At 45.2% G+C, this 144,179-nt stretch overlaps 1 non-coding gene across 1 annotated transcript; it reads right to left on the bottom strand.

Moving 5' to 3' along the window:
* Positions 1-117,076: 117,076 nt before the first annotated feature.
* On the bottom strand, positions 117,077-117,148 carry trnah-gug (transfer RNA histidin (anticodon GUG)). The gene has a single exon. It is a non-coding gene; the product is annotated as a tRNA-His (tRNA).
* Between the last annotated feature and the right edge of the window lie 27,031 nt (positions 117,149-144,179).

Here is a 144,179-nt window from a genome sequence, read left to right as displayed (position 1 = left end):
GTGTTTTTGTGACTGGAGATCTGTAAATATTTTGGTGGAGTTGCAGATTGTGAGGATGATTGCCAGAGAATACAGCAGGATGTAGGTCAGCGTCAGACTTGGACAGAGAAAACGCAGAAGTAACCTTATCTGGACTGCTGCAACGTGATGCATTTTAGAAGGTCTAATGCAGGAGAGAAGTTTAAAGTGGATGGAACAACTACTGATTGCATCAACATCCGAAGGGATCTAGGTTTACAGCTCCACAATTCCCGAGGAGTGGCAACACGGGTGGATAGGGAGATCAAGAATCTGAGGCAAACTTGCAGACATGCATCGGAACGTGCAGTATGAAAATAAACAGGTCATATTGTAGTGTAGAGAAACTTAGTTCGGGCACAGTTGGAATATTGTTTACAGAACTGTTTGCCACACCAGCACAACGATTTGGAAGTTTTGGAGAGGGTATGGAAAGTTTGACAAGCATGTTGTCTGTTATGGAGTGTATTAGCCAGAAGGAGAAGTTGAACACACATGTTTGTGTGCATCTAGGCATCATTGACTATGGGACTACATGATAGATATTTACAAAATTATCAGAGGCATAGATAGAAGGACAGTTAGAAGCTTTTTCCCAGAGTAGAAATGTCAATTACTCAGGATCGTAGATTTTTGGTAAAAGGGAGAAAGTTTAGGAGATATGATCAGCAAGGTTTTCTTTTGCTTTTCCAGACAGAATGTGCAAGTGCCTGGAATGCACTGATAGAGGAGAAGGAGCTAATTTAGCAAGGTTTAAGAGGGATCTTTGCACAAATATGAGTAAGTAGGGAACAGAATGACATAGTGGGTGTCGGAGCAAAAACTTTCGTTTTAACTTGAGAACGGTATCATGTGTCAGTGCGGGCTTTCTGGGCTGAAGGGCCTGTTCCTGTACTGGACTGATCTCTAAAACATGATTTGAGTGCAGGAGTGGCAAGATGTTGACTGAATAATTACTAATGATCAACAATCACATTCAGTGGATCTCTCCTCAACAACTTGCAGCTTCATACCCTCCCTTCCACAGTAGGGAAACTCAATATGGAGAATTGGACGTGAATGTCCAAGCTGGTAACTGAAGACTCCATCTCCTCCCGCCCCCCCCCTCCCCCGCCCGCTCCTGCAGCCTATCTTGGACAGCAGCATCTCGGGGGATTCTGCACAGACAGAAGCTGCATGTTCTCCACACCCACCAATGCTGGCATCTGTCACATGCTAAGTTCACCATGCCGTCCCAGCACATCGCCGACCCACTGACACTATGCTTCTGTACTTCAATGCTGCAGCTCAGGGTGCACCGACAACTCTCATTGAATGCTTCTGCAAGGATACTGTGCTCAGGGACACACACCTACCTCATGGACTAGCCCTCTGGGTTTCTCACTCCGTGTTTGTACACAGTCAATGCTGCTGCAAGGAAACTGTGCACAGGGACACCAACCCAGCTCATGGACTGTCCCTCTGGTCTGCTCACTCCGTCTTTGTACGCACTCAATGCTACTGCAAGGACACTGTGCTCAGGAACACACACCCAGCTCATGGACTGTCCCATTGGGCTGCTCATTCCATGTTTGTACACAGTCAATGCTGCTGTAAGGACACTGTATTCAGGGACACACACTCAGCTCACGGGCTGTCCCTCTGGGCTGCTTTCTCCGTGTTTGTACGCACTAACTTTAAACTGACTTCAATGCTCACAGAATTATTACCTTACCTTACACTGCCCTCAGCAGTGTCTCCCCTCAGCCAGGGCTACCAGGCTCACCCGCCTGCGGTATTGTCTTGGTATTTAGCACAACCACAAAACCAGGAAGCCTGATATCATTTTCCACCGTCAGTCACGGTGCCCAGCACAGATAGACAAGGGGTCTCTCAGATATCAGTCCGGGACCTTGGACACTCTCAGTCAGTCTCTCGTGGTAGTTAGGGTCAAGATCCTTCCCCTGTGATGGGGTGAGGAGATGAATGTTGGGGAGCCCCCTATCTCTCTTAGTTCTTTCTCTCCTATTGTGTGATGGTTCCTTCTCGGATGTGAAAATTAGCAACAGGTATAAAGGAGATGGAAGTGTTTGTTACAGCTGTTCGTGCTGGGACAGCTGAGGGAAAGGTGGGGAGGTGGCCTGAGTGAGTGAGTAGGCAATACAGACACCAGGCAGAGTTGGCTATAGGGGAAGAGATGAGTTTGGAGAGACTGAGAGAAGGTGCTGCATTTAGTTAGGGTGGGTAAGTCACATGCAGTTACAGGTGTGAGGGTGGGAGAACATGAGCCTTGGTAGGAGGTGGGTGCAGTAACAGGGAGAGAGTGAGGGAACGTTTAGAAATTGCAGATAATGGCACTTACCCTGGTGGTGTGGAGAAGGTCACTGACCTTCTTCCTACACTGCTTGGCATTCACCCAGAAGGCTGGCAGCTCATTAACACAGGGGTCAATCTCGGGTGAAGCTGGCAGGGTCTGGTGCCAGGGCCTTCCCTGCCAGTCTTTGAGGAAGATAATGTCCCGCTCCTGCACCATGTCATCTACCAGAATTTCAGGGGCTTGTCCACAAAGTGGGGCCACACCTTTACCAACTCTGCCATGTCTAGGCATTTTCGGACTGACAATCCAAGAGTATAATGACTTTTTAAAGACGGCCACAGTAACAGGGAGGCGGGTGCATTCTGGGATATCCAGTCAGTCGGCAGTTGTTATGACCAAAGGGAAAAAACATGGGGTTAGTGTCAGATGAGAGGAAGACCACGTGGGCAGGGAGGGTAGTTAATGAGGCAGATTGGGGATGGTAACAGCAGAAAATGCACTTCATCTTGTAGAGACTAACCCTCCATGAAACCCGACTAAAATGGGACTTGACCAAATCATAAGATGGGTTAGGTTTCTTACTGTCTGAATCAAATAGAGATGAAGTATTGGGAGCAACAAACTTCGAGCGGAGAATTTTACAGGAGATTTTAATCCTTAAAAACGGGCAACACAATGTTCCAGACTGTTAAAAGGAGCTGGGGAAAATCCCCTGCCTTATTGTTACCTATACTATCCTATCCTCACTGGATGCCGGGATGGTGCCAGAGGACTGGAGAACGACTGACACCGTAGCTTTGTTTAACGTGGAGAAAGGGACTGACTGAATAGGTCGCGGCTGGAATTCTGAGACAGTGGATAAACGGTCACTGAGAAAGTCGGTCTGGATTTGTTCAAGGAAGATCGTGTGTAATTGATCTGACTGTGTCGGTTTCAGGCACTGACCTGTAACTGCATGTGATTCCTTGGATTTAATGAGAGATCCGATGGCAGACTGTTTCAAAACAGAAACTGTCGGATCCAGGTGAATAGAGCAAACGACCCAGAGAAGTGCAAGGCAAGGTATTTAGGGACATCAACAATAGAGAGGAATGTACAATAAATGAGAGTATGGTCAATGTGGGAAGATAAATGAAGGTAGCTGGAAACGTCAATAATCTTAATATAGCAAATGGCATTATTTCCTCTATCAGACAAAATAGTCTTCAGAGCAGGAAGCTTATGCAGGAACTGCATAAATAATGAATTCAGTCACAGCTTGGGGACTGTGTGCAGTTCTGGTCACCCCATCACATGGAAGGATGGACTTGGACTGGAGAGAGTACAGAGGAGATTCTTCACCCTGTGACAGTGGAAGTGCAGTTATGAGAAAAGATAGGAACGGAGGATGCTGAGAGGAGATTTGATTGTGGTGCACACATTGTCAGGGACCTGGGTAGAAAGGGAAAGAACACTTTGTTCCTGTTGGAGAGCTCAGTTACCAGCGGTGAATATTTAATGTAATTGGATGAAATATTAGAGAAGTGGTGAGGAAAGCTGTTATTTTACCCAGAGTAAGTCGGGATCTGGGAGGCACACACAGAAGCGGACTAGAGGAAGAAATTCTCAAACCATTTTAAAAAGCTGCCGGGTTCTGCACCTGAAGGCCTACACTATCCGGGGAGACAGAATGTTACATCTTGTCCAATGTTACATCTTGTCCAATGCAGACAGTGGACAGAGTGATCTCCTCTATACTGTGCTATTTTCTGAAGTTTTCAAGGGTTACCAATGTTTGACAGGATCAATACGCAGGGCTGAGGGAAGAGGGCAGGGAGGAGCAGTGTGTAAATTGATTAGCATCACAATAATAGTGATCCCATCCTTTATACACAATGCTACTTCACTGTGTTGTCCTATTTATCCTTCCTGTAGAAATTAGAAAAAAAAACTTTGTTTATCCAGTTCTCAGTCGTGGTCACACTGCAGCCCCATCTCCATAATGAGAGCTACATCTGACCTGGTTCACACTATTGAAAGCTACCATTTCATTTACCTTTTTGACAGGTTCCCAGCTTTATTCTTGCCCTATTGAAGTCTGGTCTTAGTCAACTAATGTTTCTCACTCTCAATTTTGTATATGATTCTCTACCATCATCCTGAACTTTACAATAAATGATCGCTACACGCCAAAACGCTCCCCTAATGGCACTGTATCGATTTTCCCCACGTCTTTCCGTGGTACCAGGTCGAACAGTACATGCTCTCTTCGGCTGGACACATATTCCTGCAGTGAGCTCTCCTCCATGTAATCCAGGAACACTTGCCCCTCATGACCCTGCACCACCAGTAATTCAGTCAATATCTGGATAAATTAAGTTTCTCAGTACAACTAATCTTTAGTATTGTCATCGTTCTGAAATGACCCTGCATATTTATTCTCCATCATTTCTTTGGTTGCTTGCTGACAGACTGTACCTCACAGTGTAATTGCATATTTTTTGTTCTGTAGCTGCAGCCAAATTCATTCTGTCCTTGGACGGATCCTGTTTCTCTCGGACTCCTTAACTAACGCTAATAAAAACCAATACTTCTACCTTCATCCTTTCCCTTCCCTTCTATTATTTCAGAATCCTTTATACCCAGCAATATTTAACACCCAGTCCTACCATTCCTTGAGCCAGCTCTCGGTGATCAGTCCATCAGATTTCCACACACCAATCTGCATCTGGAACTCCCCAAACTCTGAGTATTTATGTCCTTGCAAAGTACCTCAGATTAAGGCTTTCTTTCTTATTCCATCTTCCACTGGTAAACTTGTTGTTCTAAATTAGTACCAAATGTATCTCCCATGATGTTGAGAATCCTAGTAGTCTCCTCTACTATGCCTTTTTGGATCCTAAGCACACACCAAGTTATTTTCAATCCCTCCCAAACACCCCGTAAGAAATTCAGTCCCAGCTCTATCACTTGTTAGCCCATCCAGCTTGTATAGTTGCTGCCTTCCTCAGAACCAGTCCCGATGTCCCAGGAATCTGATGCCCTTCCTGCAGCACCATCGTTCCAGTCACACTCTCATCTATCTAAAATTCCGAGTTGTGTTCACACTTGGACACGACACTGGGAGTATTCCAGGGATTGTTACATTTGAGGTCACGCTTGCTAACCATCGACCGAGCTCCCTAAATTCTGATTCCCAGACCACTTCAGCCTTCCTACCCACGTCATTCCTACCAACATGGACATGACCTTTGACTGCTCACTGGCCCCCAGAGGAATGTCCTGCAGACACAGTGACATTCTTAACCCCACTATCCTGGAATTATAGACATGCTGACATCTTCTTCAATTTCCTGTCCCCCCTATGAATATTGCTCCTCCTTCCTTCTCCCTCCCCTCCTGTACAGTCAGGCTGCATGTGGTGCCACGAATTTGGCTCTGACTGCACTCCCCTGAGCAGACAGCTTCTTCATCAGCTTCGAAACTGGGAAACTGAATTGGGAGGGAGACACCAGGATATTCTTGTATTCCCTGACTGTTTCTCTTCGATTGCCTAATCCCCCATTCCCTTACTTCTTCCATGCCGTCATGTCTGCAGGGTGATCTGCTGTGTGTGTGTGCTATCCCCCTAACTCTCAGCATCACAGATGCCCCATAGAGTCTCGAGTCATTGTCTGAGCTCCAAAAACCGTGTTCATCTAGGGCACGAAAAGGGGCTATGACTTCCCAATGTAACAGAACGCATTTTCCATCTGACAAACATGTCTTGCCGTGTCTTAAAATGCAACATGTTTAGAGTAACTTAATTAATTATAGAATGAAGTTAACATCCGGGAAATAACAATATGGTTAAGTCCCTTTTTCAACTGTGACTTACTGAGGGAAATTTATTTAATTGGTTCACAATTTCACTTGACCCTCTTATTTCTGTTGTCAAGCCTCATTTCAGAAGTTGAAAAAATAAATTTGCTGACTTACAACAATTAAATGACAGTTACTAATAACAGTGTATTTATCAGCAATGAACTTACAGCCTTTTCTGTGATGGCTGTGCCACTTCTTTCAAACTCAGTGCAGGCAGGTCCCAGCAGCAGAAAGTTATCTCTGTGACTCCCAGGTACATGTAATCCTCCAGCTCCCACTCCACTCTGCTCCCTCACAGGGTCACCGTCTCTGTGACTCCCAGGGACGTGTAATCCTCCAGCTCCCACTCCACTCTGCCCCCTTACAGGGTCACCGTCTCTGTGACTCCCAGGCATGTGTAATCCTCCAGCTCCCACTCCACTCTGCTCCCTCACATGGTCACTGTCTCTGTAACTCCTAGGTATGTGTAATACTCCAGGTCCCACTCCACTCTGCTCCCTCACAGGGTCACCATCTCTGTGACTCCCAGGTATGTGTAATCCTCCAGCTCCCACTCTACTCTGCTCCCTCACATGGTCACTGTCTCTGTAACTCCTAGGTATGTGTAATACTCCAGCTCCCACTCAACTCTGCTCCCTCACAGGGTCACCATCTCTGTGACTCACACGGACATGCAATCCTCCAGCTCCCACTCCACTCTGCTCCCTCACAGGGTCACCGTCTGTGTGACTCCCAGGTACGTGTAACCCTCCAGCTCCCACTCCTCTCTGATCCCTCACAGGGTCACCGTCTCTATGACTCCCAGGTACATGCAATCCTCCAGCTCCCACTCCACTCAGCTTCCTCACAGGGTCACCGTCTCTATGACTCACAGGTACATGTAATCCTCCAGCTCCCACACCACCCTGCTCCCTCACAGGGTCACTATCTCTGTGTCACCCAGGTATAACTAGGCCTTGAACCTCAGTGCTGATTTATACCCTCTCACTTTGCTGCCTCTGTCACTCCCCGGTGTGAGTGAGCCTCAAACACCAGCTCCAAGTTGCTCCCTCAAATGGTCACTCCCTCTGTGACTCCATGCTGATTTTCAGCCTCCTGCTCCACTGTTTCTCCAATTTCAAGTCCCAGCTGGCCTCGGTCCTCGCTGCTGATTTATATTCTCCCGATCTGTGCCTCTCTTTCTCAGGTTCTCTCCCTTTATGACTCCCAGGTAATTGTCGGCCTCAAGCCTCAGCGGAGATTTATGACATCACATTCCGCACTGCTCTCTTATAGGATCGTCGTTGTGCCTGGAAGATTGTGGAAAAGAGGAGGATTAGACACAGCAGATGGTGTTACAGTGATTGAGCGAAATGTATGGAATGGAACTGGTTATCTGGGGAGCTGGGAAGACCTGCAGCAAATAAAGACGTTTACTGGAAGATACAGTGAGAGTTGCAGACACTGAAGAAAGCAAAGGAAATAGAGAGATTGTGGCATGTTCATGACGGAGATTTGTAGAGTCTAAAGGGATTTTTCTGAGCTGCTTACAGAGATGTGTAGACTTCAACAAATGCAAATTGATAGCCAACAAGTGTTGTATGGTACTGGAGACTGGGATGTTACAGAGTTAGAAGACTTGCAGTAACTGAGCGGAATATAAACTTTTGGAACACTGGTGTGTTCAGGGAACCCCAGGACGTGAGGAGGTGCAGAGAATGGGAGCATTCCAAATGGTCGGATTGTAGGGTCTGGAAGTCCTGAGATGGATACGGAGGATGAAAAGTGCCAATTTAACACATACAAACATTGCATTTATAGAGATTTAGGAAAGAAATCTCTGCTGTCATTGATTGCAGTTAGATGGAGAGTTACAGAAGCTGAAGGGGTAACAAATTTTGAAAGGGAGAGATTTCAGGTGATCAGAAGTCTAAACAAGAATAAAGAAATTTTAGAGATCCCGAGCACAGATGGGTATGCAGGAGGTAAGATATTGTGAGGAACTATAAGTAGGGGAGGATGACAGATATAAAAGGGAGAGCTGAATTTTCTGTGTGCAGTTATAGACGTGAGATTGTGCTGTAGCACTTGCTGGAGTGTACACAGATAAGAACAGTTCCAACGGCTGGTGAAGGGGCTCAGGAAGGCAGCTCCCCACCACATACTCCAGGGAATTACAGATGGGAAGGGAATGGTGATACTCTGCTGTTTACAGCCAGACAGAAAAATAAATCCAGCAGTGGGTGTGAAATGAAATTTCCCTGTCACAACAACATGCTGAGCATGGATAGAGGATTTGTATGATTGCCACAAGGCAGAGAGAGTGAACAAAGGCGTCTTTTTCACGATAGGAACTGATGATTAGGGGAGCGCCGCAGGGGTCAGTGTTGGGACTACACTCTAGACGTTATTCATTCAGAATCTGGACAAAGGATGTGAATGGGTATGAGGAATGGGTTTCCAAGAAAGATCCCATGGATGAAATTCATGCCATATAAGGAGCATGTGAAGTCTCTGGGTCTGCACTTGATGAAGATTCGAGCCGCGCGCAGTATCTCATTCAGACTGACAGAATACTCAGGGGTCTGGATGGAGTGGACGGGGAGAAGATGTTTCCACGAGAGGAGAGACTAGGGTCAAGGGCACAGCTTCAGAGGGAAGGGACCACCCATTGGAATAGAGAAGTGGAGGAATGTATTCAGCCAGAGGGTGATGGATCAGTGGAACTCACTGCCTCATGGGGCTGTGGGTGATAAGTGACTCAGTGTATCAGACTCCGAGATAGCTAGGTTCTTGATAAGTAAGGAGATCAAGGATTATAGGGAGTAATTGAGAGAATAAGCTTTAGAAACAATTCAGCCATAATCGAATAGTGGAATAGACCCGATGGACCGAATGGCCTAATTCTGCTCCTGTACATGATGGTCTTATGGACTGCGCTTTTTTCATAGGTCTCTAACTGTTCAGTTATAATTTCTGGCATATTGTTTACCATACATTCCAGCACCTTCCTGATTACTGTTGTCACCTCTTGGTTTCAGATCAACTGCAGAAAGCTACATCACAGAGTAACGTTGGAATCATTGTGTATAAAGCTCAGAACAGTGGAATACAGGGTTAGCAGGACATGGTGAAGGCAAATGGAAAGCTGGCATTGATTCCAAAGGGAATGCAGAATAAAAATAGGGAAGGCTTGTCATAAATATAGAGGACTCTATATAAAGTCACACAGAATATTGAGAACAGGTTTGGTGCTCTATCTGGAGGGAAAATGTCCTTGCATTTGAGGCAGCAGAGAGGAGGTTCAGCAGGCTGATCTTCAAAATGGAGCGATATTGATGAGAAGAGGTGGAGAAGGTTGAACTTGCAGTCGTTAAATTTTAGAAAATGAGGCAAATTTATTGATACAACAAAGAATTTTGTGTTCTTACAGATTCGGTACTGAGACATTGTTTCCCTGAGCAAGGATCTGTAAAGGGAGATAAAGGGGAATACAGACAACAGACAGACGAACATAGAAAAGCTGTGTTGTAGAGACTGGAGGATGTTACAGAGTTCGGGTGGTTTGAGATCACTGTTGGTGGTTGGAGATCGGATGAGTTGTCGGACTGACAGATGTCAAGGAGAGATATAGGGTTATCAGTCCTGAAGGAGTTACAGAGATCGGGAGGAATATAGGGACTAGAGCTTAAACAGATAGGGGTGGTTGTTGGCGCTCCAGGGCATACAGAGAGGGGGAGGCTTGTCGGGACTGGAGATTACACAGAAATTGGTGGGAGTTGGAGCTACAGAAGGTTTTAGAGAAAGGGAGAGTTTTGGCCCTGGAGATTACACAGATGGGGTGGTATTTGGAGCTACAGGAACCTATAGACAAAGGGAGCCTTGGAGGAACTGGCGACTACACAGATTGGGGTGGTAATAGAGTTGCAGGAGTGAATAGAGAAAGGGAAGATTGTTGGTGCTGGCAATTACACTGACATGGAAAATAGTTGGAGCTGCAGGAGTGAGTGAGTTAGGCAGGGTTGAAGGGACTGGATCAGTGACCACAACCAGGGAGAAGTGTAAGGGTTGGAGGAGCCAGAGATACAGAGGGTTGTAGGGCTGCAGGAGTTCAGAGAGTTGCTGAGGACAGTGAAGGCAGGTTTGCAGCATTCCCATCAGTTACACAGAGATGTGGAGTGCTGTTCTGGAGGAGGTTACAGAAATCAACAGGGTTGCAGATACTGCAAGATATTGCAAAGACAGTGAACTGTCGTATTTGAGGAGGTTACAGCGACAGGATTCATTGAGGAGTTGGAGGCAGCTAAAGGTTTTAAACATGCTGCAAAGGTTCAATAGCCTTACATCGATCAGGGGGATTTGAAACTCTGGAGATAAAGAATTGCAGTGACTGAAGAATATCACAGAGATGGGGAGTAACACATGAGTTAGAGGAGTTATAACAGGGATGATCAGTAGGCAATGGAGTAATGGAAGATACAGTGTGATCTGAAGGGACTACAAAAGGACAGTGAGGCTTTTCAGTGTAGGACTGGGGCAGTTTACGCAGACAGGGAGTATTTTATGGAATGTTGCGATTTACAGAGATTAAGAGATTTGTATAGATTTGAGGAATGAACAGAGGTATGCACGTTCATGAAGACCTTTGTTGATGTCGGATGCTGAAGTTCTGGAAATTAAATGGACCGATAAGCTGGACAATCTGTCAGAGCTTACAGAGACAGGAACAACAATCGAGCCTGGAGACAAAAACACAGATAGGGAACATTGCAGACACTGGAAGAGGTTTCTGCTTTAGGGATGGTTGTAGGGGAGTGTAACGCTTACACAGATAGAGGTGTAAGAGCTGGAGAAGGTTATGGAGATGATTAAATTGATGGGGAGACTTGAGGAGCTTACATTGACAGGACAGGTGATAGCAACGGGAGGATGTTATATAGATAGTAAGTCTTGTAGAGACTGATCAGGAGAGTCACAAGCATTGGAGTTGGTTCCACAGATCGGGGCGTTGCATGAACCTGTGAGGATTAGGCAGATCGGGAGGATTGTAGGATGTTCACATGTTCAGGACTGGAAAAGGTTACACAGTTAAGGAGGAATCTTGGAGCTCTGGGAGTTCACAGAGACTCAGAGGTTTGAAGGGTTTGGGGCTGTTTATGGATAGCGGCATATATGTAGGGACAGTAATATGAACGCAGAGGGAGAGATTAGATTAGACTCCCTACAGCGTGGGAACAGGTACTTCTGCCCAACAAGTCCACACTGACCCTCCAAACAGTAACCCACCCAGACCAACTTCTCTCTGACAATGCACCTAACAATATGGACAACTTAGAATGGCCAATCCACCTGTCCTGCACATGTATGGACTGTGGGAGGAAAGCGGAGTACCCAGAGGAAACCCACGCAGACACAGCGAGAAAGTGCAAGCTCCACACAGCCACCCAACGCTGGAATTGAACCTGGGTCCCTGGCGCTGTGACGCACCATTGCTCACCACTGAGCCACCGTGCTGCCCCGAATTGCAGAATTACACAAGAGAGAGTGTTTGAGGTGCTGGTAGGGCTGCAGGGAGTGGAGGAACAAGCAGAGATGTAGACTGCTGATGTGGCTTGAAAAGTGTCTGGAGGTGTTTACATACTTTATTCATTGTTAATGCTTGGTTTGCATTTATAACTGTATTTTCATACATTCAGAATTTCTGAATGTGCTTCATAGCAACTGAAGTCATTGTGAAGTGTAGTCACTGTTGTGGAAGATACAGCGGATAGGTTGTGCCGATGTGCAGTGGGAACCCAGTCCCACAGTGAGAGCACGTGAATGATTTCTCATCAGTGTGAACACATTGATGGGATTTCAGTTGCTGGGAACTTATAAAGCACTTCCCACACTCTGGCATTTAAACAGTTTCTTGTCACTGTGAACCCGTTGGTGTATCTGCAGGATAGATGAATTAAGTGCATCTTTTCCCAAATTCAGAATGCCAATGTGAATTCTCTGGTGCCTCAGTGAATTTGATTACTGAGAGGTCCTTCCCCACATTCAGAGCAGGTGAATGGCTTCTCTCCAGTGTGAAAACATTTGGGTTTCAGCAGGTTTCTGGAATCAATTAATTTACTCCCACACACAGCAGATGAGTGGTCTCTCCTCTGTGTGATCTCTCTGCTGCTGTCTCAGCAGACTGAATGACTGACTGTATCCTTTCCCACAGTTACAACAGGTGAACGGCCTCTCTCCAGTGAGATCGCAGATGTAAAATGAGATCAGATGTTGGCCTGATCCCACTCCCACTTTGAAAACACTTGAATTGTTTCTCATCAGTCTGAATATATTGATGATGCATCAATTCCTGAGAACTTTTAAAACATTTGGCGCACTCTGGACAATTAAATGATCTCTCCTCAGTGTGAACCCACTGGTGTAACAGTAGGTTAGATAACTGAGCAAATCCTTTCCCACACTCTGAACAGGTGAAACGTTTTTTCTCCCAGTGTGGCTGCACTGATGAATTTGCAGAGCAGACGGTTAATTGAATCCTTTCCACTGTTAACACACTTCAATTTCTCTCCAGTATCCCTCCAGTTACATATTGAAAAGATAGAAGATTGGCTGAAGCGCCGCTCACAGACAGACCACAGGAATAGGTTCACTCACCTGTGAATTGTGTTTACTCCTTTCATTCTCAAAGGTCGATGAGATTCAGGCGACATCAAACAGAGCAACTCCATCAGATTCTGATGTGATGCTTCATTTCAGTTTCCCAACTGCAAATCGTCATCTTTAATATTTCTAAAATTAAAACAGAAATAGTCCACTAAGAGAGAACTTTTAAAAACACCAAAGCAGAAAATTTCATTCCGCATTGGATGTGGATATTCCAGATAAGGGCAGCATTTATTGCCCGTTGCTAATTTTACTGGACAAGGTGACGATGGGCGACCTTCTTGAACAACTGCTGTCCATTTACTGTTGGTAAACCCAAAACATAAAGAATGCAATTTCAAAATTATAACACAGTGACACTGGAGAAATGGCAAAATATTTCCAGGTCAGAATAGTAAGTGGTTTGTAGGGTTTCCTATCTATCTGCTAACTTTTCCTTTTAGATCCAAGTGGTTGTGAGTTTGAAATGTACTGTTTAAGAAGCTTTGGTGAATTTCTGCAGTGTATCTTGTGGATAATGCTGACGGCCTGTCTGAGTGTTTGGAGGTGAAGTAAGTGGATCTTTATCGATGCTGTGTCAGTAACGTGGTTCTGATCAATTCGGCTGCTCTCTTCTGGATGTTGTTGAGCATTGCCGTATTGTTGGAATTGCACTCAGAAGTCCTCAAGAAGGTCATGATTGAAATTTCTCTTGCTACTTCGATGCTGCCTTATCTGCTGTGCTTCACCTGCGCAATGCTTTCTCAACACTGCACTCATCCAGGCAAGCAGGGAGTATCCCATCGTGTTTCTTACTTGTGCCTTCTAAAGCAATAAACGATTTCTGGGAAAACAACCCAAAGAAAAAGAACAGTTGACAATGGAGCGGATAACAATCAGGTTCAGAGAGTGAATAGCTGTTAATGGAGACTGCTGGTCACTAAACATAGGGGGACTCTAATAGCAGGTTATCTGACAGATAGGCTTCAGGGAATAAAGAAGTGTGTTATTCGCTGTAGAAATCCAGCCTCTGACCTGCTCTTGTAGCCACCGTGTTCATATGGGTGGCGCAGTTAGTTTCTCATAGAGACTGTGACTTTCACAGCACTGAAACAGGCTTTTTGACCTATCACACCAATGTCAAGTATCAAGCAGCTATCCACTCTCACCCCATATTCCAGAACTTGGTTTAGAGCCTTATGCACGGTGGTGCTTCAAGTGATCATTGAAACATATTTTTAATTCCACTAGCTCCAGCAAAATGCCATCACCATACACATATTCCACTTCCATCCTTTGTCCACCTTCTGCAGGGAACATTCCCTCTGGGACACACTGGTGCATTCTGCCTTCACTCCCAAAACCTCCCCCCACAGCCCATGGAATCTTGCCCTGTAATCTCTGACGAGGTGACCCATGCACACATACACAGCAGATAAGAACGAGGAGCAGGGGTAGGCCATCCGGCCCTTCGAGCCTTCTCCACTATTCGATAAGCTCATGGCTGATCTTTCCATGGACTCAGATCCACTTAACCGTTCTCTCACTGTATCCCTCCCTTCCTTTATTGTTAAAGAAAATCTTAGCTTTAAAAACGTTTCCTGAAGTAGTGTTAACGACTTCACTGGGCAAAGAATTCCAAAGATTAACAATCCTCTGGGTGAAGAAGTTCCTTCTCCATTCAGTGCTGAATCTTCTCTCTCTAATCTTGAGGCTACGCCCTCTTGTCCACGTTTCACCCGCTAGTGGAAACAACTCTCCACTTATGCACTGAATTTACACTGTTCCAACTTTCAAAAAGTATACTCAGCCTTCATCACAGTGTGCCAAAGGCAACTGTTGGCTGCCCGTGTGGTATACGAATTCCCTTTCTGACAGAGATCTGGGCAGAGCTGCGTTTTCACCGTAGAGATCATCAGCCCCTTTAGACAAAGGAATTCAGGTGTTTGTCTTCATATTGGCACTAGAAAGAGTTCCACGCTGAGTCAGTGTTTGTAACATGGAGAAAAACAAATCACAGTATGAAGTTTGGGCTGAGTGTTGTTTATCTATCATTTTGAACATTGTATCAAATTTGCAGTGCTTATCTTTAAATGCTTGTTCTTGAAAGTGGTAGCAGATGGAGTGCGCGAGGTTGAGGAGTGACATTATGGAAGTTTATCAAATCATGAGAGGTATGAATAGGGTGAATAGCCAAGGTCTTTTCGATAGGATAGGAGACTTCACACATAAAGGACATAGCTTTAAGGTGAAATGGGGAAGATTTAAAATGGACGAAGGGGCAACGTTTTCACACAGAGGGTGATATGTTTATGAAATGAGCTGCCAGAGGAAGACTGATAGAAGTAAGAACAGCTCCAACATTTCTAAAACATTTAGACAAACATATGAATGGGAAACTTTTAGAGGTATGTGGACCAAATGCAATCAGATGGGACTGTTGTAGATTGAAAAACCTGGTCAGCATGGGCAGGTTGGAGCAAAGGGTCTGTTCATATTTGATATGACTGTATGAATGCAGAAAGCGATGAAAAGGAAAGAAAATATTTGATGCAAGCAAATTGGCAGGAAACATAAAAACAAGCATCATAAACTTTCCTGTGTATATAAAAACAGTTCAAGATGGCTGCGTGACCTTTGGTAGAAATGAAGTCAGGAAAGTATATTGAGAACATTTGGAGGCTGTGACTGGGAAATTGGCTCAAGGGAATAGGCAGATAATTTACACCGGTATTTTACATCATTCCGCATGGGGAAGGCACTGTAAGTACATCAATGATATAGGCAAAATGGTAATAGGAAGGAAGTTCTTGGACCATGCCGAACGAAAGGAACAAGGTTTCGAAAAAGCAGATGAGAGTAAGTGTAGACAGGTCAGCAGCAATTCTGAGTTGATTTTAAAAGAAGTGGCCACAGTCTTGGGATCATTGCTCCCCCTTTATCAGATGTTAGTTCTGCTGTTTGTTTAAGTAAGCAGTAAGTGCAGTAGCTTTAATGGATTGTCAACAGGTTTGGTTATACATGGTTCTGACCCTGGCATGTTCACCCGCGCTCGTGACTGAACCATAGCTCAGCCTCATGGTAATGGTAGATTGCAGGGTTATCCTGGGGAAAATGTTACAGATTGTGGTTGAATATAAGTCTACTGCTTCTGTTATGATTTCAGCATCAAATGAATGCCCAGTTTGAGCTGCAATATCTGCAATGCAATTCTGCTACATGTCCCCATTTCATACCGGGACCCATTCACCCATCACCCCTATACACAGTGACCTACCCTGGTTTCTGATGTAGGAACACTTATTTTTTTATTACTATTTTCATCCTGTTAGGGTCTCTTAATGATGTCATGATGCAATTTATCACATTTCTCAAAACCATGTAACGTTTTCATCTGAATCTTTTACCCTCCAGTAATGTCAGCTTCTGTTTAAAGTGATTGCGTTTCCCTCTGTTTCTCTCCCTTATCATGATTAAGAGCTCTTTCATGTCAGAGATGCCAGCCTTCTGTAGTTTCATAACAAATGAATTAGTGCGTTATTGTTCACTTCCCGATGTGTGGCGCTCCATGTTGGAAAGAGCGTGTGAGCAGCTTTGAGAAACATATTTGAAATACTGAACAGGTCTGGCGGCATCTGTGGAGTGAAAGCTGAGTTAATTTTCAGGGCCTGTGACTGTTCTTCAAAGCTGCCAGTATCTGCAACAATTTTTGTTTTTGTTTCAGATTTCCTGTATCCAATGATCTTTGATATATTGAAAATGTGTTGTGTGACTTTTCATTTTTGAAGAAACTCAGTGGATCTGGCCACATCTGTAGAGACAGAGAAACAATGTTAATGTTTCAAGTACATTGTAAAACTTCTTCAGAAGTGTAAAGGATTGGAAAGCGAGCCTTATAGTATCTTGGCAGAGGTGGGAAAGAGTGTTTTGCGGCCCAGTGCGAAAGCCAAATAGGCTTGAAATTGTGGTGAAAGAGTCACAGATGTAAAATGTTTGTAAATTAATGTCTAAATATTAGAAATTGATTTTCTCTCTTGACGGCATGATAAACAAAACAAAGTCGTAGGGAGGCCAGGAAGGAGTCTGAATGAAAATGGAGAACAGCCATAATGGGGTCAGGCTGTGAAGTTATGGAATTAAATATTAACTACTACAGGCTGCAACATACCAAAGTGTAAAGTGCGGCGTTACTTGAGCTTGGGTTGTGCTTCATCGGAACATTGCAGCAGCCTGCATTTTCTTAGAATCCCTAAAGTATGGAAACAGGCCCATACTGACCCTCTAAAATGTATGAAAACCAAACTCATTCTCTACCCTATGGTACATTGACCCTTGACTATTGCACCTAACCTGCAATCCCTGAACACCAAGGGCAACTTAGCATGGCCAATTCACCGAACCTGCACAACTTTGAGCTGTGGGAGAAAACCGGAACACCCACAGGAAATCCACGCAGACACGGCAATAATATGCAAACTCCAAGCAGGCAACACCACCAGCTGTAATCGAACCCAGGTCCCTGTTATTGTGAGGCAGCAGTGTTAACCACTGAGCAAACGTACCGCCCAGGGCCGAGATATTACAAGGCCACAAAACTATACGTGCAGAAATGAAGCCATCCGGTCCATCGACCCTGCTCCACCATTCGATCAAGACTGATGGATTTCCCTCAGTCTTGTACAAAGCTCCCCATCACAGAGAAGGAGCTAAATGTGACATCCTCTTGGGAAATAAGGCAGGGCAGGAGACCGAGGTATCGGTGGCGAAAGCCCTTTGGGACAGTAATCAGAATTCTCTTAGTTTTGAAATAGAAATGGAAAAGGAATTACGATCTAAAAGTTAATATTTTCTAAATCGGAGGAAGGCCAATTTTGATGATATTAGTCAAGGCCTTCCAAAGTGGATTTTGACAGATATTCGCAGGTAAAGGATTATTTGAGAAAAGGAAAGCCTTCAAAAATGAGATGTCAAGAGCACAGAGGCAGTATGTCACTGTTCAGGTGAAGGGTAAAGCTGAGATGTGTAAAGAATGCTGGAGGATTGAATAAATTGAGAGTCTGGTCACGGATAAGAGGAAAGCATATGTCAGGTAGAGACATCAGGAATGAAGGGGTTTTTTTCTGTATTCATTCACGGGATTAGGATACCACTGGTTGGGCCTGCATTTATCCCCAATCACTAATTGCCGAGAGGGTAGTTAAGAATCAATCACATTGTTCTCAGTCTGGAGTCACATGTAACCCAGACCAGGTAAGGATGGATGTTTGCTTCCTTCAAGGACATCAGTGAATCGGATGGGTTTTTCCAACATCCGAAATGGTTTCATCCTCGGCATCAGCCTCTACATTCCAGATTTAAAGTGGTTGTCCAGAAGAATCTAAAGCCAGTCGGAGTACACTTAAGAGGGAAATCCGGAGGCCATGAAGGGGAGGTGAGATAGTTTTGACAAATAGGGTTAATGAGAACCTAAAGGGGCTCTACACAAACATGAAGAACAAAAAAGTATCTCGGGAGAGTGTTGGGCTACTTAAAGTTCAGCAAGGCTGCCGATGTGCAGAACAGCAAGAGATCGAGGCGATAGTAAGCAAGCATTTTGCAACAGTATTGACTGTGCAGAAGGATATGCAAGTTAAAAAACTTGGGAAATAAATCATGACATCTATAAAAGTGTTTGAATCACAGAGCAGGAGATTCTGGAGTTCGTAAAGCCTGTAAAGGGAGAAAAATCCACGTCACCTGATCAGGCGTACCCGAGAAGTCTGTGGGAAGCTAGGGAAATGATTACTGGGCCCCTTGCTGAGATATTTGTATCTCAATTGTCACATGGCAGATGCTGGAAGATAGGAGGCTTACTAACTTTGTTCAATTACTCACAACATTTAATAAGGATGGTAAGGAAATGTTGGGGAGCCTGAAGTCAGTCGTGGGCATGTTGTTGGATAGGATTCTGAGGCACAAGTTTGCATATATTTTGAAAGGCAAGGACTGATAAGGGATAGGTAATATGGCTCGAGGCGTGGAAAATTGTGTCTCACTAAATTGACTGAGTTTTTTTAAAAAGTAACTAAGAGGATTCATTGAGGCAGACAGGTTACATTGTTGACATGGACTTCATGTTGACAACTTTCCACATGGTAGACCGGTTAACAAGGTTCATTCACATGTAATGCAGGGAGAACTAGCCATGTGGATACAGAATTAGTTCCAAGGTAGGAGACAGAGGGTGGTGGCGGTGGATTACTTTTCGAACAGAAGGGCTGTATTCAGTGGTGTGCTACAAAGATCGCTGCTGGGTCCACTGCTTTTCATTATTCATAGAAATCATTTGGATGTGAACATAGCAGAGATTGTTGGTACGTTTGCAGATGACAGCAAAATTGATGGTGGAATGGCCAGAAAAGAAGGTTTACCTCAGAGTACAATGGGAACTTGATCAGATGGGCTGATGGGCTGATGGGCTGAGGATTGGCCGATGATTTTTAATCTAGATAAATGTGAGATGCTGCATTTTGGAAATTTAAATCCAGTCAGGACGAATACACTTAATTGCATGGTCCTGGAGGGTGTTGATGAGCAAAGACACCTTGGAATGCAGGTTCATTATTCCTTGAAAGGAGAGTCGTAGATATATAAGATAGTGAAAACGGTATTTGGTATGTTTGCCTTTATTGGTCAGTGGTTTGACTATATGAATTGGGAGATCACGTTGCTGCTGCCCAGCACATTATTTTAGCCATTTTTGGAGTACTGGATTTAATTGTCGTTTCCCTCCTACTGGAAAGATATTGTGAAACTTGAATGGAGTCAGAACATATTTACAAGGATGTTGCCAGGATTTTAGCTGTAGGGAAAGTGTGAGTAGGTTGGGGTGTTATTTTTTTTCCTGGAGCGAGAAGGGCATGTAGAGGGTGAATAGTCAAGATATCTTCCCCAAAACTAGAGGGCATGGACTTCAGGTGAGAGGTGAACGATTTAAAAATGACCAAAGGAACAACTATTTCCACAGAGAATGGTGCATGTGTGGAATGAGCTGTCAGAGGTGGTGGTGGAGGCAGCTATGATTACAACATTTAAAAGGCATTTGGATGGGTACATTGATGTGGGCCAAATGCTGGCAAATGGTACAAGCTTATATTGGGATATCTCATCAGCATGGAGGAGTTGAACTGAAGGATCTGTTTCGTGCTGTGCATCTCGGAGAATCGATTATTCTGTCTGACCTCATACCAATATCACATTAATTAATCATTCGCGGAAATACCAACCAATGTTACTAGATGCCATCGATATGTCTTCACTTCTGCATTCTGAAACTTGCAAAAACATTCTTCCATAATACTGACTCTGAGTCTCTGTTCACTGTCTATTTCTGAACTCCGTCCTATTTGTTGGTATTTAAACTGTTGGTATTTAAACCCTGAAATCCAGTTTTAATTGTCCAATTTTAATGTGAATAACTAACCTATATCTTTCTCTGGCCTTGAATGTTGCTTACCCGAGAGCATCAGCTTCCAAAATTAAAAAGCCTAGAAATAATAGTCTGAAAGCATAGCTTGCGTTTCTTTGACTTCCCAGTGTCCTGCGCTGGGCTTCATGTTGGAAGGTGGGTGTCAGTTTTGAGGCACTGCTTTGTAACTTGTTCTGTGCCAATCCATTGATCGCCTGTGTTAATCAACCTCTGCTGATCATGTGCTCAGTAACATGATGAATCCCCTCCACTGTTACTGATTAAGACCAGACTTATCACTTGAATTTGACTGACATTTGACTTAATTCTTGTTTTGGAACGTTCGTGGAAATGTTGGGGATGGTTTCCTGGAGGCTGTGTTTTAAGCTGCTGTGGAAATTCAGGAAGACCAGATGTTTTGGTGACCCACTCTGGATGAGTCACAGTGACTGTGTTTACAGCATATGGGTCTACAATATGACCAACAAATAGAGCAGCGACTGCAGAGAGGGGAATCTCTGAATGGAATGAGGGAATCAAAATCAGATCAGCCATGGTTATAGAAAATGTTGGAGCAGGATTGAATGACTCGCTCTTGCAACTTATTCAAATATTTCTGTTAATAACGAGCCAATTCCTCTTCTCTCCCACCGTCTCACAGTGATGGGGAGTGAGTCACCTGGGAAGTAGAAATCTGCGGCCTCACTTGCCCCCAGATATCCCGTGTCCCAGTCTGGAGCAGTTGAGTGACTGCCTCCTGTTCCTGTGTCCCAGTCTCAACAGTTGAATGACTCCCTCCTGTCCCGGTGTTTCAGTCGCGAGCAGTTGAATGACTATCTCGTTTCCCTGTGTCCCAGTCTCAAGCAGTTGAATGACTGCCTCCTTTTCCTGTACCCCAATATCGAGCAGTTGAGGGATTGCCTCCTGTTCCTGTGTCCCAATCTCGAGTAGTTGAATGACACCCTCCTGTCCCGGTGTCCCAGTCTTGAATAGTTGAATGGACTGCCTCCTGTTCTTGTGTCCCAGTTTCATGCAGTTGAATGAATGTCTCGTTTTCCTGTGTCCCAGTCTCGAGCAGTTGAATGGCTGCCTCCTGTTCTTGTGTCCCAGTCTCGAGCAGTGAATGACGGCCTCCTATCCCTGTGTCCCAGTCTCAAGTAGTAGAATAAGTCCCTCCTTTTCTTTTCGCCCAGTGTCGAACATTTGAATGACTCCCTCCTGTCCTGTTGTCCCAATTTCGAGCAATTGAATTACTGCCTCCTGTTCCTGTGTGCCAGTCTCTGTGACTGCCTCCTGTTTCTCCCTGTTCCTGAGCAGCAATTTCAGTGCTGTGAATACTGTCTCAAAATTGTGAAAGGACTCGATAGCAGGGCATTTCAAACTAGGAGCAGCATTTCATAAAGGTATCTAAACACTTTCCCACACGACATTTTATGCAGGCGGTCTGTTATTTTATCCCTGACCCTATAGAAATACGGTGAAGCCTATACAACCCAGCAGTGTTACAGCTGTACTCCCACATACAGGGAACAAAGATAAAAAAAATGTAAGATTTATAATTTATCCTTCACCAACCCCCATCCATTCCATTCAAACTAAGCAAATGTTCCCCTTTGTTGTGGTATGTAAACTGATGTACGGAACTAGTTAACTGAATCTGTTTGTTTGCTGACTGTGATTAATGTCAGTCTGTGTGGATTCTAATTATCCCAGTGGAGAAGGTCCATATTCTAATGATAAATGAGCTCTGTTCAATGTGTTATCCCATAGCATGGGTGGGAGCATCACCGACGGCACTAACAGAGATCAGCAGCAGCAGAGAGAGGGGGCGGAGAGATCAAAATCGAAGAACATTAGACTGGAATGTTCCAACATGGATCAGAATCTGAGAATAATAGACTGGAATGTTCCAACAATGAACAGGGGTTTATCCTATTATGTTTGGATTATTTCTACATATTTTGATGGGTTGTCATTACCAACGCGGATTCAATATGTACTTCGCCTCATTCAATATTTGTATTATCCTATCCTGGCTACTGTTGGTGTCCCTGGTAGGTTTGACTGTCCACTTACTATTTGCATTAACCATGTGCGACGGCATACTGTTCTTTTCATTTACTCTACTCTGTAAACATTCACTCTCCAAACCACTACGAACAACAGAGAACTTGTTCATTCTTCCTCTGCCTCTTTCGTTCTGACGCTGTGTCTTGTGGATTGACCTACTCAGTTTCAAGTATGAATCAGGTGTCACTGCCCTTGCTATTTAAATATTGAAAGCTTGGAGTTCACTTGGAGAGAGAGAGAGAGGAAAGGTGCTGCATGCAGCAGTGAGAGTGGTGGAGCAGGAGCCTGGTTCGGTGGTCGGTGCTATAACAGATATACAGTGAGTGAGAGGGTTCAGAGACAATACGGTGACCCTTATCCTGACAGAGCGAGGAAGGTTATTGATGATTGTTCTGTATTGCTGGACATTTCTTCAGACCGCACTGAGGTGGGTAGTGAGCTCAGAACCAGGCTCAGTGGGTCTGGTGGTGTGATCCCTCTGGGAAGAGAATGGTCCCCTCCTCTACTTGCCCATCAACCAGGACATCCGTGCCCCTGTCAATAAACCGTGGTGTGATTGACCCTTATCTGCCATGCTCGGGTTAATCTGTGCAGGGCAGCTCCAAACTGAGAAAGCTCAACCGTGTGCCCATTGGCCTTTTAAAGATGGCACCATCAAGGTGCATCCGGAAGACTATGAGTACCTCAAGCCATGATGGGTGGGAGAACCACGCTAGAATTGCATGAGAGGGACACCATAGAGTGGGATGGATAGTCTATGAAGTGAATTTGATAAGGTAGCACCAGGAAACTAGCTCAGCCTCGTGCAGACATTTCCTCTGTCACACTCAATGAATATAACACTGAGATTAACATTTGTTAGATTCAGCCCAATGAGGCTATCCTCACTCCGGGTTACAAAGCTGCAGAACAAATGCTCATCCAAAACTGGCCATCATCTGAACTCACAGAAATATCACATTCACTCATAATTCTCCTAGTACTGACCCGTGTTGCATGATACTATCGAAATGGCTTCATTTCAGCATTCTGAAACCTGTGAACATACCCTTCCATGACGGTTGTTTTTCTCAGTTTCCCCCTCTCTGTCTCAACTCCAAAACACACACATTTACAGCCATGCTGAACGGTAACAGGCCATTCGGCGAAGCTGGTCCATGCCAACCAAAATGTCCATCAACACTCACCCCATTTCTCTGTCCTTATTCTGTATATCTCTAATCCTTGCCTTTGAATGTATGGTCCAAATGCTCTTTCAATGTTGTTATTGTATGCACCTCAATCACGTCCACTGGCAGATCAGTCTAGAGCAAGGTGAACAAAACTGAGCACAATACTCCAACCGCAGCCTTACCAACATCCTGTACAACTGCAACATAACGTCCCACCCACTATACTCAATGCCCTGATGAAGGCCAGTGTGTCAACAGCCTTCTTCACTGGCCTGTGTATCTCTGACTCAAATTTCAGAAAACCGTGCGCCTGATCTCCAACGTCCTTTTTTTTCCCCATTACACTCCTTAATGCCCTCTCATTCATCATTAAACTCCCACCTAAATTTGACTTTCCAAAATGCAAGACGTCACACTCATCGATATTAAAATCCATTTGCTATTTCTCAGCCCACTTTCCCAGCTGGTCAAGGGACTGCTGCAATTTCTGATAATGTTCCTCACTGTAAACGATGTCTCCTATTTTAGTGTCATCTGCAAACTTACTACCCTTGTGTTGTGTACTCTCGTCCAAATCGTTGATAGAGCTAACAAATCGGAATGGTCCCAGCACCGACCCCTGAAGCAGTCCACTAGTCGCAAGCCTCCAGTCCGACAAGCATACCTCCACCATTGTCATTTGCTTGCTAACATAAAGCCAATTGTCGCCAATTTGCCAGTTCACCTGGTATTACATGCGATCTAAGCTTTTAGAGCAGCCTACCTTGTGGAACCTTATCAAAGGCCTTACTGAAATCCATTTTAGACTATGTCCACCACCCCTGCCCTCGTCAACCTTCTTGGTCACTTCCTCCAAAAACTTTAACAAAATTTGCAAGGCATGATCTGTCATGCACAAAGCTATGTTGACTGCTCCAAGTCAAACTCTGTTTTCCAAATACATGCAATCCTATCTCTCAGAAACTTCTCAGGTTATATTTCCCAGGCCTTTCTTTGCAGACCTTCTTAAATAAGGGCACAACATTTTCTACTGCCCAGTCTTCCTGTAATTCGGCCCCTGACCTTTCTTCACTTCCTTCCTGGATATATCTGGTCAAAACCAAGAGATTTATCTGACTTTATGCATTCTACTGTGATATGGACTGTACCAAGATATGACAACCAACCCCTCCCCCCGCCCCCCCCCCCCGCCCTCCCCCCCCCCCCCCCCCCCCCAAATGTCACAGTTCTTCAAGGCTTTCTTCATGGAAAGAAAAGGTTAAATTAGGACTTCGCCCATCTCTTGCAGTTTTACATACGCATGCCCATTTTGGATTTTAAGGCATCCTATTCTCTCTCTACTTGTTTTTTTTACTATACTGAAAGAACATCTTTGGATTCAACATAATCTTCTCAGCCAAGGCTATCTCATACCCCCTTTGTCGCTTTCCTGATTTCCTTCTTCAGTAAACGCATATATCCCCTGTGTACGCCCAGGGATTCCCTTTATTCCAGCCGCCTGAACCTGAGCTACCTCCTTTTTTTCTGGTCAAAGCCTCACTATCTCTTGTCATTCAGGGTTCTCTCAACCAGCCTCAACTTGCCTACACCTTCACAGCAACATATAAACCTTGAACTCGGGTTATCTCACTTATAAATGCCTCCCACTTGCCCGAGATCCTTTTACCTGCAAGTCCCTGTCTAATTCGAATAAAATTCGCCTTGCCCCAATTTAGAACTTGAATCTGTCGACCAATAATGTCCCAATTTTAAAATTAATATAACTTTAGTCATTTTTCCCAAAATGCTTCTCTACTTTACCTCCTTCACCTATCCTGCCCCATTTGCAAACCATAGGTCGAGTTTGTCCCTTCCTGAGTAACACCCTCTACATGCTGTTTGTGGAAACGTTCCTGAACACACTTGATAAATTTCATCCCTTCTAAGTCCTTGATCCTCTGGAGAGCCCAGTCTATGTTAGGAAAATTAAAATCACCTATTATGACAACCCTATTACTCCTGCAAGTCCCCCCACCCCACCCCCCATCTCCCTGCATATTTGTTCCTCCAATTCCCATTGATGATTTGAAGGCTTATAGTGCAACCATTATAACATCACCATCCTCCTCTTACTTGTTTGCACCATCCACAAAACCTCATCGGATATTGTCTCAGTTATTTCATCTTTAAATCCTGGAGTGATAATCGCCTGAAACAGAATAATTGGTATTTAAATTGTTTCCATTTACATCTCATGCTCGCAGTGATTTTCACATCGGCAGCAGCCCATGTCAAGGCACAGTGGAGACATGGAACTTTAAATGGCTGGGAGCTGCACATCGTCTCACTTCCAGCATTTGGCTGCAAGTTTCCCCACACTTGGCAGTGATCTAACACAGTGTTATCGAGCAACGCAACAGCCTTTGAATGAGTGAACCAGTGCGGTCTGGGCAGCAATCCGCGCTGGACACGTAGCCCAGAATTATGCATCAAGTATTGGTGTGGGCTGCACAGAGTTCCACTCTAGACATTACCGGATTGCATGCAGCTGTATGCTAGTTTGATCTACACAGTGCTCCATCCTGAACGTATAATGGATGGGCTGGTTATGTGAGTTGGATTGCGAATGTGAGAGAACTAAACATGTGGCAATAACTTTATTTTGTGTTTTCATTCTTGCGATTGGACCCTTCAAATCATGACTCATTCGGTTAGACCCATCCCTCTGGATGAGTGATGGTGACTGTTGTTACAGCATCTGGGTCTGTAACATGACCAACAAATGGAGCAGAGGCTGCAGAGAGGGGTTCTCCGTAAAATGGAATGAGGGAATCACAATCAGATCAGCCGTGGTCTTAGTGAATGGTGGGGCAGGATTGAATGGACAACTAATGCACCTTATTCATATATTTCTGTTTGTAACAAACAAACTCCCCTTCTCTCCCAGTGTACCATACTGGTGGGGAGTGAGTCACCACCTCCTGTTCCTGCGTAACATGATCCTGGGGCCTCACTAACCTCAAAATTTCCTTGTGCTCCAGACTTGAGCAGTTCTATGACTGCCTCCTGTTCCTGTTTCCCAGTCTCAAGTAGTTGATTGACTGCCTCCTGTGCCTGTGACCCAGTCTTCAGCAGCTGCCTTGAGTGACTGCCTCCTGATCCCCGGTTTGTGAAAATAGATGTCCTCCTCCTCCTCCAGAGTAATAGGCTCCAAAAGCTCTGTGCTCACCTGCTGCTCCTGTGAAATGGAATTGACGACTGAATGGCCTCTTCATATTCCTTACAGCTTCTCGAGACTAAAAGCCTTTCTCCTGTTCTGTAAAACACCATCAAAATCTGTATGATGTACTTTTGTAGTTGACTATCAGTAATTGAGCAAACAAACTGACTGGCAGAATTCAGAAGCTGAATAGCCTCCTCCAGTTCCTGTATTATACACTCAAGAGGCTATAGAGTCTCAGAGTTGGACAACACAGAAAAAGACCCTTCAGTCCGGTTGTCCATCCCCACCAAATATCCTAAATTAATCTCGATCCCCTTTGCCAGCACTTGGCCCATCTCCCTCTAAAGCCTTCCCATGCATGTATCCATCCAAATGCCTTTTAAATGGTGTAACTGGACCTGCCTCCACCACCTCTTTTGGCTGTTCCACCCATACACACAGCAGTCTCTGTGTGAAAATGTTGTCCCTCATGTCCCTTTTTAAATCTTTCCCCTCTCGCCTTAAACCTTTGACTTCTAATTTTGGACTCGCCTATCCTGGAGAAAAGACATTGACTGTTTAACTTATCTATGCCCCTCGTGATTTTATAAACCTCTTTAAGGTCAACCCTCAGCCTCAAGACTTGAAAATTGCCCCAGCCTATTCAAACTCTCCCTGTAACTCTAACCCTCCAACACCTGTAACATTCTTTTAAATCTCTTATGTACCCTTTCAAGTTTGACAACATCTTTCCGACAGCAGGGAGACCAGAATTAAAGGCAGTATTACAAAAGTGACCAAACCAATGTCCTGTGCAGATGTAACATAGCAGGCAAACGCTTAGGCTCAAAGCACGTACAAAAAAGGGAAGATCATCAAATGCCTTCTTCACTGCGCTGTCTACCTGTGACGGCACTTTCAAGGAACGGAGAACCTGCACCACAAGGTGACACAGTACCTCAGTGACTAGCATTGCTGCTTCAGAGCGCAGCGCTCTGGGTTTAATTCCATCCTTGAATGACTGCCTGTGTGGAGTTTGCACATTCTCCCCGTGTCAGCGTGAGTTTCCTCTGGGTGCTACGTTTTCCTCCTATAGTACTAAAATATATAGATAAGGGTAGATTGGCAATGCTGAGTTGCCCATATCACCCAAGGATGTGTAGGGTAGGTGGATTAGCCATGGGAAATGCAGGCTCAGAGGGATATGGTAGGGGTTTGTCTCGTGAGATATTGTTTAGAGGGTCGGTGTGGACTCGATGGACCGAATAGCCTGTTTCCTCACTGTAGAGATTGTATAATTTCTGTGGAGTTCTCCTTGCTTGGCAACTTTCAACAGGACGCTCCCTACATGTCTTGCCTTGATTTGTCTTGCCAAAATGAAACACTTCACATGTATCTAAAATAAACTCCATCTGCCACTCCTTGGCTCACCTAACCTAGGTCCCATTATATTCTGAGTTATAATGCTTCACTTATGCACCACCAAATTTGGAATTATGTACAAACTTACTGACCATACTTCATATATTCAAATGCAAATGATTTGTATAAGTGACAAAAGGCAGTGGACCCACTATTGATCTTTGTGGCACGCCACTGGTCACATGTCTCCAAGTTCAATGAACAAATGTCCACTGTCACGGCCTGTCTCCAATATTCAAGAACATTTTGGATCTAACTGGCGAGCTTTCCCAGGATTGTAGGCAGTCTAACCTTGCTAACCAGTCTACCATGTGGAACATTTTGGGTTTCTTGCTGCATTCCATAAAGGCAACATCCACTGCCATGCATTAATGAACCACTTACATCACTTCCTCAAAAGCTTCCACCGATTCAGTGAGACGTGCTCTCCAAGGTACAAAGACCTCTTCAGTCCTTGTCTTTCCAAATGCGTACACATCCTTTCCCTCAAAATCCCCTCCAACAATTCAGTCACCATTGACGTCAGGCTCACTGATGTATTGGTACCCGGGTTTTCCTCAATTTCTTAAATAATGACACTATGTTAGCAGCCCTCCAGTCTTTTGTCACATCACCTGTGGAAGTCAATGATACAAATATATTAGCAAAAGGCTGAGCAATCTCTTTCCTAGCTTCCCACAAACTTCTGGGATACAACTGATCAGGTCCCAGGGATTTGTTCACCTTTATGCGTTTTAAAATGTCAAGCACTTCCTTGTAATATAGACACTTTTCAAGATATCACTATATATTTCTTGTTCTCTCGTTCTTGTAACCTCTTCCACATTAAATACTGAGGAGAAATACTTGTTTAGTGTCCCTCCCATCTCCTGTGGTTCCACACATAGGTAGCCTTACTGATCTTTAAGGTGCCATATTCTCTCCCGAGTTTTTTGTTTTTTGGCATTAAAGGATTTTTAGAATTTCTTTAAAGCCTCAGTATCCCTATTTCCAAATCCATCTCTTGTCCACATTTTTCTGGCCCGATTTCCCCATTGACTATACACTTACTGCCCTTATACTCCTCTCGAGATTCACTTGATCTCAGCTCTGTTTACCTGACACATGCCTCCTTCCTTTCCTTGATCAGTCCATCAACCTATCGAGTCATCCAGCACTCCCTGAACTCACCAGCCTTACCCATCTCACTAATAGGAACTCGTTGGCTCTGGATTCGCTGAATCCAAGTTTTGATTGCCTTGCATTTTCCAATCATCCCCTTACCTGTGAACAGGGTGTCCCAATTAGCATTTCACAGGACTCGCCTAACACTTTCAAAAAACTGGCCTTATTCAAGGTTAGAACTTTAATGTTTACATCGTATCTTTCCTATTCCATAACTGATTTAAAACTAATATTTACACATAACAGACTTGAAATGTTAAATAAAAACTTCCTGCCACTCCGTAACAGTCTCGAGAAACTGAATAGCCTCCTCCTTTCCCTCTGTAATAGACTCAAAAGGCTGAATGACCTTTTCTGTTTCTCTGTAATGGGCTCGAGGGGCTGAATGACATCCTCCTGTGCCTGTGTAACAGCCCGGGGACATTAAATAACACAGCTACCTGTGGATTATGATCAGCCTGTAAACTGATGGAGGTCCATCCCTTCTGAGTTACGGAAACACAAAAAACACAATGTACTCCAGGTGCTCTCTCAGTAACACCTCGTACAGTGCAGGGACACATCTCTTTGTTTTGAATGATTCTGTTGGCAAAATGTGCCAACATTCCATCTTTTCAAGTCTACTATGGTGTGAATAGCGATCTGCTATCCCTCTGTAAAAGACCCATAGGGACAGAATTTCTTCGCCCAGTTGCTGAGCAGCAGTCTCAATGCTCTGTCTCAAGGTTATGAAAGGATTTGATAACAGGGCACTTACAACCAAGCGTAGCCTCACATTGGTCAATATGTACCGTACGTTTTGATAAGGTATCCAGAAACTTGACCACCTGACATTTTTATGCAACCGATCTGTTATTTTACAACTCCCTCCTTGAATAAACAAAATGGAATATATACAGACCCCTGCAGTGTTCTATTAATACTCTCATGTACAAGGAAATAAAGATTTAAAAAGATTGAAAGATTTATGGTCCAGCACTCAGCAACCCTCATCCATTCAATCCAAACCCAGTAAATATTCCCCTTTTATCGTGATATGTAAAGCGATGTTTCGAACTGGTTAACTAAGCCAGTTTGTTCAGGGAATTTACTAATGCCAGTCTCCATGGATTGTAATAATCCCAGTGGAGGGTTTCCATCTTTCAATGATAAATGGGCGCCGTTCAATGTTTTATCCCATAACATGAGCGGAAGCATCACCGACAGCACTGACAAGGATCAGTAGATCCAGAGAAAGTGGAAGGAGAGATCAGAATCTGAGAGCATTAGACTGGAATGTTCCAACAATGGATCAGAATCTGAGAACAATAGACTGGAAAATTCCTACAATGGAGAGGGGTTTACTCTATCATATTTCGTTTCATTCGACATATTATGATGGGTTGTCATTATCATTTCGGATCTATTTTGCTCTTCTCATTATTAAGTATTTTTGTTATCCCTTCCTTGCTATCATTGGGGTTCCTGGTGAGTGTCACTGTCTAGATGTTTTATTTCTATAAACCAGTTATGACTATATTTCTGTTATTCCATAGTCTACACATCTTGTCACTATTATTGTTCCTGTTGAATCTCGCAATCCAGATATTCACTCTACAGACCACTACTAACTACATCAATGAACGTGTTCAATTACTGTCTCCCTCTGCTCTGGCAGTGTTACTCATGGGTCTCTATGTTGACTGACTCAGTTTCGGTGGAGACCCACAATGCATTGCATCATTGCCTTTGCTATTAAGTGCATGGAGGTCACTGTCTACTGGTCTGGTGCTTCCTTCCACTGTTTCCATCGTATCCCTGGCCAATATCTGCAGCTGAAGCAGACAAGTCTCAACTGTGGGTGATCCCATTGACAATGAGCTGATTCCTGACACCATGCCCTGAACATTTTTAACTTGAAATACTCATCACTCCAGAATATATCTCACTGGTTTATTCCATCTGCTGTTTGAACTTTGAGCTATGAAGTACATTTGTAAGGAAATCAAAAATCTGCTACTGAAACTCTCGGCTTCAAACCTGCCGAAGCAATTCTGATTCGCACTCACACCAAACTCCCATCCATCTGTCACTCATGCGCACGCGGATATATATTGCTATTGTGTATGGCAATGCCTTTACTTTAACATTCTCAAACACTTTATCTCATCAGTCAATGAAACCTCTCACGTTCCCTCTGTTGATTATCCAAAAGCCTGCCAGTTGTTCGTAATTAAAATAGTTTCCTCCATGTGTGTTCCTTCTCAAACAATGAGTTTCCTATTCCAGCACTCCAATCGCACACACACACGCACTCTCTCTATTTCTGATGAGCACACACACACGCAGAGAGAGCAAACCTTCCCATTGTGGGCAGTAATCCGATGCGAGTATAGTTAGCATATGATAGTAAAGTTTGCAATACTCTCCATGCTGGGCAGATAGTGCAGTTTACTGAGCAACACACTAGCATGGTCTGCACAGCACTCCATGCTGGGCTGTCATCTTGTCCCAGTTTATGTTGTTTGTGGTGTTCTGTGAAGAAGATTCAGAATGATTCAGAACAAACCATTCCAGCTGATCTGACAATGCCTTTATTCAATGTTCTCATTCTTGTCATTTTAATCTCGAAGATCTCACTTCTCCAGTTTGCCCCACTGCCCTTTCTTTTTCCCCATAATTCCACAACATCTTTTCCGTTAATTTACTGTCTGTTTCTGTCTTTTATGTGAATCTGTCTGTCTCTCTGTATCGTTCCCTAGTCTTGGGTTTTGGCTCTTTGTCTCTGGAGTGCTGGCATTGTGCAGCTCAGAAGTAATGAAAGGGTGTGCATCAGGCTATTGTTCACTTCTCTGTATGTCCCATGTGATGGTCCATGGACAGGGGTGTTTCAGAAGTTATAAGACACATCCTTGTAACTTGGTCTGTACCTGTATTTGTACCTCTCAGGTTACCTTGCGATCAGTAACACGAGGAAGCCCCTTAAGTAAAGGACCAGACATCTAAATTGTGTGACAATGCTGTCACTTTTTTAAAAATATTATTTTCTCCTTTTTTTAAAATAAGAGATCTTAAAGGCCACACTGCCGGCTGAAAAAGGCTCAAGTAAATAACTTACGATGCTTTCAGGGCTTTTAATAAATCGTTATCTCCAGCTGCTACTCTCTCTGAAACCTGTCTTGATGCTGCTTCCTCCTGGATTGGAGAACTGTATGCAAGAATGTATGTCTGAAATTTCCATTTTGCCAAGGGGTTTGTTTCGGTGATGTTAGTATATTCGAACAGGTCATTTGTAGAAGGTACTGTTTCCATTATTCTGTTAAGGTTTCCAATAGTTAAAGTATTCTAAGTTCCTCTTCAATTTGTATGGATTTTCATTACCGTGTTTAAATATATTGTGTCTTGCTTAATGGTGAGTGGTTTGAATAGTAACATCACATCTGAAACAACCAACTCGCATCTACCTTTAAAATAAGAAAAGGTTGGCATCCAAGCTACCTTCTTAAAACAGTTTGAGGCAGTCTGGTTGGTCTGTAGTAAACTGGGAATTCTTGTCCGGTTCTAAATCGATAATACCAAATTCGGTTTAGAATTTCCGAACAGGCCATTCGACTCAACAAGTCTGCACCGACCCTCTGAGGAGTAACCTACCCAGACCCATTCCTCTCCCCTATTATTACACATTTACCCCGACTAAGGCACCTAACCCACATATTCCTGAAATGAAGAAGAAAGAGAGAAAAGGATAGAAGAAAAGCAGAGAGTTTCAACTGAAACAGTTAGTAATTAGAGAGGAAAATTGACATAGAAGGCGGAGATGAAGGTAGATGGTCGGCGGGATGAGGAGGTTCGTGAGGTTGAGCAACCCTATTGTAACCAATTCCCTAATGGGGTTATGTTTAAATGCATCCAGGCATTATCTAAATTTGATGAGAAGGATGGGGAAGCCTTTTGATTTTCATTTGAGAAAGTGGCGAAACCAGTGACAATGTGGATTTAGTTGATCCAAACAAAGCTGATAGGTATTTGCATCCCTATCGGAGGAGGTATCTGGCCAGTATGGGGTAGTGAATAAAGCCGTCTGAAGTGCCAGAAGCTGACAGACAGCGTTTTAGGAATCTAAGAAAATGTCCTGGTTAAACGCACATTCAGTTTGAAAGGATTAAACTAAGTAATCTTGAAATATGAGTAAGGGGATTAAAAACAGAGCAAACCTATGACACTCTTAGAGAGATTCTTATTTTGGAGAAGTTCAACACTTCACTTCCTGCAGTCGGGAGAACTCGTGTGGAAGAGCAGAGAGTTAAAACGGCAAGACGAGAAGCTGAAATGGCTGATGATGATAATTGATTTCAGAAATCAAGGTTTGATTTCTGTGAGAGATTGAGAAGAATGTGCGAGATTTCTTGAAACATTTACCTGTGAGAGTGAGGTTTATTGGCAAACGCCAGGAGTAGCAGGTAAAGAGGTTACAGCATTAAGAGGTACAGAAGCATGTAATTCTTTTATTCTGAGACATGAGGAGCTATGTCATTCAGAAGGACTATTGGAGAGATGAGAAGTGCTCCATTATGTAACGTGTGGTTGGAGTGTCCAGGGAAAACATCAACAGATTTATTCCACAATGAGGAAGGAGGCCTTGAGTTTGATGTTGGCGTCACAACATTTCAGAATTTAAATTGTGAATAACATACATGAGACAAATATTTATGACTGATTGTGACCCCGTAAAGTTTTTCGAGAAGTTTAGGGAGAAAAATACCTGTCTGTTTCGATTGAGCTTATTATCGCTGCCATTCAATTTGAAATTATACAGGTGACAGGGTGAGAAACTTAAGTCTGACACGTTGTGGAGACTTGGGTGAAGAAAGACAATGGCATTCTATGGGAGGAGTAAAATGACTGAAATCGAAACTAGTTGTCAATATTTGTATGCTGACAGTCAATGTGAAGCATATACATTTCAGTCTGCTAATAGTGGGAGATTAGGTTGTATAAAATTATTCCACCTTTGTATATTGATGGATGATTCTATTAAAGATGGAGTTGTGAGGATACTATCACTGTAAAAAGATTATTTTCTCCTGCTTTTTTAAGAGAAGTTTTAAAGGCAGACGTGCAGACCTGCTGACTAAAAACAGTTTAAGTTAATATCTGAGAAAGCTTTTAGGTTTCATTAAAACGGTGGTAACAATGAAAGGGCAGTGGCCAGCTCTCCCAGACCAGGTTTCCTCGCTTTGTTTTTAGCTGCAGCATTCAAAAGCTGCTGGGCATCTCAAAAGGGTTGGAAGTTTCAATACATGATTTCCAGCTGCTTTTCTCTGAGATCTCTGTTGATGTTGTTTCCTCCTGGATTGGAAAACTGCTGTAAGGATATAGAACATAGAACATAGAACATAAAACAGTACAGCGCAGAACAGGCCCTTTAGCCCACAATGTTGTGCCGACCACTGATCCTCATGTATGTACCCTTACATTTCTGTGACCATATGCATGCCAGCAGTCTCTGAAATGTCCCCAATGACCCTGCTTCCACAACTGCTGCTGTCAACGCATTCCATGCTCTCACAACTCTCTGTGTAAAGAACACATCCCCTGACATCCCCTCTATACCTTCCTCCAACCAGCTTAAAACTATGACCCCTTGTGTTTGTCATTTCTGCCCTGGGAAATAGTCTCTGGCTATCGAATCTATCTATGCCTCTCCTTATCTTGTATACCTCAATTAGGTCCCCCCTCGTCCTCCTTTTCTCCAAAGAAAAAAGTCCGAGCTCAGTCAAGCTCTATTCATAATATATGCACTCCAGTTCAGGCAGCATCCTGGTAAATCTCCTCTGAACCCTCTCCAAAGCATCCACATCTTTCCTATAATAGGGTGACCAGAACTGGATGCAGTATTCCAAGTGCGGTCTAAACAAAGTTTTATAGAGCTGCAACAAGATCTCACGACTCTTAAACTCAATCCCCCTGTTAATGAAAGCCAAAACACCATATGCTTTCTTAACAACCCTGTCCACTTGGGTGGCCATTTTAAGAGATCTATGTACCTGCACACCAAGATCCCTCTGCACCACCACACTGCCAAGAATCCTGTCCTTAATCCTGTACTCAGCTTTCAAGTCGACCTTCCAAAATGCATCTCTTCGCATTTATCCAGGTTGAACTCCACCTGCCACCTCTTCGCCTAACACTAGCTGTCAATGTCACACTGCAGCCTACAACAGCCGTCTATACTGTCAACAACACCTCCAATCTTTGTTTCATCTGCAAACTGGCTGACCCATCCTTCAATCAACTCATCCAAGTCATTAATAAAAATTACAAACAGTAGAGGCCCAAGGACAGAGCCCTGTGGAACACCACTCGCCATAGACTTGCAGGCAGAATATTTTCCTTCTACTATCACTCGCTATCTTCTGTTGGCCAGCCAATTCTGTATCCAGACAGCTAAGTTCCCCTGTATCCCCTGAACTTCTGAATGAGCCAACCATGGGGAACCTTATCAAATGCCTTGCTAAAGTCCATATACACCACATCCACAGCTCGACCCTCATCAACCTTTCGAGTTACATCCTCAAAGAACTCGATAAGGTTTGTGAGGCAAGACCTGCCCTTCACAAATCCATTTTGACTGCATTTAGTCAAGCCATGCTCTTCCAGGTGTTCAAAATTCCTATCCCTCAGAATCCTTTCTAACACCTTGCAGACGACAGACGTGAGACTTACTAGTCTGTAATTGCTGGGGATTTCCCTATTTCCTTTCTTGAAGAGAGGAATTACATTTGCCTCTCTCCAGTCCTCATGTGCGACTCCAGTGGAGAGCGAGGATGAAAAGATCTTCGCAAGTGGCGAAGCAATTGCATTTCTCGTTTCCCAAACCAGCCGAGGACAAATCTGGTCCGGGCCTGGTGACTTGTCAATCTTAATGTTTGACAAAATTTTCAGCACATCAGCTTCCTCTATCTCTATCCATTCCCGCATGCAAGCCTACTCTTCAAAGGTTTCATTCACTACAAAGTTACTTTCTTTCGTAAAGACAGAAGAAAAAAATTCATTTAGCGCTTCCCCTACCTCCTCAGACTCCACACGCAAATTCCCTATGCAATCCCTGATCGGCCTGATTCTTTCTTTGACCATTCTCTTATTCCTCACATAAGTGTAAAATGCCTTTGTGTTCTCCCTAATCCGTTCTGCCAAGCCTTTCTCATGCCCCTCCTGGCTCTCCTCAGACGATTTTTGAGTTCCTTCCTCGCCTGCCTGTAATCCTCTAGAGCTGAGCTTGACCCTAACTATCTCCACCTTATTATGCTACCTTCTTCCTTTTGACGAGAAGCTCCACCGCTCTCGTCATCTAAGGTTCTTTTATCTTACCACTTCTTGTCTGTCTCAGAGGGACATATTTATTCATCACTAGCAACAACTGTTCCTTAAACAGTCTCCACATGTCTCTAGTGCCTTTACCATGGAACAATTGCTCCCAATCCATGCTTCCTAACTCATGTCTCATCGCATCATAGTTTCCTCTTCCCCAATTAAATATCCTCCCATTTTGCCTTATCCTCTCCTTCTACATAGCTATGTAAAATGTGAGGCAGTTGTGGTCACTATCACCAAAATGCTCTCCCACCACAAGATCTGATACCTGCCCTAGCTTGTTTCCAAGCACCAAATCTAGAATGGTCTCTCCCCTGCCAACGTACGGAGTTACGAAACCCTCCTGAATGCACCTTACAAGAACATCTCCTTCCAAACCATCTGCTCAAAGGAGATTCCAATCAATATTGGGAAAGTTAATGTCACCCATTACAACAACCCTACTACGTCCACACTTTTCCAAAATCTGCTGACATATGCTTTCTTCCATCTCCCTGCTGCTATTGGGGAGCCTGTAGTAAACCGCTAACAAGGTGACTGCTCCCTTGCTGTTCCCTATTTCCACCCATACTGACTCGGTAGGCAGATCTTCCTCGACAATGGAAGCTTCTGAAATTGTGATACCCTCTCTGATTAGTTGTGCTACACACCCTCCTCTCCCCCCCCCCCCCCCATTCTTTTTAAATACTCGAACCCTGGAACATCCAGCAACCATTCCTGCCCCTGAGAAACGCATGTCTCTGTAATGGCCACAACATCATAGCTCCAGGTCCTGATTCATGCTCTAAGTTCATCACTTTTATTCCCGATACTCCTCGCATTAAAGCAAACGCACTTTAACTAATCCCTTGGTTCCTTCCCAGGAAAATCCTTCCCACTAGCTGGTCTACCTCTTGCTATTGCCTCGTCTGGATCAACTCCCACCTCCGGTACACAGCTCAGGTTCCCACTCCCCTGCCATACTAGTTTAAACCCTCTCGAACTGCATAGGGGGAATTGTAGACAATAGATTAACTGGTCCAGATTACGGCTAGTCGGTCCGTCTGGGTGAACTGCAAACTATAACTCAACCGATATTCTAAAGAAAGCAGCTGTCAGGAAACGATTGATGAGAACTGCATATCATCCTCTGTGTATTTCTGTCGACTCCAATTGACAACATGGGAAACACATAAAATGATCATGACATCCCAACCAGGTAAATACTTGAAGATCAAATATAATTCAAACCAACAACTCTTTCATTACAATGGAACAGCCTTTAAACAGATATTAATCTTAATTATTCCAGAAATAAGTTTAGACATCAGAAGACAAACCATTCAGCACAATTTCAATATTTGAATATGTAATATGTCTTCACTCGACAATCATAGAAATCTGACCTTTGAAATTCATTCATAAAATAGATTTCTGATTGTCTGAGTCCCTATTATCTAAATGACTGCCATCATTTACGCTCAAATATTTGTTTCCCATGCTCTGTGCTAAGGGAATAAATACTATTTCTCACTTAACCTCCCCATTACTCACAATGCTATAATGTCTTTCAGACGCATCCTAAGGTTGGAAATCTTCATTATGCTGCAAGTATCAAAATTGATGTGCCAGAATGTCTCACAAATTTACAAATTATAAACACAAATCAAATAGGACAATTTGAGCAAACCTTCGACCCAGGACAATGGTCCATTTCCAGTTAAGATGTACAGGTCCCACATTCCCCAGAAGGCATCCCAATTACCTACATATCTGAATCCCTCCCTCCGACACCAGCTGCGCAGCCATGTGTTAAGCTGCGCCTGCTCCCTGTTCCTCATCTCGCTATCTCGTGGCACCGGTAGTAAACTAGAGAACACTACTCTGTTTGTCCTGCTTTGTAGCTTCCATCCTAACTCCCTGAAATCACTATTTACATCCTCGATCCTTTTCCTGCCAATATGCAACAAGATTTGTGGCTGTTCGCCCTCCCCTTTTAGAAGCCTATACACCCAATCGGAGACGTCCCGGAACTTGGCACCTGGGAGGCAACATACCTTTCGGGAATCCCGATCCTGACCACAAAATCTCCTGTCGATTCCCCTAACTATCAAGTCGCCTACCACGAGTACTTTTCTGTTCTGTCCCCTTCCCTTCTTTTCCACCGTGTCAGTCTCAGTGCCAGAGAACTGACTGCTATGGCTTTCCTCTGGTAGGTCATCCCCCCCAGCAGTATCCAAAACAGTATACTTATTGCTGAGGGCAATGTCCACAGGGGATCTCTGCACTGTCTGTCTGTCCCCTTTCCTCCCCCTACCTGTAACCCATCTATCCTTGTCCTGAGTCTTAGGAGTAACTAACTCCGGGTAACTCCTCTCAATTACTCCCTCAGCCTCCCGAATGATCCGTAGTTCATCCAGCTCCAATTCCAATTCCCTAACACGGTTTTTAAGTAGCTGGACTTGGGTGCACTTCCCGCAGTTGTAGCCAACGGAGACGTGTGCCACATTCTGCAGGAGGAGCGAGCAACTGCCCGAGCATCCATACCCGACTTATCTGAACACTCACTCAGTACAAAACTAGAAAGCTTAGTTCAAGTTGCTATAAAATTATTAACAAACTTATATTCAATAGAGGAAGTTTAGAATGAACTTACCTTATTAAATAGGTTAGAGGAGGAGGGCGGGTCGGAGACACAACAGTTGTAGACCCCTATGTATTTGAATATATCTTTGTGCCAAGCGGTGTAAACCCAGAATGTACGGTATCTAATGTTTGTGTAAGTGTTCCAACTTATAAGCTAACCCAAAATGTTCTTTTCTTTGATTGTATTTTAACTAAAGCGTTTTTAATAGATTATATTTTGCTTAATGTCGAGTGGTTTGACCAGTCACAACATATCTGGAACGCAGATTTCCCATCTATATTCAAAATAAGGAAAGGTTCGGTTCTAAACGGCCTTCTTAAAACATTTTTTCGGGGATCTTGTCTGTTCCACAACACTTGTAGCTGAGGGGTTTGTGACTTACTCCTGTAATTGGAAATTTAGTGCAGGGTCTGGGGATGGTTTGCTGGAGGTTGTGCTGTGAGCTGCCTCAAATATTCAGGGAGACCTGAGGATTTGGTGACCCAACTCTGGATGGAGCATGGGGACTGCAGTTACAGCATCTGGATCTGTAACATGAAAAAATGGAGCAGAGGTTGCAGAGACGGGAAGTTCTGAAACTACAGAGTGAGTGTGTGTGGGGAAAGGGATCTGCTGTATCCAACACGAGTATTCACGGAAAAGCTTCCCAAGCTACACTTAACCCAGTAGCAGAGTGTGAGGGGACCCTGACTGAACAAGGAGCTGGTCACAGAGCGGTGTCACCTCCTTCAACACGACCTGCAGGTTCACACCAGGGGGAGGATGGTGCTGCCAGTGGCTGTTAGGGTCACTGTTTCGTTCAGCTTCTATGATCCAGAGTTTCCCAGGCAGGACTAGGTGACATATCCATCATCTCCCAGTATCTCAACATCATTGTCAGCATTCGGTGATGGAGGATGTAAACGGTGGATGTGGTCAATACATTCTTCCTCCCACAGCAGGGAGCTGCCGGGTGTATCCAGTATAGTGGGATTTCCGTTGGTGTACTTGGCATCTGCAGAGTACCCATGTCAATGGGAATAGGTAGAGGAACTGAAGGAGCTCTCTCTCTATTAATGTTACAGCGTGCCCATGCACACTACATCATGTTGGTGAATACCCACTGTCCTGGCAGCAGTCACAGTCTCTTTGTTCAGAAGAACTCAGCCATTCCCATCGTCATCGGGTCTCCACTTAAAAAAAAATGAAGATATCTTGGATAAAGCCCTCCCCTTGATGCACGTTTCAAAACACCATCCCCACCGCCAATCAACCACATCGAAGTATTCCATGTGTTCGGAGAGCAATAGGGTCACTTGGAGCGTCTGGTAGCTGACAATCATGGATGGAGCAAAACCTCCCATGTCTGAACGGGGCTGAGTGAACCCTCCAGTACACAATATCATTAAGCCCTGTAATCCCTCTCCATTTCAATAACATTCTGACTTCCATTATTCCTGTAGATGAAATGACAGGTTATATCATTTTAAGTTCCACCTGCCAAACTATTATCTTCTGCCTTTACCTCTCTGAATCTATTTGCAGACTCTCCACCCTCTCTTGATAATTTAATCTCTTGCTTATCACAGCGACATCACCAAAATCAGCATCTGTACATCTTTTCCATCCTCCTGATCATTAATATAGAATGTAAATATTTGAGAACCCAGCGCTGGTCACTGTGTGACCCTACTGGTTACTTTCTCTCTAATTTATTTATCCTGAGTGCCTGCTTCCTGTATGATACCCAGTCCTTACCCAGTCCTCCCCCATTCCTGGGCAACACCGTCGAAGTGTTGAATAAGAACAAGGAGCATCTGTGAGGAACCCAACCCCTTGATGAGGCTAATGTCAACGCGTCCTCTGTTCCACTTTCCTGCCATCTCTCCATCCTAAAACTCTAGTCTCTTATTGTAGATTGTGCCACATGAAAAAATATCCACTCCACATCTACACTTTCAATTACTTTTAGCATTTTGCAGACCTCAATGACCTCTCCTTTCATTCTTATAAACTGGAGAATATAGGCCTAAACTGCTCAATTTCTCTTCATAAGACAAACACTTCAAATATGGAATCAATCTAATGAAGCTCTTCGGAATTGCCTACAATGGAAATACCTAATTCTGCAGGACACCCAAACTGTACTCCAGTTGCAGCCTCACTAATGCCTTGCATAGCTACACCAACACTCCCTACCTTTCTACTCTCTCCTTTTATGAATAAACACTGAAATTATGCTTGTATTTCTCATTACTTGCAGTACCCCCATGCAGGTTTTCTGTGAAATGCAAGCAGACACCCAGATCCCTCTGCACCTAAACACTTTGAACTTTTTCTCCATTTAGATAATAATTTGTCTTTCTATTACACTGGTCAACTTGAATAGCCCCATATTTATTCACTGTAATTTTCCTTGCCAAATGTTGGCCCATTCACCCAACCTATCCATATAGTTTTAAAACCTCTTGCATCACCATTCCAAAGTAATTTCCCACCGATGTTAGCGTCATCTGAAAATGTGGCATGGTATTTTCTATGCCGTCAACCGAGTACAGTAATGCCATCGATCGCAAATAGTTGAGGTTTGAGAACTGAAATCAATGCCACCCCACAAATTCCATGTGCCAAAAGAAAATTACACATTTCTTCCATCTGACTACATTTTGGTTGGTTAGCCAATCCTCCATCCAAGTTAATAAATTGCTCCTAAACCCATTTTATCTGATCTTAGCATTTACTCTTTGGAGAAGCAACATATCCGATGCCTTCAGGAAGACCAGATATGTTCTATCTCCAGGATTCCCACAATCCACCTTGTTTGTGGCGCCTTCAAATAACTCAAGCAAACAATTCAAACATGATTTAGCCTTCTTAAAACCATGTTGACTCTGACGGATTGTGGTTTAATTTTACAAGTGTCCTAAACAATGGACTCTAGCAATTTGCCTTAAATTACAATAGTTTATTGTTACACTTTAGTCCCTAATGTATACCAATTTTATAAATTCTTCCCTTTCGAAAAACTTGACGTTTTCTTTGAATTCCTGTTTAATGGACACAAGGCTTTAAGACGTCTGCTCCAATTGCTGAGTAAGAGCCATGTGTGACTCAATGCACTCATCATCCTGCTGATGTGCAAAATCGATGGGCTGATGTCTTTCTAGTGTTCCCATGTTTCCATCTCGAAGGCCAGAATGACCTCCTCCTGTCGATGTTTTAGAGGATTGGGAGATTATAGAATCTTCCTGTTGCTGTCTAACCTTGAGGGGCTGATGGGTCTTCTCATACTTCTCCATAACAGGTGGATATACTGAACGGTCTCTTCATGTATCCCGGAGATGGGACCGAGGGAATGATTGGTCTTCTCTTGTTCCCATATAACAGACATGTGTCTAAATTACTTCTTCCTTTCTCATGAAAGAAGTGTCAGATAGTTTTTATCCTATCCAATTCCCTTGCAATAGGCTCGGTGGGTCTGAATGGCCTCCTGATACCCCAGTGTACAATCTCCAGTCACTGTGTGACCTCTTCCAGTTCCTATGTTGCAGACTTGAGGAGGCTGAATGGACTGATCCTGTTGCTGTTTAACAGGATACTGGTGCAGCATGGCCTACTGTTACAGGATCGAGTGGCTGGTTGTCCTCCTTCTGTAAATGTATGTCAGCTCCAGGGGCTGAATAGCCTCATCCTGTTTTGGTGTAACAGGTTCGAAGGCCTGAATATCGTCCTGTTGTTCCTGTGTAACAGGCTGGAGAACGGAATGGATTCCTCCACTATCTATGTAATTCACTTCACTTGTTGACTCCTTCCGTCATCTATGTTCAAATAAGATCATCTTTAATTTTTGTAAACTCCAATGGCTACTGGGTCAACGTGATGATACTTTCGTTATAAGTTAGCACCTTCATTGCGGAATCAGTTGTGGGAACCATCTCTGAGCTGCTTCCAATATAACAACATCCTTTCTTCATTGAAGAGATTAAATCTATACACACTACTCCAGATGTGGTCTCAAACTTTAATTTCTAAAGATCTCCCGTTATGCTGATGGAGAAGAGAAGGACAACGATCTTTCAGCAATGCTTAGTGGACGACACGGTGGCACAGTGGTTAGCATTGCTGCCTCACAGTGCCAGAGACCTGGACTCAACTCCCACCTCAGGCGACCGACAGTGTGGAATTTGCACATTCTCCCTGTGTCTGCGTGGGTTTCCTCCCACAGTCCAAAGATGTGCAGGTTAGGTGAGTTGGCCATGCTAAATTGCCCGTAGTATTAGTTGAAGGGGTAAATGTAGGGGAGTGGGTCTGGGTGGGTTGCGCTTCGGCGGTTTGGTGTGGACTTGTTGGGCTGAAGGGCTTGTGTCCACAAAGTAAATAATCTAATCTAACCTAATCACTAAGACCCTATACAGCTGCAGCAACACTTTACCAGCCAGCTGTAAGTTCTCACCAAGGTTAGAGCTGTCTCAGCTATCTGGGGAAATACAGAGCATTTGTGGAAGATCATTGTCCTTCTCTATTCCATCAACATAACGGGAGATCTGGAGAAATTAAAGTTGGAGAAGATCATAAATGATGTGGTGAGATGATCTCTACCATTAATCTCCCCAGAGCCCACGTAGCTCAGATTCCACAGAATCTAGTAAGGCGGAGCGCAAAAACAGCAAGGAGGAGCAAACATTGATGGGCGTTATATATCAAAGTGAAAGCTGCAATACAAATGCTGGGCATGTTATAAAACAGGAAATGAGATATTCACATTTGTATGTACTGCAGTAATAATGTACTGTTTAAATTATATCTAAACTGTGTTAACCCAAATGAATGCTAATGCAGAAAAAAAATGGATTTCATGACCACGTGTGAGATGGTTTACATGAACATTATATCGAGCATGGAGCTCGCGATCAGGTTATTTAGGAATTGGTGTTGAGTGATCAGAAGAGCTAATTGAAACTTTTGCTGGAAAGGGCCTTTTGGAAACAGTGACCACAATGTATTGGTTTTCTTTTATGCTGTTTGAGTACACGACAGTTTTTGTTTTATTTGAAGTAACCGTTATAAATCTGAGTCATGCAAACCATGAAAGTGTGAGGAGAAAGTGGGGACTACAAATGCTGGAGATCAGAGTCGAAGAGTGTGGTGTTGGAAAAGCACAGTCAGGCAGCATACTAAGAGCAGATAAATCGATGTTTCGGGCAAAAGCCCTTCATCAGGAATGAAGCTTATGGACCAAGGGGGCTGGGAGATAAATGGGAAGGGGTGCGGCAGGGGTGAGGTATCTAGGATTGTGATAGGTAGATGAAGGTGGGGTTGAAGGTGATAGGTGATAAAGGGAGACAGAACGCCTCATCTACTGCATCGATTAAACCCAGTGTAGTCTTCTCTACATTGGCGAGGCAGGAGGTCACTTGTGGATCATTTCAGAGAACATTTCTGGGACAGCCACATTGAACAACTTCATTGCCTTGTGGCTGAGCACTTTAACTCGCCTTCCCACTCTGCCAAGGACATGAGGGTCCTAGACCTGCTCCATTGCCAAACCGGAGTCACCAGAAGCCTGGAGGAAGAAAGCCTTGGGACCCTCCTACCACAGGGGATCATAGTGGATTTCCCCATTTCCCCTAATCCGATCTTATCCCACTCCAAACTTCCAAGTCAGCACCGCTCTTTTGAATGTTCCTATGTGTCCACCTTCCTTCCTATCAATCTGGTACACCCTCCTCTCCGACTATCACTTTTAACCCCACCTTCATATTCCTATTAGTTGAAAGGACGCAGCTTAGAAAAATGCCAAGTGTTGCAGTAAGCCAGTGGATTCAGAGAAATGTAGGACCCAGCAAAGGATGACCAAGAAACTGAGAAGAAAATCAAAAAGAGAAAAAGCGTGCAAACGAAAGAAAAACATAAAGTCTGCGAAATAGCGTCTATCAATGTATGGGAAAAAAAACAAGGTCCAAAGTGGAACAGTTCGTGTACGTTCAGGATAATTTATTGCGGAGAACAGCGAAATTACAGGGAAAAGAAACAGTTTCTTTGTGTCTATCTTCATGGAAGAACGTCCAGAAATTCGTCCAGAAATACCAAGTGACCATGGTACTTGTGTAAGTAAAGTCTAAGGTCATTCTTATCAATGTTGAGGTCATCTTTGTAAAGAAAGCCGGATTGAGTATTTATAAATCTGACAGACTAGATGTACTTCATACAAGAATTTCAGAGGAAGTAGCAATAGACATGTTGATTGCATCGCGGATTTTCACTTTATTTTCTGACACATTCCCGAAAGGCATTTAGCCAATCAGGATAAGGCAAAGTTTATAAATATGATCCAACAGTTTAAGAAAGTATGAATTTGGGGAGTGGTGAACTACAGACCAGTTATCTTGTCATGCGCAGTCATGTATCTGTTGGACTCGATTACAAAGAACATGCTACTAGATATTTAGAAGGTAATAACTTAACTGGGGAGTGTGAGAATGTACCGATGAAAGGAAAACCAGAAGTGCAAACATATTTTTGGAATGGTTTCAAGATGATTCTTGTGGACATGGGCAATGATGTACCTTTGGATAACGTATAGTTGGATATTCATGAGCTTTTTTGAAAGAACTCACACAGCAAGTTCATAAGAAAAATTAAAACGAGAGGTATTGGGAAGAACATATGCAAATGGGAAAGTAAAAATTAGGTTTACATTCTTGTGAATGTAATTGGAAGATAGAGGATTTCGTGCACCAGTTGTATCGAGCGTTGGTGAGACTAAACGTAGACTATTGTGTATCGTTCGGAGTCCCAATCTAAGAAAGAATATAGTGACCACAGAGGAACTGCAAAAGGTATTATCCAGATTAATCCGTAAAATGCCAAGATTGTCTGATGGGGAACCTCAGCCTGTAATCTCGAGTTTCAAAACATGAGAGTTGATTGTAGTGAATCTTAGAAACATTGAAAGGACTGAATAACAGAGGGACATGGAGAAGTACAAGCAACCGAGATAAGGGAGAATCCCACGATATTCTACACGGAGAAGTAGAACAGAATAATTAGCAAACAACTAGTGTCCATTAGAAACTAAAGGGGCAATCTGTGTGTCAAGCTGGAGACATTGATGGATTATAACACGAGACCTTCACATCTATTTTACTTGGGAGAAGGAGGATGCAAGTACAGAATCTAGAAGATGGACTAGGAAGCTCTTGAACAGATTGATGTAAAATACGAGATTGGATTTGAGGTTTTGTTCTGTACAAATTTGGACCAAACTCCATGTCTAAATGAGTTGTATCACAGGCGGCTGTTGGGGTCAAAGGAAGAAAGACCCTGACTGAATATTTTAATTAGAATCTGACCATAGTGGGGGTGCCAGAGGACTGGAGAACAGCTAATAAGATTCCACTTCACAGTAAGGGTGGGAGAGATAGACCAGGGAACTATGGACGACCGAGTATTAGATCACTGTTAAGGAAACTACAGGATAAAATAGGGAAGGAGAAAATCGAACTCCAATCAGAGTCACAAGGTTTGATCAGGGATAATTATCATGACTTTATCAGGAGGAAGTCTTTTCCAATGGATTTGATTGAATTAGTTTGAGGAGGTCGATCATTTAGTTTTGTAGGAAGGCCTTTGACAAATTTCCACCTGGGAAACTGAAAAATAAAGTAAAAGCTCACAATATGATGGATAACTTGACAAGTTACAATGAAAATTGTCTTCGTGGCAGGAGGCAGAGAGTGGTGGGAGAAGGCTGTTTGTGTGACTGGAGACCAGCGTCCCCTGGTGTACCACAGAGATCAGTGCTCTGTCCCTTATTATTTGTGTTATTCATATCAAAATATAGATGTGAATGTGGAGGGGGCTAGATGGAGAGTAGTGGAGGTGTGATAAGAAAGTGTAAGTTTGACATAAAGATTGGGTGGTTAGCAGTGAGGAGGAAGGCCTTACGTTACAGGAAGATGCAGATTTAATGGTCAGATGGGCAGATCAATGGCTTATAGAATGCAATCCTGATAAATATGAGGTGATGCACTTGGGGAGATGGAACCAGCCAGGGGAGGACTCAATGAATGGCAGCACACTGGGAAGCTCAGATTGTGCTTCTCCACACAACCCTGAATGTGACTGGACACGTTCATGCTTAAAAATGTGTTACTGGAAAAGCGCAGCAGGTCACGAAGCATCAAAGGAGTAGGACAATCGATGTTTCAGGCAGATTCCTGAAGAAGGCTTATTCCCGAAACGTTGATTCTGCTGCTCCTTTGATGCTGCCTGACCTGATGCGCTTTTCCAGCAACACGTTTTTAAAGCTCTGATCTCCAGCATCTGCATTCCTCACGTTCTCCTGGACAGGTTAATGGACTAGTTAAGAATTGGATCTTGGGTGTAGCGTTTCCTAATCAGGGTGTAGATTATAAGAGCAATACAGGGCTTTGGTTCGGCCAAAATGGAGGACTGTATGTAGCTCCGAGAACCACATTTCAGGAAGGATTGTACTGGAGAGGGTGCAGAGGTGATTCACCAGGATGTTGCCTGGGATGGAGCATATCAGCTATGGAGAGATGCTGGATAAGCTCGGGTTGTTTACTTTGGAGCAGAGAAAGCTGAGGAGTCAGTGATTCAGAAGGATAGGTTTATGAGGGACATGGACAGGGTGGATAGACAGCAGCTGTTCCTTTTAGTCAGAGGGTCAAAAACAAAGGAGCACACTTTTAAAGTGAAGAGCTTGAGGTTCAGAGATGATTTAAACATTTTTTCACCTCAAGGTGTGGGGTTCTGGGATTACTTCCTGAGAGGGGAATGATCACCTCACAATCTTTAATAAGTACTTCGATGAGCAATTGGAAGTGTCATAACATTTCAGGCTATGGGCCTGGTGTAGGAAAGTGGGACTAATATAGATCGTGCTGTATTTCAGTATGCACAGAGTCTGTGCCCCTATAAGTGTATAGTGTGGAAGGTCAATTATTGAGCAGTTTAAGGCAGGAATTGATGGATTTCTGAAGAGTTATATTCGTAAGGGTTATAAGAGTGAACTGTATTAGCTTGTTAAATCATGTCAATGTGAGAAATATGAGAAAACAAGTGCAGTTTCCTTACGGCTTGAAACCAGAGAATGGAGAATGGGGAAAAGGGAAATGGCAGAACTATGAAGCCACTACTTCAGTTCTGTCTTCACAGAACGTTCCAACAATACAAGGAAAACCGAGTTTGATGTGGGAAAATGATAGAGTACATGGAACAATAAACATAGTAAGGAAATGGTTTAGCAGAAATTATTGGGGCTGAAAGTAATGGTCATAGACAACACTAACATAGATTTATGAAATGGGAATTATGTATGAGAAACAGACTGGGAGACAAATGAAAGAGAAGCAATGGATGTAAAGCATTTTGATTTTTAGAAAAATGTTGGTAAAGCTCCAAGCCCAGTTTGCAAAATCAAATCTTAGTGGATTGGGGCTAATATATGGAACAGCTGGCAGGAAACAGTGAATAGAAATAAACAGACTCATCAAGTAATAGCCTGCCATTTTCTGAAAGGTATGATTCTGTGAGTATGACTATGTCCCAGATTCCCCATTACCTTCCCCTGATATCTCCTGTCTCATCAGCAGGACGGACACAGCAGAAGTGGCGGTAAAGTGGGAGACAGTTGGAAGGGAATTGCTCTTAGAGTCCTCAAGAGTGACTCCATATCCCATGAAGTCTCATGGCATTAGTTTGCACATGGGAAAGGAAACCTCCTGCTGATTACCATGTACCAGCCTCTCTCAACTGATGAATTAGTACTCATCCATGCTGACCAACACTTGGAGGAAGCACTGAGGGTAGCACGTACACAAGATGTACTCTGGGTGGGGGATTTCAATGTTCACCACCAACAGTATCTCAGCTACAGCATTACTGATCGAGCTGGCCGGGTCCTAAAGGATATAACTGGCGACAGGTGGTGAAGGAACCAACAAGTGGAAAATGCATACCTGACCACAGCCTTACTAATCTGCCAGTTGCAGAAGTATCTGTCCATGACAGTATCGGTAAGAGTGACCACCGCATCGTCATTGTGGAGACAAAGTCACACCTGCATATTGAGAATAACCTCCACCATTTTGGGTGGTACTATCACGGTGCTTAATAGGGCAGACTTCGAACAGATCTAGCAGCTCAAATCTGGATGTCCATAAGGTGTTGTGGGTCATCAATAGCAGTGGAATTGTACTCCCACATAACCTCATGGCCTGGCATATCCCCCTCGCAACAATTGCCATCAATCCAGAGGATCATCATTGGTTCAATGGAGTGTGCAGGATGGCAGGAGCAGCACCAGGCATACCTGACAATGAGGTGTCAGCCTGGTGATGCCACCAAACAGGACAACTTGTGCACCAAACAGCATAAGCAGGAAGTGACAGACAGAGCTAAGTGATCCCACAAGCAACGGTTCAGATCTAAGCTCTGCAGTCCTTCCACATCTTGTCGAGAAACGTTGGGGACAATTAAACAATTCACTGGAGGAAGAGATTCCACAAATAACCCCTTCCTCCATGATGGAAGGGCCCAGCACTTCAGTGTTTCAGATAAGGCTGATGCATTCGCAACAATCTTCAGTCAGAAATGCTGAGTGGATGATCCATCTCAGCCCCCTCCAGTGGTCCTCAGCAATTCAGTTACCAGTCATCAACCAATTTGATTCTGTCCACGCGATATTTGGAAACGATTGGAGATACTGGATACTCCATAGGGTCCATAATCTGACAATATTCTGGCAATAGTACTGAAAAATTGTGCTCCATATCTTGCCACTCCCTTAGCCAAACTGTTTCAATACAGTTACAACAATGGCTTTTCCTCATTATGTGGAAAATTACCCCAAGTATCTCCTGGATATAAAAAGCAGAACAAATCCAATCCGGCCAAATACCACCGCATCAGTCGACTCTCGATCATCAGTAAAGTGGTGGAAGGTCTCAGTGCTTTTAAGCAGCACCTGCTCAGCAATACCCTGGTCAATGACGCCCAGTTTGGGCTCCACCAGGGTCACTCAGCTCCTGACCTCATTACAGTGGTTCAAACATGGAGAAAAGAGCTGAATTCCAGAGGTGACAGCCCTTTACGTCAAGGCTGCATTCGACCTTGTGTGGTATCAAGGGGCCTTAGCAACACTGGAATCAATGGGAATCAGGGGCAAACTACCTGCTGGTTAGATTCATACCTGATACGTAGGAAGGTGGTCATGGTTGATGAAGGTCAGTAAACTCAGCTCCAAATCTGTAGGAGTCCCTCGAGAAGTGACCGAAAACGTCTTCAGGCTGCTTCATCAATTACCTTCCCTCCATTTTAAGGTCAGCAGTGGGGATGTTCGCCGATGATTGTACAATGTTCTGCAACATTTGTGGATCCTTAGATACTGAAACAGTCCATGTTCAAACTCGACAAGATCTGGAGAGTATCCATGCTGACAAGTGGCAAGTAATATTCAGCCCACAGGAATGCCAGACCGTGACCATCACCAATAAAATACAATCAAACCTGCCTCTTGGTATTCAATGGTGTTACTATCACTGAATCCCCCAGTATCAAATTCCTGGTGCGTAATCCTTGCTCAGAAACACAATGGTCTCGCCACATCAACACAGTAACTATAAGAGTAGGTCAGAAGCTAGGAATACTGCGGCGAGTAACTCACATCCTGACTTCCAAAATGCTGTCCATCTTCTACAATGCATTAGTCAGAAGTGTAATAGGAGTCTCCTAATTTGCCTGCTTGAGTGCAGCGCCAACAACACTCAAGAAGCTTTATACCATCCAGAGCAAAGCAACCAGTTTGACCGTCCATTCATCCACAGTGCTCCACAATTAACGCTCAGCAGCAGCAGCAGTATTTTACTATCTACATGCTGCAATGATATGATTCACCAAAGATCCTCAGAGACCACCTTTCCAAATCATGACCACTTCGAACTAGAAGGACAAGGGCTGCAGATGTATGGAAATACCATCATCCTCAGGTTCCTTCCAAGCCATTCACCATTCTGACTTGGAAATATATCACTGATCCTTCGCAGTCACTGGGTCAGAATCCTGGGATTCCCTCCCTAATGGCATTGGAGGTCAACAGCAGCAAGTGGACTGCAGCGTTCAACAAGGCAGCTCACCACCACCTTCTCAAGGGCAGTTAGGGACAGGCAATAAATGCTGGCCCAGCCAGTGATTCCTAGATTCACGAAATAAATAAATAGAAATCAACAGAGGACGGTTGCTGAGATGTCACAGGGATCGATGCTTGGGGCCCAGCTGTCCACAATGCCCTTTAAACATTTGGTTACTGGAATCAGCTACAATATATCCCAGCCTGCTGACAGCACTAACGGATGTGGGATTGTGAGTGGGTGAGGAGGATGTAAAAAAGCACCGAGAAGAGTAAGACAAGTGGAGTGAATGGGTAAATACGTGACAGATGGAGAACAATGTGTATAGAGGTGACGGTGTGCCCTTTGGTGGAAACGATAAATTGGCAGCCTACCATTTGAAAGGGATTGATTGAAACATGTTGATCTACAAAGGGACGTATGCTCCTGTTTGTTGTTTCCTTCTGCATAAACCTCTGAGGTCCCTGCAGCGCAGTGAGTTCTGTAACCAGAAGTCAATACTAGGATTGACATTGCCATGTTGACCAGTGTATATAGAACCAGCAAGTGGGGAGCTATAACATTGAAAAGGATCTGGATCTCCTTGTACACCAGTCACTGAAAGCAATATTGCAGGAAAGAAAGCAGTTAAGAAGATAAATGGTGTGCTGACCTTCATTTCAGGTCCAGGAGAAAGGATGTCTTACTATAGCTGTCCAGGCACTTGGTGAGACATCATCGCAAATATTGTGCAGTATTGTGGGCAGTTTTGATCTCCGTACCTAATAAAGGACAAACCTGACATTGAGAGAGAGCAGCGAAGGATGACCAGACTGATCTCTCGGATGACGGGCTTGTTGTGGGAGCAGAGTTTGGGGTGACTGGGCCAGTATTCCATGGGGTTTAGGAAAATGAGTGGAGATCTCAGTGAAGTATTTAAAATTCTGACAGGGTGAGACAGTTTGGAAGCAGGGATGATAATTCCCCAGGCTGAGACGTCTAAAACAAGGAGCCACAGTATTCGGTACAGGCAGGCCACTCTGCATTGAGATGAGAATAAATGTCTGCACTCACTGACTGGTGAACATGGGAAATTCTCTCGCACCTGGAAACCAAGACACTGATTATAAATAAGGATTTAGAGACAGTAAAGGGATGGTGGGAGAGCAAGAGTACGGTGTGGAAATGAAGGGCCAACCATCATTACATTGAGTTGGGGAGCAAACTCGATGGATCAAACGTACTGCTACACTTCCTATTTTATAGCTTCCCAAGGTTACTCACATTAACGGATATATATAACGTGTGGGGTAAGTGCATTGAGGAGATTTTTTCTATGAACTAGAATGGGGAGGCTCAAAATGTTGTATGATCTACTCCTTTCCCGCTGTTTCTGTGCAGTCTGTGGCAAAGCTCTGTACATGTTGACACAAGCTCTCAGATGTTAGGAAAGGGGTCTTTGCAGGGTCGACAGGACTGTATACTCATTTCCTTTTCCGACACTGATGCTGAGGCCGGATGTTCTGTTCGGTTTCATCCTAAAAGACCTCGGAGTAGTTTGATACAAATGATTGCCTTGATTGGCCGTTTCAGAGATCATTGAAATGTTTATCACATGTCAGGGTCTTTGGAGTTAGTTTTCGGCCAGCCCAGGAAAGCACGGGAGATTCCCTTCCTAAAAGTACATTGGAGAAGGAAATTCTGTTTACAATCGATATTGGCTTCAAGGTCATTATTACTGGCACCAGACTTTACATCTCGAAATTTTATTAATTGTTTTTAACTTCCACCCACTGCCAGAGCATTAGTCTTGTCTGGATTAGTAATCCAGTGACATTTCCACAACAGCATCATCTCCACATGGGGACATATCTGAAACCACACTGAGCAGGTTATTTCTGTGTTGCTTGACAGCTCTGTCAAAAATAACTCCCACCAATTTGACTGTCGTGATGGGACTGAGGGGATAGTAATTGGTCAGATTGTAATTATCCCCCTCTTAGGGAATGGGACATAACTGAGTAATTTTCCACATTGACAGGGAGATGTCAGAGTTGTACCTGGAATGAAACAGCTTCCCCAGGGACACAGCTTATTGTGCAGCACAAGTCTTCAGTCCCATTTCAGGAATGGGGCCAGGGCCCATTGCCTTTGTCGTATCTACTGTGTTCAGCTGTTTCTTCAAGTCACGGGCAGTGAATCGAATCTGTTGAAGACTGGCCTCTGTGATTCTGTGGGCATCATGATGAGGGTGAGGTGTATCATCGACTCAATACTTCTGGCAGAGGATGGTGCAGATAAAACACCCTTCTCTTTTACACTGGCGTGCAGGTCTGTTCCATTATTTAGGATGGGGATGTTTGTGGAGCCCTTTCCTTTGTCATTGTGTAATCGTCCATTACAATTTATGACTGACTGTGGCAGAACTGCAGGGCTTCGTTCAGATCTGTTGGTCAAGTCAGCTAGCTTACATGAGTTAGAATCAGGTTACGGTCCAATTGATTCTGACTCTGATATGTTCACCCACACCCGTCATTGAGCCATAGATGGTATTGATGGTAATGGCAGACTGAGGTGTCATCCTGGCAAAAAATACAGGTTGTGGTTGAATGCAGGCCTGCTTCTCCTGATGCTATGGTCTACAACACTATGTGAATATGCAGTTTTGAGCTGCAATACCTACAATGCAATTCTGCAGTCTTTTCCCCAATTCTCACTGAGACCCATTCACCCATCAGCCCTGCACTCAGTGACCTAACCTGGTATCTGATGTGTAAATACTTCCATTTTCATACTCTCGTTCTGCTGAACTGTTTTGTTGTCGTGCTAGCAGGATATATGAACACCAACTGGCCACCAAAAGACATGACCCATGATCACTAGTTTCCATACATACAGACATAGAAGGACACCACGTTGACTGTGACAACACACACTTCCTAGGACAAAGCCACGCACGAAAGTTCTTAGAAGAATTACATTCTAGCCAGAAGTACATCAATAAACACATCAATTTAGATCCTATATACCTTCCCTTGAACAAAAAAAACTGGAAATGACATCACGCAACTTACGAAACCAAGACGTATAAATAGAAAGACGATACATACCACCAGTGCGTCACCAGAGACTCTCACTGATGATGTTACCTAGTCATAATGACCAAACATCTGAAATGAAACCTTAAAGCTCAGCGAGCTAACTTGCATACTTATAAACGGTTATTTTTCTCTTAATAGTTGAATTTGGGACTTCTCTGTCACTCATGTTTTAACAGAGTAAGAGGCGAGGTGAGCTTTTCTGGGTGTGTGGTTTAATTGACAGGGGAGTTCGATATCGTTATCGTAACGGTTTGAGGGCTTGTCATACAGGATTTGGACAGATTTGAACAGATTTGGGGTACAAAAGGTCCCAGCAGATTCCACCACTTGCCAGTTAGAGACCTAGATCTTCAAATAAAACAGGTGACAAAATTCATTTAATTTTATTTCCTTGTGGTTGGTTAAATTTTTAAAAATGGCTTTTAACATTAGAAAAGAGGTTCTGAGGTTTGAAGATGATTCACAAATTTGCCGACAAAGTTTAGAAATACAAAGGAAGGGCATACTTTTTGAATTAACATGTAGATTAGAATTGGGTTTCACCAGGGACAAAAGGAAAGCTGTCACCATAATGGAGTTGGTCAAGCACTTTGGTGGATCAGAGAAGCAGGCAACTGCATTCGATTTAGAAAAAAAAAATTGCAAGTGGAGCAATTGGAGTCAGAAGATAAAGAGAGAGACAGAAAGAGAGAGAGATGATAGCGAAAGAGAAAGTGGGGAAAAAGGAATTAGGGGAGAATTTGAAATTCAGAAGTTTGGAATTAGATAAGAAAGTTAAATTAGCGGAATGAAGATGAAGGGAGAACGTAGGGATGTATACAAGTGTGTTAATACACTGCAACATTTCGATGAGAAAAATGCCAAAAACCTTTTTATTTCATTTGCAAAATTGGCTCGGCAGATGGCGTGTCCAGTGAACATGTGGGTAATGCTCGTTCAGACTAAGAAGGTTGGCACAGTTTGGGAGGTATGTGCAGTGCTGTCACATGAGGGAGCAAGAGATTATGCAGATGTCAAACAGGCTACTTTGAGTGCTTATGAATTGGTACTCAATGAATATAGACAGCAGTTCAGAATGATCGAGACGGAACCAGGTCAGTGTTATGTTGGGTTTCAAAGAAATAACCACAGTCATTTTGATAAATGTGTGCAGGCCTTAAAAATGGATTAGACCTGTGAGGCCCGATGGGAGATTATTCTGCTGGACGAGTTTAACGACTTACTTCCAGAGACGGTAAGAATTCATGTGAATGAACAGAAAGTTCAAGAAGTGAGAAGTGCAACAGAAATGACAGTTAAGTATGCATTGGTGCATGAGATGAAATTTAGCTTCTGGGAGGATTTTCATCCTGTTGAGGGATAGAAATTGGGAGAAGGGGAGGTCCTACACTACAAAACATCGAGAAAGGCACACTGGCAATAGTTTAGCACCGGTGAAAAAGAAACCCAAGGGGGTTGAAAGGTGGTGAAAGGCCTCAGGTTTTCTCACTATAATGGAGTGGAACACATAAAAATACAGTACCGATGGTTCAAGAAGGGCACTGGGAAAAGGTGTTTTCACTGCAGTAAGCTGGAACACACAGTGCTGGGGGTTGAAGGAAGGCACTTTGGGAAAAGACATGGTAAAAGAGTTTAAGCCAGTGGTATTTGTGAACCTGGTAAAGGAGACCCCAAGTAGAGCCGAGGAGCTGCAGGAGAGTGCACAGCCTTGGCAGGGGCTGTGTATGGAGTGAGTGCCTGATCCCTATAAAGAATTTGCCTCCGTAGATAAACCTTACTAAGAAAAAATTGGGTGTTGGGGGAGGACAAGAAGTTATAATTTTGCAAGATAGGGGATTGTTCAGTATCGAATAGTTGAGAAGCAAGGAGCCGGAAAGGCACAACCGATCAGGCAGCAGCCGAAGAGCAGGACAATCGACATATCAGGCATAAAACCATCGTCAGGAATGTGCCGGGGGACAAGTGGGCTTAAAGAAAAATACGAGGGTAGGAGCTGGGCGAGCTGGAGGGTCACTGGGAGGGTGATAGGAAAACGTAGGTGGGACTGATAGTGATATGTGGGAGGGGAAGGTGGAGTGAATAGATGGGAAGGAAGATGGTCAGTTCGAACAGTTCAAAAGGGCAGTGCTAAGTTGAACGGTTGGATCTGGGATGAGGTTGGGGAGGGGAGATTTGGAAATTGGTGAAGTCAACGTTGATGCTGTATAGTTTGAGTGGTCTAAATGTCCTACCACCTATCCACTTCACCCTCGTCTCTGACCTGTCACCAACACCCCCTACCTGCATCTACCTATTGCCTTTCAAGCTACCTCCCACCGAGCTCCATCCCCACCCTTTCTATTTATTTCTCAACCCCCTTCCCCCTCCCTTACCCCCCACTTTCCTGATGAAGGACTTATGCCTGAAACATCAATTCTCCAGCCCCTCGGATGCTGCCGACCTGCTGTACTTTTCCAGCCCTACACTTTTCAACTCTGATCTCCAGCATCTGCAAGCCTCACTTTCTCTCGGCCTCCAATAATAAGAGATGGAAATATTTTCACTCTTTCTGACATGTTACTCAACAGCGTGATAATTTGTGGAATGGGGACAGAAATAAAGCATTTACTGTTTAACATTAGGTTGGAGTACCAAGTCAAGGTTGGGGAAGTAACAGTGAGATTGAGTGACAGGGTGTCAGTTCCAGGAATGCAGTTTGTTCTTGGGAATGATTTAGCAGGATCCAAGGTAGGAGAGGCATCCCTTGGAGTGGTGAAGCTAAAGTAAGACCAGGGAACAGGGGAATTAAAAGAAAAATACCCAGGGATTTTTTCAGATAGTGTAGTAACAAGATCCCACTGTCATAAGTTACAACAGGAAGGAAAACTGAAAGAAAAAGCCAAAGGAGTTGATGCACGGAAGATTCAGGCTAAAGCATTTATAGTGGCTGGAATGCACAAGGAAGTGGTTAATTTTTGTTGAACATGTCATACATGCCAAATGGTAGGTACGTCACAGGCAGTAATAAAAACAGCACCGTTGTTGCCAATTCCTGTATTCGAAGAACCTTTCACGTGGGTTATGATTAGTTGTGTAGCTCCCCTTTCCAAATTAAAGTGGAAACCAATATCTGCTGATCATAATGGATGTGTCCTCCAGATTTCCAGAGCCATTTCCATTACGGAGTGTTAAGGCAAAAGGGGAGGTGGAGGAGTTGGTAGCTTTCTTTACTCACTGTGGGCTACGCAGTGTGATTCGGTCAGACCAAAGGTCTCATTTTACCGATCAGCTGTTTAAGGACATCTTGGATGGCTTCGGCACACAGCAGTTTATATCAAGTGCATCGCATCCCGAATCCCAGGGAGTCTTGGAAAGTTGGCATCAGATACTGAAAACAATATTAACGGCGTACTGTCAGAATTACCTGAATGATTGGAATAAAGGTGTCTCATTATATTGTTTGCCATTAGAGATGCCCCAAATGGTGGAACCAAGATGGCGGCGACCCAGCAAGTCTGAGGCTATAGTGCTCTTCCCAAGACTTGGGTAAAGTGGGTCACCCACCCCCACCACACTCACCAGATCATTCATAATAGCTGTTTAATTTAATTAGTTGCTTAGTATTACATTTAAACAGACTAATATTTATTAAAAATGACCAAAGGGAAGGGACCCGCAGCTCTCAGCAAGCAGGAACCCCTCCCCTAACCTCCCCAGCTGCAGCCGCCCTGGGGGACTTACCTACAATGACAAGCCTTGCGGAGATGATCTCCAAGCTGGATGCGAAGATCGACGCTTTTATCGAGGAGTCCCGAAACCGATGGGACTCACTCTCGGCTGCGCTGCAGAAGCACGACCAAGACATTGTGGAAATCGAGCGCCGAGTCGAAAGGAGGGGCAGAGCTAAAGGCCGCGACCTCCGAAACTACAGCGCAATCGGCCGTGGATCAGGTCCAGACTCTCGAAAAGCGCGTCCAGACATTACAGAATTACATTGACGACCTTGATAATCGAGGTCGTCGAAAAAATATTCATTTGCTGGGCCTTCCCGAACGGGAAGAGGAAGACCAGCTTGCAGCATTCCTCGAGCAGTGGCTGCCCCAGCTTTTAAATATGGAAGCTGGATCAGGCCAGGTAAGGGTAGAATGGGCCTACCGGGTCGCAATACGTGGGCCCGGCTCGAACCAGCGCCCACGCTTGGTCATGTTCTGTCTGCAGAGCTATAGGGAGAGGCAGATACTCGTAGAAGCTTCTAGAAATCTTGGAAAAGACCCCCAAGGTATGACCTATAAAGGATCCAAGGTCATGTAATTTCAGGACTTTTCCCCAGCTCTGGTCCGAAAGAGGAAGGCATTCGACGAGGCGAAGAAGTGTTTAAGGGACTTAAATAATCAATACTCCTTACGCTTCACAGCGACGCTATGCTTTAACCATGAAGGATTCGTGTATAACTTCGGATCGCCAGAAAAGGCTAAGGAATTCTTGGACTCTCTTGATAAATTGTAAGAGATAATGGATGTTGGTTTGCCTTTCCCCCCGCTTTGGTTTATATACTCCCACCCACTTTTTTTTCTTTTTTCTCCTCATTTTATTGAGGAGTGCCTGGGTCAAGGGTGGGGCATTGGTTGGGAGAGGATACGATGGACCTTTGGAAAGGAAGTGACACCCCCTGGGAACAAGGGAGAAAATCTCCACTTAAATATGATTTATATTTTTTTTATTATTTAGAAATAGTTTTTTTTATTATACTGTTGTTAGTGTATTAGAGAGCCTTTATTTTTGTAAATTTTATATGCTCTATGCTCGGGATGTTCTGGTTAGGGTTTCCCCTCCCGAGGGGTCTCGGATTTGCCCGGATGATTATGGCTGATCAGTCGGTTAAGTGGTGCCCCTGGAATGTCAAGGCGAGTAATTCGCCAGCCAAAAGGAAGAAATATTATCAAATCTTAAGAAGGAGAGAAATGATATAGCTCTCCTACAGGAGACATACCCTGTCGGATAAAGAACACTTGAAATTACGACAGGGTGGATTTGATCAAACCTTTCTTTTCTTCTTTTAGCTCAAAAAGCAGGGGAGTTGTTATTCTAGTTTGGAAGAATTTCCCTTTCAAAATTCTAAATCAGATAAAAGATGAATTTGGACGATATATTTTGATTAAAGCCCTTATAAATGGAGAGGAATATGGGATTTTACATTTGTACTGCCCCCCGGCATATCCCTTTAAATTTATAACAGAAGCCTTTTCAAAATTGATGGCTTTTGGTGTCCGTCATACAATTATAGGGGGAGACTTTAATTGTATTATGAATCCAGAAATAGATAGCATTCCCAACAGTACTGCAGGAGTATCTCCCAGATCTAGACAACTGGTCTATCTGAACAAAGAATTATGATTAGTAGATGTATGGAGATGTCTTCATCCACAGGGCAGAGATTTTTCTTTCTACTCCAATCCACATTAATGTCATACCAGAATTGATATGTTTTTCCCCCTCATTTTTTAAAAATTCCGTATTATCCTGTAAAATAGGTAGTATAGCAATTTCCGACCACACTGCTGTATATATGGAAACTAGGGCGAGGAACAATGGGACATCCCCTCGGCATTGGCGTATGGACCCCTTCCTAATTAAAGATAGTAAATCTGCAAAGTACTTCTCTCAAGGATTTAAAACTTTTTTAGAAATTAATTCAAGTGTGGCTAGCAACTCATCAATGATGTGGGAGACCATCAAAGCTTACATGCGAGGTTTGATCATCTCCTATTCAGCAAACCAGAAAAAATTGAAGGGAGAACAACAGCGTCTGCTTGAAGCTTGCTTAAAAGCAGCTGAAACAGCATACACTGATAGACCTTCTGTTATTAAATTGTAAAGGATTACAGCTCTTAGGACAGCTCTAAACACTACGCTTACTCAAACGGCTAAGAGGGAAATATTATTTGCAAAACAAAGGTTATATGAATATGAGGACAAACCAGGTAGATACTTAACATTTCTTGCAAAGAGAAAAGGCCCCACAGACTATTACATCTATCAAGGAAAGTACGGGTATTTTGACTCATGATCATAAAAATATTGATGCGATCTTTAGAGAATTTTATCCTGAGTTATATAAATCGCAGGATTGTGAAGACAGGACTAGGAGGCTTTAGTCAATTTTTAATAATTTGACCTTTCTGGGCCTAACTCCGGAACAGGTATCGGTCCTAAATGCTCCTCTAACAGTCCAAGAAATACTTGATGCAATTAGGCAACTTCAGAGCAGTAAGACACCGGGCACAGATGGTTTTCAAGCTGAATTCTATAAAGAATTCACAGAAATATTGGCTGGCCCACTAATGGACATGTATAACTATGCACATTGTCAGGGTTGTCTCCCGCCTTCGCTGAAAGAGGCAAGTATCTCTCTTATCCTTAAAAAAGGAAAGGATCCAGAAGATTGCACGTCATACAGACCAATATCCTTGCTAATTGTAGATTTTAAAATCCTTTCTAAAACGTTAGTATTAAGACTAGAAAGGGTACTGCCACATATTATAAAGGAGGATCAGATGGGGTTTATTAAGGGCCGTAGATCATCCAATAATATTAGAAGGGTTTTGAATATAATTCAAGCCTGTCATCAGGGAAAGATACCAGGAGTTGTCGTTTCATTCGACGGGGAAAATGCATTTCATAGGGTTGAATGGTCATATTTGTTTTGCACATTGGAAAGGTTTGGCGTTGGACAGGTGTTTACCAAATGGGTCTCAACATTGTATAGTGATCCCAAAGCAGAGTGGTTACCAATGGATTAGTTTTGGATAGCTTCAATGTGGGTAGGGGCTGCCGTCAGGGATGTCCTCTCTCGCCACTGTTATTTATGTTAATAATTGAATCACTAACAGAAGCTATACGAGCTGATCCGAATATAACAGTCCCGAGGATTGGTACAGGTAAACATAAAATTACCCTTTAAGCGGATGATGTTCTTCTATTCCTCAATAATCCTCTGATGTCCGTACGTCGCCTAATCTAAGTTATTAATACATTTAGCGCATTCTCAGGCTATAAAATTAATGTTTCAAAATTGGAGGCTATGCCAGTAGGTGGCCTTGCTATCATACCCCACTTCGTGGATGGATCCCTTTTTCCCTTTCGCTGGTCCCTGGAGGGCTTCTTATATTTAGGCACTTTTATTACCCCAGTATTAGGTCAGTTGTATAAGGCTAATTTTGTGCATTTACTGGAAAGGATAAGGCATGACCTCCAGCGATGGGGAGACATTCCGATTTCCTGGTTGGTTAGAATAGCACTAATTAAAATGAATGTCCTGCCCCGTCTCCTATATCCTATGAGAATGCTTCTGGTGATGCTGCCGAGGCTGGCTCTATGTATATTATATAGCTGGCTGGGTTCCTTTATCTGGAATCATAGACGGCCCCTCATTAAGCTGAAGAAGCTACAGCTTCCACAGGCAAGGGTGGACTGGACTTCCCAGATTTGAGGAAATATCAGTTAAGTTCCCTGTTAAGTTACATAGCTGATTGGGTCTTGTCTGATCCACAATCAATCTGGTTGGACATCGAGGCTTCTCAAGTAAAATACCCACTTATTAACCTTTTATTTTCAGACAAGAGGAAAATCATTACAGGTCACTGTAAAAACCCTATAATACTAAACACAACTAAGGCTTGGAATATAATGCGGCAAAATGAGGGTAACTCACATAAAACTTCCCCCTGTGCACCGATAGTGGGAACATGGGGATTCCAACCGGGGTTTACAGATGTCACTTTTAAACTCTGGAGATCCAGGGGTATCTCATGTCTAGGGGACCTATTTAAAGATGGGGCCTTGATGTCTTTTGAACAGCTGTGTCAGAAATTCGGATTACCTAATGGAGACCTCTTTCGATACTTCCAAATTCGAGACTGTATACAGAAAAAGACTTCGTTATTAGATAGTCTTTATAAATCAGATAGAGAATGTAGTGTCCTACGAACAGTGGGGATATCTTCCGTCAGTACTATTTATCATTTACTACATGATGAAGTATCGGGAGATAAGGATAATCTGCTTAAAACATGGGATCAGGATTTGGGACTAGAAATCTCTATTGAAATATGGAATGTTATTTGGGAAAACGCTAGAAGAATTACTATTTGTAACAGAACCCCGGCTATCCAGTTGAAGATACTTCATAGGGCCCATATAGCACAGTTTCAATTGGCAAAATTTAAGGCAGGAGCATCTCCAACGTGTCCCAAATGTAAAATAGAGGTGGGCACTCTTGTACATTGCCTATGGACTTGTCATAAGATGCGTAGATATTGGACTAAAGTAGCAAGTACCCTGACAGAAATGTTGGGAACGGAAATTAAAGTGGACCCTGTATCTCTCCTTTTGGGCTTTTCGAACTTTCCCTCCCTGGACATGTACGGGAAGAGACTATTTTCTCTTCTCTCTTTCTGTGCAAGGAAAAACATTTTGGTGAACTGGGTGGCTGAGGGCCCCCCTGGACTTTCAAATTGGCACAGATTAATTATAGAATATATTCCCCTTGACATCCTTACAAATATAGTACACCGAAAGATGGAATTATTTTATAAGATATGGCAGCCCTTCCTGAATTACATAAATACAGATATTTCGGCTATCCTAACAAGGGCTTTTATTTAATCGAGATTACAAACCTGGCTGGTCCGGGGTCTCTTAGAAGAGGAATCACGCACGAATACGGATTTTGTTACATTTGATGTTATCACATTCCGAGCATGTAAGAGACTTAAATATACACTCTGGTTAGTTGTAGGTTAGATTAGTAGATAGTTGAGTTTTTTTTTTTCCTTTTTCGGTATTTTTTCTTTTGTTAAATTTTGGCTATTATATACTTGATTTAATTGTATATCAATGTTTGTATTTGAGAGTTTTGTTTATTTTTGTAAACTTGTAAAAACGTTAAATCTCTAATAAAAATGTCTGTAAAAAAAGAGACGCCCCAGTTAAATCTACTCACTTTACTTCCTTAGATTTAATAATCGTACATGAAGTGAGAGGTCCTTTGAAATTAATTAACTATAAACTGATAGGACAGAAATCGGAAATCTCAGACCGGGATTATGTATCTGAGGTGGGGGAGAGATTAGATGGAGTAGGTGAGTTAGCTAAACAGCACTTGAAGAGGACATAGCATGGAACGAAGCAGGTGGCAGATAAAAACTCTGAGACTTTGACGATTTCCCGTGGGGATGACGTGTTTGTATTGCCACCAGTGGTAGGAAATCCCTTCAAAGCCAGGTTTAGTGGCCCCTTTCAAATAAAAAAAGTGTTGAGTCAGTTCAACTATTTGGTAAAGATACCGGAGATGACAAAAAAAGTTAGAGTACGTCATGTGAATGAATAATGCTCCAGACACATTTAAGACTCAGGGACAGAGTTGTGGCCAGATGTACAAATTGTATAGTTTATCTGTATGATGTAGCGTTCTTTAGCAAGTGATTGAAAGCTCACATGTTGACCATGTTGAACGATTACAAGAAGGAAACTTGGTAATAAACTTAAATAAAACAGAATTCTTGAAGGCAGAGGTGACGTTCTTGGGACATTACATTGGACATGGAAGGTTGACCCCATGGAACACAAAGACGAAGGCCTTGAAATATAGATAAGATTACTTACAGTGTGGAAACAGGCCCTTCGGCCAACAAGTCCACACCGCCCCGTCGAAGCGTAACCCACCCATACATCGACATCGACCCCTTACCTAACACTACAGGCAATTTAGCATGGCCAATTCACCTGACCTGCACATCTTTGTGACTGTGGGAGGAAACCGGAGCACCCGGAGGAAACCCACGCAGACACGGGGAGAACGTGCAAACTCCACACAGTTAGTCACCTGAGGCGGGAATTGAACCCGCAGCTCTGGGGCTGTGAGGCAGCAGTGCTAACCACTGTGCCACCGTGCCACCCACAAAGCTTTGAGGAATTTCCACGACCATCCTTGAAGAAAGAGGTGCTTCGATTTTTGGAACTGTGTGGATTCTATCGAAAGTTTGTTCCAAACTTCAGCAGCGTATTGGCACCACTGCTGGATTTATTAAAGAAGAACACAGAATTGTGGTGGACAGAAAAATGCCAGGAGGCATTTGAGAATTTTAAAGCAGGATTAATCACCGCATCAGTTTTAGCTGAACCAAATATTTTGAAACCCTTTCAAAATTGCATTTGATGCTCGGGATATAGGGCTGGGAGATGTATTGATACAGTTAGATGATGATGGAATTGAATGGCCAATTAGCTACTTGCCGAAAAAACTCAATATCCACCATAAAAAATGCAACATCTCCATTATTGAAAAAGAATGATTAAGTTTCGCACTGGACTGACAATATTTTAATGTTTATATGATAAACAAATTGTCAGAGATGATTGTGGACAACGACAAACCTCTCGCATTTTTTGAATATTTAAAAATCAGAACATGAGAGTATTTCATTGGAGTCTTATTTTACCGACTTTGAACTTAAAAAAATGTACATGTTGTGTGTCCTAAAATGTGATAGCAGTGATGTCATCGCAGATTTAAAGGAAGAAGTTTAGATAAGATTTGACTTATTGCAATGTTAGTTTTGTGTGCAGAGTTAATATGTATGGTATAGCCGAGATTAATACTTTTGTAATTCATAATAATGGGATTAAGAATTAGAGGAAAAGAAATGAAGCCATCTTTTCATTCTGCTGTTTCATGTTTTTTTTCCTGAATGGGGGAGGTGTTATGAATCCGAAATCATATCCGGTCACTTTAAGACAGAACAGGTTTTGCTGAATAGAAAGGACAGCCACAGATGCCAGCTGAAGGTCGTTTATCAGAAATTGCCGCTTGACCTTTATCAGGTGGGGATGTAGGTTGAGAAATGGCAAATGGAGTTTAATATAGACGTGTGAGGTCTTGCATGTTGGAAACTCAAATCAAGGTAGGAGTTTCATGGTGAATGGAAGGGTCTTAAGGGGTGTAGTGGGCAGAGAGACCTTGGTGTTCAGTGCACAGTTCTCTAAGAGTGGAGTCACAGGTAGACAGGGCAGTGAAAAAGGCTTTTGGCACATTGGCTGAGTGCTTAATCGGTCGAAGAAATGGTGATGCTGAAACACGAGGAGTGGCAGCAATCTCTTATTTGCAAAAGAGACATTGACAGGGAGAGAAATTCCATACTTAAGCCAGGATTGATTGGTTTGATTTATTGTCACGTGTACCTCAGTACAGGGAAACACTTTATTTATGAGCAGTGGAGGCAGATCATAGTAAGCATGGCCAGACAGTATCATAGGGTGGAAATAGACTTGGACAGAGTAAGGCACACAAGATACACTGAACAGGACAAGCACTGGACAAGATCAACATGAATAAGATCAGCATTTTTTGAACTTAGAGAGTCCATTCATCAGACGAACGTGACTTTCCTAATAGTTTATATGCCTTAATTAACTCTCCCCAAGCGAAGTCGGCACGGTGGCACAGTGGGTAGCACTGCTGCCTCACAACGCCAGAGACCCAGGTTCAATTCTCGCCTCAGGCGACTCTCTGTGTGAAGTTAGCGCATTCGCCCCGTGTCTGCGTGCGTTTCCTCCTGGTGCTCCGCTTTCCTCCCACAGTCCAAACATCTACAGGTTAGATGAACTGGCCAAGTTAAATTGCCCGCAGTGGTAGGTGTAGGGGAATGGGTCTGTGTGGGTTGCACTTCGGTGTGGCGTTGTTGCGCCGAAGGGCCTGTTTCCACACCGTAAGTGATCTAATCTTATCGGCGTGTGAACCCTCTACTGAACGTTATACTGTTCACAATCCCCAATACCTTCCATCTGAAACAGGTAGCCATTCTCACCAGCTTCCGCCCTGCAGAGAGAACACCAGGCTGTCGCCTCAGAGAGGGATAGATGCCTTCTTGAGACTTCACACAAGACATATGGCTTCCCTCCTCACCACGAGTAAACCACATTAAAGTCCCACGTGTGTATCATGAGCGATGGCGCCACGAGTTGCAACGTGGAACAATCTGTCTGTGCAGCCTCTGCTCCAATTGTTCATCATGTTAGAGCATCAATTAGGAGACAGTGAGGACTGCCCATGCTGGAGATCAGAGTAGACAGTTATTCTAGATGCCTCTTTCTTTGGATTCATTTTATCTTCCGTGTTTAAATAAATGGTGTTTGCTTCAAACGGAGTAGTTTGACCTGTCACATTGTATCTGGAAAAGACAGTTTATGTATCCTTTAAAATACGAAAACATTAGAGTCTCATCTACCGCCTTCAAATATTTTCAAGGGGCTCTGATGTGGTCCATCACACTAGACTCCTTCCCTTCCTGAGTAATAGGCTGGAGGCACTGAATGTGCTGTCCCTGTTCTACTCTAATACTGTCAATGGGCTGAATGACTTCCACATATTCCTGTGAAACCAGCGTGAGCTGCTGAATGAAATCTATTTCATTGTGGCAATATGCAGTGCCAGGCAGTGCTGTTTCATGAATGTTACAGACCATTTAACAGCACAAACCTGACTGGTGTCTGGGTCTTCCTGCACATGGACAGAGACCGGTTCAGGAGCTGACGGGCGACAAATGTTCTGAACATTGTGGAATCTTCAGTGACCATCCCCACTTCTGATCTTATGGTGGGGAGGGTGGGGGTGTGGAGACATTGATGAAGTAGCTGAAGCTGTTTGTGAAGAGGAAGCTACCCTGAGGATCTCCCAGAGGTGACCCAGGACTGAGATGATGAACATCTTCCTTTGTGCCATGTTTGACCCCAAACACTGGAGAGGTTACTCTGATTCCCATTAAGTCCAGTTTTGTTAAGCTCCTTGATGTCATCAAAAGGAAACCACTGCCTTGATATCGGGGCCAGTCATTTTTACTTGAACTCTTGAGCCAACCTCTTTTGTCCATATCAATAGGCCATGGTATAGGAACAACACGTGTTTTCTACAAACAAATGGTACTGAATGTCAGGGTTTCTCTTCTCAAGAATGTTAGGGAGCAAGACGACTGAAAGTATTTGAAGAAGACGTAGATGGGTATGGACCTGACAGGGAGTTGAAGGCGATGAAGAATTGGGTATGAAAGAGGATTTGAGACCAACAGCAGACCAGTCATGATCTTAGTGAAGGGCAAGGCAGGCTTGGGGAGTGAACGACCTGTCCCAGTTTCTGATTTTCTCACATTCTGTTATTGGAGGGTTAGTGGGTGTTATTGTCATAAATATGCAATTACTGAATATTGCGGTCAGGGAGACCAGATGATTTTGTGAGCCATCTCTGGTCTGTTTCAGAGTCAATCTGCGTCGACAGCATGACCAACAAATGAAGCCCAAGCTGCAGAGAGGGGAAGCTCTGTGAAGAGAGATGAGGGGCCTCTTTCATACCTGTGCCTGGATTTTCCATTTATATTTCCCAAATCACTTCAAAGCGTGTGTGACAGTCTTGAGAGGCTGAATGGTCTCCGCTGTTTCTGTGCACCAGATTATAGGAGTAAGTGGCCTCCAACTTTCTAGCAGGTATGAGGGGCTGAATGGAACACAAAAACATGGGACTGAGGAGCAGGAGTGGGTCATTAGATACTTTGAGCCTTCTCCACCAGGAACTACGATTGTGGCTGATCAAGTTGTGGACTCAGCCCTACCTTCCTGTCTGTATCCCAATATCCGTGACTTACTTCCCTGTCAAATATTTAGTAATGCAGCTTTCAATCAATGTGAACATAGAGGCATGATAAACTTCCAGTGAAGAGAATTCCCACTTGAAAGGTAATTTTAGATTTTTCGTTGTTTCTCTTAGAGAATCAGAGAGTCATGCAAAACAGAAACAGACCCGTTAGTCCAACCTTTTTCACTCCGATCAGATATCAAATCTGATCCAGTCCCATTTGACAGCATTTGGCCAATCTCCTTCCTCTTTCAGATACTTTTTAAATGTGTGATCGTAACCACCTTCAGCACTTCCTCTGACAGCACTTTCTGTACAGACACCACTCTCTGTGTGAAACATTGATCTTCAGGTCCATTCTAAATCATTCGCCCTCTCCCCTTTAATGTATGCCTCTGAATGTGATCTCCCCTACCCTGAAGAGCAGAACGTGGCTGTTCAGAATATCCATTCTCCTGATGATTTTATAAACATCTATAATGTCACCCTTCAGCCTCTGACACTCCAGGGAGAAACACCTCAACCTAATCAACCTCTCCCTGCGACATCAGTGTAAATCTTTTCAGCAGACAACCGCGTTGTATGCAGTTTTCTTAAAATGGCCTTCCCAACACGGTGTACAGATGCAACATGCCACCACAAACCCTATACTCAATGCTATGACTGATTAAGGCAAATGTGCCAAATATGTTCAGAACCACTCTGTCTACCTGTGACTCCACTTTCAAGGAACAATGTACCTGCAGCCCTCGGTCCCTTTGTTCCACAACACACCCTAGCACCTTGCCATTAAGTGTTTAATTTCTTCCTAAAATGCAAAACCTTATATTTGTCTAAATAAACTTCATTTGTCACTCCTTGCCCCTTAGCCCCATCTAATTGTGGTCTCGCTGTACTGTGACATAATCTACTACACCACATTTCTGATGTCATCTGTAAACTTACTAACTATGGCCCCGATATCCACATCTGAGTTCTTTTCATAAATGATGAAATGCAGTGAACTGAGCACTGATTCTTGCAGCTCACTGCTGGTTACAAGCCTCCAGTCTGAAAAATATCCCTCTTCCTTCAAGCCAATTGTGACTCGCTTCTTCTGTTTCCCATGTGACCGAACCTTTAATCTGTCTACCAATTGGAATGTTATGAACACCTTGCTGAAGTCCATATAGACAATGTCTACCAAATTGCCTTCATTAATCTTCTTTTTTCCCTCTTTATAAAACTCAACCAAATTAATGAGACATGATTTCCCGTGCAGAAAGCCACGTTGTCTACCCCAATCAGCCCTTGCCTTCCAAAATGTATTTAAATCCTATCCTTCAGAATCCCCTCCAACAACTTACCCACCACTGACATCAGGCTCACGGGTCTATAGTTCCCCGACTTTTTGGGGTCACTGTTTCATTTTCTAGTCCCACTCCCCCACTGCTCACAACAAATGTTAAATGTGACCAGGTTGGTGATATGGCCGATGATAAAGGTCTTAGACTGGGTCAGGGTCAGTTTTAGGAACAAGTCAGGCTAGTTTCTTCAATCTGCTCAAATAGAACGTTTATGATCCAGAGCAATGTTACTCAAACTATGATGGAAAGATGAATGGCAAACCTTTTGGGTATTGCAAATATATAATCAATACTTCCCTGTTTAAAATGCTGAGAGACACACACACAATCTCTGCAATTTTATGTTGAAAGAACTTTGTCCAAATATTTGTTTAACTTATGACAAAAGGAAAAATTGAGAGATTGTCCAAAATGTGATTCTGCTTCTGAAGATATTCTACTCACACAAGCTGCTAGCAATGGGATTTCATCCTGGGACAGTTGGATTTGGCTGAATTCCCTTTGCATTAGGCAGTGAGAAGAGTCCAATGAATTCTGATCAGTAATCACCCAAAGGGTAGCATAGTGGCTCAGTGGTTAGCACTGCTACTTCACAGCTCTAGGAACAGAGGTTCTATTCCAGCCTCGGGCGACTATCTGTGTGGGGTTTGTACATTCCCCCTTTGACTGCGTGAGCTTCTAATATGTGCTCCAATTCCCTCCCACAGCTCAAACTGTGTACATTAGGTGGATTGGTCATGCTACGTTGTCTGTCGTATTCAGTAATTTCTAGGTTAGGTGCATTAGTCAGAATTAAATCTCAGGGAACGGGCCTGGCAAGGTTACAGTTTGGTATGGACATGTTTGGCCGAAGGGCCTGTTTCCACACTGCACGACTTCTTTAAAAATGAGAATGGTAATGATGACTGTATAGGTGTTTCTTTTTAGCTCACACACATTGCTGTGTTGAGGAATAATGAGGGAGAGAGAGCGTGTGTAATAGGCCATTCCTTCTCAGGAAGATTACATTGTCTCCCTGTCTGAGTTGAATCACACAATAATGTCATCCTCTCCCAAACTGGATCATGTGAGGTCTCCTTGTATAATGTCCAAACTATGTTTCCATCACATTCCCTTTTCCGTGTCGATGCATCATTGTTGCCATCTCGTACAGAGCCATACGCTGAGCAGAAAATGGTCTTGGTCAATTTGAAAATATGTTTATATGCCCCTGCGTCATTAAAAAAATAAAATATTTAATGTATTTAGAATACCTGTGTTTAAAAAATGCATTCATTTTAAGAAATACAGAAATTGCTGGAAAAGCTCGGCACGCCTGTCAGTACCCAGATGCCTTTTACATGCTGCAGTTGTACCAGCCTCCACCACCTCCTCTGGCAGCTTATTCCATATGCACACCACCCTCTGCGTGAAAAGGTTCCTCTTAGGCCTCTTCAAAACCTTTCCCCTCTCACTTTCATCCAATGCCCTCTAGTTTTGAACGCCCCCTAACCTGGGGGAAAACCCTAGCTAGTCACTCTATCCATGACCATTCTGATTTTATAAACCTCTACTGTTGCAAGATGTGACTCCAATCAACACGAATAGCTGTGCTTTCAGTCATTCTGAGCCTAAATTCTGAAATTCAATTCTGACACTTCTTTCTCCATCAGATCACAATTCTACAACCAGTTTTATCAGTTTGTTCAGATGTATCATGAAACACTTGTGGGATTTACACCGAGACCTTTGTGCTCGGAGGTAGGGACACTAGCATCACTGAGCATTACCCATAAAGCTGTAACAGTATTCTCCTGTGTGTTTGTTCATCAGCCTGTTCTGCAACAGGCAGGACTTGAATCCAGTCCTACTAGTCCAGAGCTAGGAACACTACCACACAAGTTCAGGAATTAAGATCAAATCCAGAGTTCTGGTTCAGAGCCAGGGACACTACCCTCTACACTACCATACCCAGACTTGGGTCATATTTTAAGGCCAGCTTTCTGCTCGGTGTGGATTTATTATAATCAGGTTCCCATTACTGAACTACACAAAACACTTTGTATTGTTAAATAAATGCAAGATATTTGTCTCAACTGTAGGATATTGAGTGTACATGTTGTGGTACTGAAATTAACTATGAACGTCTTCAATCGCTATTATCTGTAATCTACAATATTAAGGAAAGACAACCTGCAATCACAGTCTGCCCAATGAAGGGTTTCGAATAGATTTTTATCACTGAACACCACAGACAACGAAAAAGCATAATTTCTGTTCCCAAAAATCGATCAGTATTACCCACCTCTAATGTGCAACTGCCCTCTTCCTAAAACAATGAAAAGACATTAGGCCGCTGATTACTGTCCAGCCTCTCCTCCCCATTGACAGTGTCTGCAATCTGTCCCTCCTCCCCCAAACCACACAAGGCAACACAAGCTCAGGGTCTTTGTGAAACTAAAGGCCGGAGTGTGCAGGTATCCTGGAGACGGGGAGGATATTTTAAAGGGGGAGAGTGAGGAGGTGGTAATATCACATACGGGGCTGAGGGGTGGCAGATGGAGTTTAGTTCGGATTAATGTGAGGTATTAGATTTGGTAAATCAAACCAGAGCAGGACCTATACAATTAAAAGCAGGGCTTTGTCAGTGTTGTAGTACAGAGACCAAAGCCATCAGGTATAATTCTTTAAAATTTGCATTTCAGATAGATAGTGTGGTTAAGAAGGTGTTTAACACACTTGTCTTCATTGGTCAGACCTTTGAGTATTGGAATTGGGACATTATGTTGAGGTTATACGGGATATTGGTGAGGCCTCTTCTGGAATACTGTGTCCAGTCTGGTCATCCTTCCCGCTCATTCCATAGCCACACCATCCTCTGGGTGAAAAAGCTGCCCCTTAGGTCACTTTTAAATGTTCCCCTCTCACCTTAAACCTGTACCGTTTAGTTTTGGTCTCCCCACCCATAGAAAATACCTTGATTATTCACTTTGATATTACTGACCTTGATATTATTAAGCTGGAGAGGATTGAGCAGACATGAACCTGGATGTTGTTGGAAATAGAGGGAGTGAGCTATAAGGAGAGGCTGGGTAGACTGGGACTCTTTTCAATGGAGAGTATGAGATTAAGGGGTAACTTTACAGAGGTTTTGAAAATAAAGATGGGTGCAAATAAGCTGAAGGGCTGGTGTCATTTCCCGTGAGTTGGGGATTAAAAACTGAGGGAAATTTTACGGTGTGAGGAAAAAGATTTACAGAAGTCCTGAGAGATAATTATTTTCGTCAGAATCTGCCTTATGTGTGGAATGAACTCCCAGAGCAAGTGGTGAAAGCAGGGAAAGTTACAATGTTTGAAAGACATTTAGAACAGTACATGGATAAGACATCAGTTTGGATGGTGCTGGGAGCAGCTGCCCTCTCCCACCCCCTCTCTGAATGAATCTCTGTTCGTTTTCACCCTCTACCAATCCCGGTGCAGTGGCGTGGGGAACCCAGCAGAGAGTGGCATTGCATTACTTTAAGCACCACAGAGACTGCCAGACTTGCCGCACACAGATACACACACACAGGAATTGTCAGGGCGCGGCGTGAAGCTCATCTGGTAAATTAAACTAAACATAAAGGAATGCGCAATTTGCCTCGTGAACTGTTAAAATACGAGTGACAGAAAACTCTCAAATTCCACTGTTTACATAAAAACATCAATTTATTTTTTAACTCTGATAGTGAACATTTTACATCAAGCATTCTGAAATCTGAGACCCCCTTTCTCTTAATTGTTTATTACCCCACTCCAACTCTAATATACTGTTTCAATAAGACACTGATTAAAATTGCACTCGTTTAATTTTAAAATCACACAGCAGCTGTTGTTTGTGTGTCTTCTTGTGGCCAAAGATCTCCCTGGGTCATCTTCTTTCTTTTTACTGCGAATATGTTCCAAATGAAAAGATATCTTTGATAGAGAGTGTTTCCTAATCTCTTGGATCTGTGTGGATGGCATTTACTGTGTCTGCAATTTTTAAAATGCCTGCATTTTAAATATGCACAACGTCGGATCATCTCATTGGTTCAACTTCCGAAAACCAATACATTCAAACTTAATTTGGTTTTAGTATCCTGTGGCATAATTTAAACTGATTGGTAATATTCGAAATGTTGTCCAAGGTGCAACCACCTCAGGGATCTATTTCACAGCCAAATGTGACATATTTTCAGTTGTCCTTCACACTCTAGGTCTGCCATCCTCTCATATCACCGGTGCTTGGAAGCTCTCAGTTCAGAACAGCTTTCCCTCTCCCTTAAAGGTACATACACACTTTTGACTTCATGACATTAATATCCTGATGTCAATACAGAATCTTGGAGCCAATCTGGAATTCTCTTCTCTATGGTTTGTCAATATTTCATGCACTCCGTCTGGTTTGTATCAGGAATTTAGTTGCTCCATTGACAGCATGTCATTATTCGACTCTGTCTGTGGGAATATAGCGTTATTACACTTGCTCACACTAGGGAGAGTCGCAGAATTTCAGTTATTGCATGGGAACTGTGACGCTATAACAATCTCAATGCTTGTAGATGGCACCATACCTGGAAGAATTGTAAAGTCTAACAGTGTAGAACTCTAACAGTACAATCACACGTTGGTGTAGTGTTCAGGTGTATGGCAGCTGGGGATCAATGCAGAGCAGTGTGAAGTGATGCACTTTGGTAGGAAAGACAACAAAAGACCATATAAAACAGGCCATACCGTTAAATAGGGGGTGTAGGAGCAGAGGGTCATGGGTGTATATGAGCACAGATTGTTGAAGATGTCAGGACGAGTGGGGAGAGCAGTTACTATCACAGATTAGTTTCAGTATCTGAGCTGTTTACAGGGGGAGGTGTAGGAGGGAGTGTCGGTGCTCCCTTCCTGGGAGGTGGTGGTGACAATGTGTTGTGAGCCTACCGTCCTGCCAACGAGACTGTGGGGATTCCATTTGTACCAGCTCAACACAAAACGGAGATGGCATCAGGGCCACGGCTTCTAAGTTGTGCCGGGGGGAAACGGAGCTGCCAGTGGGTTGAAAGTGAGAATTGCCCTTCACTGAACATTGCTCCTTACTCGGTCGGTGGGACGTGGATGTTTCAGAATCTCCACACGAGGCGTCCATGTCCTCTCCGGCTCCTACCAGGGTCCTCCCCACATGTCTGGGGGTGTTGGTGAGGGAACGGATATTGGGCACCCCACCACCCGGCTTGGCCCTTTCTGTCCTATTCCAGGCTGTTTCTCCTGGAATGGGAGAAAGGGAGGAGGGAGGGTGGGAGTGGGTGGCCCTGCTGTTAGTGCTGGTGTAGGTGTGGGACGGTGTCATGGTGAGGTGTCCGGAGGGAGTCAGTCAACAGTGTTGTATGCATGCAGCATTATTAGTGTCGGGGAGTGGGGTAATGTGGAGGGAAGGGGGGGCGAAGGTGCTGCATGCAGCAGTGAGCGTGGTGGAGCATGAGCCTTGTTCGGGGGTCGATGCTATAACAGATATACAGTGAGTGTGAGGGAGCAGAGAGAATACGGTGACTGTTATCCTGACAGAGTGGGGAAGGTTATTGATGCTTGTCCTGTGTTGCTGGGCATTCCTTCAGACCACAGATACTGCACTGAGCTGGGTGGTGAGCTCAGACCATGCTCGGTGGGTCTGGTGGTGTGGCCTCCTCTGGGAAGAAAATGGTCTCATTCTGTACTGGCCCATCCACCAGGACCTCCGTGGCCCTGTCAACAAACCGCTGTGCAATTGCCCATGATCTGCCATGCTCGAGGTAAACTGTGCAGGGCAGCTTCGAACTGAGAAAGCTCAACCGGGTGCCCATTGGCCTTTTGAAGGTGGCACCAGTGCCAGGGATCACGGAATATCCAGGGGCATCCGGGCGATGGTGAATACCACCCGCCATGATGGGTGGGAGAATCAGGCTGGTATTGAATGAGAGGAACACCATGGGGTGGGCTGGGTAGTTAATGAGATGAGTCCGATACGATAGCACCAGGAAATTAGCTCAGCCTCGTGCGGACGATCCCTCTGTCACACTCAAGGAAAAACAAAACAAAGATAAATTATCGTTAGAATGTGCCCAATGAGTCAAAGATTCGGTTGAAAGCATTTCCACGAACAAAGATGGAGAACAAATGCTCATCTGGCCTCACACCTTTTTTTCCCATCATTTCTGGGAAGACAGGCTCATGTTACAGGATGCGATTGAAGTGTCTACATTTCAGCATTCCGAAATCTGGGAACACATCCTTCCATGACACTGTCTCACAGTCTCCCCCTCTCTGTCTATACCCCAAACCCCTCCCATGTGGTGAAATTTAAATTGATTCCCCCGCCATCTCTCTCTGGCAGTGATGTTCACACCCACAACACCCCCTTGTCATGGTACAATGGAGAGATGGAGCTGTAAATGGGTGGGAGCTGTACATCCTATCATTTCCAGCATGGGCTGTAAGTTTCCCCACACTGCGCAGGGATCTAACACAGTGTTACTGAGGAATGCAATGGGTTGGTGTACAGAGCTCTACATGCCGGGAGGGTAACTGCTCCTGGTTTACAGATTAATTCAGGTCGCTGTGCTGAACAGACTTTCTGGTTGACGTTTATAGATAATGCAATGATGTGGTCAGTGTAGCTCCCAGTGCTGGAAAGATATGTAGCCTGTGCACAGTACATCATGTTGGTGGGGTGGGTATAGGGGAAAGGTGATGGACAGTTGAAAGAGATTCTGGAACGTTCTGCCCCCGACAATCTATAACTGACATTCCCCGGAACGTTCTGTCCCCAACATTCCAAAACTGACATTTTTTTCAGTATTTCAGAACTTCCCATTTGTTATTCCAGCTCCAATTATTTTAATAAATCCCTGAATACAGGGACACATTTGAAAATCTCACTGGATCCCAAATCAAAGGGTTACCTTTGCCTCCAGGCTGATGGATAATGGGTTTGTTTTCCTTCCTCACAGTTAACGTAGTGACCATCTACGTCCTGCTTTATAAAGATTGTGGATTGTCTCCATGTGTCAGACGTTACCTGGGGGCCATGGCAGCGGCGGATCTCCTGGTCATTATCCTCGACCTGATACTGAGACACATTCCCATTGTTTATGAGGAACAGTTTTATTTCCTGGTGTACTCCGTCCCCGTGTGTAATATCCACGCTGTCCTGCTTTATGCGGCCACTGACTGCTCTGTCTGGTTCACCGTCACTTTCACCTTTGATCGGTTTGTGGCCATTTGTTCCCAGAAGCTGAAACGTAAATATTGCAGTGAGAAAACGGCGGCTGTGGTTCTGGGAGCAGTGACTGTGCTGAGCTGTTTCAAGAACATTTCCTGGTATTTTATGCTTACGGCTCGGTATCGGCTGTGGAACCTCCCCTGGTTTTGTTCTGTAACAAACGCTGCTTAATCCTCCAGTGTCTGGGTCACAATCGAATTTCTCCACAACCTTCTAACCCCGTGTGTCCCATTTCTCCTGGTTCTGCTGCTCAATGTTCTCACCGTCAGACACATTTTAGTGACCAGCAGAGCCCGCAGGAGACTCCGCGCTCACACCAATGGGGACGCTCAGTCTGACACTGAAATGAGAAACCGAAAAAAATCCATCATTTTACTGTTTGTGATCTCGGCCAATTTCATCCTGTTATGGTCAATGTTAATGCTGTATTCTATATGGAGCCGGATGTGGTGGATTGGGTATCGGTCTGTGTATCTCAATGCCTACGTGCAGGAATTGGGCTTCATGCTGCAGCTCCTCAGTTGCTGCACAAACACTGCGATTTATGCAGTGACCCAGACTAAGTTCAGGCAGCAGCTGAAGAATGTGCTGAAATATCCCTTCACCCAAATCCATCCATCAATCAAATTCCCTCATTAATCAATCCATCCGGGATTTTCTCATTTCAGTTCAGTGTTTCAGTGATGGAGCAGCCTGTTGCTATGGTAACAGACTGAGGGTAGCGCTGGTTTGTCCATCCTTATCGCACAGGGGGTTACAGGGAAACATTTCAATGTTTCTCACTACTCAGGGGCCAGTGAGGAAAGGCACCATCCCACTGACTGTATCCATCACTTCCATTTGTAACCAATAAAAATGTTGATTAAATCGTGCCGAGCAGCAGAGTGACCGATGTTGTTGTGTGTCTTTGTGTTGGAGAAGCTGAGCTGGAGAGAGACAGACTCAGCCCCAAGTCCTGGTCCTCAGGTAAGGGGAGGGCACCGCGCCCTGAGCTCAGGAGCTGGGTTTCACTCCCTCTTTCCCCCCCCCCACTCCAACCTGACCTCCACATTTCCTCTCCCCTACTCTTTCTCCTCATTTCTCTCCCTCTCTCTCACTGCACACTCTTTCTCCCCACCTCTCCCTTTCACTCTCCCTCGTCCACCCTCTCTCTCTCACACACCCCTTACCCTGATTTCTCCACCTGCCTCCACTCTTTCCTCTCCCCCTCCCCTGCACTCACGCTCTCCTGCAATCTGCCTCCCTCCCGCAATTCCGACTCTACTCCATTTTCCCCCTCCTCCCACCTCCAATATCTCTCTATCATCTCACGACCACCCTTCCAACCACATGCAGCCAAAGCACCAACCTTCCCCAAACCCCGTCTGGATTAGAGGAAGAGGGAGACGTCAGAGAGACAGACTGTGTCAGAGAGAGAGGGAGGGGCAGAAGGGAGAGAGATGTAGTCAGAGAGATACAGAGCAAGGTGGGGAGAAAGAGAGTCCAAGATAGGGGAATCGAGAGTGAGAGAAGGTGGAGAGAGAGTGAAGAAGCAGGGCAAGAGTGAGAGAGAGAGAGAGAGATGGAGAGAGAGAGAGAGAGAGAGAGACAGAGACAAGGCAGAGATACGGCGAGGGAGGGAGAGATAGGGAAATAGGGGAGGACATAATGAGAGAGGGGTCAGAAAGAGGGGGACAGAGAGAGAGGAACAGAGAGCGGGAGACAGAGAGAGGGAGACAGAGAGTAGGGGACAGAGAGAGTGGAACAAAAGGAGGGGCAACAGAGATAGAGGGCGAAAGAGAGAGGGGGACAGAGAGAGAGGGCCAGAGAGTGGAAGACAGAGATAGCGGGCCAGATAGCGGGGGAGAGAAAGAGGAGGACCGAGAGATGGGGGTCAGAGAGAGGGTGGAACAGAGAGCGGGGGACAGATAGAGGGGGACAGCGAGAGGGGGGACAGAGAGAGTAGGACAGAAAGAGGGGGATCAAAGAGAGAGGTGGACAGAGGGAGGGAGACAGGGAGAGGGGGACAGAGAGATGGGGGACAGAGAGTGGGAACAAAGAGAGGAGTCAATGACAGAGGACAACAGAGAGCGTGGGACAGTGAGAGGGGGACAGAGAAAGGGGGTAAGAGAGAGAGGGAACAGAGAGAGGGGACAGAGAGGTGGTAGAGTGAGCGGGGAACAGATAGTGGTGGACAGAGAAAAGGGGGAAGAGAGGGGGACAGAGAGAGGGGACCGAGAGAGGGGGACCAAGAGTGGTGGAGATAGACAGTGTCAGAGAGAGGTGGTCAGAGAGAGGGGGACAAAGAGGGGGTCGGAGAGTGGGGGGGGGGGGCAGACAGTGGGAGGATAGATAGTGGTGGGGAGGAGAAAAAGGTCAACAGAGGTGGGGATGGGGGAGAGAGACAGAGAGGACAGAGAGAGGAGAGACAGAGAGGGGGGAACAGATAGAACGTGGGGACAGAGAGAGGGGGCACAGAAAGAGATGGGAGACAGAAAGTGGAGGACACAGAGAGGTGGCAGACAGAGAGGGGACAGAGAGGGGGTCAGAGGGGCGGGATAGAGAGAGGGCGAAAGAGGGGGTGACAGAGAGGGGGTCTGAGAGCGAGGGGTCAGAGAGAGGCAGGACAGAGAGGGGGTGACAGAGATAGAGGGGGAATGATAGGGGACAGAGAGTGGAGGACAGAGAGAGGGGGACAGAGAGATGGAGACAGAGAGTGGGGAACAGAGGGGACGACACAGAGGGGGCGAGTGGGGCAGAGAGATGGGCGACAGAGAGGGGGGCGAGTGGGGCAGAGAGAGAGGGGCGACAGAGAGAGACAGGGGACAGAGAGAAGGGGACAGAGACAGGAAGGACAGAGAAAGGGGGAGCAGAGAGAGAGGGACAGAAAGACAGTGAACAGAGAGACAGGCTCAGAGAGAGAGAGGGGACGGAGGGACAGAGAGAGGGGGACAGAGAGAAGGAGAGAAAGAGGGGGGATAGAGAGGGGGACACGGAAGGGGACAGAGTGGGGGTCAGAGAGAGGGGGCAGAGATAGGGGTACAGAGAGGCGTGACCAAGAGTGGGGACAGAGAATGGGGGACAGAGAGGGGGTAAAGAGTGTGGGTGGCAGAGAGAGAGGGTGACAGAGCGAGCGGCGGACAGAGAGAGTGGTACAAAGGGAGGGGGGCAGTTTTGAATGGGGTTGGGGAGGGGGCGGTGATGGACGAAGATGGGGAGCGGGGGCGGTATTGGACAGAAATTGGGGAGGGTACGGTGTTGGAAGGGGTTGGGGGAGAGAGCGGTGTTGGATGGGCATGGGGAGCGGGCGGTTGTTGGACAGGGTGGGGGGAGGGGGCGCTGTTGGATGGGGTTGCTATGGGCGGTGAAGGACGGTGTTGGGGGAGGGGGCGGTGTTGAAAGGGGTTGGGGAGGCGGCGGTGTTGTATGGTAATGGGGAGAGGGCGGTGTTGGATGGTGATGTGGGGAAGGGATGGTGTTGGATGAGTTTGGGGAGCGGGCGGTGTTGGATGGGGTTGGGGGAGGGGGCGGTGTTGGATGGGTTTGGGGCAGGGGCGGTGTTGGACGGAGTTGGGAGGGGCCGATGTTGGACTGGGTTGGGCAGGGGGCGGTGTTGGAATGGGTTGGGAGGAGATGGTGTTGGACTGTGTTGGGGGAGGGGGTGATGTTGGAACTGGTTGAGGTTGGGGGCGGTGTTGGACGAGGTTGGGGGAGTGGATGGTGTTGGACGGGGTTGGGGAGGGGGTGGTGTTGGACGGGGTTGAGGGGAGGGGGCGGTGTTTGACGGAGTTGGTGGGGGGTCGCTGTTGGACGGGGTTCGGGAAGGGGGCGGTGTTGAACGGGGTTGGGGAGGTGGCGGTGTTGGACGGGGATGGGGGAGGTGGCGGTGGTGGACGGGGTTGGGAGGTGGCTTTGTTGGATGGTTTTGGGGCGCGATGTTGGACGGGGTTGTGGTTGGGGGCAGTGTTGGACGGGGTTTGGGAGACGGGCAGTGTTGGCTGAAGTTGGGGGAGGGGGCGGTGTTTAACGGGATTTGGGGGAGGGGTCAGTGTTGGACGGGGTTGGGAGGGGGTGGTGTTGGACGGGGTTGGGGAGTGGGCGGTTTTGGAAGGGATTGGAGAGGGCACTGTTGTACAGGGTTGAGGAGGGGGCGGGTTTGGATGGGGTTCGGGAAGGGGGCAGTGTTGGATGAGTATGGCGGAGGGGCAGTGTTAGGCGTGGTTGTGTAGGGGGCAGTGTTGGACAGTTTTGGGGAGGGGGATATTGGACGGGGATGGGGGAGGGGCGGTGTTGGACGGGGTTGTGGGAGTTGGCGGTGTTGGACGTAGTTGGGGAGGGGGCGGTGTTGGATGGGTTGGGGGGGCGGTGTTGTTCGGGTTTGGGGGAGGGGGCTGTGTTGGATGGTGTTGGGGAGGACGCGGTGTTGGAGAGTGTTGGGGAGGGGTTGGTATTGGACGGGAATGGGGAAGGGGTGGTGTTAGACGGGGTTGGCAGAGGTGCGGTGTTGGCCGGGGTTTGGGGAGGTTGTGGTTTTGGACGAGTATGGGGAGAGGGCGGTGTTGGACGGGGTCCCCACCGTCCCCACCCCAACACTGTCCAAAAACACCCCCTCCCCAACCCCGTCCAATACTGCCCCTTCACCAACCACGACCGACACCACCCCTTTCCCAACCCCGTCCAACACTGTCCCCTCTCCCAACCCCGTCCAAAAACGCCCCCTCCCGCCACGCCGTTCTTCACTGCACCCTCCCTCCAACCCCGTCCAACACATCCCGTTCCCCAAGACCCAGTCCAACGCCACCCCTTCCCCAACACTCTCCAACACCGCCCCCTCCATAACCGCATTAAACAGCACGCCCTACCCAACCCCATCCAACACCGCCACCTCCCCCAATCACGTCCAACACACCCCTCCCCCAATCCCGTCAAACACCGACCCCTCCCCATCCCTGTCTAATAGCGTCCCCTTCCCAACACTGTCAAACACCACCCCTCCCCAAACCCATCCAACACCGCCCCTTCTCCCAAACTCGTCCAACACCGCCCTCTCCCCAACCCCATCCAAAACCGCCACCTCCCCCAAAATCGTCTAACACCGCCCCCTCCCCAATCCCGTCCAAGAGCGCCCCCTCGACAATCCCCATCCAATACCACCCGCTCCCCAACACTCTCCAAAACCACCCCTCTCACAACCCTGTCCAACACTGCCCCATCGCCAACCCCATCCAACACCGCCTCCTCACCCAAACTCGTCCAGCACCGCCCGATCCCCAACCCCGTCAAACACTGACACCTCCCCCAACCCTGTCCAACACTTCCACTCCACCAAGCCTGTCCAGCAGCACCTGCTCCCCATTCCCCAGCCAACACCGCCCCCTCCCAATCCCTGTCCAATACCGCCCCCACCCCAACACTGTCCAACATCGCCCCCTCCGCAACCCCGTCCAACACCGCTCCCTCCCCAACCCCATCCAACACTGCTCCCTCCCCAAACCCATCCAACACCGCCCCCTCCCACAAACACGTCCAGCACCACCCCGTCGCCAAACCCGTCCAACACTGTTCCTCACCCAACCCCATCCAAAACCGCCCGTTCCCCATTCCCCGGCCAACACCATACCCTCCACATCCGCGTCCAATACCAACCCCACTCCAACACCATCCAACAACACCCCCTCCCCAACCCCGTCCAACACCGCCCCCTCCCCATACTCGTCCAAAACCACAACCTCCCCAAACCCCGTCCAACACCGCACCTCTGCCAACCCCTCTTACACCGCCCCTTCCCCATCCCCGTCCAATTCCAACCCCTCCCCAACACTGTCCAACACCGCTCCCTCCCCAACTACGTCCAACACGGCTGACTCCAACAACCCCGTCCAACACCGCCCCCTCCCCAAAACTGTGTTTGATGGCGTTGGGTGGGGGGGTAGGTTGCACCGGGTTGGGGCAGGGGCCGGTGTTGGACAGGGTTGGGGACAGGGTGGTATTGGACGGTGTTGAGGAAGGGGGTGGTGTTTGTTGGTTTTGGGGGAGGCTGTAGTGTTGCATTGGGTTGAGGGGAGGGGGCAGTTTTGGACAGTGTTGGGGAAGGGGCAGTTTTGAACGTGGTTGGGGGAGTGGGCGTTGTGTTTTGGTGTTGGTGGAGTGGGGGGAGATGTTTCCAGTTGGGGAGGGATCGGTTGTGAACAGGACTGGGGGAGTAGGCGGTGTTGGACGGGGTTTGTGGAGGGGGCGGTGTTGGACGGGTTTGGGGAGGGGGCGGTGTTGGACGGTGTTTGGTATGGGGCGGTGTTGGACGGGGTTAGGGGAGGGGGTGGTTTTGGATGGGGTTGGGGAGGGGGCGGTGTTGGATGTGGTTGGGGAGGGAGCAGTGTAGGATGGGTTTGGGGAGGGGGCGGTGTTTGAAGGGGTTAGCTGGAGGGAGCATTGTTGTGTGGGGTTGGGGAGGGGGCAGTGTTGGACGGGATTGGGAGGGGGCAGTGTTGGATGGGGTGGGGAGTGGGCAGTGTTGTATGGGGTTGAGCAGCGGGTGGTTTGGGAGTGGTTTGGGGAGGGGATGGTGTTAGACAGAGTTGGGGAGGCGGCGGTGTTGGACGGTGTTGGGGGAGGGGGCGGTGTTGGGCATGGTTGGGGAGGAGCGGTGATGGATGGACTTGGGAGGGCGGTGTCGGACGGGGTTGTGGAGGTGGCAGTGTTGGACGGTTTTGGTGGAGAGTTGGTGTTTGATGGGGTTTGGGGGAAGGGGCGGTGATGGACGGGTTTGGGGAGGGGGCAGTGTTGGACAGGATTGGGGAGGGTTCGGTTTTGAATGGGTCTGGGGGAGTGGGCGGTGTTGGATGGGGTTGGTGGAGGGGGCGGTGTTGGGCGGAGTTGGGGGAGTGGGCGTTGTTGGATGGGATTGGGGGTTCGGGGAGGTGTTGGACGGGGTTATGGGAGGGGGCAGTGTTTGACGGATTTGGGGAGGGGCAGTGTTGGACGGGGTTGGGGAGGGTTCGGTTGTGAACGGGGCTGGGGCAATGGGCGGTGTTGGATGGGGTTGGTGGAGGGGGCGGTGATGGACGGAGTTGTGGCAGGGGGCGGTGTTGGATAGGGTTGGGAGAGCGGGCGGTGTTGGATGGGGTTGGGGATGGGGTGGTGTCGGATGGTGTTGGGGTGGGAGCCGTGTTGCACAGGGTTGGGGTGAGGGAGCAGTGTTTGACAGGCTTGGGGTGGGGGCGGTGTTGGACCGTGTTGGGGAGGGGGCGGTTTTGAACGGGGCTGGGGAAGTGGGCGGTTTTGGGCAGGGTTGTGGGAGGGGGCGGTTTTGGACTACTTTGGGGGAGGGAGCAGTGTTGGATCGGGTTGAGGAGGCGGCGGTGTTGGACAGTTTTGTGGGAGCGCGTGCTGTTTGACCTGGTTGTGGGAGAGGGGAGGTGTTGGACGGGATTGGGGAGGGGGCGGTTTCATACAGGGTTGGGGAGGGCGCGTTTTTGTACCATGTTGAGAGAGGGGGCGGTGTTGGACAGGGTTGGGGAGGTGGTGGTTTTGGACAGCTTTGGGGGAGGGATCAGTGTTGGACGAATTGGGCAGGGCGTGGTGTTGGACGGGATTGTGGAGGGGGCGGTGTCAGACGGGTTTGGGGAGGGGGCGGTGTTGGACTGTGTTGAGGGAGGGTGCGGTGTTGGACAGGGTTGGGCGAGGGGGCGGTTTTGGGCAGCTTTGGGTGAGGGATCGTTGTTGGACGGGGTTGGGGAGTGGGCGGTATCAGACGGGGTTGGGGAGGCGCCGGGTGGGACGGTTTGGGGGAGGGGGTGGTGTTCAATGGTGTTGGGGGAAGGAGGCAGTGTTGGACGGGGTTGGGGGAGCGGACGGTGTTGGACAGGATTGGGGAGGGTTCGGTTTTGAATGGGTCTGGGCGAGTGGGCGGTGTTGGATGTGGTTGGTGGAGGGGGCGGTGTTGGTCGGAGTTGGGGGAGTGGGCGTTGTTGGATGGGATTGGGGGTTGGGGGAGGTGTTGGACGGGGTTGGTGGAGGGGGCCGTGTTTGACGGATTTGGGGAGGGGCAATGTTGGACGGTGTTGGGAAGGGTTCGGTTTTGAACGGGGCTGTGGTAATGGGCGGTGTTGGATGGGGTTGGTGGAGGGGGCGGTGATGGACGGAGTTGTGGCAGGGGGCGGTGTTGGATGGGGTTGGGAGAGCGGGTGGTGTTGGACGGGGTTGGGGATGGGGTGGTTTCGGATGGTGTTGGGGTGGGAGCCGTGTTGCACAGGGTTGGGCTGAGGGAGCAGTGTTTGACAGGTTTGGGGTGGGGGCGGTGTTGGACCGTGTTGGGGAGGGGGCGGTCTTTAACGGGCATGGGGTAGTGGCCGGTTTTGGGCAGGGTTGTGGGAGGGGGAGGTTTTGGACTACTTTGGGGGAGGGAGCAGTGTTGGATCGGGTTGAGGAGGCGGCGGTGTTGGAGAGTTTTGTGGGAGCGCGTGCTGTTTGACCTGGTTGTGGGAGAGGGGAGGTGTTGGACTGGATTGGGGAGGGGGCGGTTTCATACAGGGTTGGGGAGGGCGCGTTTTTGTACCATGTTGAGAGAGGGGGCGGTGTTGGACAGGGTTGGGGAGGGGGTGGTTTTAGACAGCTTTGGGGGAGGGATCAGTGTTGGACGGAATTGGGGAGGTCGCGGTGTTGGACGGGATTGTGGAGGGGGCGGTGTCAGACGGGTTTGGGGAGGGGGCGGTGTTGGACTGTTTTGAGGGAGGGTGCGGTGTTGGACAGGGTTGGGCGAGGGGGCGGTTTTGGGCAGCTTTGGGTGAGGGATCGATGTTGGACGGGGTTGGGGAGTGGGCGGTATCAGACGGGGTTGGGGAAGCGGCGGTGTGGGACGGTTTGGGGGAGGGGTTGGTGTTCAATGGTGTTGGGGAAGGGGCCAGTGTTGGACGGGGTTGGGGGAGGGGGACGTGTTTGACGGGTTAGGGGAGGGGGCAGTGTTGGACTGGGTTGGGGAGGGTTCAGTTTTGAACGGGGCTGGGGAAGTGGACAGTGTTAGATGGGGTTGGTAGAAGGGGCGGTGTTGGACGGTGTTGGGCGTTGGGGCGGTGTTGGACGGTGATGGGGTGGGGGCGGTGTTGGACAGGGTTGGGATGAGGAATCAGTGTTTGACAGGGTTGGGGTGGGGGCGGTGTTGGACCATGTTGGCGAAGGGGGCGGTTGTGAACGGGGCTGGGGGGTGGGCGGTGTTGGGCGGTGTTGGCGGAGGGGGGAGTGTTGGACGGGGTTAAGGGAGTGTGCGGTTTTGAATGGGTCTGGGGGAGAGGGCAGTGTTGGGTGGTATTGGTGGAGGGGACAGATTTGGATGGTGTTGGGGAGGGGGTGGTGTTGGATGGTTTTGGGAATCGGGGCAGGGTTGGACGGGGTTGGGGAGGGGGAGGTGGTGGACCGGGTTGGGGGAGGGGGTGGTGTTGGATGGGGCTGGGGAGGGGGCAGTGTTTGACACGGTTGGGGTGGGGGTGGTGTTAGACCGTGTTGGGGAGGGGGCGGTTTTGAACGGGGCTGGGGGAGTGGGCAGTGTTGGATGGTGTTGGGGGAGGGGGCGGTGTTGGACAGGGTTGGGGGAGCGGGCCGTTTTAGACAGGGTTGTGGGAGGGGGCGGTTTTGGACAGCTTTGGGGGAGGGAGCGGTGTTGGACGGGATTGGGGAGGGATTGGTGTTGGACGGGATTGGGGAGGGGGCCGTATCAGATGGGTTTGGGGAGGCAGCGGTGTTGGATGGTTTTGGGGGAGGGGGTTCTGTTTGATCTGGATCGGGGAGGGGGCGGTGTTGGACGGGAATGGGGAGGGGGCGGTGTTGGACTGGGTTCAGGAGGGGGCAGGTTTGTACCGTGTTGATAGAGGAGGCGGTGTTGGGCAGGGTTTGGGGAGGGGTAAGTGTTGGACTGTGTTGGGGGAGGGTGCGGTGTTGGCCAGGGTTCGGGGAGGGGGCGGTTTTGGACAGCTTTGTGTGAGGGAGCGGTGTTGGATGGGATTGGGGAGGGGGTGGTGTTTGATGGGGTTGGGGGAAGGGAGCAGTGATGGAGGGTGTTGGGTGTGTGGCAGTGTTAGACGGGGTTTGGGAGGGGGCAGTGTTGGACTGGGTTGGGGGAGGGTTTGGTGTTGGATGGGGATGGGGAGGGGGCAATGCTGGATGGGGTTAGTGGAGGGGGAGGTTTTGGACGGAGTTGGGGGAGTAGGCCGTGTTTGACGGGTTTCGGGAGGGGACAATGTTGGACGGGGTTGGCGAGGGTACGGTTTTGAACGGGACTGGGGGAGTGGGCGGTGTTGGATGGGGTTGGTGGAGGGGGTTGCGTTGAACGGAGTTGTGGCAGGGGCGGTGTCGGACGAGGTTTGGGAGGCGGCGGAGTTTGACGGTTTTGGGGGAGGGGGTGTTGTTGGATGGGGCTGGGGAGCGGGCAGTGATGGAGGAGGTTGGGTGGAGGGTCAGTGTTAGACGGAGTTTGGGAGAGGGCAGTGTTGGAGCGGGTTGGGGGAGGGCATGGTGTTGGATGGGGCTGGGGAGTTGGCAGTGTTGGACCTGGTTGAGGGAGGGGGTGGTGTTGGATGGGGCTGGGGAGGGGGCGGTGTTGGACGGTTTTGGGGTTGGGGCGGTGTTTGATCAGGTTGAGGGAGGGGGCAGTGTTTGATCAGTTTGGGGGGACGGGGCAGTGTTAGACGTTGTTGTGAATGGGGGCAGCGTTGGACGGGGTTGGAGAAGGGGGCGGTGTTGGAAGGGGTTGGTGAGGGTGCGGTGTTGGATGGTGTTGGGAATGGGGGCAGTGTTTGACGTGTTTGGGCGAGGGGGCATTGTTGGACGGCGTTGGGCGGAGGGGGCAGTGTTAGACCGTGTTTTGGAGGAGGCGGTGTTGGATGGGGTTGTGGAGGGGGTGGTGTTGGACGGGGTTGTGGTAGGGGGCAGTGTTGGATGGGGTTGTGGGAGGGGGCGGTGCTGGACGGGGTTGGGGAGGGGGCAGTGTTGGATGGGGTTGTGGAGGGGGTGGTGTTGGACGGGGTTGTGGTAGGGGGCAGTGTTGGATGGGGTTGTGGGAGGGGCGGTGCTGGACGGGGTTGGGGAGGGGGCAGTGTTGGATGGTGTTGGGAATGGGGGCAGTGTTTGACGTGGTTGGGCAAGGGGACAGTGTTGAATGGAGTTGGGGAGGGGGCAGTGTGAGGCCAGTTTTTGGAGGGGGCAGTGTTGGACGGGGTTGGTGAAGCGGCGGTGATGGATGGTGGTGGTGGCGGGGTCGGTGTTGGATATGGTTGGGGGAGGGGGCAGTGTGGGACAGCATTTTGGGATGGGACGGTGTTGGACCATTTTGGGGAGGCGGCGGTTTTGAACGGGGCTGGGGGAGTGGGCGGGGTTGGACGTTGTTGGTTGAGGGGGCGGAGTTGGACGATGTTGGGGAGGGTGCGGTTGTGAACGGGGCTGGGGAAGTGCGTGGTGTTGGATGGTGTTGGTGGAGGGGGCGCTGTTGGACGGGGTTGGAGGAAGGGGCGCTGTTGGACGGGGTTTCCGAGGGGCGGTGTTGGATAGTTTTGGGGATGGGGCCCGTATTTGATGGGGTTGGGGGAGGGGGCAGTGTTGGACCGGGTTGGGGGGAGGGGGCAGTGTTAGACGGGGTTTGGGAGGGGACAGTGTTGGACGGGGTTGGGGAGGGTGTGGTTTTCGACGGGAATGGTGGAGTTGGCGGTGTTGGAAGGTGTTGGTGGAGGGGGCGGTTTTGGACGGAGTTGAGAGAGGGGGCGGTGTTGGACTGGGTTGGGGGAGGGGGCGGTGTTGGACGGGGTTGGGAAGGGGGCGCTGTTAGTTTGTGTTAGGAATGGGGGCGGTGTTTGAAGCGGTTGGGCGAGGGGGCAGTGTTGGACGGGGTTGGGGAGTGGTCAGTGTTAGACACGGTTTTGGAGGGGGCGGTTTGGGACAGGGTTGGGGAGGTGGTGGTGTTGGTCGGTGTTGGGATGGGGGCGGAGTTGGACTTAGATGGGGAGGGGGCGGTTGTGAACGGAGGTGGGGAAGTGTGCGGTGTTGTATGGTGTTGGTGGAGGGGGCGGTGTTGGACGTGTTGGAGGAGGGAGCAATGTTGGACAGGGTTAGGGGAGGGGTCAGTGTTAGACAGGGTTTTGGAGGGGCGGTTTTGGACGGGGTGGGGGGAGGTGGCGGTGTTGGTTGGGGTTGGGGGAGTGGGCGGTGTTGGTTGGTGTTGGGGGAGGGGGCAGTGTTGGCCGGGGTTGAGGAGGGTGCGGTGTTGGACGGTTTTGGGAATGGGGGTGGTGTTTGATGGGGTTGGGGGGAGGGAACAGTGTTGAACCCGGTTGGGGGGAGGGGGCAGTGTTAGACGCGGTTTGGGAGGGGGCAGTGTTGGAGAGGGTTGGGGGCGGGGGTGGTTTTGGATCGGTTGGGTAGGGGACGGTGTTGGACGGTGTTGGGGGATGCGGCGGTGTTGGACGGGGTTGGGGACGGGGCAGTGATGGACAGGTTTGGGAGGGGGTGGTATTTGAAGGGCTTCACGGGAGGGGACAATGTTGGACGGGGTTGGGGAGGGTGCGGTGTTGGACGGGTTTGGGGAGGGGATGGTTTTGGACGGGTTTGGGGAGGGGTTGGTGTTGGACTGTGTTGGTGAAGCGTCGATGTTGGACGGTGTTAGTGGAGTGGTTGATCTTGGACATGGTTTGGGGAGGGCGTGGTGTGGGGTGGCTTTGTGGGAGGGGGCGGTGTCGGACCGGTTTGGGGGGAGGTGTCGGACAGGGTTTTTGAGGCGACGGTGTTGGGCAGTGTTGGAGGACGGTGTGGTGTGGAACTGGGTTGGGGAGGGCGTGTTGTGATACATGGTTGGGGAGGGGGCGGTGTCGGACGTTGTTAGGGACGCGGCAGTGTTGGATGGGTTTGGGGAGGGGGAGGTGTGGTACGGGTTTGGAGGAAGGAGTGGTGTGGTATGGGGTTGTGGAGTGGGTGGTGTTGGACGGTGTTCGGGTGGGGGTGCTGTTGAACAGGGTAGGGGTGAGGGAGCAGTGTTTGACAGGTTTGGGGTGGGGATGGTGTTGGACCGTGTTGGGGAGGGGGTGGTTTTGAACGGAGCTGGGGGAATGGGGAGTGTTGAATGGTGTTGGTGGAGAGGGCAGTGTTGTACAGTCTTGAGGAGGGGGCGATTTTGAACTGGGCTGTGAGAGTGGGCGGAGTTCGACGGTGTTGGGGAGGCGGCGGTTGTGAACGGGGCTTGGGGAGTGGGCAGTGTTGGTGGAGGGGCAGAGTTGGATGGTGTTGGGGAGTGGGCGGTTGTGAACGGGGCTGGGGGAGTGGGCGGTGTTGGATGGTGTTGGTGGAGGGGGTGCTGTTCGGCGGGGTTGGGGGAGGGGTCGGTGTTGGACGGGGTGTGGGAGTGGGCGATGTTGGACGGTGTTGTGAATGGGGCGGTGTTTGATGGGGTTGGTGGAGGGGGCGGTGTTGGAACGAGTTGATGGAGGGGGCGGTGTTGGACAGGGTTGGGGGAGGGGGTTGTGTTGGACGGGGTTGGGGAGGGGGCGGTGTTGGTTGGTGTTGGAAATGGGGGCGCTGTTTGACGGGGTTGGGCGAGGGGGCAGTATTGGACAGGGTTAGGGGAGGGGTCAGTGTTAGACAGGGTGTTGGAGGGGCGGTTTTGGACGGGGTGGGGGGAGGTGGCGGTTTTGGTCGGGGTTGGGGGAGTGGGCGGTGTTGGTTGGTGTTGGGAATGTGGGCGGTGTTTGACGGGGTTGGGCGAGGGGGCAGTGCAGTTGGCTGAAGTTACGTGTTTGCACTTTCACTGATACTCTCTCCCCCCAGGAGCTGCAGTCCTTCCCCAGCTGATTCAGACAGCACTGTCCTTCCTGTGACATGTCCCATCGAGAATGGAAGGCCAAGCATGAACAACCGTCACTGGGGAGCAGAATGACAAGTTTAAAACATTTATGATGCCCCCAGGGGAGAATTGAGCCCAGTGACAGGCCAGGACACGAACCACGATACTGTGGAGGACAACAACATCGAAGGAGACCCTTCAGCCTGTTGTGGCCGAAATTGTCCTACACAACTGCTTAACGACCTGAGTCAAGTTTTCCATGATTTAGCACATAGTCTTGTATGTGTTGCAATCACAAATTCACTTTTTTTTTTCAGGTTAGAACGATTCCAGCCTCTCTGACCCTTTCCACAAATCTACTCAAACTTTTCTGCCTTTTCCCGAAATCTCTTGGCCTCAGTGTTCGATCCCTCCAACAATAACAAACGCTTCTTTCAGTCTATCCTCACCCTATCCCTCATTATTTTGTACATCTCAGTCATGTCTTCTCCAATCTTCTCGGCTCGGCGAGAAACAACCCCAGTTTGTCCAATCTCTCCTCACAACTGCAACTCTTCAGCCCAGATAATATCCCAGTAAATCACTCCTGCAATATTCCCAGTGCGATAACATCCATGCTCTTCTGTGAGTGGCAGGACTGCACACAGTAATCTAGCTGGAGCCGAATGAACTTTTTATCACGATTCTATTACAGTATGAGGGCGTCGCTGGCTCGACAGTATTTATTGCTGTCCCTAATTGCACAGCGGTAGTTGAGATTCAATCATATTGTAGTGAGTCTGGAGTCACATGGAGGCCCGAACATGTAAGAATGGCAGTTTCATTCCTTAAATGACGTCAGATGGTTTTGTTTATTTCAACAATTGGCTATGGATTGACAGGAGTTATTAGATTCGTATTTCCAGATATTTATTGAATCCAAATTCTGCCACCTAGCATGGTCGGAGTCAAACCCAGGTCTCTGGTGTCTCAATTAACAGTTCAGTGTTCAGTGGTAATAGCGCTCGGCCATTGCAGAAAAGCAGTGAAACTGATCATATCCAATTAAGTCGCTTTTCCCCAATACTGTCCTGTGCCATTTTCCTGAGCTTGGCTGCCCCCCCCCCCCCACCACATCACACCACACCACACCACACCACACCACACCACATCACCCCATCACCCCACAATAATCTCTGGTCCATGTCGGTAAAAGCTGTTACATGAGTATTGATCTCACAACAGTGTAACCAAATGGATCAAATGGTCTGCAGGTCCCGATGGTGGGGTTGGGGCACGTTCACCCAGCAACAGTGGCCCCAGCCACACAGACTGATAGGCATCAACGTGAGAGTCAGTGTTAGATTCTGCAATGCCTTAGTGAAATAGGAAATGACTCCACAAACACATGATGAAAGAGCAGTGCTCCGAAAGCTAGTGCTTCAATTAAACATATAAGATCATAACCTGGTGTTGGGTGATTTTTAACTTTGTACTCCATAGTCCAACACCGGCATCCCTAAATTAAGGAAATGGGGGTATGGGATGGAAAGTTCGGTTAGTTCAAAGGAGGGAAGAAATCTCTGAGAACGGGTGGAGTTGAATTCTGAAACTCAGAAATGTGAGCGAGCAGAACTTGAAGGAAAAAGTCATCACTTTGGAGAAAATTACTATGTTAAAATAACTGATTCCTTTGTGTTTCACAAAAGACTGGGACAAATAGAGCGATTGCTGCCGTAAATCGGATTCGAATCGAGGTTGCTGTGGCCACAACGCAGAGCACTAACCACTATGGGATCACAGCACCCCACAGAGGAGCATACCATGCGGCAGCCATAAGTACAGTATCATAAGAAATGTTATGCAGAACACCAAATGCACAATATCAGTGCTTAGCGAACAGTGTCAGATATGTGGGAACTCAGAATGGGCTGGCCCTTTAACTTCAGTGCACTAAGTGGCTGTGGTGATTCCATCATTAATATGCTGAAGGCTGAGACAAATAGATTTCTCTAAAAAATCAAAGACTCCGGAAACAGTGTAGCTTTTGTTGAAATGTATGCTGCAATAGCAATGCAGTTTAACATCGGCTCTTTCACCAGCTCCCCACAGAAGTCAGTAACCCCTGCTGCCACAGAGTCCCAATTCCCAGCCCCAGAATCAGAGGAATTGAGTGGCGCAGTTGAGAAGGTCCAACTTGAAATCGGGATGGGAATGAGATACTCAATGGCTCAAGTGATATGACCGGTGAATGCACGTCATTTCTATGACGGTTTAGAGGTGCAAGCAATTCCGAAGTTGGAAGTGCTCCTGGTCAAAGGCGGGGCAGAAGGGAAAATTTGTTCCCGTTATTATAAAATAGCAATCGACAGTGCATTTGCTGAGATAACTGAGTGCCATAACTGGAGCGAGGGCGGCTGGTTTGAAGTTTGATTTTACTTCACTATCACCCACTTCCCTAGAATGATTTGCTTTCACCATTTTTATTTCCAATTGTTTGATATCTCCCTGCAGTCTGCGGCTTTCTTTCTCATGGTTAATTGCATGATTAACTGTTGTATGATCTGCATACTGCTAAATCACGGCCACTACAAGTAAATATGAATCAGTGATCTATATGAGAAAGCCTTGGATCTCACAGCAGGCGTGCTTCGTAAGTTTGCAGGCGACATCAGTATTGTAGACAATGAAGAAGATTACCTAAGATTCAAAAGGATCTTAATCCAATGAGTCGTTGGACTGAAAAAATGTAACATGGAGGTCAATCTGGATAAGTGGAAGGTATTCCATTTTGATACAGCAAAAGGAGCAGGGCTTTACGTCGCGTTGGAGAACACGGAAGCTAGTGATGCAGGTACATAATTCCTTGTAGTTTGCATCACCTACAGACAGGATGGTTCAAAGGCATTTAACTTACTTCCCTTCATTACTTAGTCTTTTGGATACCCGAGTTGGGACGTTAAGTTTAAACTTTTCAGGACATTGGTGAGGCCACTTCTGGAATATTATGTCCAGTTCTGGTAGCCCAGTTGTAGGAATGATATTATTCAGCTGGAGCAGGTTCAGAAAAGGTATACACGCATATTGCTGTGTACAGAATGTTTGAGTTCTAATGAAAAGCTGGATAGGCTGAGACTATTTTCAGATTCGAGATTTGGGGGCTGGAAAACCACAACGAGTTAGGCAGCATCCGAGGAGCAGGAGAATCAAATTTTCGCACAAGTGTCGCTCATCAGGCTCTTGCCCGAATTATCGATTCTCAAGCTCCTCAAATATTACCTGACCTGCTGTGCTTTCCCAGCACAACAAACTCGATTCTGATCTCTCATCTGCAGTTCTCACGGTCCCCTCGTTGCGACTGTTTTTACTCTAGGTTAGGGGTTTGAGCGGCGACCTGATGGAAGTTTATGAGAGGTAACTTAGAGTTCACCATAGCTGCCTTTTCCCAGCAGGGTAATTTCAAGACGAGAGGGCATATTTCAAGATGGAGAGAGATTTTTTTTAAAAAAGACATGTGAGGCATTTTTCGAGAGTAGGTGTTTTACGTGCGCAATTAACTTGCTGAGGAAGTGATGGATGAGGGTACATTTGCAACATTTAAAGGACAATTGGATCCAAAAATGAATGGGAAAGTGGGATTTTTAAAAGAAATTTATTCATGCCTAGCACATCAGTTATTTCCCAGAGGACAGTAAAGAGGCAATCACGATATTATCCATCTGGAGTCTCATGTGGGACAGAGCAGCTGAATATGACAGTTTGCTTCCCGAAATCGGATGGGATTTTCCACACAACTGATTCAGGTCACCACGAGACACTTCAATTGCAGGTGCTTATTGAATTCAAACTCCACCATCTGTCATGCCAGGACCTAAACCTTTTGTCCCCAAAATATTACCTGGGTTTTTGGATGAGCAACACAATAATAAAACTACAAGGGCATTATAACCACTCAGCTGGTTCAACAGGAGACAGATGGGACAAGATTAGTTTGGCAGCACGTTCAGCATGGATTGGTTGGACTGACGGGCCTGTTTTCATGCTGTATGACTCTATGATTGACGCTACGGAACAAATAGCTGGTTGGGATTAATAACCGCACTGACAGCATAATCGAACACCTGATGGGATATGTAATCCTGCTGGAGTCTCCGGAGGTTGTTTTGCTCAGTGATCCCTTCCCACACACGGGACTGGTGAACGGTCTCTCCCCAGTGTTACTGATTAAATAAATTTCAACTTCTGTGCGTAATTGAATCTCTTCCTGCAGTTCCCACATTGCCCTGCTTTCTCTGTCGTATCAGTGTCCTTTTTACAACCCAGGGTGAACGATCCTTTCAAATCGTGTCCACACAGATATAAATTCCGTTTTCCAAGTTGTGAATGTGTTTTCATTCTTCCTCATTCACCCACAGGGTGTGAGTATCAGTGGTCAGGACAACATTTATTCTTTGCCCCTTGTTCATTTCTGTCTGGCTACACCACACACCCGGGTGTGATCCCAGCCTCGGGTATCTGTCTGCGCAGACTGCACATTCTCTGTGTGTTTGCGTTTTTATTTCTCCCTCTGACCAAAAATGTGCCAGTTACAGGGATCAACAATGGGATATACAGGCTTATGGGATAGGGAATACCGTGGGGTCTGGTGGGATGCGCTTCGGATGGACCGTGTGGACTGGAAGGGCCGACTTGCCTGCTTCCACACATGACGGGGATTCCTGAATTAAGGGTAAGCTCATGTTTTTCTGCTCCTGGAGTCCCTCGTAGGCAGAACTGGGTGAACATGGTAGAATCCCCTGCATAAGGGACATGAATGAATGGGATTGCAGGAAATTAAATTTTTTATCTCTGTTCCTGAGGTCAGGCTTGCATTCCAGGTTTTATTTGTCGAACTTAAACATCACCGTTTCCGTGTCCCAGTCTCCAAGGATGACCAGTTTAAAATATCACCCCAACACCACCTTCTCCAGGTTGAAGTTTTGACTGTGTGGAAGAAATTGACACTGAGCTGATGCAAGCAAATGTAGCTGCCACCGCCAGTGTCAGAAACACAGATCCAAATAGCAAAATCATCTTTTAAACCCACCACTGCAAATTTCACGTTCCAGTTGTGCCACTCAGCTGTCTTAGCAAGATGCACTGTAGATCGCCATGAGAGTATAAACGGGGACAACCATTTCCTTGATCAGTAGCACACTCAATCTAGGAATTTCTTCCATCTCTATACCATCATAAAAGGACTGCACGCTCACCTGTTGCATCACTGGAGCGAGAGAGTAACTCCGCGCACTCATTCCCATCCCATTTCCGTTTGGATCTGGGCGGCTGTGCTGCAGTTTCTCTGATTCCGAGGCTGGGAACTGGGATTGTGTGTGATTATCTGCAACACTGATTACAACTTTAGGAAGCTGGTGAAGTCGCCGATGTTACCTAAAATGCTATTGAAGCATACGTTTCAACAATATCCTGTACTGTCCCCTGAGTCTTTGATGTTTTGTCAAAATCTATCAATCTGAATTTTCAACATTCTCATTCAAGGGATCTCCACAGCCTCTGAGGACATCCAACTGAAAGATTCAGCTCATTCTCAGCTCCCACATATCTGTCACTGTTCGCTGAGGACTGATATTGTACACTTGCTGTTCTTCCGAACATTTCCTCTGCTAGTATACTTATTGCTGATTGCAGGCATCCTGTTCTGTTGTTACTGTGATCGTGGTTGTCGGTATTTTGCATTGGGACCACAGCAACCTCGATTTGAAACCAAATCATGGCACTAAGTGTTCCCTCCGTTGTCTTTTTTTGTGATAAATGCGAAGAAATTAATTGTTTTACCTTCAAATACCGCTCGCTCACATCTCTGCGTTTCATATATCAGGATTCAAACACACCCGTTGTCGGAGATTTCCCTTCTACCCACGATCATTAAACCTCCTTTCCGTCCCTCCTCCCATTTCTCTGAGGCAATGCCCAATCTATCACTCTCTTTCACATTCATACTGTTCTGTCTGTGCTGCTGCTGCGGTCACTGTTGTTGAGTGAACGTGCCCCAATCCCACCATCGGGGCCTTCAAACAAATCGATCCATTTGGATACCGGGGTTGTGAAATCAATCCCCATGTAGCAGCTGTTACTGACCAGAGACAATTGGAGCGTCAGGCTCATGGAAAAGACCCAGGGCAGTTTAGGTGAAAAGACACTTTATTGGAAAAGATCAGCTTTGTGGCTTTCTGTGTTGGTCTGGTGATAATTTCATAGGACTGATAATCCAGAGACTGAGGTAATAGTCTGGGTACTCGAGCTTGAATCCCACCGTACCATAATCGTCAAATTTGGATTCAATAGATATCTGCAATGAAGAATCTAATGACTACTATATATCCATTCACAATTGTTGAAAAAAAATCTGTTTCACTGATGTCATTCCGGGATGGAATTTGCTATCCTTACTTGGTCTGGGCTGCATGTGACTTCAGACTCATAGCAATATGGTTGAGTCTCAACTGCTTTCTGGGAAATTAGGAATGGGTAATAAATTCTGCTTAGCCAGAATCGCCCTCATACTAATTCAGAAATTTTAAAACAACTGCTCATTAGGCTCACACAAGAGTGTTGTTGTGCAGTTTTGCAAGTCACATTATAGCATGGATGTGATAACACTGAGAAAATTGCAGGAGATATTTACTGGGATATTGTTTGGGCTGAGGAGTTTCAGTTAGGAAGAAAGACAGGACAGAGTGGAGTGTTTGTCGCAGTGCAAAGGAGATGTAGACAAGACATGATCGAGTTAGGGCATGGACAGGGTTGACTGAACGAGTTTCCCATTGATGGAGGCATCGATCAGCAGGGGCCAGAGATTTAAGGAAAAAGGCTGAGTAGTTTGAGAAGATGTGCGGAAAAGCTTTATCAGCCAGCGCGGGGGGAGGGGAGTGGAGGGGGGGTTGGAATTTGGAATACGTTGTCTGTATTGTTCAGTAAGGCAGAAACCCTAATGACCTGAATAAATGTTCAGATGTGAATGTGTGATGCCAAAACAGATAAGGCTGTGGGATAAATATATTGAAATGGGATTCGGTTCATTAAGCAGTTGTTTTTGACTAGTGTGGCCACAATTAGCTGAAGGGCCTTCTTTGACACTCTTGTCCTTGGTAGTATAATGGTTGGTGTCCCCGCCTGCCAGAGGGCTCAGTTCTCCGCTGGGAACAGTGGGAATATTTTAAAACTGTTACTCCATTTCCAAGTGCGGGTATCGATACCTGTCCTTCTATTCTCGATGGGGCATGTCACAGGTAGGACACTGCTGCCTGATTCATGGTGGGGAAGGGCTACAGCTCTCAGGGAGGCAGAGTGTCAGTGAACGTGCAAACATGTGACTTTTGCAAGCTGCATCTTGTGACTGTGATGGAATGAAAACCATTTGACAGACTTGTTCCGGATTGAAATGTTTACCGGAAGCACGAAGGTGAGGAATAAACAGGATAAAAGCATTCAAATATAAGTGCAGAAACACTTCCCGCAGCACGAATGAAATTGTAGAGTAGAGGGTAATGTTTCGATACATTGAAGTTGGGTTGATTTGCATTGATGAGGCTGAGTTACCAGGGTATAAAGCTAATAAAAATGATCCACCATTTGCTCACGGTGATGGAACATTGTGTCAGTAATTCGCACTGCTGTTCGCTCGGAGGGTTAGGTTGATTGGCAAAATTAAATTTCCTTCTCGTGTCCAGGGATTTAATAAAGCATGTTAAGAGTGAATTAACCATGGGTTACGCGGGGGCAAGGTCAAAAGTCACAGAACGCCAGGTTATAGTCCAACAGATTTATTTGAAATCGTAAGGGAGACGGCTGCCCCTTCTTCAGGTGAAATACACGGGAATAGGAAGGAGAACTAGGTCTGGGTGAGATGCTCTACAGGGTGTCGACACCGGCTCGATTGACGTAAATGCCCTTTCTGCTCTGTAGGATTCTGTGATTCTATCGGAGTGGGTAATGACGGTAAATAATGGGGTGTAACACCATGAGAGACGATGCTGACGGGGTGTACTGAGGATAACATTTTATTCACTTGTTGCCTTGGAAAATTTACAACAGATATCCCTGTACTAAGGAAGACTTAATGGGGCTTATGAAATATTTGGACAGAGTAGATCTGTGGAAAATCCCCTCTTTCAATTAAGTAAACATCTCGACGTCAGGCATTCAAAGCCTTTGATAAAACCTTTGAAGGACAAAGAAATGATGAGAGCAGAATCGCTCCCACTCTGATAATCTGTTTTTCAAAATATTTGGAAAGGCACATTTGGTGACGCACAAGGAATAAATTTCACAAGGAGAGAGACAGGGTGTGGCTGGATAAAGGTGTTGGGGTGGGATGTAGTTGGTCAGAAGTTGCAGGGAAAAAATGCCTAAGTTGGTTGACTTTAAATATAAAGACATTTCGTGAACGCGTGCAGTTGAATAAGATTCGGTTCCAAAAACCCTGTATTTTGAAGGATTTGGCAGAATATTCCACCTAAACCATTGTAAATGGAACTGAGTGGATTTTCTTATTGTGAAGGGAAAATATTACATAATGAAAAGGAAGTGCTCAGTTGCTTGGAGATATACCCCCAGCTTTAATCAAATGCGTTAAGTATGTGAGATCAAACACCATGATGTTTGGTCTATTTAATACTCGGTGAAATCTGCCAAAGCAACGAGCAATAAAACTGCTGGGTTTTCTTTTGCAAATTAACCCTTTGTTTCTCTAAGCAGTATTTTCCTTAAGCTGAAATAAAGTCGGAGCAAATTTGAATACATCATTTATCATTCCAATGAGATAAGTCTAATTCACTTCCGATTATTACAATGAACATTGTGAGGTTGCAGCAAAAATAAAATGAAATGAACAAAACAGTGTTTCTTGGAATTCAATCTAATTCAGGTTGAGCAATATGAGAAAGGTCATTGAGCCACAACATCTCCTTTATTTCCCCCTCCATGGCTTCTTCTTCACGTGAGAGAGAAAGTGACTGAAGAAATTACGAGTCAAACGTAGGTGAGAAGATGACGGAAAATTCTTGTTCTATGTTTCACTCTGACACAGTTCTGACTCAGAATGTATCAATAACAGCTATTCATTCTGCGAACATGGGTATTTATTGATATTTGTTGTTATTACAATTCTGGTGAAAGCAGAAACACCATGGTGTGGATTCGATTCCACTCTGGAAATTTCCATGACTTTCACCACATGTAACCTGATGAGGTTACAAGTCACACCTCTACAAATCGAACTGAGGAGACTGAGCGATTTATGGTGGTGGGTTGTTATACCACTGTGCTCCACATTCACGGGTTAGAGTCACACTCTGGTTGCCAACTTCACAAACCGGTTCAGCAGTTTTTCTTTGCACGTCTGGTATATACTGGTTCGAGGATCTTGTTCTTGCTGTTAACTGCATAAGTGATTCACGAATAATCGACACCACATTAAAGTCGAAATGATGAGTGAGAGCGGTCATTCCATTCCATTTTCGATTAAATTGGTGTAATGAAATTGATCGCATTTTTCTTTCTGCTCCACATTCCATCTTGTCTTTCTATGAATTTTCGTCGAAAGAAAGAGAAACAAATAACAAGAGAACGGAGCGCAAGTTTATCCAGTGGGGTCGTTCATGAGTATTTTAAACTAACATTTCACACAATGATCTGATCAGTTATTCAAACAGTCACTCGGCATTGGAACCGCAGAAAACCTCTCCAATGAGATGAACTTTTCATTCTTTCACAAATTTCTGCTGTGTGTGAATTATACAATGATCCATCATCCAGCGTGATCACTGACTTGCCAACTGTATGAGGTCTACCAACTTTCTTCAGCAATCACAGCTTCAGTACACAACCACGTGTGCTGGGCCCAGTGTCATTTTTTGCCCCCAGGTCATAGCACATTTCTTCCTCCTGAGTTTATGAGCGTTGTTCCTGATCTGTCTGATCTGTTTATTAAACCTTTTCTATCACTTCATCCCATTCCCTCACAATTCTGAATTTATGAGTAAAATAAGGCGTTAGAGCAAATGTTAAGCAAGTGGAAATTTGCCATTCAGCCCATGGAGTCTGCACCACCATTCAAATAAATCATGGTTGATCTGATAATCTTTAATTACTTTCTGCTCACTTACCTCGACAAAGTTTTATCATCTTTCTGATGAACTATCTGGCACAGTTTGAAAATGCCCACCAACACAGTCTCAACAGCGATTGCTGAAAAATGCCACATATTTTTTGGTCCCTGTGAAATTACTCCTCATTTCTGAATTAAATGGGCAATATCTAATTCTGAGATTATGTCCTCTGGTGCTCTCCTCACAGCATGGGGAACACCACATGCCCGTTTCTCCCCAGTAAAGATTCCACGAATATTGAACGTTTATAATTCTCCCCTCCACCTCCTTTGTTTCGAGGAGAAAAAAGCCCAGCCTAACCAATCAGTTCACGAGCTCCATTTGATACAGAGTTGGCAACATACTTGTAAATATCTGCTGTCCCCTGCAGCGTCCTTACATTTATTAAAAAAGCTGAAGAAATTTCGGCGAGGAAATGGGTTGAAATTTCAGGCGCAGACGGAATTGGAACTTGAAGTCAGAAAGTGATTGGAATCGGATTGATGTATAGAAGGAACAAATACAGCAATGATTACTCTGACCAATGTGAATCTTATCATATTCGATTGGCCTTTAAAGGCTTCATTGTCGCTGAATTCCTCCGTGTAATCGTCCAGGGAGCTAGTATTTAGGAGAAATGGAACCTGATCGCCCATATAAAGAAGTTGAATCCAAAATAATGTCCGTCGGTCGACTTTGTTTGATTATTAATTCAACTCTTCTCACCGTGAAGGCTACATCGTCTGCAACGCACAAATTAGATGTGTAACAGAACCCTCTCCATTTGCCTAGGTCGGTGTCGCTTCAATACCATTGAAGGAACTGGACACACTCCACGACAATACAGTCACATAAGTGTACATTGTTCAACACCGGAATATTTATTCCCTGAACTGCTAAGGCGCAATTTCAGCAGAGAGCACCTCCAAGAAGATTCCCTGAAGTAAGTCATCCAGGTTTTGTTGACACAACCGTCAAAGCTCAAAAACTGTACTGACTATAACGACAAGTTTGAAGATGCACTGAAAGGTCACCAATTACAAATTACCCTCCAAGTCACATATCAGCATGACTTGGAGAGGAATCAGTGGTAAATTCATTGAGTGATGAAGCGGTCTTGATGGGCAAAGACTTATACTTTAGCCATCCACCTTTTATTTTACAATTTTTAAAAATGTTGATTATTGCATGGACCAGACTTGTGCTCATTCCTTAAGTTGTTCCCTAAACTGGCGGTTGATAAAGATCGAATATCATCCTGAGCCTGTGGTCACTAATAGAAAATATCCAAAAAGCCTCACAAACATCTGATCTCCCTGTCCAACAATCTTCAGGGATCTCTGAATGTTTACTCCAAGATCTCTTTTTTCCTGTACACCACTCAGAATCCTCACTGCTATTGTTTCAACTCCCCAACTCCCCAAGTGTCTGTTCCTGGGCTGTGAATTTTCTCTGTGTTCTTTGTTCTTCTTTGTTAATACTCTGCCAACTTCATGTTACATTGCTGCATCTCAGAGAATGACATTGTCAATTCTAATTATCACAGAGGGAATGAGAACATAATATGCGGCTGTGTCGGAATGTAAGTGATGTACGCTGGATTGGAGTGTTTACTGGGAGCAAGCGGCTGATGTGGAGACGATGTGATCAAAAACAGGTATTACTGTCAAAGTAACAAAACAGCGCATTGTTCAGGAAAATTTCAGAGAATGCTTTCAATTAATTGACCTCTTGCTCAAGGCTCCAGCACGCTTCAGCTGAGCTACTCTGCAGTGCGGTTCATGCTGCTGTTGTATTTTAATAATCTAATAAACAGAGACAAATATGATCCTCCTCCCCGCCTTTGACCAGGAGCACTCCCAGCTTTGGCATTTCTTGCGCCTCTGTGCCGTCATAGAAGAAACACGTGTCCGTGTTCAAATCAGTCAATCGATTTCGATACAATGGTTGTGACATCAATTCTCATGTAGCAGCTTTTACCACATAGACCAGAGATTATTGGAACATCAGGCTCTGGAAAAGGACACAGGGCAGCACTGAGGAAAAGAAACTTTATTCGAAACTACCTCTTTCTGTGGACTTCTACGTCATTTATTTCACTTGCTCATTTAGCTCTATCTTGTCTATTGTGTGCAGTTCTGCAATTCGCATGATAGCACGGATATGATAGCACTGGAAATGATATTTACCAGAATATTGTCTGGTAGAAGAGTTTCAGTTATGAAGAGAAATTGTATGAACTCGAGGCGTTTTTCTTAGAGCAGAAGAAATTGAGAGGAAACATGATTGAGATGTACAAAATAATAAAGATATGGACGGCGTCGATTGCAATAAACGTTTCTCTATGATGGTGAGATCGATCACGGGGGAGGGGTAGGGTGGCAGAGATATAAAAATGGAAGAGGAAAGATTTGAGTGAATGTGCAGCCAAATGTTTTGAAACAGCCGTTGAATAAAATCTGGAACTCAGTGCATGCAAAGTTTGCAGAGGCAGAAATGCTCATAACTTTCAGAAGTTTTCAGATGTGAATTTGTGATGCCAACACATACAAGGCTATAGGCCAAGTAATTTTAAAAAAGAGTTCGGATAGTTAAGCGAATGTTAATTTCCAGTATTAACAAATAGGCTTCTTTTTGCACAGAATTCCTGGGTAGTACCACCGCCTGTCACTGCGTGAGGTCGGGTTCAATTCGCTTCCAGGACGTGCGCTGGTATATTGGGAGGGCTCAGTGAGTGAAACTGTACCATTCAGCGTCAGAAACCCGGCTTCATTCAAGTCTTGTGTGACTTACTGTGTGGAATTTGCACACTCCTGCTCTCTCTCTCCCGTGTGAGTTTCCTCTGGCTGCTCCGATTCCTTCCCACAGTGCAAAGGTGTGCAATTCTGGTACATGGCAAACAAAATCTGAATGGACTGTAAGTGCTGTAAATAAGAGACAAAAGTCAGAATTGCAGCTCGGGGAACACAGAATGACCATTTCGGGACAACAGACCCTTCCTCGGAAATGTTTTGAATTCTCAATGATAACTCTAATTTCCCTCCACTGATGCTGCCTCACTTGCTATGCTTTTGGAGTAATTTCTATTTTTGTAGCGGGATCACAAATGCGGGTTTAGAAAGATAGAGTGGGGGAGTGTGGATCTCTTCCACGGCACAGTGCAGATTCAACTGGCCAAATGGTTTCTGTCTGCACTGTGTCGACTTCCATAAATTCTAAATCTATAAGTTTTTCTCCTTTTTTTTCAGTCCTTGGTTTTCACATCTCTCCTGTCATGAGAATTGCAGAGCAGGACAATCGACGTTTCGGGCATAAACCACCATCAAACCGTTACCGCCTGACGCCTCTAAGATGAACGCTTCATGTTCTGCCGTGGGACCCTGCAACCACACGGGATAAATGTAAATTTCAGCGGGTTCCTCATTTCCCCTCCCCCGACATTATCACAGTCTGAAGCATTCAAACTCAGAACCACCCTCCGGACCCATTCATCTCCCCGCCCTCTGACTGATCACCTTCTCCCCGCCTCCATTCACCATTCGCTTTTCCAGCCATCTTACACCCAACCCCAACCCCCTCCCATTTACCTCCCAGCCCCCACCCACAAGACTCATTTCTGATGAAAGACTTATGCCAGAAAACGTCGATTCTCCCGCTCCTCGGATACTGCCTGACTTACTATACATTTCCAGCACGACACTATCGCCATGGCGAATACAGACGAGCTCAGCTCAGGCGCCTTCTCTGAGAGCAGGGAGGGCTGAGTCTTCGAAGAAGTGATTAAGCTGCACATTAAAGGGATAGATATGTGTGATAGGAATAATCTTCTTATGAGAAGCGTTAACAACCAGGGATCTCCGTCAAACCCCAGTAAGAGGATGTTCAGAGGAGAGATAGGAAGAACGTTTTCACTCTGAGAGTGTTGTTTATTTGGAATTCACTGTTTGAACGTGTGGTAAAGCTATGCGTCAGGGGTATTTAGCCGAATACTTGAGAAGTTAGAGCACACATGGATAAGGACCAGGTACGAGAAAGTGGGGTGAAGATAAATAGAAGTCTGATGAAAAATCCAAACACTGTACAGAAAATACAGAGCATGAGACTGGGCTGAAAGGTTACTATGGCAGGCTGAAATAATAACAATTAATAACGTCCGACTCGCCTACTAAATATCATCATGGCAGGCTGGGACAAGTCGTGACAATAAATACTTAGGACATGACTTTAAATAATAAATTGATAGTAGAGTCAGCCTGCTTGAGACGCTTGTAGCAGGACACGACATTAAATATCTAATCAGTAGTTTGTCGAGTCAGCTTGGGACAGGAGAACATTGTGGTAGATAGGGTAGCTAAATATCAAATCATGACAGGTTAGTCTGGGATGGAAGATCATTGCAGCACAGGTGGCAGTAGAATACCTTATGGTCACAGTAGAATAATATTAAGTATAATTATGAAAAAGCATAGCGGGAGAAGTAGAACGATAATGGGAACTAACACGATTGGTTTATTGTATAGTTGAAAAGAGGTAATTCTGACTAACACAGTTGGCCATTTTGATAAGCTAAAAAAAACATGATTCAAGGAAAGGGAAGAAGTGATGGAGTTTAATTCAGATACATGCGAGGGGCTTCACTTTGAGAAAGCAAATCTTAGCAGGACTTAGACACTTAATGGGAAGGTCCGAGGAAGTGTTGCTGAACAAAGAGACCTTGGAGTGCAGGTTCATAGCTCCTTGAAAGTGGAGTCGCAGGTAGATAAGATAGTGAAGGAGGCGTATGCTTTCATTTTTTGGTCAGAGTGTTGTGTACAGGAGTTGGGAGGTCATGTTGCAGCTGTACAGGACATTGGTTAGGCCACTGTTGGAATATTGCGTGCTGTTCTGGTCTCTTTCCTACCGGAAAGACGTTGTGAAACTTGGAAGGGTTCAGAAAGATTTACAAGAATGTTTACAGAGTTGGAGGATTTGAGCTATTAGGAAGAGGCTGAACAGGCTGGGACTCTTTTCCGTGGAGCGTCGAAGGCTGAGGGGTGACCTTATAGAGGTTTACAAAATTATGAGGAGCATGGACATTATAAATAGACAAAGTCTTTTTCCTGGGTTGGGAATTCCAGAACTAGAGGGTATAGGTTTAGTTTGAGAAGTGAAAGATAAAACAGAGACCTAATGGGCAACTTTTTTCACACAGTGGGTGGGACGTGTATGGAATGAGTTGCCAGATGATGTTGTGGAGGCTGGTACAATTTCAACGTTTAAGAGGCATGTGAATAGGAAGGATTTAGAGGAATATGGGCCAGTTGCAGGCAGGTGTGATTAGATTGGGTTGGGATATCTGGTCGGCATTGACAAGTTGGACAGCAGGTTCTGTTTCCATGCTGCATATCTCAATGACTCTATGACTCTATGCCATGGACCCTGAGGTTCGGGGGATTCAAGAATTTGTTTTCTGAGTGTCTCGGTTTTTGTTTGCAAATAAAAGATCTTCTCCTTGAAAAACTCTCCGTAATCTCCTGGTGATTGTTGACATTTCCTCCACGACAATCACAACTTTGGGTGCAGTAAAATTGTGGCTACTTCAGCTCTGTGGTGCAATGAAAAGTGTGTTAGATTTCTACAAATTTCGTAACTTTGCTATTCAAGGTTTGTGGGTTTGAACCACACCAGAATTGGAGTTTAGTTCAGTGAAGCATCAGGTTGCAGAAGTCACGTGTTTGCACTTTCACTGACACTGTCTCACCAGGAGCTGCAGTCCTTCCCCACACTGATTCAGACAGCACTGTCCTTCCTGTGACATGTCCCATGGAGAATGGAAGGACAGGCATTAATAACCCGCACTTTAGAACTTAGCGACAGTTTTAAAACATTTGCACTGCCCCATCGAGGAATTGATCTCCTATCTCCCGCATAACATGCGGCGACATGAACCACTATACTACCGAGGACAACAGTTTCAAAGGAGAGCCCTCAGCCCGTTGTGACTCCATTTGTCAAAAACAACTGCTTAACGACTCGAATCGTTTAGCCCATAGCCTTATAGCTATTGGCAGAACATATTCACATCTGAATATTTCTTCAGGTTCTAAGGGTTCCTGCCTCTCTGACCCTTACAGACACAGTGTTGCAAATTGCAACACCTGCCAGCCCATACCGCTTTTCCACACATCGACTTATACCTTTCTGTCTTTCTCATTAAATTTCTGCCCCCCTGTGATCGATCTCTCCGTCGATGGGAAACGTTACTTTCAGTCTACCTTATCCATACCCCTCATTATTTTGTACATCTGAACCATGCCTTCTCACAAATGCCACTGCACCGTGACAAACAACCCCAGTCTGTCCTGTCTCTCTTCATGATCAAATCTCTTCAGCCTAGACACTAACCCGGGTGAATCTCTCCTGCACCTTTCCCAGTGTGATCACATCCCTGGACTCATGTGAATTGCAGATAATTGTCGAGGTAGAGTCAAATTAAACCTTTTTTTACATTCTGTGCCAGCATGCAGTGTGGCTCTGCAGCATATATTGCCTGGCGGTCTGGAGTCACATGGAGGCCAGACCAGTTCTGGACGACCGATTCCATCCCTCAACGCCTTTAGTGAAACAGATGGGTTTTTCAGACAACGGGTTTAGCGTATTCTTAATTGGAGGCATTTCTTGCATTTATGTTCTACCACCGGCGTGGTGTGGTGAGAATCGAACCTGTCTCACCAGAATGTGGCCTGGCCTTTTGTGTTAACAATCCAGCGATAATACCAGTAGGCTATTGCAGAAAGCCGTCATGGCTGATCTTTTCCAATGGAGTCGCTTTTCCCCAATTATTCTCTGTGCTCATTTATTGAACCTCCAATAATCTCTGGTCCATGTCAGTAAAAGCTGCTAAAAGAGAATGGATCTCACAGCCACGATATCCAAACGGATCGAATGATTTGAAGGTGCCAATGAAGAGATTGGGGCATGGTCGCCCAGAAACAGTAAGGGCAATGGCATAGACTGGACGGTATCAACGTGAAAGTGTATGTCAGATTGTGCAATGCCTCAGTCAAATGGGACGAGGGACGGAAAAGAGAGTCAGGGCGAGTGGGAGGGAGGGACATCTTAGAGAACTTTTGGGTTTAAATCCTGATACATGAAACTCTGAAATATCAGGGAACGACATTCGATGGAAAACAAATCATCATCTCGGAGAACATTATCAGGTAAAAACGAGTTATTTCTTACCGTGTTTCATCAAAAGATAAGCTTTGAGAGAACTGACCGCTATGATGTGGATTCGATACGAAGTCGCAGGAATCCCAGCGCAGAAAACGAAATACTAAATGGTTGCAGCACTCCACAGACCACACTTGCCAACTGCAGCCAGTATGGTAGCAGAGGAAATGTCAGGAAGATTACACAATATCAGGACTTAGCGACAGGCATGTGGCAACTCAGAATGGGCTGAATCTTTAACTTTAACGTCCCCAGAGACTGTGGAGATTCCATGAATAAGAGTACTGGAGAATGGGATTAATGAAACTCTCCAAACTCATGGGACAGTGCAGGATATTGTTGAAACGTATACTTCAAGAGCATTATAGTTGAACATCGGCTACTCCATCACTTTGCCCACACAAGGCAGTACCAACTGCTGCATACAATCACACTTAATTCCAGTTCCAGACCCGGAATCAGGGAAACTGTGTGAAGCAGCCAAGAAGATCCAATTGGAAGTTGGGATGGAATGACGGGAGAGAGGCGCATGTATTTCTGAGATTGGGAATGCTCCTGGTCAAAAGCGGGGCGGAAGCGAATATTTGCCCCCATTTATTCTATTATAGCCATAAACAGTATATGTTGTTGATACAGCCAACTGGCGTATCTCAAGCGTGTTGGACCTTTAACGTTGGGGTGGCAATGTTCGAAATTTCATTTTCCTATTTGGATCAATGTTCTTGACATTGGCAGTATCAGCTGTTTATGTTTGCATCAGCTCAGGATCAGCTTCTTGTTCCCAGTAAATGCTGGAACCTGGAGAAGGTGGTGTTGTGGTTATGTAATAAATGAGTCAACTTTGGGGACTCAGACACGGAACTGGTAATGTTAAATTTCGACGAATAAAACCTGGAATGGAAGCCTGACCACAGGAACAGAGAACATGCCTTTAATTTCCTGCAATCCCATTCATGCATGACCCTTATGCAGGGGATGCTACCATCTTGACCCAATCCTGCCTACGTGTGACTCCAGGTGCAAAACAACATGGCTGACCCTGAGTCCAAGAATGCCGACACTGTGCGTAGGCTGGCCATTCGGCCCATTCCAGTCGACACCATCCCTCCGAAGCACATCCTATCCACCCACACTCCATACCTATTCCATTCCCCTTCATTTCCCATGGCTGATCCCAGTAACCTTCACACCTTCAGACTGTGGGAGGAAACTCACACAAGCAAAGAGAGAATGTGCAAACTGCATGCAGTCACACGAGACTGGGATCGAATCCATGTCTCTCGTGCAGCGAGGCAGCAGCGAATCAGGATGAACAACAAATGCTGTCCTGACCTGCGACATCCACACCCTGTGGGTATATCAGGAAGAATAAAAACATATTCACAACATGGACAATGGGACTTACGTCTGCGTGGACATGATTTGAACCAATCGGTCACCCTGGGTACAGACAAAGACACCGATATCACAGAGAAACCAGGGCAATGCGGAATTCAAATACCTGCTGTAGTGGAAACTTATTTACTCAGTCCAACTGGGGACAGACTGTTCAACAGTCCCGTGTGTGGGAAGGGCTCAATGGCCAATAAAAAGTCCAGCGTAGCCAGCAAGATTACATATACCAAACGGAGGTCAATTAAACTGTCAATGCTGCTGTTAATCCCAACCAGCTGCCGGTTTCATAGCGTCAAACTCATGCAGCATGAAAACAGGCCTTTCACTCCTTCCAGCTCATACTGTACATAATGCCAAACTAAACGAGTCGCATCTGACGGCTCCTGTAATTGCTAAGGGTTAATAATGCCCTTGTAATATTATTACTGCATTGTTAATATGAATGTCCAGATATAATTCTGTGGACACGTGTTCAAATCCTGACGTGGCAGATGCTGGAATTTTATTTCAATAAATACCTAGAGTTGATGAGTCTAATGATGATGTTGAATCAGTTGTTGTAGATCTGATTCACTAATGCCTGATAGGGAAGGAAACTGCCATACTTATCTGGTCTCGCTGGCATATGACTCCTGATCCATAATATCGTGGTTGATTCTGAACTGCCCTCTGGACAATAAATAATGGACTACGTATGTATGAATAGCTTTTTTCTAATCCCACGGAAACTTTCCAATTCATTTATCGATCCAAATATCCTCTGATTATTGTAAATGTACTTTCATCCACCACTGCCTCAGGAAGTGAATTTCACACATCAACCATCCTCTGTTAAAAAAGCCTCTCATGTCTTATTTTAAATCTCTCTCTTTTGACCTAAAACATTTGCCCTCTCGTCTTGAAGTCCCCCTCCTTGGAGAAAAGACAGTTACAGTTAACTCCAGCCGAACTCTCAATAATTTTTACATTTCTATCAGGTCGCCTTTCAAACTCCAGTGCTCGAGTGAAACTATTCTCAGCCTATCCAGCCTTTCGTTATAACTCAAACCTTCCCCACTAGACATACGCTGGTATGCCTGTTCTTAACCTACTCCAGCTGAATAATTTCCTTGCTATTACTGGGCGACAAGAACTGGATGCAGTATTCCAGAAGAGGGCTCACACAATGTCCTATTCAATTCAACATAACATACCAACTCCTACGCTCAAAGGACTGTGCAACGCAGGCAGGATGACAATTTTTTTAACCATTCTGTCTATATGTGAAGCAAACTAAAAAGAAATATTTAAATGTATCCCTGGCCTTCGTTTTCCACAACACTATGCAACGCCCGATCACTAATTGTATAAGCCTTACTCTTATTTGATGTAGCAAAATGCAATACCTTCCATTTATCCAGATTGAACTCCAAGTGATTTTTTTCAGCCCAAAGACGCATTGGATTAAGATCCTTCTGGAAACTTCGATCACTTTCTTTACAGTCTCCAATTCTGGTGTCCTCTACAAGATTATGAACCATGGCTTCTAAGTGTTCCATTGTTTTCTCATATAGGTCAATGATTTATATTTATTTGTCGTGGCCATCATTTAGCAGCTTACAAATCAGGTAACAATTAGTTATGTCGTTAACCATGAGGAAGAAAGCCATAGACTGCAGGGAGATTGGAAACAATTGGCAAGAAAATGTGCTGAAAGGAATTCAATCCAGTGAAGTGGGTGATAATGAATTTGAGGACGCACAATGAGAAAAGTGTGAATACTGAGTGGTTTAAAGTAATAAAAGAGAAATTGGACTAAACATTCACGAATCTTTGTAGTTGATTAGACAAGGGATCAAGTGGTCTCGAGGGGTTGGAGATACTTTCTGTTCTTGATCGCAGATGAGAATATAAGAGCAGGGAAATGATGCTGGAACTTCAGCAACGGCCTATTCAAGATCAATGGACAGGGTAATCAGTTGGATGGAAGTGCGTACTGCAGGTGCTGGAAATCAGAATCAAGATTAGGGGGTGCTGAAGAAGCACAGCAGGTCAGGCAGCATCCGAGTTGCAGAAAAAAAATCACATTTCGGGCAAAAGCTCTTCATTAGGAATAAAGCTGGCAGCCTCGAGGGTGGAGAGATAAACGGGAGGACTGAGTGTGGGAAGAATTTAACTGAGAGTGCAAGAGGTGAATGGAGATGGGGTTAAAGGTGATAGGTCGAAGAAGAGGGTGGAGCGGACAGGGAGGAAGGAAGTTATACAGGTGAGACAGGTCAATAGGATGGTGCCAAGCTAGAAAATTGGAACTCGGATAACGTGGGAGTGGGGAGATAAGGAAACTGGTGAAGACCACGTTGATGCCCTGGGGTTGAAGGGTCCTGCGGTGGAAAATGAGGCGTCCGGTGGTGATGGAATGGCAGTGGAGGAGACCCAGGAACTGCAATTCCTCGGGAGAGTCGGGGGGGGGGGCGGCGAGTTGTTGATGTTTTTGGTAATGGGGCATTGGGGTTGATTGTTGCGGGTCTCTTGGAAATGTTCTCAAAAGCGCTCTGCGAGAAGGTGTCTGTTGGCCCCAACGTAAAGGAGACCGCTTCGGGAGCAACAGATGCAATAAATGACTCGTGTGGAAGTGCACATGCACATTTGATGGATGTGGAAGGCTCATTGGAGCCTTGGAAGGATGTGAGAGGGAAGATGTGGATGCAAGTTTTGCAATTCCTGTGGTGGCAGGGGAAGATGCCGCGAGGGGAGAGTGGGTCATTGGAGGGCGAGGACTTGATGAGGTAGTCGTGGAGGAAACAGTCTTTGTGAAAAGTGGATCGGGTGGGGAGGGAAATATATCCCATGAGGTCAGTGTTGCTGACACTTTTTGCAAACCCACTTATTCCCACAGCTATCTGGATTATACCTCCTCCCACCCCAATTCTTGCGCAAATGTTGCCCTGTATTCCCAATTCCTCCACCTCAATGGCATCTGCTCCCAAAGGTCCAGTTCCACCATAGAACATACCAGATGGCCTCCTTCTTTAAAGAGCGCAACCTCCCTCCTATGTGGTTGAAAATGCCCTCTAATTCACCTCATCCATGTCCTGTAACTCCACTCACGAACCACAAACCTTCAACCACAACAAGGACAAAACCCCCTTGGTCCTCATCTTCTATGCCTCCAACCTCCGCAAAAATCACATCATCCTCCGACAGTTTCACCACCTCTAAACTGATCCCACCACCAGGGATATGTTCCCCTCCCCACCCCTATCCACTTTCTGCCAAGACCGTTGGCTCTGTGACTGCCATTCAAGTCCGCACCCTTCAATGACCCACACTTCCCTCCTAACACCTTCCCCTGTCACTGCAGGAATTGCAAAACCTGCACCCACATCTACCTCCTTACCTCTGTAAAAGGCTCTAATGGAGGCTTCCACATCCATCAAAAGTTCTCAAAAATTTCCACACATGTCATTTCTTGCATACATTCCTCCCGATGCGGTCTCCTCTAAATTGGAGAGAATAGATGTGTTCTCACAGAGCACTTCTCTGAATATCTCCAGGATAACTGCAAGAATAAACCCCAGTGCCCCATGGCCAAACATTTCAACTCCCCCTCCCACTCTCCCGAGGACATGTAGGTCATGGGCCTCCTGCATCGCCACTGCCTCAGGACCCGATACCTGGAGGAAGAAGGTCTCATAATCCGCCTCGGGACTCTTCAAACCCATGACATCAATTTGGACTTCACCCGTTTCCTCATTTCCCCTCCCCTACCTTACCCCAGTTCCCACCTTCCAGCTCAACACCGTCCACCTGACCTGTCCCACCTGTGCATCTTCATTCCCACCTATCCACTCCACCTTCTTCTCTGACATTTCATGTTCACCCCCCACCTGCATCCACTTACAACACTCTTAGCTACCTTCTCCCCAGCCCCACACCCTTCCCAATTACCTCTCCATCTCATATGCTGCAGTCTCATTCCTGATGAAGGGCTTTTGCCTGAAACGTCCATTTTTCCTGCTCCTCAGATGCTGCCGGACCTGCTGTGCTTCTCCAACACCACTCTAATCTGAAGGGGAAACAGTTCATTGAGACGGTTTTCGGATATTTTCTATTGTTGACCACAGGCTGTGGATGATAGCAGAACTTTAGCAACTACCAGGTTAGGGAGCAGATAAAGGACTGACCACAAGTCTGGTCACCGCATAAATCAACATTTTTTAAAAATGTAAGATAAAATATGGAAGGCTGAAGGATGCAACTTTGCCCATCAAGACCGTTTCACCAATGAGTTTATCACTGATTCCTTTCCAAGTCAAGGTGCTATGGGCATTGGAGGGTAACTTAAAAATGGTGGCGTTTCATTGCATCTCCCTTATTATTTTTTGTTGTCCTTATAGTCAGTACAGCTGTTGAGTTTTGAAGGTTCTGTCAAAAATGCCCAAATGACTTACTCCTGTGCATCTTGTAGTTGGTGCACTCTGCTGCAATTGTGCCTTAGCGGTGTGGGGAATGAATATTGCAGGGATTGAAGAGGGTACACTCAAGTGACTGCATTGTCGTGGACGGTGTCCAGTTCCTTAAGTGTTATTGAAGCTACATCCATCTAGGCAAATGGAGAGAGTTATGTTCTACATCCCATTTGTGCCTTGCAAACGATGTAGGATTCACGGAACATTGAGTTGAGTTTATAATCAAAACATGTCTCAAGAACCTGTTGTTGTTGTAAGAAGTATATATGGAGAGAGAAGTGAAGGTGATGTTTTAGCTCGATGGGCTTTCTCATATGGCTGAACGTAAGCTGGGTTCCCGGAAATGCAGTTTTGTTCGTTTTATTTTATTAATTTTGCTGCACCTTCACTCTGTTCATTCCAATGGTCGGAAGGGAATTGGATTTATATGATTGGAACGTTTAATGTTGTATTCAATTTTGCTCCGAATTTATTTCAGCTTAAAGAAAATACAGATGAGAAAAACAAAAGTTTAAACTACAAAACAAGATGCCAGTTTTGATGCTCAGTTACTTTGGCAGATTTCAGTGGGTGTCAAATGAACCCAACATCATGGCGATCGTCTTCCCATCTTTAAGGCATGGGATTAAAGCAGGAAATCGATCTCCAAGAGACGGGTCACTTCCTATTCATTATGGAATAGCTTTCCTTGACAATATACAAAATCTGCTCAGTTCCATTTATAATGCTTCATGTGGAATATTAATATAAATCTTTCAAAACTCTGAGGTTTTTTTTGCTGAATCTTGCTCAGCTGCAGACGTTTCCGATATTTCTTTTCATCTGAAGTCGTCCAAATTAGACATTGTTTCCTCGCACCTTCTACTCCCTACACCCTCCTTTACATTTTTACCTGGCCACAGGTTGTCTCTCTCCTGGTGAAACTCGCTGTTTGTGTGTCTCTAAATGTGCTTTTCCAAATACTTTGGAAACGGATTGTCTGAGTGACAGAAATTTTGCTCCCATTATTTCTTTGGTCTACATCAATGGTTTTGTAATCTTGACTTTCAGAAATTTATGAACTTGAAAGAGAGAATTTACCACATATTTACTCTCTCTCCAAACCTCAAATACTCCGGAAAACTTCCATTCAGTTTTCCTTGGTTTAGTTTCAAATTTTCCAAACACAAATAAATAAAATTCCATCCCCACTAAACGCCGTCAGCATCGTCTCCAATGTCTTAGCAGCCCGGTAAACGCTGGCAGTGTCCTCTGATCGAATCACAGATTCCCTACAATGCAGAAAGTACAATTCAGCCAATAGATTCTATAGGGACACTCTGAACAGCATCTCAACCAGATCTAGCTCCCGTTTTTATCCACACAGGCCTTTGGCTTGTTATTTCAAATAAACCTGCTGATATAAAACCTGGCATCGTGTGACCTTATCACTGCGTTACCCATGGATAATTCACTTAACTTACTGAAGTCACTCCCTGGACACATCAGCCCAATTTAACATGGCCAATCCACCTAACCTACAGACCTAAGAACAGTGCGAACCACTGTAGTGTACCATCACATTGAACACTATCTGTATCATGTGTAATGGCTTTACACACTGGTAACTCATCCTAGTGAAAGCCTGCTGCGCCCACCAACCCGAATTCAATCCATCCAAACGCGGTTCTACGCTGTACAACCTCGTTAGTGCTGCTGGAAATGTTTCTGCACTCAGATCTGAATGGGTTTACTTTGTTTTCTTCCTCAGATTCTTGCTTTAAATAAGCACATCAGTCAGGAACAACTGTATAAAATGGATTTCATTGTAAGGCAAACACAATGTGCAGTTTGCTGAAGTTACATGTTTGCACTGTCACTGACACTCTCTCTCTCCAGGAGCTGCAGTCCGTCTCCACGCTGATTCAGACAGCACTGTCCGTCCTGTGACATGTCCAATCGAGAATGGAAGGCCAAGCATTAATAACTTTCAGTTGCGAACAAAGCGACAGGTTTAAAACCATTACGATGCCCCCAGCGGAGAGTTGAGCCCTGTGACAGGCGGGGATACTAACCGCGATACTGTGGAGGACAACGACATCGAAGGTGGCCCTTCAGCCAGTTGTGGCCACACTTGTACAACACAACTGCTTTACGACCTGAATCAAGATTTCCAAGATTTCAAAACTTTCTGCCTTTTTCCGAAATCTCTTGGCCCCAGTGTTCGAACTCGCCATCAATAACAAACGCTTCTTTCAGTCTATCCTATCCATATCCCTCATTATTTTGTACATCTCAGTCATGTCTTCTCCAATCTCCTCTGCTTGGCGACAAACAACCCCAGTGAACTCCTCACAACTAAAACCCTTCAGCCCAGACAATATCCCAGTGAATCCTTTGCAACGTTCCCAGTGCAATCACATCCTTGCAGTACTCTGAATTGCAGAACTGCGCTAAGTAATCTAGATAGAGCCGAATGAACTTTTTTTTCTTATCCTTTACAGTATGAGGGCGTCGCTGGTTCGGCAGTATTTATTGCCATCCCTAATTGCACAGCGGGTTGTTGAGACTCAACCATATTGTAGTGAGTCTGGAGTCACATGGAGGCCCAAGCAGGTAAGAATGGCAGTTTGATTCCTTAAATGACGTTAGATGTTTTTTTTTCAACAATTGAACATGGATATATAGGAGTTTTTAGATTCGTAATTCCAGATATTTATTGAACAGTTCTACCACCGAGCATGGTCTGAGTCAAACCCGAGTCTATGGTGTCTGAATAAACAGTCCAGTGTTCAGTGGGAAAAGCGCTCGGCCATTGCAGAAATGCAGTGAAACTGATCATATCCAATGAAGTCGCTTTTCCCCGATACTGTTCTGTGCCATTTTCCTGAGCTTGACCCCCCAGTAATATCTTGTCCATGTCGGTAAAAGCTGCGACATGAGGATTGAACTCACAACAGCGGTAACCAAATGCCTACAGGTCCCGATGGTGGGGCTGGGGTACGGTCACCCACCAACAGTGACCCCAGCCACACAGACTGATCGGTATCAATGTGAGAGTCTGTAATAGATTCTGCAATGCCTTAGTGAAATAGGAAATGACTCCACAAACACATGATGAAAGAGCAGTGCTCCGAAAGCTAGTGCTTCAATTAAACCTGTAAGATCATAACCTGGTGTTGGGTGATTTTTAACTTTGTACACCATATTCCAACACCGGCATCTCCAAATTAATGAAATGGGGGTATGGGATGGAAAGTTCGGTTAGTGATCGTAGGAGGGAAGAAATCTCTGAGAACGGGTGGTTTTGAATTCTGACATATGAAGCACAGAGATGTGAGCGAGCAGAGCTTGAAGGAAAATAACATCACCTTGGAGAAAATCAAAACGTTAAAACAACTGATTCCTTTGTGTTTCACAAAAGACTGGGACAAATAGAGCGATTACTGCCGTGACTCGGATTCGAACCGAGGTTGCTGCGGCCACAACGCAGAGTACTAACCACTATACGATCACGGCACCACACAGGCAAACGCCCTTAGCGTGCACCCTAAGTACAGCATCATAAGAAATGTTAGGCAGAGCACCAAATGCAAAATATCAGTGCTTCGTGAACAGTGGCAAATATGTGGGAACTCAGAATGGGCTGACCGTTTTACATTGGTGCCCACAGAGGTCCTGGTGATTCCATAGTTAATGTGCTGAAGGCTGAGGTAAATAGATTTCTCCAAAACATCAAAGACTCCGGGGACAGTGCAGCTTTTGTTACCTGCACATCCACCAATATCATTTATTGCATCCGTTGCTCCCGGCGCGGTCTCCTGTGCATTGGGGACATTGGGCGCCTCCTCGCAGAGCGCTTTAGGGAACATCTCCGGCACACCCACACCAATCAACCACACTGCCCTGTGGCCCAAAATTTCAACTCTCCCTCCCACTCTGCCGAGGACATGGAGGTCCTGGGTCTCGTTCATCGCCACTCCCTCACCACCAGACGCCTGGAGGAAGAACGCCTCATCTTCCACCTCGGAACACTTCAACCTCAGTGCATCAATGTGGACTTCAACAGTTTCCTCATTTCCCTTCCCCTACCTCACCCTAGTTCTGAACTTCCAGCTCATCACTGTCCCCATGACGTGTCCTGACTTATCCTACCTGCTTATCTTCTTTTCCACCTATCCACCCCGCCCTCCCCCCGACCTATCACCTTCATCCCCTCCCCCATCTCAACTATTGTACTCTATGCTACTTTCTCCCCACCCCCACCATCCTCTCACTTATCTCTCCACCCTTCATGCTCTCTGCCTTTATTCCTGATGAAGAGCTTTTGCCCGAAACGTCGATTTTACTGCTCCTCGGATGCTGCCTGAACTGCTGTGCTCTTCCAGCACCACTAATCCAGAATCTGGTTTCCAGCATCTGCACTCATTGTTTTTACCAAGCTTTTGTTGAAATGTATACTTCAATAGCAATGCAGTTTAACATTGGCTCCTTCACCAGCTCCCCACACAAGGCAGTAACCACTGCTGACACATAGTCCCAGTTCCCACCCCAAGAATCAGAGGAACTGAGTGACGCAGTCGTGAAGAACCAACTTGAAATCGGGATGGGAATGAGGTCGCAGAGATACTCGATGGCTCCAGTGACACAACCGGTGAATGCACGGTATTTCTATGATGGTTTAGAGGCGCAAGCAATTCCGAGGTTGGGAGTGCTTCTGGTCAAAGGCGGGGCAGAAGAGAAAATTTGTTCCCGTTAATAATAACAGCAATCTACAGTGCATCTTGCTGAGACAGCTGAATGCCACAACTGGAGCGGGGGCAGCTGGTTTGAAGTTTAATTTTGCTTCACTATCACCAACTTCCCTGCAATGAATTGCTTTCACCATTTTTATTTCCAATTGTTTAATATCTCCCAGTAGTCTGCGGCTTTCTTTCTCATGTTTAATTGCATGTCTGTATGACCTGCACTCTGCTAAATCACGGCCACGACAAGTAAATATGAATCATTGATCGATATCAGAAAACAGTGGAACTCACTGCAGGCGTGTTTTGTAGGTTTATAAGCGATGTCAGAATTGTAGACAGTGGGGAAGATTATCTAAGATTCAAAAGGATCTTAATCAAATGAGTCGTTGGACTGAAAAATGTAACATGGAGTTCAATCTGGATAAATGGAAGGTATTGCATTTTGGTACAACAAAAAGAGTATGGCTATGCGTATGTTGGAGAACACGGAAACTCGGGATGCAGGTACATAATTCCTTGTCATTTGCATTACCTACAGACAAGATGGTTTAAAGGCATTTACCAAACTTCCCTTCATTGTTCAGTCCTTTGTGTATAGGAGTCGGGACGTTATGGTGAAGTTTTGCAGGACATTGATGAGGCCTCTTCTGGAATATTATGTCCAGTTCTGGTCGCCCAGTTGTAGGAATGATATTATTCAGCTGGAGTAGGTTCAGAAAAGGTATACACACATGTTGCCTGTGGAAGGTTTGAGTTCTAATGAAAGGCTGGATAGGCTGAGACCATTTTCAGATTCGAGATCGGGGTGCTGGAAAACCACATCAGGTAAGGCAGAATCCGAGGAGCAGGAGAATCATTTTTTTCGCGCAAGTGTTGTTCACCAGGCTCTTCCCCGAAACGTCGATTCTCCTGCTCGTCAGACGCTGCCTGACCTGCTGTGCTTTCCCAGCACAACACTCTCGACTCTGATCTCTCATCTGCAGTTCTCATTTTCTCTTAGTAGAGACTGTTTTCACTCTCGGTTAGGGGTTTGAGCGGCGATCTGACAGAAGTTTATGAATTATTGAGAGGCAAGTTTAGAGTTAACGATAGCGGCCTTTTCTCAGGAGGGGGATTTCAAGGCGAGAGAGCATATGTTTAAGATGAAAAGAGAGATTCTTTTTTTAAAAAAGGCATATGAGGCATTTTTTTAGGGAAGGTGTTTTACGTGTGTAATTAACTTGCTGAGGAAGTGATGGATGAGGGTACGTTTGCAACATTTAATGGACAATTGATTCCAAACATGAATGGGAAAGTGGGATTTTTAAAATAAATTTATTCATGCCTAGTACGTCAGTTATTTCCCAGAGGACATTTAAGAGTCAACCACGATATTATCCATCTGGAGTCTCCTGTGGGACGGAGCAGATGACTATGGCAGGTTGCTTCCCGAACTCCATGAGTGAATAAGATGGGATTTTCTACACAACTGTTTCAGGTCATCACGAGACTCTTCAATTCCAGGTGCTTATTGAATTCAAACTCCAACACCAGTCATGCCAGGACCTGAATCCTTTGTTCCCAAAATATTACCTGGGTTTTTGGATTAACACCACAGTAATAACACTACATGGGCATTATAACCACTCAGCGGGTACAGCAGGAGACAGATGGGACGAGATTAGTTTGGCAGTATGTTCAGCATGGATTGGTTGGACTGACGGGCCTGTTTTCATGCTGTATGATTCTATGATTGACGCTATGGAACAAATAGCTGGTTGGGATTAACAGCAGCATTGACAGCCTAATCGAACATCTGATGGGATATGTAATCCTGCTGGAGGCTCCGGAGGTTCTTATACTCAGTGATCCCTTCCCACACACGGGACTGGTGAACGGTCTCTCCCCAGTGTTACTGATTAAATGAGTTTCCATTTCTGTGGTTAATTGAACCCCTTCCAGCAGTTTCCAAATTGCCCTGCTTTCTGTATGGTATCGGCCTCCTTTTTTTCTACCCAGGGTGAACAATCCTTTCACATTGTGTCTACACAGATACAAATCCTGTTTTCCATGTTGTGAATGTGTTTTCATTCTTTCTCATTCACCCACAGGGTGTGAGTATGACTGGTCAGGACAACAATTATTCGTTGCCCCTCGTTCGTTGCTGTCTGGCTGCACCTCAAACCCGGCTGCGATCCCAGCCTCGGGTGTCTGTCTGTGGGCAGTCTGCACATTCTCTGTGTGTTTGCGTTTTTATTTCTCCCTCTGACCAAAGATGTGCCAGTTACAGGGATCAACAATGGGAAATGCAGGTTTATGGGATAGGGAATACCGTGGGGTCTGGTGGGATGCGCTTCGGATGGACGGTGTGGACTGGAAGGGCCGATTAGACTGCTTCCCCACGCGGTGTAGATTCTTGAATTAAGGGTCAGCTCTTGTTTTTCTGGTCCTGGAGTCTCTCGTAGGCAGGACTGGGTGAAGATGGTAGAATCCCCTGCATAAGGGATATGAATGAATGGGATTGCAGGAAATTGAAGTCATGATCTCTGTTCCTGAGGTCAGGCTTGCATTCCAAGTTTTATTCGTCGAACTTAAACATCACCGTTTCCGTGTTCCAATCGCCAAGGACGAATGTTTAAAATATCATCCCAACACCACCTTCTCCAGGTTGAAGTCTTGACTGTGTGGAAGAAACTGATACTGAGCTGATGCAAGCAAATGTAGCTGCCACCGCCAGTGTCAGAAACACAGATCCAAATAGCAAAATCATCTTTTAAACTCACCAGTGCAAAGTTAAGTGCTCAACACGCATCAGTTTTGCCACTCAGCTGTCTTAGCAAGATGCACTGTAGATCGCTATGAGAATATAAACGGGGACAACCATTCCCTTGATAAGGAGCACACTCAACCGAGGAAATTCTTGCGCATCTATACCATCATAGGAGGACGCACGCTCACCTATTGCATCACCGGAGACAGAGAGTAACTCTGCTCACTCATTCTCATCCCCATTTCCGGTTGGATCTGGGCGGCTGTGCCGATGTTAAGCTAAAATGTTATTCAAGCATACATTTCAACAATATCCTGTACTGTCCCGCGAGTCTTTGATGTTTTGTCGAAATCTATCAATCTTACTTTTCAACCTTTTCTTTCAAGGGATCTCCACAGCCTCTGAGGACACCGAACTTAAAGATTCAGCCCATTCTCAGTTCCCACATGTCTGTCACTGTTTGTTGTTCTTCCGAACATTTCCTCTGCTCATATACTTCTTGCTGCTTGCAAGCATCCTGTTCGGTGGTTACTGTGATCGTGGTTGTCGGTATTTTGCATGGGGACCACAGCAACCTCGATTTGAAACCAAATCAGGCCACGAAGTGTTCTCTCCGTTGTCCTTTTTGTGACACATGCTAAGAAATTAATTGTTTTACCTTCAAATTCCGCTCCCTCAAATCTCATATATCAGTATTCAAACACACCCGTAGAAAGAGATTTATCTCCTTCCCACAATCATTAAACTTTCTTTCCGTCCCTCCTCCATTTCTCTGAGACAATGCACAGTCTATCACTCTCTTTCCCATTCATACTGTTCTGTCTGTGCTGCGGTGACTGTTGTTGGGTGAACGTGCCCTAATCCAACAATCGGGACCTTGAAACAAATCGATCCATTTGGATACCGCGGTTGTGAAATCAATCCCCATGTAGCAGCTTTTACTGACTTAGGACAGAGACAATTGGAGCGTCAGGCTCATGGAAAAGACCCAGGGCAGTTTTGGTGAAAAGATATTTTATTGTTAAAGATCAGCTTTTGTGGCTTTCTGCGTTGGTCTTGTGATAATTTCATAGGATTGAAATTCCAGAGACCGAGGTAATAGTCTGGGTACTCGAGCTTGAATCCCACCATGCCATGATCGTCAAATTTGGATTTAGTAAGTATCTGCAATGAAGAATCTAAAGACTAATATATATCCATTGACAATTGTTGAAAAAAAATCAGCTTCATTAATGTCATTTCGGATTGGAATTTGCTATCCTTACTTGGTCTGGGCTGCACGTGACTTCAGACTCATAGCAATATGGTGTCTCAACTGCCCTCTGGGCAATTCGGAATGGGTAATAAATTCGGCTTAGCCAGAATCGCCGTCATACTAATCCAGAAATTTTTAAACAAATGCTAATTAGGCTCAAGCAAGAGTGTTGTGTGCAGTTTTGCAAGTCACGGTATAGCAGGGATGTGATCACACTGAGAAAATTGCAGGAGTTATTTACCGGGATATTGTTTAGTCTGAAGAGTTTCAGTTCGGAAGAAAGACAGGACAGAGTGGAGTGTTTGTCGCAGTGCAAAGGAGATGTGGACAAGACAGATCGAGTTAGGGTATAGACAGGGTGGACTGAAGGACTTTGCTATTGATGGAGGGATCGATCAGCAGGAGCCAGAGATTTAAGGAGAAGGGCAGAATGGTTTGAGAAGATGTGCAGAACACCTATATCAGCCAGCGGGGGGTTGGAATTTGAAATCGGCTGTCTGCATTGTTCAGAGCGGCAGAAACCCTTATAACCTGAACAAATATTCAGATGTGAACTTGTGATGCCAAAACATATTAGACTGTGGGATAAGCATTGTGAATTGGGATTCAGTTCATTAGGCATTGTTTTTGACAAATGTGGCCACAATTTGTTGAAGGGCCTCCTTTGACACTCTTGTCCTCGGTAGTAGAGTGACTAGTGTCCCCGCCTGTCACAGAGCTCAGTTCTCCATTGGGGACAGTGTAAATATTTTAAAATTGTCGCCCCGGTCCCAAGTGCGGGTATTGATACCTCTCCTTCCATTCTCAATAGGGCATGTCACAGGAAGGACAGTGCTGCCTGAATCAAGGTGGGGAAGGACTGCAGCTCTCAGGGAGGCAGAGTGTCAGTGTAAGTGCAAGCACGTGACCTCTGCAAACTGCACCTTGTTACTGTGTTGGAATGAAAAGCATTTGACAGACTTGTTCCGGATTGAAGTGTTTATTGGAAGCAGGAAGGTGAGGAAGAAACAGCGCATAAGAATTCAAATATGAGTGCAGAAACATTTCCCGCAGCACGAATCAGAACGTAAAGCAGAGTGGTGTTTCAATACATTGAATTTTGGTTCATTTGCTTTGCTGAGGCTGAGTTATCAGGGTATAAAGCCATTAAAAATGATTCAGGTTTTGCTGACGATGATGGAACATTGGTTCAGTAATTCGCACAGCTGTTCAGTCTGAGGGTTATGTTGATTGGCCAAGTTAAATTGCCCTCTCGTGTCCAGGGAGTGAATTTAATAAGTTTAATGAATTAGCCACGGGTAACGCAGGGACAAGGTCAGAAGTCACAGGACGCCAGGTTATAATCCAACAGGTTTATTTGACATCATGAGGGGGAGGGTTTCCCCATGTTAGGTTTGGGTGAGATGCTCTTCAGAGAGTCGACACGGGCTCGATTGACTGAAATGCTCTTTCTGCCCTGGTGGATTCTGTGATTCGATCAGAATTGATAATGACGGTGTTTACTGGGGTGTAAAGCCATTAGAGACGATGCTGACAGGGTTTACTGAGGATGAGATATTATTTACTTGTTATCTTCGAAAATTTAGAACAGTACGGCACGGTGGCACAGTGGTTAGCACTGCTGCCTCACAGCGCCGGAGACCCGGATTCAATTCCTGCCTCAGGCGACCGACTGTGTGGAGTTTGCACGTTCTCCCCGTGTCTGCGTGGGTTTCCTCCGGGTGCTCCGGAGGTGAATTGGCCATGCTAAATTGCCCGTAGTGTTAGGTTAGGGGTATGGGTGGGTACGCTTCGGCGGGGCGGTGTGGACTTTTTGGGCCTAAGGGCCTGTTTCCACACTGTAAGTAATCTAATCTAGTTATCCCTGAACCAAGAAAGACTTAATTGGGGTTTGTCATGTTATGAAATGTTTGGATAGAGTAAATAGGTGGAAAATTCTCTCTTTCAATTAAGTAAACATCTAGACGTCATGCATTCAAATTTGAACAACTTAAAAGTGAATCGCTGTCACTCCGAGAATCTGTTTTACAAAATATTTCGAAGGCACATTTGGTGGCATACAAGGAATGAATTTCTCAAGGAGAGAGAGACAGTGTGTGGCTAGGTAAAGGTGTAGGGCTGGGGTGTAGTCGGTCGGATATTGCGGGGAAACAATGTCTAAGTTGGTTGACTTTAAATGTAAAGAAATTTCGTGAACGTGTGTAGATAAATATGATTCGATTCCAAAAACTCTGGATTTTGAAAGATTTGGCATAATAATGTACCTGAAGCATTGTAAATGGAACAATGTGGATTTTTCTTATTGTGAAAGGATGATATTATATAATGAATAGGAAGTGACCAGTTGCTTGGAGTGCGACTTCCTGCTTTAATCACACGCGTTAAAGATGTGGGGACAAGCACCATGATGTTTGGTCCATTTAATATTCAGTGAAATCTTCCAAAGCAACGAGCAACAAGACTGTTGGGTTTTCCTTTGCACTTTAACCCTCTAGTTTTCTAAGCAATATCCACCTTAAGCTGAAATAATGTTGGAGTAAATTTGAATAGAACATCAATCGTTCCAATGAGATAAATCTAATTCACTTCTGATTATTACAATGAACATTGTGAAGTTGCAGCGAAATTAATATGAAATGAACAAACAGCGTTTCTTGCGATTTAATCCAATTCAGGTTCAACCACATGAGAAAGGCCATTGAGCCACAACATCGTCTTTATTGCCCCCTCCATGGCTGCTTCTTCACGTGAGAGAGAAAGTGACTGAAGAAATTATGAGTCAAATGTAGGTGTGAATATGACGGAAAATTCTTGTTCTATGTTTCTTTCTGACACAGCTCTGACTCAGAATGTATCAATGACAGCTATTCATTCTGACGAGCATGGCTATTTATTGGAATTTGCTGTTATTATAATTCCAGTGAAAGCAGAAACACAATGGTGTGGATTCGATTCCCCTCTGGAAATTTCTCATCCATGACTTTCACTGCATGTAACCGTGATGAGGTGATATGTCACCGCTCGACAAAATGTGCAGAGGAGACCGACAGATTATGGTGTTGGTTTATTACACCGCTGGGCTTCACATTCACGGGTTCGAGTCACACTCTGGTTGGTAACTTCACAAACTGCTACTGCAGTTTTTCTTTGCACCTCACACCTCTGGTGCACTGGATCGAGAGTATTTTTCTTGTCCTTCACTGCACGGGAGATTCACGAATAATCAACACGACGCTAAAGTCGAAATGAAGAGTGAGAGCAGTCATTCTATTCAATTGTAGATTAAATTGGTGTAATGAGAAGGAACGCATTTTTCTTCCGCACCACACCCCCCACCTCCACCCACACATTTCATTTTGTCCTTCTATGAATTTACATCAAAAAAGAGAAACAAATAACAACGGATCGGGAGCACAAGTTTATCCAGTGGGGTTGCAAATGAATATTTTAACCTAACACTTCACACAATGATCTGATCAGTATTTCAAACAGTCACTTGTAATTGGAACCGCAAAAAAACTTCTCCAATGAAACGACCTTTCATTCTTTCACAAATGCCTGCTGTGTGTGAATAATACAACGATCCATCATCCAGTGTGATTACTGACTTGCCAACTATATAATGTCTACCAACGTTCCTCAGCAATCACAGCTTCTATACACAACCACCTGCGCTGTGGCCAATGTCATTTGTTGCCTACAGGTCAGAGCACATTTCTTCTTCCTGTGTTTACGAGCCTTGTTCATGAACTGTCTGAACTGTTTAATAAAACTTTTTCTATCACTTCATCCCATCCCCTCACAATGCTGAACTTATGTATAAAATAAGGCATTCGACCAAATGTTAAATAAAGTGGAAGTATGCCATTCAGCCCGTGGAGTCTGACCCACCATTCAACGAACTCATGGTTGATCTGATAATCTTCAACTCCTTTCTGCTCACTTACCTCGACAAAATTTCATCATCTTTCTGATTAACAATCTGGAACTATTTGAAAATACCCAACAACACAGTCTCAACAGCGGTTGCTGAAAAATGCCACAGATTCCTTGGCCCCTGAGCAAAGAAATTACTCCTCATTTCTGAATTAAATGGGCAATATCTAAATCTGTGTTCATGTCGTCTGGTGCTGTCCTCAGAGAATAGGGAAACCACCTGCCGGTATCTATCCTGTCAAGATCCTACGAATATTGAACGTTTATAATTGTTATTATGTGATTATATCTCCCCTCCATCTCCTTTGTTTCAATCCTAGCCTAAACAATCATTCCTTGAAGCTCCATGTTATACAGAGTTAGCAACACGTTTGTAAGTCTCTGCTGTCCTTTTCAGCGTCCTTTTTATTAAGAGAGGTGGAGAAATTTCAGCGAGGAAATGGGTTGAAATCTCAGGCGCAGATGGGAATTGGAACTTGAAATCGGAAAGCGTTTGGAATCGGATTGATCCACAGAATGACCAAATGCAGCAATGGTAACTCTGACAAATGAGAATCTAATCATATTCGATTGACATTCAATGACTTCACTGTAACTGAATTCCTCCGTGTAATCGTCCTGGGAACTAGTATTTAGGAGAAATAGAACCTGAACCGCCCATATAAAGAAGTTGACGACAAAAACATGTCCGTCGGTCGTTTTTGTTTGATTATTAACTCAACTCTTGTCTCCGTGAAGCCTACCTCGTCCGCAATGCACAAATTAGATGTTTAACAGAACTCTCTCCATTTGCCTAGGTGGGTTCACCTTCAATACCACTGAAGGAACAGGACACCCTCCACGACAATGCAGTCACTTAACTGTATATTTTTCAACACCTAAATATTTATTCCCTTAACTGCTAAGGCACAATTGCAGCAGACTGCACCACCTAGAAAATTCACTGGAGTAAGTCATCCAGGCTTTGTTGACAGAACCTTCAAAGCTCAAAAACTGTACTGACTATAAGGACAAGGTTGAAGATGCACTGAAACTTCACCATTTACAAATTACCCTCCAAGGCACATACCAGCGTGACGAGCAGAGGAATCAGTGGTAAGTTCATTGAGTGGTGAAGCAGTCTTGATGGGCTAAGATTTATACTTCAGCCATCCCTCTTTTGTCTGACTTCTTTTAAAAATGTAGATTATTGCATTGACCAGACTTGTGCTCATTCCTTTAGTTCTTTCTTAAACTGACGGTTGCTAAAGATCGAATATCATCTACAGTCTGTGGCAACAACAGAAAATATCCAAAGACCCTCATGAACAACTGATCTCCCTGTACAATAATCTTCAGAGATCTGTGTATGTCCACTCCAAGATCTCTTTGTTACTGTGAACCAATCAGAATCCTCACTGTTATTGTTACAACTCCCCAAATTCATTGCCACTCATTCGTCTGGATTCAATTCTATTCTCCATTTTTCCTTTACACCTGATTCATACATGCCTGCGGTCCCTGACATTATTCATCATAGGCAACTACACGACCAATTGTTGTATCATCTGTAACTTCTAAATCATGACTCCTACAACGAAGTTTGAATTAGTGATCTACATCAGGAAACAGTGGTAGTTCACTGGAAACAGGCATCCAAACATGGTTCATGGCTGGATGGAATGAACACCTGCCATGTTCCAGTCTCCAAGGGTTGCTAGCCCAAATATCGCCATTACATTTGCAGGTAACACGAAGATTGGTGGAGTAGCCAGAAAGTATAGGGGACTGTCAAAGAATGAAGGGGAATATAGTTAGACAGAATAGTTGAGTGGATAAATGTCAGATGGAGTTCAGTCCAAGCAAATGTGAGGTGATGCATTTTGGGAAGTCTAATTCTAGAGTCAACTATATTGTAAACGGAAGAGCTGTCGGTAAAGTTGATGAGCAGTGAGATTTTGGAGCTCAGGTTCTTTGTACCCTGAAGGTGGCTGCACAGGTGGATCTTGTGGTCAAGAAGACATATAGCATGCTTGCCTTCACCGGACGGGGCATTGACTATAAGAGCTGGCAGGTCATGTTACAATTGTACAAGATTTTGGTTCGGCCGTGTTTAGAATATTCTGTACAGTTCTGGTCTCCACATTACCAACAGGATGTGGACGTTTAGAAGAGAATGCAAGAAGGTTTACGAAGATGTTGCCTGGTATGGAAGATGCTAGCTCTGTAGAGACGTTTAGTAGGTTACTATTGTTTTCATTAGAAAAAACGAGATTGAGGGGTCCTGATTGAGGGCTACGAAATCATGAATGGTACAGACAGGATAGATTGAGATAAGCTTTTTTCCCAAGGTGAGGGATTCAATAATGAGAGGTCACGCGTTCAAGGAGAGTGGTGAATAGTTTAGGGAAGATATACACGGAAAGTATTTTACATAAAGGGTGGTAGGTGCTGGAATGCGTTGCCAGCAGAGGTAGTAGAGGCTGACATGGTAGATTCATTTAAAGTGCGCCTGGACAGATGTATGAGTAAGTGAGGAGCAGAGTGATACGGATGCTTAGAAATTGGGCGACAGATTTAGACAGTTGATTTGGATTGGCTCAGGCTTGGAGGTCCAAAGGGCCAGTTCCTGGGCTGTACATTTTCTGTGTTCTTTGTTCTTCTTTGTTCACTACACTACCAACTCCATGCTACATTGCTCAATCTCAGAGAATGATATTGTCAATTCTGATTATCACAGAGGGAATGAGAATATGACATGTGTCTGTGTCGGAATTTAAGTGATGTACACTGGATTGGAGTGTTTACTGGGAGCAAGAGGGCAATGTGGAGACGATGTGATCAAAAGCAGCTCTTCGAGTAAAAGTAACAAAACGGTGCATTGTTGAGGAAAATTTCAGAGAATGCTTCCAATTCATCGACCTCTCGTGACCCACAGCATGCTTCCGCTGAGTCAATCTGCAGTGCGGGTTAATGCTGCTGTTGTATCTTAATAGTCTAATTAACGGAGACAAATATGTCCTTCCTCCCGCCTTTGAACAGGACCACTCCCAGCGCCTCTGTGCCGTCATAGAATAACCACGTGGTCACCTTCAAACCAGTCAATCCATTTCAATACCATGGTCGTGAGATTAATTCTCATGTAGCAGCTTTTACTGATATGAACTAGAGATTATTGGAATATCAGGCTCAGGAAAAGGAAACAAGGCAGCACTGAGGAAAAGAAACTTTATTCTAAAAGACATTTTTCTGTGGATTTCTACATCATTTATTTCACTTGCTCATTCGGCTCTATCTAAACTATTGTCTGCAGTTCTGCAATTCACATTATAGCAGGGATGTGATATCACTGGAAATGATGTTGGAGAGATTTCCCAGGGTATTGTCTGAGAAGAATAGTTTCAGTTATGAAGAGTGATTGAATAGATTGGAGTTGTTTATCTTAGAGCAGAAGATATTGAGAGGAGAAATGATTGAGATGTGCAAAATAATCAGGGATATGGATGGCGTAGACTGAAAAAAACCGTTTCTCTTAGATGGTGAGATCAATCATGGGGGGTTGGGGTGGGGTGGCGGGGGAGTGTGGCATGGATTTATGGACAGAGGAGAAAAGATTTGAGTGAATGCGCAGACAAATGTTTTGAAACAGTGGGTAGTTGAATTCTGGAACTCAGCGCAAGCAAATGTTTTAGGGGCAGATATCCTCCTAAGTTTCAGAAGTATTCAGATGTGCATTTGTGATGCCAAGGCATAGACCAATTCAGATAGATGGCAAACAAAACCTGAATGGTCTGTAAGATCTATGAATAAAAGACAAAAGTAGGAATTGCAGCTCAGGGAAAACAGAATGACGACTTCGGTTCAACAGACACTTCATCGGAACTGTTTTTGATTCACTATGTTAACTCTGATTTCTCTCTAGTGATGCATTTGGAGTATTTTTTGTCTGTGCATCAATAATGCGGGTTGAGAAAGATAGGGTGGGGGAGTGTGAATCGCGTCGATGGCACAATGCAGATTCAACTGGCCAAATATCTGTCTACACGGTGTCTAATTCTAACTCTGAATATAGAAGTTTTTGTCCATTTTTCAAGTCTGTCGTTTTTCACATTTCACCTGTAATGTGAATTGTAGAACAGGGCAACCGACGGTTCAGGCATAAGCCACAGCCAAACCATTACCACCTGACGCCTGGAAGAGGAATGCCTCATTGTCTGTCTTGGGAAACTGCATCCACACGGGATAAATATGGATTTAAATGGCTTCCTCATTCCCCCCACCCCCCCACCCCCTCACACACACATTATCACAGTCCAAAGCATCCAACCCGGCACTATCCTCCGGACCCATTCATCTCTTCCCCTTCTAACTTGCACTTTCTTCCCCGCCTCCATCCACCTATCACTTCACCAGCAACCTTTCACACAACCCCAACCCCCTCCCTTTTATCTCTCAGCCCCCACCCACAAGACTCATTCCTGATGAAAGGCTTATGTCAGAAACGTCGAATCTCCCGCTCCTCAGATGCTGCCTGACCTGCCGTACTTTTCCAGTACGACACTTTCGCCATGGCGAAGATAGACGAGCTCAGCTCAGGCTCTTTATCTGAGAGCAGAGAAGGCTGAGTGAGGAAGTGATTAAGGTGCACATTAAGGGGATTGGTATGTGTGATAGGAATGAACGTCTCATGGGAAAGGGTTAACAACCAGAGATGTACGGTAAACGTAAGGGAGTGGAATTTCAGAGCAGGTATCGGAAGAACGTTTTCCCTCTGAGATTGTTGCTTATTTGGAATTCACTGTTTGAACGTGTGGTAAAGCTACGAGTCATCAAAATATTTCAGCAGTATTTAGCCGAATACTTGAGAAGCTAGAGTACACATGGATAAGGACCAGGTACTGGAAAGTGGGGTGAAGATAAGCAGATGTCTGATGAAAGCACCAAACACCGTACCGAAAATAGAGACCATAAAAGCATGGGAAGTGTCTCCACATGGATATTACTGGTAATCTGTTACAAGGAGTCTGTGGAATGCTACACTAGTCAGAAGATCACTCTGGCAGGATGGGGTCGCTGTGGCAGGAGGGGATAAGAATAGTGCAATGCTCCTACACCAATTAGAGTCAGAGTGTGCTGGAAGTTTACTATGGCAGGCTGAGATAATAACAATTAGACAAGTCAGCCTTGCCTGCTAAATATCATCATGGCAGATTGGGGCAAGTCGTGACAATAAATATTTTGGAAATGGTCTTTAATATTCAATTGATAGTTCATAGAGTCAGCCTGCTTGAGACCCTCGTAGCAGGATAAGACATTAAATATCAAATCGGTAGATAGTAGCTTCAGTTTGGGACAGGAAAACATTGTGGTTGCTAAATATATAATCATGACAGGTTAGTCTGAGATGGAAGAGCATTGTAGCAGAGGTGGCAGTATAATACCAAATCATGATAATAGAATAACATTAAGTTGAATGTTGGAAAACCCCTAGTGGCAGAAGTAGAGTGATAATAGGAACTAACATCATTGGTTTATTGTGCAGCTGGAGTGAAGTAATTCGGACTAACACAGTTGGCCGTGCTGATAAGCTGAGAAACCTGAGTAAAGAAAAGGTATAAAGTAGTGCCATGGTCCCTGAGGTTCGGGGGCATTCAAGAATTTGCTTTCTGAATGTCACGGTTTTTTGTTTACAAATAAAAGATCTACTCTTTGAAGGTCTCTCCGCATTTCCTGGTGATTGTCTACATTTTCTCCACGACAACCACAACTTTGGGTGCAATAAAATTGTGGCTAGCACGGCTCTGTGGCGCAATGAAAAGCACATTAGATTTCTACAGCATTGATAACATTGCTATTCAAAGTTTATGGGTTTGATTTCCACCAGAATCGGAGTTTAGATGTCAGCTCAATCAATGATTGTTCTGCTGAATCATCATCAATTCCCATCGTCAGGAGTTCGCGACCCTGCTGTTGACCAGAGAACATTCCTTACCTTCATGGTTGTGAGTTTTGACGCAATCATATTGTTTGAAACATGATTAACCAGAATCAGCTGCTCAGCCGCAATACCTGCAAAGTTCGTGCAGAAACCCACTGGCTCGAAAAACGTTTCCTTCCCACAGTGGCATAAACATCTGTGATTGCTGAAATGTATTTTTCCCTTTGTGTGACAGGTTGTTGTGGATGAGCTGGGGTAAAACATTGAAGCGTTTGATCAGCCATGACGATATCAAATGGTCGGATTGGACTGGTGTATGGAATAGCCTCCTCCTGTTCCTTTCTTACTGTGCTGTTTCTGACAGAAGGTTTTCAACAATAATATGATGAGGATAATCTGAATCTACACCACGGAATACCAAGGTGCTCCCCTTTTACACCTCCGGTCTCACAGCTGGAATAGACAGCTCCTATTGCAGCTTTAGATCAGACAGTGAAGGATTCTCTCAGGCGCTCTGTCAGACTGCATGCTCCTTCACACAGATTTCCAACTGGGCACATGGAGCAAGCAAACGTGTGAATATTAGGGATTCAGGGAGAGATTTCCCCTCTGCTGGGCTGCAGTTCTGGACATGGTGACGTACATGAATTTCTGGCATTTGGTGTCTTACTGTGCATTCTTCCTACTTTACAATTTAAACTGGAATTGAATTTATTCTTGCATAACATTTTTACATCTTCAGTATTCATGAAACTCGTGCAACGTGTTCTTGGATTTAGGAATGGTGAAGATTATTGATGAATGCAATATGTTTCATGTTACCTGTATGCATTTTCAGAAGGAGGTTGGTGAACTTTCATTGATTCGAATTCTGTGCCGAACTGAAACCGATCGCAGGAAAAGCCCTGTGACAGCGGCAATGTCACATTGTCTGTAAACAAGGCAGGAACCAACAGAAACCCATTTTTCAATGAATTCAATGTTGCCCATTTTTTGTGTCCTTCCCTGAACCTGATGCTTCAATAATCGCAGATTGATGTCTGTTTCACCTCGTCTGTGTCAGCTTTAATTTCAGAACCACATGGTTCAGGGGTGTCATGGTGGCTCAGTGGTTATCACTGCTGCCTCACAGCAGCCTCGGGTAGGAGTGTGGAATTTGCACATTCCCCCCCCCCCCCCCACCCCATCTGAGTGGGTCCAAATTAGTCAGGGGGACATCGTTTTGGGTGGGTTACTCTTCGGACTTGTTGGTCCGAAGGGCATGTTTCCACACGGTAGTGAATCTAATCATCACAGCAAAAGTAAAGTAGTTGAGTTAAAGTTCACAAGGGAGGAGTAGGCCAGGTGACAGCTTTGCTGTCTGCGGCTCTCGGAGCGTAATTTGCCTGTGCCTCGTACTTAAAGGTGCATAAACTGCCAAGGTTGTAAGTCTAATGCTTATCTGAAGATACCGTTACTGTCATGGACCAGGAAATATTGGAGCGTCAGACTGAAACGCAGTTGAAAACAATGTTGAGTAAAGGAGCAGTTATTGGAAAACTACAGTTTCTGATTTGGGGAAATGTTCTGTCTTTGGGAAACGTGTCAATTATTGACTGAAAAGCTACAAATATTCCCCAGGTGAGTATCCGTCTGTGGATAGAGATACAGAGGTGAAGTTTTAGTTTGATGACCTTTCTCAAATCGCTGACCCTGCAGTGGATTACATTCTGGGAAAGTCTGTTTATCTCGTTTCGTATCATTCCATTTCCTGCAAACTCGCACAGCTCATTCAACCAATCGAAAGTATTAGATCTATTCCTTTGGGAAGTTTGATATTTGTCAGAATAAAAGAATGATTGCTCCAAACATCTTTATCGTTCCCCACTGGCTTTGAAGTGCGAACCTTTAGTTTCCACTCACCTAAACAAGGGAAATTCCCTCATATTTACTCTTACCAACTTCACGTCAGGTGGATAACCTCCTTTCGGACACAATTAAGTCTTTCCTGATTTCTCCCGCATGATTCTTTATCTATCCCACCATCCCATTAAACCACCTCTTTTATTTTCTAGTGCTTTTATCTCCTAGTAAACCTCATTTCCATCGCTTGTATCGATTTTGTATCAAGGGAAATCTGGCCGTGTCATTCCTAATCTCTTTATATTCCGGTAAGTGCTGCCCGTGTCTTTTATCATATCTTTATATCCCAGTAAGTTTCAACCGAAGAAAGGATGCTGGGTACAATTCAACACGTGAAAACTCGCGACTAAGCTGTGAAATCTTATTACCGACACAGGAAAGGTGGAAGCAATTTCAACTACAGCTGAATCGATTGGCTGCAGCAGCATCGGGTCAAATCCCAGTCACTTCAGTGGCTGTTGTTATTATATTTATTTCTTCTCTCCGTGTGCTGATTTTGAGTGCGAGCAGCGGCTGAGTTTAAACAAACCCGGAAGGGTACAGCTAAGGTAAGACAGTTTGTTTTAAAATTACTTACCGGTAACGGGCAGCGGTGTTTTTTTCTCTTCGCAGAAAGAGCGGGAGCAGCAGGGGGAAGTGACGACGACCAGAGGGGCAGCCGAGACCCGGAAGCAGGTATAGCGTAAGCTTACCTGGTTCGGTTTTGTTTTCCCTATAAAAGCGCGCAGGAGTGGAACCCGAGGCACTACACTATAGGAAGGATGTGGAGGCACTGGAACGGGTGCAGAGGAGGTTTACCAGGATGTTGCCTGGTATGGTAGGAAGATCGTATGAGGAAAGGCTGAGGCACTTGGGGTTGTTTTCATTGGAGAAAAGAAGGTTTAGGGGTGACTTGATAGAGGTGTACAAGATGATTAGGGCTTTAGATAGGGTTGACGATGAGAACCTTTTTCCACGTATGGAGTCAGCTATTACGAGGGGGAATAGCTTTAAATTAAGGGGTGGTCGGTATAGGACAGATGTTAGTGGTAGGTTCTTTACTCAGCGAGTCGTGAGTTCATGGAATGCCCTGCCAGTAGCAGTGGTGGGCTCTCCCTCTTTATGAGGTAAAAACAATGACTGCAGATGCTGAAAACCAAATACTGGATTAGTGGTGCTGGAAGAGCACAGCAGTTCAGACAGCATTCAACGAGCAGCGAAATCGACGTTTCGGGCAAAAGCCCTTCATCAGGAATAAAGGCAGTGAGCCTGAAGCATGGAGAGATAAGCTAGAGGAGGGTGGGGGTGGGGAGAGAGTAGCATAGAGTTGAAGAGCTTCAGAGCAGAGGAAATGACCTGGGAGTTGCAGTGGGAGAGGGACTCCCTGAGATTCTTGTACAGAGAGGAGGAAAACTTCTTCAAGGCAGGCATCCTTGCAAGAGGATTCGCAGTATCGTTAAAATCAACGAGGTAAAAACAATGACTGCAGATGCTGAAAACCAAATACTGCATTAGTGGTGTTGGAAGAGCACAGCAGTTCAGACAGTATCCAACGAACAGCGAAATCGACGTTTCGGGCAAAAGCCCTTCATCAGGAATAAAGGTAGTGAGCCTGAAGCATGGAGAGATAAGCTAGAGGAGGGTGGGGGTGGGGAGAGAGTAGCATAGAGTTGAAGAGCTTCGGAGCAGAGGAAATGACCTGGGAGTTGCAGTGGGAGAGGGACTCCCTGAGATTCTTGTAGAGAGAGGAGGAAAACTTCTTCAAGGCAGGCATCCTGAAGCTCTTCAACTCTTCAAACATTTTGATAGAGGAATAGCCACCGGAGAGGTTGCAGAGAAGGTTTATGTGGATGTTGCCCAGTATGGTAGGTGTTAGCTGTGAAGAGCGGTTGAGTAGGTTAGGTTTGTTTTCAGTAGAAAAACGGAGATTGAGGGGGGACCTGATTGAGGTTGACAAAATCGTGAAGGATATCGACAGGATAGATGAAGATAAGCTTTTTTTCCCAGGGTGAAGGATCCACTAACGAGAGGTCACGCTTTCAAGGTGAGAGGTGAAAAGTTTACGGAGGATACACACGGCAATTGCTTCACACAGAGGGTGGTGGGTGTTTGGAACGTGTTGCCAGCAGATGTGATAGAGGCAAGCACGGTATGTTCGTTTCAGATGCGTCTGGACAGATGCATGATTAGGTGGGGAGCAGAGGGATACAGATGCTGAGGAATTGGGCAACAGTTTTAGACAGTACATTTGGATCGGCTTAATCTTGGAGCGCTGACGGACCTGTTCCTGGGCTGTAAATTTTCTTTGTTCTTTGTTCTTTCTAAGTACTGGTCTTTGGATCATAGTTGGGAAAATGTATCTGTGTTTCAGCACTTTGGCGAGTTGAATGGGATAACACTATTATTTCAATGAACAAACTGCGAAACTGAAGCATGAGAAACTGGGAACCTGGATCACAAAACAAACCTCTGCATCATACAGTTTACAGGTTAATGATCAGACCACTTTCAGAGTTTTTAAATTGTTATGATTCCTTCCCTCAGCATGGTCATTAAACTGGCTCTGCCTGTTTATTCGACTAACCTTTACTTTCTGCTTAGTTTCTGACAGGCTGCTTTGGTTCCCTGCCTCCTGTATCATCAGCTTAAATCTGCACGAACACGCCACCCTTCCAGGATGTTGGGGCCCCTCCAGTTAAAGTGCACACTTGCCTTTTTGTACAGTTCCCACGTGCACTGGACGTGATTCGAATCATTCAAAAATCCGAAACAATCCTCCCAAACTAGCTCTTTGTCGCATATTCAACTGTAATATCTTCCTCTCCTTTGTCTCACTTTCAGGTGCTACAGGGAGTAATCCCAAGATTACATCCCTGGAGATCCTGCTTTTAAACTTACTCCTAACTCCCTGAAGTTTCTTTGCAGGACCTTTCAACCTTTCACTCTTCTTACCGATATCATTGATATCAATGTGAATCACTACCCTCCCACTTCAATATGCCCTGAGCTTGCTCAGAGACATTCTTGATCTTGGCACCGACTGCCCATTTTTTGAAGAAATCATACAACCGTAGAATCCCTATAGTGGGGAAACAGGCCATTTCACACAGCACGTCCACGCTGACATTCCAAAGAGTAACCCACCCTGACCCATTCCCCGACTCTATTGCTCTGCATTTACCCCTGACGAACGCAACTAACCGACAACTATTGGCAAAAAGTAAACAACGCAGACCCATTCCTCTAAATTATGTTGAATCTGCTTTCTCACGGCAGATACTGTCAGAACTACTGAACATACCAAGCAACTTCTGGTTTTGTCACCCATGATGAGTGCATATTGATAAAAATGAATTGAAAAAGAAAACAGCTGAATTTAAACTCTAGGGAGAAAATTAAATATTTGGTCTTTCAATAATGTCAGTAATGTTTCATTAAATTTCTGCTGTTTAGTCCATGAACATCACTTTTTTCAGTTTCCCAATTCATGAATAAAGGAGATTTTTACATCACGTTTGGTATCAGAAAGCTTGGAAATGTTGCACGTTTACTCCTTCATATGGGAATGTGATGACATCACATTCTTTCATCTCAAACACAATGCATTACTTAGTCGAAGAATACCAGTAACATTGTAAGTAAGTGGAATGATAACTGGAAAGATATATTTAGGTAAAGGAAGAATGAGAGAAAGTGGGTCTTTTTTTGGAACAGAAAAGACTATTATGTGAACTTACTAAGTTGATCAAATTTATGGAAATCTATGCAGGGCAGATAAAGGATATTGTTATGAACGTGTAGAGGTATATGTTACTTTTCAGGGAGACTGGAAGCTGGCACAAAGTACTCTGAAAGAAGTTAAAATGTAGCATTTGACCGTGAAATCAATAGTGAGACTGAGTTGCCACGGAACAAAAACCAATTGAAATTCGGCAAGCCCGCTTAACTTATGCCCCAACATACTGAAATCAAACTGAGTTTGAAATATAATGTATTTGATGACATCAAAATCAGTGAAATGATCTGATGTTTTGAGGTATAAAACCGGACATTTGAATATTTAGGAGGACAACTGCCAAGTACATCCACAAAAATAGACTGCGAGCTGAAGAGTTTCCTGAAGGTACCTGTCTGTAAGAAGTTTGCACAGCAGAACTTCGAAGCTGACCGAGAGTCACATCTACAGATCAAAATCTACAAAGGAGAATCGACAAAGCTGACTGGTTTTGAAACATGATTATTTTTTTTGTAAACCTTAATCGGGTTTTTGTTTCACCAGACCAGTATTGTAGAGTGGGAGGTAAAATATACGTCTAACCGAAGGGATTTCTAAATAGTTGTTTGTTTTATTATTCTCTGTCGTACTTAAATAACCAAGTTGTTAATTTTACTTTAAATACTTACTTTGTAAATGGATTTTTGCCTCAAAACTTATGAGATTACGGCATGAGGCGAACTTATTCTGTGTGGCTGGTTTAAATTTGGAGAAGTATTAACCCTGTGTTGTAACATGTTTGGGGGCTTTCGTCAGCGATTTGACAGGTTTAGACAAATCCAAACTGAGATCTGGGTAGATTTGAATTGATTTGAGGTTTGAAAAAAAAACACAGTATATTTAAATATTTGCATGTTAGTGTCTGAGATCTTTAAATAAAATGTCATGGAGACAGATTGTTTAATTTCGATAACTTGTGGTGGGTTAAGTTAAAAGTGAGAGAAATGGCTCTTGAAATTTTAAGAGGTTTGAAGATGATCCTCAAATTTGCCAAGAAAGTTTAGAAAGTAAGATAAGTGCCAAACTTTTAGAATTAGCGAAGAGCATAGTTTTGATTTTAACCAAGGACTAAAGTAAAGCTGAAGTTGTCAGGGAATTACTCAATCAGGAAGGTGTGTCAGAGTAATCGACAAGTGCAGGACAGTGAAAAAAACTTAAATTATAATCGAGGAAAATTGAGTTTAAAGATAAACAAAGGGAGACAGAAAGAGAGAGAAGAAACAGAAAGCAAGACAAAAGAGAGAGAGAGCGGAAAAAAAGGGAAAGAGAAGTTGCGCAGCTGAGCAAAAAGAGAGAGAATAGATCTTGAAATGTTGTGATTTAGTCAGCAAAGTCAAGTTAACAGGATGGAGATAAAAAGGGAAAATACATACAACCATGTTAAAACTCTGGCACATTTTGATGAGAAAAATGTTGAAGCAGTAGAGATGAAGGGCAGCACAGTGGCCAGAGACGTGGATTCAATTCCCGCCTCAGGCAACTGTGTGGAATTTGCACATTCTTCCCCATGTCTGCGTGGGTTTTCTCCGGGTGACCCGGTTTCCTCCCACAGTCCAAGAATGTGCCATTCAGATGAATTGGCCATGCTAAATTGCCCGTGGTGTTAGGTAATGGGGTAAATGTAGGGGAATGCGTCTAGGTGGGTTTCGCTTCGTCGGTCGGTGTGGACTTGTTGGGCCGAAGGGCCCGTGTCCGCACTGTAAGTAATCTAACCTAATCTAATCTTATTTCATTGAAAACTTGGCTAGGCAGATAGAATGGTCCAAAGATTAATGGGGAATGCGAGCTCGGAATAAACTGGTAGGTAGGGTGAGTGAAGTATATTCACATCTGTCAGATGAGGAGTTAAGAGATTCTGAAGACGTCAAACAACTATTTGAAGTGCTCACAAATTGGTACCAAAACATATAGATAGCAGTACAGAAACATAAAGGAGGAACCAGGTCAGACTTACGTTGAGTTTGAAAGAACTAAACATAGGCATTTTGATAGATGGATGCTTGCTTTAAAGATAGATACTACATATGAGGCTCTGATGGAGATTATTCTGCTGAAGGAGTTGAAGAACTCACTTCCAGAGATGATAAGAATTTATGTGGAGGAACAGCAAGTTCAGGAATTGAGAAGGGCAGGAGAATTAGCAGATGAATACATGTTGCTGCATAAGACAAGTTTCCAGCCAGAATTTCGTCCTGAGAGGGATAGAATTTGCGAGAAGGGGAGATGCTACAGTATAAAAGAAAGAGTAAAGAATAAGAGTTTACCACAGGTTCGAGAAGATGCCCAAGAGAATGGAAAGGAGCTGAAAGGCCTCAGGTATTTTTACTGTCATAGTTTGGGACACAGAAAATTTCAGTGCCGGTGGTTTCAAAAGGGACTGGTAAAAGGTATTTTCACTGCCATGAGAAGGGATACGTAAGGTCACAGTGCTGGTTATTAAGAAAGGGACTGTGGGAGAAGATGTGGTAAAATAAGTTAAGCCAGTCACATTAGTGAAAGTATTAAAGGAAACTCCAACAAGAACCAAAGAGCTGCAGGAAAGTGCACAGCCTAAGCTGATCTCTGTAAAGAATTCGCCTCTGAGTAAGGTTTACTCAGAAACAACAGGGGGAGAAGGAGAAGAAGTTATCACTTTAAGAGATACAGGAACTAACCAGTTTCTAATAGTAAGAGATGAGCAAATTTGCAGTCTTTCTGATTTGTTACCCGAGAGTGTCGTAATTTGTGGGATAGTTGGACAGAAATTTAGCTTTCCTTTCCATAAGATGAGGTTGGAGTGCCTACTCAAGTCTGGGGAAGTAACCGTGGGAGTGACTGACAGAGTGTCAGTTCCAGTAATTCAGTTTGTTCTTGAGAATGGTTTAGCAGGGTTCAAGTTGGGAGCGATGCCCCTAGTTGTGGAGAAGCCCAAGGAAGACCAAGAAACTGATGAGTTAAAACAGAAATACACTGGTATTTTTCCAGACTGAACAGTAACCAGATCCCACAATCATAAATCACAGTCGGAAGCACAAACTAAAGACAACAATGAAAGAGTTAAGATTAAGGTGTTAAACTGACATCCTGTTTGACGTAATAGTGCTGGGAAATCATGCACAAAGAGAGGGTCAGACAGAGGTGTTTAGTCCTGAAAGGATAAGGGATCTGTAACAGACAGGCAAGATGATAAAAGATATATATGTGGATGCGTAATCTGAGAGTGAGTCAGAGATGTTCCTGAGGGTTATTACCAGAACTACAGCATCCTAAGACGGGAGTGGAGACTAGGCAGTTTCGTGCAGAGGAGTAATGTACTGAAGTATCGGAAGTTTGTTCCAAACGTCAGCAGTGTAGTGGCCCTGTTAACCGACTTGCTGAAGAAGAACACAAGGTTTTGGTTGACAGAACCATGCCAGGAGGCATTCGATCATTAAAAAGAAGTATTGACCACCAAACCAGTTTCAGCTACACCAAACGCTTCAACACCTTTCAAAGTTGCCGTCGACGCGAGTGACATAGGAGTTGGAGCTATACTGCTACAGGACGATGAGATGGGATAGTACTTTTCAAAGAAACTCAACATCCACCAGAGAAAATAGTCCACGATAGAGAAAGAACTATTGAGTTTGGTATTACAGGTATAACATTTTAATGTGTACTCATAAACAGCGTGTTGGAGACGGTTGTGTACGCGGATCCCAATCTGCTTACATGCTTTGAACGCTTTAAAGATTATTTCATTGGAGTCTTATGCTAAAGACTTTTAATTTAAAAATTGTACATGTATCGTGTCGTAAGAATGTAATCGCAGATGCGTTCTCACCGATTTAACTGATAAAGTTTAGATGAGATTTGTATTTATTCAATGTTAAATATAGGTAAATAGGAAGAAGTTAAGGTGAACTTAGATTTCTGTTATCTGTATGTTATGGTAATGGTTGAAGAATAGAAAAAAAATGAGACGTGTTTTCATTATGATGGTTCTTTTTTGAGAGAGAAGGTGTTATGAACGTTTGAAGGGTATTGTACCTTTAAGAGAGTTGAAGGATTTCCAAGCACAGTGAGGTCTGGAAAATTTACAATGTAACATGTGGTCCAGCAGCTTGCAGTACCTGGGTTGCGATGAGACAAAAAATCAAATCAAATTTGATCAATCCGTTTAAATTAGGTCCCAAGAAGCAAAAACACAATCGAGTTTAAATTTGGCATTTGGCAATATTATAAAAAAATGAAATTACCCCATGCTTTGGGGTAGAAAGCTGAAAAAAAAGGTTTACGAAATATAAGGATAGGCAGGGATTTTCTTCCTTTTGCGTTGGAGGCTGAAAGGTGACCTTTATTCCATCATGACAGGCATGGATAGGATGAATAGACAAGATAATTTCCTCCGGGTGTGTGTGTGTGCGCAGAACCAGAGAGGATAGGTTTAAGGTGAGAGGGAAGACATTTAAAAGAGATCTAAGGGACCGTTGTTTCTCACAGAGGGTGCTGTGTATATGTAGCGAGCTGTCAGAGGAAGTGGCATTGGGGAGTATAATTGCAACATATGAAAAACAACTGGATGTGTACATGTATAGGAAAGGTTTGGAGGCGTCTGTGCCAAAAGAAGAAAAATAGTAATCATTCAGTTTAGGAAACCAGGTGAGCGTGGATGAGTTGGGCCAAAGGTTTTGTTTGTATATTGTCTAATTCTAAGTGTCTATGACTCTTTCACTCCTCCTTCATCACTGGTCCTTCATTGTACTCAATTCATTTCCAAGTCAAAACTCATCTGCAAATACTTTAAATGATCTAACTCTCCAAACTTGTTTAAATAATGAATTCCTGGCATTGATGTGGTTCTGCAGACCATAGCAGCAGCTGAAGCAGAATTAAATTCAATCACAATCTGTAACTTTTTTTTCCTGCGTTAATCCCTCAATCTACCATTCCAAACAATTTACTGTTGTGGACATGTGACTGGATTACTAATCCAGACCAGCCTAATGCTCTGGCAGTGATGTATAGTTGAACGTGCCAGTGTCCCAATCGTGTGTACCTAAACCTGATGACAACCTTTTAAAGCTACCATTATTGACTGCTTGTATTCCACACATCAGAACTAACATCTGATAGAGAGGGTGGAATGATCCCAACACCAACAAACCAACAGTACTGTCACATCCAGCCATAAATTGTGATGGACGTTTAAACAATTTCATGGAGGAGAGGGCTCCACTAATATCCCCATCCTAAATAATGGAACAGTCCTGTACATCAGTGTAAAAGATAAGGATGGAGTTTTGGCAAGATACTCCACCAGACGTGTTGAGTGGATGATTCACCTCACCTTTGCCATGACGCCCACAGAATCACAGATGCCCGTCTTCAATCAATTTGATTTGCTGCATGTGACATGAAGAAACAGTTGCACACAGTAGATACGACAAAGGCAATGTGCCCTGACACCATTCCTGTAATAGGACTGAAGACTTGTGCTGCACAACACGATGTGTCCCTGGGGAAGCTGTTTCATTTCAGTTCCAACTCTGACATCTCTCTGGCAATGTCGAAAATTACTCAGCTATGTCCAGTCCCCTAAGAGGAGAATAATTACAATCCGACCATTTACCATCCCCTCAGTCCGATCACGATTGTTAAACTGATAGAAGTTCTTTTTTGACAGATCTGTCAAACAGCCCAGAAATAACCAGCTCAGTGTGGTTTCCAATAGGTCCCTATGTGGAGATGGTGCTATTGTGGAAATGTCACTGGGTTACTAATCCAGACCAGGCTAATGCTCTTGCAGATGATGGAAATTAAGAACAATTGATAAAATATCGAGATCTAAAATCTGGTATCAGTAACGGTGATACTAAAATCAATATCGATTTCAAACACCAATTTGCTTCACTATGTACTTTCAGGAAGTGTTTTCTGGCCTGGTGAATTCCATGCATTCCTAGTCGGGACCAAAAGATACTCTAAACACACATGCATGTGATAAACTTATTAATGGTCTCTAAACGGTAAAGGAAGACATGAAATTGTATCAAGCTGCTCCGAGGTTTTGAAGGATAAAACTGACAGAGCTTCCAGCACCAGCCTCAGTATCAGAAAAGGGAACGGGAAACACCGTCCTGTTGGCCCTGCAGAGGCCTCCTTCCTAACATCCGATAGCTTATGACAGCCATACTCCAGATGCCTCTCAATCCCTTTAATGTCGAGAAATCCTTATTTATATTCAGTGACTTGTGTTCCACAGCTTATGTGGGAGAGAAATCCCCAGAGTCACCAGTCACTGAGTGCAGACATTTATTCTCATCTCAAT

This window comes from Chiloscyllium punctatum, chromosome 12 (assembly GCF_047496795.1).
Source record: "Chiloscyllium punctatum isolate Juve2018m chromosome 12, sChiPun1.3, whole genome shotgun sequence".
Taxonomy (NCBI): domain Eukaryota; kingdom Metazoa; phylum Chordata; class Chondrichthyes; order Orectolobiformes; family Hemiscylliidae; genus Chiloscyllium; species Chiloscyllium punctatum.
Note: the sequence above shows the minus strand (reverse complement) of the source record. Positions and strands in the feature narration are given on the sequence as shown.